Source organism: Amphiprion ocellaris, chromosome 15 (assembly GCF_022539595.1).
Source record: "Amphiprion ocellaris isolate individual 3 ecotype Okinawa chromosome 15, ASM2253959v1, whole genome shotgun sequence".
In the NCBI taxonomy this organism is placed as follows: domain Eukaryota; kingdom Metazoa; phylum Chordata; class Actinopteri; family Pomacentridae; genus Amphiprion; species Amphiprion ocellaris.
Window position 1 is genome coordinate 33659226 of NC_072780.1, and position 144179 is coordinate 33803404.

Consider the following 144179-nt stretch of genomic DNA (forward strand, 5'->3'; position numbering starts at 1 on the left):
GAAGGCTGCCACCTACCTCCCCGCCTACTCTCTACCCAGACTCCGCCTTGGCTCCACCCATGTGGTCACTTTATTAACTACGATGCCAAAGGGACGACGAAATTACTTCTTTTCCTCTGATCTGTAGCTCAGTGAGTTAAGGGTTTACCTGTAGAGCTGCAGGTTGCTGGTTCAAGACCAGACCCTTCTTAAATTTTATCAAAATCCTGACAAAGACAAAGAAAAATGCCAGTGGTGGGTCTTGAACCTACTACCTTCCACTTGGTAATCTCTCTTCCTACCCCGTGAGCTACTCAGATACTTTTTTTTTTTTTTTTGGCGCATTTATCATCTATTTTTTTGCCATTTTCGAGTTTTTTTAACTTGAGTCTCGACTCGACCACTTTTCTCAGGAGGTTGGACTTCAGCCTTTGTGCTGGAGGGTTGAACCCTCAGTTCCAAGACTTTCAAAGCCTCCAGACCTCCCGAGTCCTCAGGACCTGAGCTTTCACACAGTCTGAGGGCTGAAATTTTCTAAGTCCCACAGTAGTTCTCTGTTAGATTTAACTTCCAGACAGTCCAAGGACTGATATCTTCTAAGTTCCTGAGTACTTCTCTGTTAGTTTGAACCTTCACACAGTCTGAGGACTGAAATTTTAAAAGTTCTTGAGTAGTTCTCTGTTAGTTTGAACCTTCAGACAGTCTGTTAATGTTTCGATTAAATCTTTAAGGTTTTTCTTTTTAAATGTTTTACCACCTTTTAATGTTTAATTTTCTTTTTAAATCCTTCATTGTATTTTCTGTGTAATTCCTATTTGAACTTTTATTGTCTTTAAGATATAATTTTCTAATTAAACATTTAATTTTTTAATTAAATGTTTTGTCTTTTTATTGGATAGGTGTAGTGAGAGACAGACAGAAAACAGAGGAGAAGAGTCAGGGGAAGACTTGCAGCAAAGGGCCACTACCGGGACTCGAACCCGGGACGCTGCGTCGGGGACCAGCCCCTGTACATGGGTCACCTGCTTAACCCGTTGAGCTATATGGGCACCCATGTTTTGTCTTTTTAAGGGTTTAATGATTCAATTAAATGTTTTGCATTTTTAACAATGTTTAACATTCTTCTTGTTGAATTGTATTTTTTAAATGTTTAATGATGGAAAATACTTTATCTGTAATTTCAAATATTTGTATTTTAAAAATTTTGTTTAATTTCATAATGACATGTATTGTATGTTGTTGAATTATCTCATTCCATATTTTGTCTGTTTAATAGAGTTAAACATTAAATTACATTACATTCTATTAAACAGACAAAATATGGAATGAGATAATTCAACACGATACAATACATGTCATTATGAAATTAAACAAAATTTTTAAAATACAAATATTAAAAATTACAGATAAAATATTTTCCATCATTAAACATTTAAAAAATACAATTCAACAAGAAGAATGTTAAACATTTTTAAAAATGCAAAACATTTAATCAGATTATTAAACCCTTAAAAAGACAAAATATTTAATTAAGAAATTAAATGTTTAATTAGAAAATTACATCTTAAAGACAATAAAACTTCAAATAGGAATTATAGGTGGTAATTTAATTATTAAAAGGTGGTATATGTACATATAATTTAATTGTATTTAATGTTTAACTCTATTAAACAGACAAAATATTGAATTAGATAATTCAACACGATACAATACATGTCATTATGAAATTAAACAAAATTTTTAAAATACAAATATTAAAAATTACAGATAAAATATTTTCCATCATTAAACATTTAAAAAATAAAATTAAAGAATATTAAACATTTTAAAAAATGCAAAACATTTAATTAGATTATTAAACCTTTAAAAAGACAAAACATTTAATAAAAAATTAAATGTTTAATTAGAAAATTACATCTTAAATTTCTTAAATCTTTTTAATAATAAAACTTTTTAAAAGTTTTATTGTATTAATTTTTTTTGTTTGATTTAATTGCTTTTTGTTATGTAGTTTATTTCTTTAATCTTATTTTTCTGTCAAGATTTTAACCCCAACCTTAAAAATGAAATAAACCCTTAAATCACAATGAAAATACTTCTGTTGTCACAATCATGTGTTAGTCAGTTATTCAGTTTATCAATTCAACTTTATTTGTTTAGCACCTTTTACACAGATGACAAAACTAAACAAGCAAAGAGAAAAAACTGATTAAAACTCAAAAACATTTAAAAAAAAAAAAAAAAAAAAAAACATTTAACATGGTAATAAAATATGTTGTGTCCAGGGGATGGAGGGAGTTTATTGAAGTCTTCTTGGGCTCACATGGGAAATCATTTAAAATATAAACTTGATATTCAGTCTAAGGAAACTGGAAACTGCAGAGCGACAGAAGAACCAACAATATCTCCTGTTTTCTCCTTTAATGAGTCGACTCTTCTTGTGCTTTCAGACCAAAGAACTACAGACTCTTCACAACCTGCTCAAACTCTTGGTACAGGACCTCACCACACGGGTCAAGAAGGTTTCTGTCTCATTTCTACTCTGAAGCTCACCTTCTCTTGCTCAAACTGCTGACAAATGTTTCTGCTGCTCTAAAGTCTGGTCTCCAGAACTTCCTAAAAACTCTCAAAGTCTCTTCTGCTGCAGGTTGCTTTGTAGAACTGTTACAGAAAACCTCACTAAACCACATGGAGGGGCCTCAAGATAGTCGTCCAAATGAAACCATACAAAAACCAAACTAGCACAACCCAAACGCTAAAGTCTCCTGCAGCCTACCAGAGAACCTCTGAGAACAGAGAATCAGGACAGGAACTCTTACCTTCTGGACAACCAACGCTGGTTCTCAAACAAGAATACAGAATGTGTCTGACCAGAAACCTCTAAAGACTCACTACAGCCAAGATACAGACACAACTCAACTGTACCAAATCCACTAATCACTCCACACATTAGCACCATGTGCTAACTGTGGCTAAAAAACCACATTTACCAAGACAACTATCCAGTACAAAGCCCTAAAACACACCAAGAAACACATTAAAGACGATTTTACTGCTGGAAGCTGCAAGCCAACGTCTAAAGAACGAACTAAAGCAACGGGACCAAACCCAGTTCACTGGTGAAGAGAAACAGAGGAAATGTTTGTCTGCAGCTAAATAAATCAGGAAGACACTGAGCTGCTCAGGTGTTCCTGATAACACCTAGCAGCCACCTGGACAGCCAATAGGAACACAGCTTCCTGGAAGTCCAGAGGGTGGGGTTAGTGAAGGAAATTTAGTTTAAAGTTGAAGCATAAAGTTAACAAAGAAAGTTGAAAACCACCTTCTGATACCTGAAATCTCTGAGTTTTCACACAAAGAACACCTGAACATGTCAAACTGGTTCCATAGTAGAACCATCATTGTAAAAACATCATAGTATGGTGTGTTGCTCAAAAAACATTCTGACCCGGCTGTCAGGGGACAAACATGTAAGAAACATGAGAACAGAGAGAACCCAACCAGTAGGTCACAGTTTATCATCATCTAATCATCTCCTGAAGTCCATATGGTGAGAGACATCAGTATCTGGTTGTTCATTTACCAGAGGATGCTTATAATCATGCTGATGTGGTCTGTACTGTACAGTATTTTAGTGACTCAATAAATGCCTAAGTTGTTTTTTTTTAAATGCTTTTTAGTTTTTAATAAACATTTAACAGCCTATATGTAATCAATAAATGGCCTTTGCCTATCTTAAGAAAAATTCACTCAGAACTCTGATATGTTAACAGTACTAAATAAATCAATAAATACATGCATACACACAAAAATAAGTTAATACATTAACTGTGTTAAGATTTAGATTTAAAAAAAAGTTGTTTATGTTTTTGCAGAATCCAGTATTGCTCACTGGTTGGTCGTTACATTTTATTAGTTTGATTTCACTGTTTAAAATGATGCCACCTCTTTTCAGACAGAACCTGTGATAATAAAACAATACAAATTTTTTAGTTCCGTGTTAATAAAGCACTTAAAGCTTTAAGTATGGCTAAATGCTTTTTTCAAAATTAAATATATCACTCCTTAGGTGGTAGTGGCCCCAAGTTCAGTAAAGTTGGAAAGATATTCACAGATTGGGACTTCCAGCATCAATAACTCATTAGATATAGGTTGTCAAAACATAAACGGTGCCTCTTTCCCATTGTTGCAAGGCAGACAATGTGCTACAAGCCCATTTTTATCAAAAGTAGCTGTCTTTCAAGCTACAGGAATAACATTGGTGTCTATGGAGTGAACAGGGTCCGTCTGCAATTTGCAAAACCACTGCAACAGTAAAGAGAGACAAATATTCAATAACTTCACTCTTATACATTGTAGTGTCACTAAAATCACTGCAGCCTTCAACTGGCTCCTGTTGACAAAGTGTTTTAACAGAAATGTAAATGCTGTAATTTGATTCTTTTAATGAACCATGTAACTTGAATGGATGTGATGCTGGTGTGACCACAGTGCACACGTCTGATGTTGCTCACAGTGGTCCAAGGAACTACTCAGGGAGTTTGTGTGTTTGCTCACACTCAGACTGAAAAATTACAGGGAACATTGTTTGGGACTCAAGCAGTTCCTTCTTTTACTCACTATCTCCCCAGCCTTAGAAAAAAAAAACCTGTTCACACGGCACAGATGAGGCTGAGGTACACAGGAAATGTTTGGCTCCATTGTACAAGTTTGGGTAAACAGTTTTGTGGGTTGCCCAGTAAGCCAGTGGGTCTGCCGTTCTTTCTACAATTGCATTCGCTGTGGCGCTTTGCATTTACCAGGCTCTACTTGCGTCTTCGTCTAATAGGCTCCACAGTTGAACTGAAAAATATTGAAGATCATCATCATCATCACCAGAAATGTCAGTCATTCCCTATTCAGAAGAGAAAAAGAATACCTGTGGAAGGTGCTGCTGGTGGTGGAGGACGAGGCTGTGGTGGTGCTTGTGACGTAGATGACTGCTGCTTGGCATTCTTTATGTTAATTGTTGTGCATTCTGTTATTAAATGTTCTTTCACACTGGCTGCCACTCTGATTGGTGAATCCAAAAGTTTTGACCTGCAGAGCCACAAGTGTAGCAACAGTCAGTGAACTGTTCTTTTCTTTGGTTTGTAGTCTGTCAGCTAAGCACCTGACAAGGTTCTGTGCCAGGTGTTGTGGCATGGGGGTGGTGAGTTGGGAATATATATATATATATATATAATCTATCTATCTATCTATCTATCTATCTATCTATCTATCTATCTATCTATCTATCTATCTATCTATCTATCTATCTATCTATCTATCTATCTATCTATCTATCTATCTATCTATTCTCTACGAAATATGAAATCTGACATACTACTAACTCTCAAAGCAAAAACAACAGCAAAAAAAACCAATCTATTCTGCAAAAAGCAATTCAAATGAACAACACTAAATAGGGATCTCCTATCCCGGAACACTCGATCCCGCTGAGTGATTCACATAACAAACCGAACCAATCAGGTGATTCGAAGCAGATGAGTGCTTCAAACGTCACTGAAGTGATTCAAACGTCACGAGTCACGTGACCAAACCACACCTCAGCACAGTGGCTCGATACGTTTGCTTCATGAGCTACAGCGCATGTGTCGAAGCCTCGGGTATCAGAGGACCATCACTACTTGGAACTGTCTTTAAAAGTAACTTTAAGTGTAAGCAGCTCGTACCCACGGCATCATATGCCAGCTTTGAAATGAACATATTTGAACTGAGCTCTGCGCCCCCAGTGATATGCGCTGTCATTTACAGGCCACCTAAATACAGCAAAGACTTCATTAGTGACTTTTCGCATTTCCTAGCTGAATTTGTACTGGTGTATGACCGCATTCTCATTACTGGGGATTTTAATGTCCATGTGTGTTGTCCTGAAAAGTCACTGGCGAAAGACTTTTTAAATTTGATTGAATGTTTTAATCTTGCACAGTGTGTTGTTGGTCCCACACATGAACATGGCCACACTCTCGATCTTGTTCTTACTCATGGTCTTACTGTCTCGAAGCTTGAGATTTGTGATGCAGTTTTCTCTGATCATCTGCCTGTTTTATTTGAAATTCCCCTGTCTTGTGCTGTATCCAAACCGTGCGCGCCTGTGCGTCGTGGCCGTATGGTTAATCCCTCCACCGCTGCGCATTTTTGCTCTGCCCTGAACATAGATGACTCTCTATGTTTAAACAGATCCATTGATGACTTTTGCGCTAGTTTCAATTCTGCTTGCAGAGCTGCATTAGACATTGTTGCTCCTGTGAAACTTAGGCTGTCTAAACCAAAGTCTGAACCCTGGCTGAATGACGTTACGCACGCTGCCAGACGTGAGTGCAGAAAGGCAGAAAGAAAATGGAAAAAGGATAAGCTACATGTGTCTTTTCAGAATCTGAGAGATAAGTGGCATTCCTATCAAAAAACCTTCAAAGATGCAAAAACTAGACACTTTTCTGACATCATTGTTTCCAACGGTAACAACCCACGTGTTCTTTTTGATACTATTAAAACAGCTCTCAGTGCTCCTGAACCCCACTGTCCCGAGGACCCATCGAAAATGTGTGAGGATTTCTTGCAGTTTTTCATTCGTAAAGTGGAGAGCACTAGAGCCCTTATAAGTTGTCCTGCACATGACCCAGGCACATCAGTAACTTATTCTGCTGTTTTTAATCAGTTTGAACCTGTTAGCCTGCATCTTTTAGAACAAGTTTTCAGTGAAATGAGAATTACAGGCTCCCCCATTGATGTGATTCCTCCTCGTCTTTTTAAAGAAGTCTTTCCGACATTGGCACCTTTTGTCCTGGATATTGTTAATGGCAGCTTGGCCAATGGTGTTGTCCCTTTGTGTTTTAAACATGCAGTGGTCCAGCCTCTGTTAAAGAAACCAAACCTTGATCGACAGGAACTCTTCAATTATCGGCCAATTTCCAAACTTCCTTTGCTGTCCAAAATTTTGAAAAAATTTGTGTACATTCAGCTGAGCTCATTTTTAAATGAAAATGGAATTTCTGAAGTCTTCCAATCAGGATTCAAAACTGGCCACAGCACTGAGACGGCTTTGTTGAGGGTCTTTAATGATGTTCTTCGGGCTTCTGATTCTGGTCACACTGTTGCTCTTCTCCTGTTGGACTTAACCGCAGCCTTTGATACAGTGGACCACCAGATTTTACTGTCACGGCTGGAGAACTGGGTAGGAATAAAAGGTCCAGCTTTAGCCTGGTTTAAATCATGTTTGTCCAACAGAAGCTTTTCCGTCCAGGTTGGGGATTCTGTTTCCACTGCGGCCCCGCTGATGTGTGGCGTACTGCAAGGGTCAGTTCTTGGACCCTTGCTTTTTTCATTGTACTTGTTGCCTCTTGGGTCAGTTCTGTGTAGACATGATGTGTCATTTCATTTTTACGCAGATGACTGCCAAATTTATTTGCCTTTGAAACAGTCCAAGTCCCTCCTTGAATGCTTTGAAGAAGTAAAATTGTGGATGGCTTACAATTTTTTGCATTTCAATGAGCATAAAACTGAGGTTTTGCTGTTTTCTCCCAGTGACTCCACTCCGGTGGTCAAAGTTGAGCTTGGCTCTTTAACCCAAGCTGTAAGCCCTGTTGTGGCGAATCTGGGTGTAAAGATGGATTCTGTTTTTAAATTAGATACCCAGCTCAGTGCTGTTGTGAAATCAAGTTTTTATCATTTGAGGCAACTTGCCAAAGTGAAGCCTTTTTTATCTCATTACAACTTTGAAATTTTGATCCATGCTTTTATTACCACTCGTTTAGATTATTGCAATGCGCTTTACTCTTTTATTTGTTTTTAAATGCCTTCATGGTTTGGCCCCCTGTACCTGTGTGATCTGCTGGTTCCCTACAACCCTTCTGGCTCACTGAGGTCAGCAGATCAAGCTCTACTGGTGGCGCCTATGACCAAAAAGAAACTGAGAGGTGATCGTGCTTTTTCTGTGGCTGCTCCTAAACTGTGGAATGAGCTCCCACTAAAAATCAGACAGGCTGGTTCCCTCCTTATTTTTAAATCTCTTTTAAAAACACATTTTTTTAACTTGGCGTATGGCTCAGCTTAGAGCTGACTTTTACTGTACAGCCTGTGTCTTATGTCTTATTTTTATACTCGCATTATTTTATTTGTATTTTTTATTTGGTTATTTATTCTTTTATTTTATTATTTAATGTGTACAGCACTTTGGCCGACAGGGTTGTTTTAAAGTGCTTTGGAAATAAGGTTGGATTGGATTGGATTGGAATGTTTGTTATTTTACAGTAAATAACTTAAGATTAGATGCTAAACTCTTTTAGACCTGCAGTACTTTCATTTAATCTGACACAAAGGAAATGTTACCTAAAACCCACCTCGATGGACTTGAAGGACCTGGAACTCTGGAAATATTCCCAGTATGAAGGTAGAACTCTGATCATTAATAAAGTTACTTGAGATGAAGAACCAGATGATTCTCTCTGGTAATTTTGCTTCTTTTTGTGGTGATTTTGCGTCTTTTTGTGGTATATTCATCTGTATTTGTGGTGATTTGGGGTCATTTTGTGGTAGTTTGGACCCTGTTTTTACTGAGTTACGGAAGATGTTTCCATCTATTCTGGTATTTAACCAACTATAAAATCTTGATTTTTACCTTAAGAGGCAGGTTGTTTCCTGTGATTGGCTCCAATTGGAGTTTTAAAAAGAGCCTGCAAGATATCAGGTATCTAGTTAGATTATTTCCTACGTTATGGCTTCAAACATTGATCCACAGCATGATACTGCCACCACCATGCCCTCCAAAACATCAACATGACCCCTTTTCTTTAAGAATTTGTAACTCAAAGACTAATGTCACCTTTAACCCCAGATTTTACTCATGATCAACTCAAAAAAGAAAACATTTTTAAAAAACATCGAATTGAGGATGGTCAGGCGTGGGGCATTCAGGGAACTGAGCAGGAATGACTCAGTAATGTTATGTCTCCAATGTCTGAAAACAGCCTTAAATAAACAAACTAGATGCTATATTGAGATGAAAACTCTACTGTAGGAAGGTTTCTATTATTTCTGACAGAAAAGTTTCAGTCCAGTGGTAAAGTCCCTTTGCTCATGTAAGTTTCCACTCAGTGTTTGAATCAACAGAGATCAGTTTAACGGTGGTGCTGGCGACTCCAATTATGACTCAGTCTTTTTAAAAAAAATTTTTAAAAACTAAAACTGCGGTTACAGCCATGAAACATCCTCAATGAGCACAGAGCTGTGGGTTTCCTCTGTTTTTAATCTGTTGCCTGGTAATTTCATTAACAGAACAAGATACATAATGATGGAGAGGGAACTCTTATTTTACCGCTTGGACCAGTTATCTTAACCTTCGTGTCATCCTGCAGGTCAAATTGACCCATTTTAAAGTTTGAAAATGTGAGGAAAAAATATATTTTCACAGTGAAACTTCTGATGTCCACATTTTCCACATTTTTGGGAAATCTTTGAACATTTTTTGGTGGAAAAAAGAAATGTTAAAAATATTTCTTAAGAACATTCACATAAAAATTAACCAAAATTCAGCGAATTTCACTGGATTTTGGTTAATTTTTATGTAAATGTTCTGAAAGAAAATATTCGAAGTTTTACTGATATATATGGAATCACTTTAGATATTTTTAGGATTTTTTTGAGAGACTTTTACTCATTTTTTGAAAATATTTACAAGAATTTTCTTGCCAAATTTGGGTGATTTTTTTAAAATAAAACTTTTAAGGGAAACTTTTAAGGAATTATTGGAATTTTCTTCCTGAAGGTTTTGCAAATTTTCGGAAATTTGGGGAATTTTTTTGCTGAGTTTTTTGCATTTTTTTCAGACAAAGAAACAATATTTTTTGGTGCCTGTAAATGACACCAGGACAACAGGAGGGTTAAAGATACAAGTCTATTTGGAGGATTAATTGACCCATTTAAAAATTAAAGTTTAGGTTAGGGGGTCCACAAATGCATATGTTCAACCACAGTTTTTCAAAAAGAATTAATATTATCCTTATGCACATTTCAAGATGTTTACATTCAAACTAATCAGATAAATTTGACACGTTCCTGCGCACTGTAAATATTTCTATTAGTTTTTCATTCTTTCATACATTGCCTGTTCAAAAAAAAAGTCGCCACCTGGATTTAACTAAGCAAATAGGTAAAAGCCTTCCATTGGATAATTACTGCAGTGATGACAACAACTTCTTTACCCCTAGCTGATGCAGTGAGGAGCTTCCATGTTGGAAGATGTATCCTGTGGTCATGAAAGGATGTTAATCTGTCTCAGAAGGGTCAAATTATTGGCCTGCATCAAGCAAAGAAAACAACTAAGGAGATGAAACGACTAAAATCAGGTTAAGAACCGTCCAACGCATCATTAGAACCTGAAGGATAGTGGAGAACCATCATCTCCAGGAACAAACTCTTAGATGATCATAGGAAACCAAAAGTAGAACTCACAGCTGTTTAATAGTGGAAGGAAGAACATTTCCACATGAAGAGAACTCAAAGGACTGGGACTAAACAGCTGTAGCTCTAAGAAAACCCCTGATCAGTGAGGATGATCAGAAAAAAGGCTTCAGTTTGCTGTGGAGCATAAAGATTGGACTCTGGATCAATGGAAGAAGGTCATGTGGTCTGATGAGTCCAGATTTACCCTGTTCCAGAGGGATGGGGGCATCAGGGTAAGAAGAGAGGCAGATGAAGTGATGCCCTCATCATGGCTAGTAGGGGTTAGGGTTATGATCTGGGGTTGGTCAGGTTCACCAATGTTCTGTTCCCAAAGAATGAGGTCAGCTGATACCTGAAGATACTGAAGGACCAGGTCTTTCCATCGGTGGAGGTTTTCTTCATGTTCCAAGATGACGATACCAGGATTCATGGGGTCACATTGAGAATGAGTGGATCAGGGAGCAGGAGATGGATTGTCCTCCACAGAGTCCAGACCTCAGCCCCACTGAGGATCTCTGGGATGTTCTGGAGAAGACTTTGGTCCGACTCTCCCATCATCAATAGAAGATCTTGGTAGAAATTAATGCAACTCTGGACAGAAATAAATGCTGTGACGCTGGAGAAGCTCATTGAAACAATGCTATGTGCGCCATACTCAAAGCTAAAGGTGATCCATTGAAATGTTAGAATGTGTGACTTTTTTTTGGATGGGCAGTGTAAATCCTTGGATTTGCTCCACTTACTCTTGTTTTGACTTTTTACTCCTGCATTTCTTTTTTCAGTCTTTTTTTCTGCTTTTAAAATGTTCTGCATGTTAGCTTTTACTGTAATGCACCAAAACACAAAGTCAGATTCCTCATAAGTGAAAACATAGTTGGCAATAAAAATGATTCTAATTCAGATTTAAATTCTTAAGAAAAACATTTACAGTCGAAACATGAGGTGATCATTTAATAAACGTTCTTGAGAGAATTAATACTAGTGTTCAGACTCTTTTTCTACATTACCAGCTTTTCTGGAGCTTTCAACTGCATCACACAGACTTCATCAGCTGCTGGACCAATGGTTTTCACTTTTCATCCATTTTAAACTTTAATCACCAGAGTTCATTCTTAATTTAAGAGAATTTGGAAAAACAATCTTTACTCTTTTAAACTTTCAAATAAATCCATAAAAACTCAGGAAAATGAACCAATAGTTGGGATTTCTGTGTCAAATTACCAACTGTAGTTGTACTAATCCATGCAGATTTATAGTTTTTATTTTCTTTTTTGTATTTTGTTTTTTTAAGATAGTTCCAGTGTAGAGCTGCAGCAGACATCCATAAATCAGGAACACTGAGGTTTGTGTTTTCAGCCTCAGGGGCCCCTGAACATTTCAGTTTCATGTTTTTAGGTAATCCGTGAACATTCTTGAGAAGTCAGTGGATTTTCTCAGCTAACAGCGACATTTTAAATGACATTTAACATGAATTCTATCTATGGAGTAGCAGCAGAAACACCAGAGACACGTTTTAAACCAACAATCAGTTGAGAGAAATGAAGAAATGCTGTTTTTTTAAAGTAAGAGGAGCTAAACCTTTCAAAAGAACAGCAGAGGACTGCAGTCTGAAAACATCCTCTTGTATTTGAAGAGATCTTTTGATGTTTTCTTATCATAGACTCTATTCATAAAACAGACAAAGATTTTGTTCGTCATGGAAAGAAAAAACATCTGAGCCATTCAGCGTCACTCATCTGGACATGGAAAGATCAACATAAACTGCAGGAACATGTTGGAGATGAAGAATGAAACGTCACTTTAGTGCATCCTGATTATCTGGACTGAAGGAACGTCATGCTTCAGGGATGAATAAAGTTTTTATTTTTTTAAAGCAGTGTTTTCGATCCCCGTACAACCAAAGTAAGAGCTGTGTCTGCATACTCAGCACAAAGTCAGACATGTTTCCAGTGGGTGTTGGACTCCTCCAGGGCTGTCCCAGGTCCCTGATCCTGTTTGTGGTCTTCATGGACAGGATCTCAAGGCTCAGCCGTGGTGAGGAGGGTGTCTGGTTTGTGGACCTCAGGATCTCTGCTTTTTTGCAGATGATGTGGTTCTGTTGGTTCCTCAGACCTTCAGCAGCACTAGAGCAGTTTGCAGCCGAGTGTGAAGCGGTGGGGATGTGGATCAGAACCTCCAAGTCCGAGGCCATGGTTCTCTGCCGGAAACAAGTGGATCATCAGCAGTAATGTGGGCATTGAACCGAACCGCTGTGGTGAAGAGCTGAGCCACAAGGAGAAGCTCTCAGATTACCATCCATCTACGTTCCAACCCTTACCTATGGTCATGAGCTCTGGATAGTGACCCAAAGAATGAGATCGTGGATCCAAGCGTCTGAAATGAGCTTCCTCTGTAGGGTGTCTGGGCTCAGCCTTACAGATAGGGGGAGAAGCTCAGACATCCAGAGGGAGCTCGGAGTAGAGCTGCTGATCCTTCACCTCTAAAGGAACCAGTGGAGGTGGTTTGGGCATATGATTCAGAGCCTCCAGGGAAACTTCCTTTGGAGGTTTTCTGAACACATCCACCCAGGAGGAGACCCCGGGGTAGACCCAGAACTCACTGGAGGGATTATATATCTCATCTGGCCTGGGAACGCCTCGGGATCCCCCAGGAAGAGCTGGAAAGCATCGCTGGAGCGAGGGAGGTCTGGAATGGCCTGCTTCATCTGCTGGATCCACGACCCCAGATAAGAGGAGGAAGAAGATGGATGGATGGATGGACGGACAGATGGACGTATGTTTTCTGTCTCACTAGACTTCAAGTGACAAAGTGTTTCATTGAGGATGCTTTGATCTTCAGTTGCAACAACATAACAAAAAAACATGAAGATAAATTATTTTTTCCATTGTCAGTCACAGTTTTGGTTTCTCTTTCTACAGTTATTCTCTTTCACTTCAACCCATTTCCAATTCTAAGTTTCTGAAACTCAACTGAAGGGAAGAACAAATTCAAGTAACAACAAGTGAAAGTCAAAAGGTGAGGAAAACTGAACAAGTTCAGCCAAGAAACAAGTTTCTTTCTTTCAGAAGATAATTACGAGCTGCAGAGTTGGAAAACCAGTTTACTTCACTCAGACTGGCTGAATGTTCCATTAATTGGTGAAAAGAACTGAACAGCATTTCAGCAGCCCCTACTGGACACACATCTGAATAAAATAACTTCACACAAATACAATAAATAGCTAGAAAACAGTTTATTTAGACATCACCTTATCATACACAGAGGTTTACAAAGTCAAAAAATAAAAGAAAATCCAATGTCATGTATGAAATATGGAATAAAAAATAAAATAAAATTAATCATGAATCATTTTATTAAATAAATCAAAAACAGTCCAGACAAGCTGAATTAAATCTATAGAATAATTAAAACTGATTGAATGAAACAGCAGAAAAACACAAAAGATAAGAAATAAGACTAACAGAAGGGCTAAGTAGATGTAGTATCAGTTAGTACTAGCTCTAATTAGCAGTAGGGCTAACTGGCACTAGGGCTAGCTAGCAGTAAGGCTAACCATGTGTATATTGCCGACCCATTTTTAAAAATGAAGTAATATAAACTGAAACTTATTAAAACTTTAAACTGTTTGTTAGTATCTGATTTAACTTGTGAACAAACCAAGACAAATTCATACCAACACAAAAGATGCTAATTTGCACTGTTTAAATGATGTGACTACAAGGCTTACTAGATGTAGGGCTAACTAGCAGTAACGCTAACCACGTGTACTGACACATCTGAATAAAATATAATAAAACGCTAATGCTAATTTAAAGTTTAGACTATCTGGTTGAACTACGACAAATATTTCAAAAGTAGCTAATGTAAGCTAATTAGCAGATGCTAACATGAACACATTCTAAAAGAGGTGATTCAGTCACAAAAACTAGCCGTCAAATTGGCCTGAAATGTAGCTAATATACACAAATAATCACAAATTTAAACAAAGACTAACGTAGACAGTAGTTAGCTGTGCTGTGAGCTAAAAAATCTCATTTTAGCCTCAAACTGCTAAGGTTAACATGGTTAGCAGTCTGACGACTGAAATGTTGTAGAAAAAACAACCTTTCTATTCACAGTATAGTCATAATTGTCTACAGATAATGTTGATAGCAGCACATGGAGTAGCTAAAAGCTGCTAAAGTTGCTAATGGTTGCAGATTTAAAAATGGTGGATAATTCACTTTCTTTGAGGTTGTAAAGTATAAATCTGGACATGTGCTTTTTACTGTTTACTGTTGTATACTTTTGGTTTTCACTCACTTTCTGCTTTGTTTTTAACCTCCAAAATTACTCCATTTTCTGGGTTACCCGGTCTACAAGTCCGTCATCTGACTGGTTTCCTTAAAGGAAGCCACAGTGAAGCTGTATCTGTATTTGTTGTAGACAAACATGATGTGGCAGAAACTACTAGATTCCTTCAAAACGTAATTGAAAATGCAGTTTAGCTGTACAGGAACGTCACTTTGTGGAGACTCGGATGCCTTGAAAAGTTCTTGAAAATGTTTCCAAGATCAACACAAACTGCTTTAGTCAACATCCCTATATCTGCATTTTATCTCACACACCTACACAATCACATGAGCTAACTAGCATTAGGGCTAACTAGATGTAGAACTAACTAGCATTAGAGCGAACTAGTAGTAGGCCTAACTAGCAGTAGGGCAAACTAGCAGTAGGACTAACTAGCAGTAGGGCTAACTAGCAGTAGGGCTAATGTAACAGAGTTAAAAATTAATTTTAAAAATTATTATTTTCAATTCATGTTAGTTGTTGTTATGTTGAGTATTTTTGAGTTTTATCTCAATGAGTTATTTTATTTGCCACTTTATTGATTTTGTAAATGTGAATTGCTTTTCTGCACCGTGCTCTGTTTGTGCCTCCTGGGCTTCCGTAACTCCTCCCGGGCTTCCGTAACTCCTCCCGGGCTTCCGTAGCTTCTCCCGTGTATCCCAAACAGTAGCAGTTTACTTGCTGTGGGTAAGTTGTGGGATAATTTGCTGCTGTGATGTCATGTTGTTTTCTTTATAGATTTAGCATTTTATGTTGTAGTCTTTGTTGCCTATTGTTTATTATTCTGTATTATTTTGATGTCTAGCTGTATTGTGTTGTTTTAACCGTTATTAGAGGTTTTATAGATGTTTTTGGTTATGTTCTTTTTGGCGCCAGTTGTCAGTAAAGGCGCTCGACTTGAGTATATTCAGCTCTGGTGTTCATTGTCCTCGTTTGTATGTTTAGGAGCAGAATGCAGAGGAAGAAAATTCAGCAGAAGAATTTACATGGATTCATTTATTCTGCAGGTATGTGTTTTATTTGAAGTTATAAGTTTTATTTTCGTTCAGTCATCCCACCCTGACACTGTGGAAATTGTGGCCACTAGGTGGCATTGTTCTTCGTTTTGTATTTGATTTATTTTCATGATAAAAACTGTTGTTGAAAATGTACTTTCTGAAAATGTCAAGCAGTAGTAGTTTACTTGCTGTGGGAGCAAAGTGCCGAGGAAGAAAATTCAGCAGAAGAATGTACAGGTATTCATTTCTTCTGCTGAATAAAGACTGAGGAAAAATTCAACTGGGCTATCTTCTTTGACGTCCTGACCACATATCTGTTACACTAACTAACTTTAGTACCAACTAGCACTATGGCTAACTAGCAGTAGCGCTGACTAGCAGTAGTGCTATCGATGCCCCGCATTGATGAGTTGCTGGAGCGAGTTGGGAAAGCGAAGTTCATCACCACGCTTGACCTGAGCACGTGATATCCCTCGGCAGGACTCAGATCAGCAGAGACTATGAACAGGAATCCCCCTCTCTAGAGGTGTGGAGATGCAATAAGGTCAGTCACACCCAAATGCGCAGGCAGACATTTTTCCAGTGATACAAATAAATTGTAAGTTTAGAAAATGTTTATGTATTCTCTGCTTTTGTAACACTAAATGTTTTTAATCCTAAAGGAGGTGTGTCTGAGAGTGTTCATCATTTCATTCTTTTAGGATTATGACAGTGAGCAGTTTTGGTAGAATCTGGTCCAACAGTCAGATCCAAGCAGACAGCAGAAAGAACTGTTAAACTATGGTATCATCATACCTCAACTTAAATCCAAGATCTTGGCATTTAAAGCTCGGGTATTTTGTTGTTTTTAAAATTTCACAAAGTATAAATTGATTGTTCCTTAAAAAAAATTGCATTTACTTCTTTTTTCTTTTGTTTTACCAGCTAACAGATGACACTGTCAAAGAAATGCATCATATTCACCAACCACTGAAGGTCCTGCATAATCTCATACTGATGTTTGACCTCTAGAAGTCGTACAACATTGGCAGTGAACTTGGACTACCCCATGTCCTCTTTGACCTGATCCATGATACTGTAGAAAACTCAGATTTAGTGAAGGTTATTGCTTAGAAATGGAATTATTCAACATCGTGTTACTTTTGCAGCAGCGTCCCTGACTTTTCTGTACTTTTTCTCCTGCTCAGCAACAGTGGAGTGTGCCTGCCCTTGCAGAAATGATTCCAGTGCTCGTAGTCTACTGGGAGAAGCACTGTGACTGGGTGGAAGAAGAACACAGGTTTGATCATCCATTTTTTCATCACTGAAGCTGGTTTAGTTTATTTGTTCAATACTGTATGTATGCAAGCAGACTGTCGCACATCACAGTTAGTCAGCTGTCATCTCCTTTCATACTCTAGACTGGAAGAGTTCACTAAGCCCTTCAACACAATCCTTAGACAACCAAATCTCAAGGTGTGTGTCCACTAGATGCGATTTTCCCACGTCAATGCACCGCATCTGAAAATCGCACGGACGGCGGGCGGTCACTGGTGGACCACAACGTGGTCACGTGACAGCGCTTTCAGTTTGACGGTCTGGCAGATGAGTCGGATAAACACAGCGGCTCAGCCAAAAACTTTGTCTATTATTACGAAAATACTGCAGTGAAAAGGATTTCTGAAAGCATTTCAGGTGAGAAATAATCTGTGCAGCAGCTGATTCTGTCCTGGTTTTATTTCACTGAAGGCTAGTTTAGATGTTTGAGGACAATTTCATGATGCGTGGAATCTCTGCACGCCGGAGTCCAGTCTACTTGATGCAAATGAGCTGCAGCCCTCTCCAGGTAAACACACCTGATCAGCTGGAAATGCGCTGCATGTGGCATGCTGGTCCGGTTGCAGTGCGTTTCCAGCTGTGATCAGGTGTGTTTACCTGGAGAGGGCTGCAGCTCATTTGCATAAAGTAGACTGACTTCTACTTTATGCAAATTGGATGCGGATGCGGAGATTCCACGCATCGTGAAACTGTCCTCAAACTTCTAAACTAGGCGTCAGTGACCTAAAACGAGGAGAGATTTAGCTGCTGCAGATTATTTCTTGCCTCAAATGCTTTCAGAAATACTTTTAGCTGAAGTGTTTTTCAAATAAAAGGGAAAATTTGTGGCCAAGCCGCTGTGTTTATCCCACTCATCTGACGGACCGTCAAGCTGAAAGCTCGGTCACGTGACCACGTAGCGGCCTGCTGTTGCTCAGCGCTGTCATGTGACCATGTTGTGGTCCTCTGGCTGTCCGTGTGATTTTCAGATGCAGTGCGTTGCCGTGCGGGAAAATCGCATCTAGTGGACATGCAGCTTTAGTCCTTTGGCAGTAAGTATCCACTGAAATTTTGATCATATCACAATGCTTCACAGACCATATTTTATGCCATAGTTTTTTGCAATACAATAAACTGGTCTACTGTGTGACACAGTTGATTTTATATCTCTTTCTTAGGCTTTGGCTGCCTCGATTTTGTCTCTCTTCACACGACATGATGTTAATGTTGAAGTTGATATGAAGAATCTCACCTCCTTGCTGAAAAATCTGGTTTCGGACGCATGTGAGGTACTTACAGGCAATGAAGTGAGAGTTTTTTTTGTGAAAGTTTTATGTGATTTATAATTATATGAGCTGTTTCTCTTTCCTCAGCCCCAAATTAAACTCCCCTCTGGTCGGGGACTCTGTGATGGCCTCTTCTCTTTACTCCTCTTCATACTTTCAGAGGTGAGACAGCAATTAAAATGTGAATACACATTTGCTTGAATGGATTTCAGAGACAGACCCTTACCTAATGTCTGTGCTCTTCCTTTAATAGGATGAAAATAGTGCTGTAACTTCCAGTTTAAATCCAGTTGGCAGCTGGCCCTGACACCAGAGACCAAGGAGCTGGCGTTGCTCACCTATGATAAGTCCTGTACGTGATCAAATCATCTGGGCTGACCATCAATCCAGGCAAGTGTGCTTTTGCGCATAAACAGGTGGAATACCTGGGCCATGTCATCGGACAGGGAGGTGTTAAGCCTCAAGTGGGGAAGGTGGAAGCCATCCACTCTTATCCTGTTCCAACCACAAAGAAGACGGTGCGGGCCTTTATTGGGCTGATCGGTGGTACAGCAAGTTCATCCCCCATTTTGCTGTGCAGATGTAATGTGAGTTTATTGGTCTACTGGTAGCAAAACTTACCTCTGCTTTTCCTCTTCCTCCCAGTGTGTCCGGGTAAAAGCATTCCCCGGGGGTTCGGATGCCTTTTATTAGTTCCGGGAGGGAGGTGCCATGTGGGAAGTAGGTAGAGGGGAGTTTGTGTTTCCAGTTGTGTAAAGAATTGTTTCAAGTATTTAGGAGGTATTTATTAAATGGGAGTTGAGTTGTTTATGCTTGTTGAGTGTATATTTGTAGTTTGTAAAGGGTTTTATGTAAATATGGACTATCTCTTTATGTGGGTGTGTTTGGAGGTTTACCTCTCAGGTGGTATGTGCCTGATAGGCACATGGTATTTAAGCCAGTGGGGAGAAATGCCAGGGGCTTCTTCTTTAACTGTGGGAGGAACATGCTAGAATACTGGCTGGAATTTTGGTGTCCAAACAACAATAAAAAGAAATCTGGGTTTGAATCTCTGGTTCACTGGTTCCTTCATTGCTTGCCTCTGCTGCTTTGGCTATCTGACACTACTCTATCAAAAAAATAATAATTAGAAAAAAAGACCTTTTTTTACTTAAAAAAATACTTTTTTCATGTCAGGGCTGCTTTCTTTTTTGACTGCAGTGCTGTATGTCTTTACCAAAGATCCAGACTCATGTGTTCATCTGTTTTCTGAGAACAGATCAGAATGTTTCTACACTCTTGGCCTGCTGGTGGGCACTGACTGGTTAGTGTTCATATGTCTTCATTAATCTTCTGTTTCATTTGTACCACAAGTCTTAGCACCACACAGCTGCAATGCCTGAAGCTAACGGTGGCGTCTTTTATACCCCACAGTCTTCGTTTGTTTGCCAACAGCAATCCTTGGAGCCCCGAGGTGGATCTGAGTCACGTCGGCTTATCTGCATTGAGCTGCAACTTACTAATTTTTCCGTTTTCTCTGGACCTGCCTTCACACACCATGTCCACATTTCTCCAGTTGTCTGACAGCTGTGGTATTGCTGCAAACCTCCTGCAGGTTTGGGCCTTCTCATGCCCCAACAAAGACCTTGTTGCAACCCAGGATAACTCTTGCACTAGTCTGGCATGTAGTACTGTACATGCTAATGTGTCTGTAGTTTGGGGAGAGCACTGTGTTGTTTTGTTGTCAGCTGTTTGATGTGTGACGACTTGTCTGTGTGATTATGCTTTTCATGCTTTGGCAGGTAATTCAAACTCTTCCCCCTCCACTGCTAGAGCTGCCTCTCTCCCTGCTGAGCTGCTTGCTCTGGTGTGATCCCCGGTGCTTTGTTGCCCACCTCAGAAAGGCTGCTTCTGGCTTTTTCTCAGCACCACAGGACAGCCAGCTCACCAGAGTCCTCTAACCAGAACTGCCAGCTCTCTGCTCTGTGAGTTACTGCAGCTGGATGAGCTGTGGGATTCTGCAGTGGACCTCCTAACTCTGCTGTCCCAAGTTGCCTGTTGTCCCCTTCGCCTGCCTCTCTTCAGCTTTATGTGGAAGTAAGTAAAATAAGTAAACTTTATTTCTATAGCTCTTTTCACAGACAAGATTCACAAAGTGCTTCACAATACAATGCAAAATGACTAATGTAAAACAACACATAAATACACATGACAACATGATACTAAAATACAGTCACTGACCATTTCATCAACCAAAAGCTTGTCTAAATAACAGTTTTCAGCTGACTTTTAAAAGAGTCGACTAAATCAGCCAGACGCAAGGACCGAGGTAAAGCATTCCAAAAATGAGGAGCGACAGACTGAAACACCAAATTACCTCTAGATTTGTAGCGAGTCTTTGGTACCATCAAAAACTTTTGTTCACAAGATCTGAGTGACCGACGAGAAGTGTATGGGATTAAAAGATCAGAAATGCATTGTGGAGCTTGACCATGTAATGCGCTAAAAGTAATGACTAAAATTTTAAAAACAATCCGCGATTTAACAGGTAGCCAGAGCAAGGCAGATAAAATTGGATCCCGCTTACGGGCTCCTGGTACAAGCCTCGGCGCAGCATTCTGAACGATTTGTAGACGGTTCAAAGAGCTCTTATTAAGACACATAAAAAGAGAGTTGCAGTAATCTACGAAATGAAAGCGTGGATGATCATCTCAAGGTTTGAGCTTGATAAAATATTCTTAATTTTGGCAATATTTTGCAGCTGGAAGAAACTATTTTGAACCAGCTGCCTTGAATGGGTCTCCATAGACATGGATTTATTTAAAAAAAAAAAAAAAAAACAGCTGACTTACTACTTTGTTTGGGTTAAATTACCACATATTTGAAGCTTCAGCTCGATTTTCTGGGTTACCAGGTCCAATTAAATTCCATTTTATTTATATAGTGCCAATTACAATTCAAGTTGTCTCAAGACGCCTTACAGAACCCATGTGCCTGAGAAGTCCATCTCCATCTAATACCTGACTGGTTTCCTTAAAGGAAGCCACGGTGAAGCTGTATCTGTATTTGTTGTAAACAAACATGATGTGGCAGAAACTACTGGATTCCTTCAAAACGTATTTGAAAATGCAGTTTAGCTGTACAGGAAAGTCATTTTGTGGAGACTCGGATGCCTTGAAAAGTTCTTGAAAACTTTTCCAAGATCAACACAAACTGCTTCAGTCAGCGTCCTCATATCTGAACTTTATCTCACACACCTACACAATCACATGACGCTCTGATCTGCTGAGAAACCAACATCTCCAAACCGACTTCCAGACAGTAAACCCTGAGGGACGAGTTGTGCTGCCAGCGCCAAGTTCAGAGAGGAAATGCCTCGATCCTTTTCAGGAGATAAAGGCCATTCATACCCTCAAATTAGCAAAGTTAGCTGCTCTAGTCTGGCAGCGAGTCACTTGTGGGTTCCTCTTTCTGGGAAGTAAAAGACACACAAAGAGTTTTAACTGAAGCGAGTTAAAGGTTGTTCAGAGTAGAAGTGTGCGGCAGGAAGAGCGAGACCGAGGAGGATGCAGAAGTGTTGTGAGCTGTTAAAGATAGCCTCCTGCTATGTGTACAGATGAGTGACAGGATGACGTGCTGCAGCTTGTAGACCACAGCGCTGTGGCTTCACTAAGAACAGAGCAGCAAACATCACGCCACGCCTACGAGCTGCACTACCGGCTGGAGTCGAGCACTTCTCTTTCTTCTTCCTTGGGCTGCTTTCTGTTCTTTCTGCGTCTCGTCTAACTTTTATTTTTGTGGCTAGCGGCGGAGATGGCGGAGCTGGAGGGTTTGGAGTTTGGGAAGTCGGACTTTGTGCTGCTGGATGAGGTGACGATGGAGCAGTTTATGGAGAATCTGAAGCTGAGGTAAGACCTGGGTTCTGTTAGAGGAGGAAGGTGTGGAGGCAGCTGGAGGAAGAGATGCAAAGAGTTACGCTTCTTATGTACCTGAGATATGGAGATAAATGAATGAAAATGAAGATTAAGGTGGAGACTGTGACCTACTACAGCTTCTGACTCACATAAACTCTAAAAAGTAATGTTTAGGCACAACAAAACAAATTAACCAAGAGTTTTAATCAATCGTTTTGAGTTATTCAAACTTCTGACATGTTCAACCAAAAAACTACATGGAATTAAGAGAATTAGCTTTTCTTCTTAAATCAAAAATATCTTCAAATAGAACTTGATTGATCAGTATCAACACGCAGATGGAATAGTTTCCAGTGGATCCAAAAGACTGAATGATTCCAGCAGAGAATGAATTAGAAATGGGGGGTGGGGTGGGGTGGGTGGGGGGGATTTGGAAATGTAGATAGTTTTAGGGCCATAAAGTTCCTGTAAGTCTATGTATATGGACAGATCCATATTTCTACTAAAATCCAATCTTTGGTCAACATTTCACCAACTTCTGAGGCTCTAACATCGGTAGAATCTGATGTGAAGAAAGTTTAACCAGACAAGGTTCCAGTTTTTTTTAATATATTTTTACTTGAAACTTGTCTAAAATCACCCAAAATTTGTGGAAACATGATACCAAAAAGACTTACAACTTCACTAAAATGACTCAAAATTGTCCAAAATGTCAATAAGAGATGAGTATCGAAACTGAAAAATCGGGGGAAAAAAGTGTAAAAAAAATCCAGAATGTTCAAATATGGATCCATATTTCTACTAAAATCCAGTCTTTGGTCATTTCACCAACTGTTGAGGCTCTAACATCAGTAAAATCTGATGTATGGAAAGTTTGACCAGACAAGGTTCCAGTTTTTAGATATTTAGACTAAATGTTGATGTGGACTCATTGGTAGGAAACAGAACCTGGTGTTCATAGAGGGCTAGATGTTCATAGAGGTCTAGATGTTCATAGAGGTCTAGATGTTGGTGTTTAGTCAGAATGGTGTGTTCTAATGTCAGTGGAATCTAATGTGGGGAAAGTATGAAAAGCCAGAGTTCCATTTTCCAAACTACTGCTTATTGATTGGTTGGTAGCATAAACACAAGGTTTTAAATTGATTATTCAGAAACACTAGGTTGTTCCAGGTGGTATTTCTGCATTAATTAAAAGGAAGTTCACTTGCTATGTACTTTTAGGAATGCAAATTTAGAAAAGCAAGTTGCCCCGGTGTTAAGTAAAAAGAGGAGGAAGCTTTAAAATTCAAGTTAATTTCATTAAGTTATCTCAACTTGAATTTAGTTTTACAGCAACTAACACAGAAATTTAGGTTTAATTTACACATAATGTTAAATTGAAGCAATTACCATCTTTATTATGTTAACACAACCCATCAAAATTACATTTAAAACTTAAAAGGTTTATCTTTTTATTTTGCAATCATGCATTTAATTAAGCATTAGCATGACAGAAGCAACAAACTGCTCTAATGTTTGCTTATTATGTTTCCTGACATAAATGAAGACATTTCCACTGTAAATTGGTGCAAAAAAAGGCGCAAATTGTAGAAAATTAAGTGTTTGTGCTCAAAATGTCCCTGTTTAATGTTCAGATGAGGTTGTCCAATAAGACTGAATTAGCGATTTGACATCTTGGTGAGGACAGAAGAGCAAACAGAATGACTCAGCTCAGCCTTGGGGTTCAGGTTTAAACTTGTGGTTCATTTGATCATCGCCTCCTTGCACTGTGGCTGATAAAAGCCTGACAATAAACCACCCGGTCAAATCCGTCCAGATCAACACTTACTGCTTTCTGCTCTGTCTGTCCCTCGTCTCAGACCATTCTCACTTCCTCAGCGTCTTCACAGGGCATCAAGTCATCACTTCTAACTGTTCTAACATCACACACTCTGAGACACCTCTGAACAAACTGCAATAAACTCACATCATCACAAAAAAATTTACACTATTAAAATAATGTGACTGCAAGGCTAACTAGCTGTAGTACCAACTAGCAGTAGGGCTAACTAGCAGTGGGGCTAACTAGCAGTAGGGCTAACTAGCTGTAGTACCAACTAACAATAGGGCTAACTACCTGTAGTACCAACTAGCAGTAGGGCTAACTAGCAGTGGGGCTAGCTAGCAGTGGGGCTAACTGGCTGTAGTACCAGCTAGCACTAGGGCTAACTAGCAGTAGCGCTAACTAGCAGTGGGGCTAATTGGCTGTAGTACCAGCTAGCACTAGGACTAACTAGCAGTAGAGCTAACTAGCATTAGGGCTAACTGACTTAATACCAACTACCACTATTGCTAAGTAGCACTAGGACTATTTAGCTGTAGTACCAGCTAGCAGTAGAGCTAACTAACAATAGGCCTAACATGCAGTAAGGCTAACCATGTGTATATTGCTGACCCATTTAAAAATATAAAGCAATGTAAACACTAATACTAATTTAAACAGTTTCTTAGTATCTGGTTTAACTTGTTCACAAACTAAGACATATTCATACCAAACACAAACAATGCTAATTTACGCTCTTTAAATGATTTGACTACAAGGTTAACTACTTGTAGGGCTAACTTGCAGTAACGCTAACACATGTAAATCAACGACACATCGGAAGAAAATATAATATTAATGCTAATTTAAAGTTCAGACTATCTGGTTGAACTTAACAAACAACTACAAATATTTCAGATATAGCTATTGTAAGCTAATTAGCAGAAGCTAACATGAACACATCCTAAAAGAAGTGAGTCAGTCACAAAAAACTAGCCATCAAACTTCCCTGAAATGTAGCTAATATACATAAATAATCCACAAATTTAAACAGTAGCTGTGCTGTGAGCTAACAAATGTTTTAGCCTCAAACTGCTAATGTTAACATGGTTAACAGTGTGATGACTGAAAGATTGTAGAAAAAACAACCTATTCACAGTATAGTCATAATAGTCTACAGATAGCGTTGATAGCATTTTCTGCTCCGTCTGTCCTTCGTCTCAGACCATTTTCACTTCCTCAGCACCTCCACAGGGCATCACGCCGTTGGTTCTAACTGTGGAACATCATTCTGATTCACAAACACCGAGATGTCAGGCGATGTTGAATAAAGTCTGGATGTAGAGGGCTAATCTCACTCTGTTTCTAAATGAGCATTTTCCACATAGTTCCTCCAGCTCGGCGTGTGTTTATCATCATACATGTGAGCTGGAGTTTCTTCTCAGCCTGATCAGACTTGCCTCCTGGCAGTCGCTAAAGTTTGTTCCTGTGCCTGTGATTTGATCTACTTTCTTAAATCCTCTAAATGTCTGTGTTTACAGATTGGTTCCATACCTTCTACGTGTCATGCTGACACATAATATTTGTTTTAGGAGTTGACAAGAAAAAGTTAAATAAAATTGAAGTTAAAGTAAATTAAGTGAATAAAAGTGTTGACACGTTTAATAAAAGCAAAAAAGAAGTTTGGACCAGGCTTAATAACTAAACCGATCACTTAAAAAAACGCTAATTTAAACTGAAGTAAGCTGTTTGGATTTGGTTTAACCTCTGAATAAATTGCAATAAGCGCATATCATCACAAAATTACACTATTAAGATAATCACACTGCAAGGCTAACTAGCATTAGGCCTAACCAGCATTAAGCTAACTAGCAATAGAGCTAACCAGCATTAGAGCTGACTAGCAGTAGAGCTAACTAGCATTAGAGCTAACTAGCATTAGGCCTAACCAACATTAGAGCTAACTAGCAGTAGGCCTAACCAGCATTAGAGCTAACTAGCATTAAGGCTAACTAGCTTAGTGCCAACTAGCACTAAGATTAACTAACAGTAGAGCTAGCTAGCTGTAGTACCAACTACCACTAGGGCTTACTAGCAGTAGGGCTAACTAGCTGTAGTACCAACTAGCACTAGGGTTAACTAGCAGTAGAGCTAACTAGCTCCAGTACCAACTAGCACTAGGGCAAACTAGCAGTAAAGCTAACTAGCAGTAGAGCTAACTAGCAGTAGGGCTGACTAGCACTCAGGCTAACTAGCTGTCATGTCAGTTAGCACTAGGTATGACTAACAGTATGGCTAACTTGCAGCAGGGCTAACTAGTACTATAGTAGTAGTAACTATAGTACCAACTAGCGCTCGGACTAACTAGCAGTAGAGCTAACTAGCAGTAGGGCTGACTAGCACTCAGGCTAACTAGCTGTAGTACCAACTAGGACAAGGCTAACTAGCAGTAGAGCTAACTATCTCTAGGACTAATTAGCTGTAGTACCAAACAACAGTAGGGCTAACTAGCTATAGCATCAACTAGCCGTAGGGATAACTAGCTGCAGAGCTAGCTAGCTGTAGTAACAACTAGCACTAGAGCTAACTAGCAGTAGAGCTAGCTAGATGTAGGACTAGCTAGCAATAATGCTAACATGTGTGAATTGCTGATACATCTGAATAAAATATAAGATAAACGCTAATGCTAATTTAAAGTTCAGACTATCCGGTTGAACTATGACAGATATTTCAAAAGTAGCTAATGTAAGCTAATTAGCAGATGGTAACATGAACACATCCTCAAAGCAATGACTCAATCACAAAAAAATAGCCGTCAAACTTTGTTGTTTGAGTTGTAAAGAATCTCATTAACACTCAAATAAAGTGGATAGATTTGTGGATACTGAGGCCTGCAGAGATGACCTTAGCTGCTTTCCTCAAATTCAAGAACAGGATCAGTAGTTTAACCTGCAAACTGAGATTCAGCTGACTTCATCTCAGTCACATAATTCAGTAGTCACATCTTCTACACTCTGTCCATGTTCTAAACTCTCCTGTCGTGGTTTTATTAGTTCCTACCGTGTGTGTGACAGTCACGCTCTATCACATGATTTAAACGGTGAATACTGAACTGAAACCTCACTTCTAAAGAAATGTCACAAATCAAATCTGAATATCTCTCATAAAAATCCTCATTTGATATTTTCACAAATCATTCAGCCCCACATTGTTGACCAGATGTTCTGTTTGCCTCGTTGTTAACCTGAGTCTCTACAACACGTGGCAAAGTTAGCCTCAGTGATGGGAAATACACCAAGTTTTTACCAGATGAAGGGTTAGCGTTAGCCCTAACCTACTCTACCACTGAACTGTTCCTTAGATGGTAGCTTTGTGAGTACATGTATAAAGGCCACAAGGTTCAGTATGTGGGAGTTTTTCTGAAACTTTTCAGAAATAATCCCACTCCTCCACTCCTGCCTCATGAATAGATGTTCAAAGAGTGTCTTTGTCTTTAGTACAGCAGATTAAGTGAAGCCAGATTCATGTTTAGATGTATTAGGTCTACAGATGTGGACTCTAGAGGATCCAGCCCCAGTAACCCCAGTAGGATGCCAGTTTTACCCCTAGTCAGCCTAACAAACCCTCTCATGGCTACACAAAGCTGTGACGCCCTTCAGACCACAAGTTTCATTTCCTGATTTCACACACTTGTGTCACTTCCCGTCAGAATGACATAAACACAGATGATTTTCTAACTCGAGGGTTTTTTCATGGGCGGGAAGAAAAAATCATGAGGAGATGGTGCAAACCTGCTGGTGCTCATGAAGCTCCACATACCCACATATATAAAGTCCCTGTAGAAAGTCTTCATCACGTTTGGGCATTTCCTCTTTGCTTTTCAAAACTGAGTCACGGTCAGTTTAATGAATTCTTTACACAAAAAAATACCAAAAAAGTGATTATTTTATGTCAGAGTGAAAACAGATTGTCAATAAATGAAAAATATAAAACATAAAATAGAGTAATAGAGTAAGTCAGGGGATGAGCGACAACAAAGAGACTAGTGAGGGAGGCCACGAAGACTCCTATGACTCCTCTGAAGGAGTTCCAGCTTCAGACTGTTCATCCAACAACTGTTGTCTGTTCTTCACCAGTCAAAGCTTTATGGAGACAAAGAGAAAGACTCTGATGGAAAAAGCTCCAATTAAATCTGGACTAGAGTTCACCAGAAGACGTGGAGACTCTGAAGACACCTGGAAGAAGGTTCTTTGGTCTGAGGAGGCAAGGATGGAGGTTTTAGCTACCAAAGTAGATGCAATGTTTAGCAGACATAAAACACTGAACATCATCATAAACACACCATCCCCATTGTGAGCACGGTGGTGACAGCATCATGACATGAAGCACGGTGGTGGCAGCATCATGATGTGAAGCATGGAGGTGACAGCATCATGATGTGAAGCACGGTGGTGGCAGCATCATGATATGAAGCATGGAGTTGACAGCATCATGATGTGAAGCACGGTGGTGGCAGCATCATGATGTGAAGCCTGGAGGTGGCAGCAGCCTGATGTGAAGCATGGAGGTGGCAGCATCATGATGTGAAGCATGGTGGTGGCAGCATCATGATGTGAAGCATGGTGGTGGCAGCATCATGATGTGAAGCGTGGAGGTGGCGGCATCATGATGTGAAGCATAGAGGTGGAGGCATCATGATGTGAAGCATGGAGGTGGCAGCATCATGATGTGAAGCATGGTGGTGGCAGCATCATGATGTGAAGCATGGTGGTGGCGGCATCATGATGTGAAGCACAGTGGTGGCAGCATCCTGATGTGAAGCACGGTGGTGGCAGCATCATGATGTGAAGCATGGAGGTGGCGGCATCATGATGTGAAGCACGGTGGTGGCAGCATCATGATGTGAAGCATGGTGGTGGCAGCATCATGATGTGAAGCATGGTGGTGGGCAGCATCATGACGTGAAGCACGGTGGTGGCAGCATCATGGTGTGAAGCACGGTGGTGGCAGCATCCTGATGTGAAGCACGGTGGTGGGCAGCATCATAATGTAAAGCACAGTGGTGTCAGCATCATGATGTGAAGCACAGTGGCAAACCTCCAAATTCTTTTTGTATATTCTTGTTTAAAAAGCCAAATTAAAGTGACGATGACTCAGCGTTGAAAAACAGTTTAATTAGTGTTTGTTTAACAAAAGCTTTAATAATTTCTATATAGCTGCTATTGGTGAGATTTGAGTTTGAACATCAGGTGCTTTCTCTGATTGGTCGTCTCTCTGCTCAGGTTTGAGAAGGGTCGTATCTACACCTACATCGGGGAGGTGGTGGTCTCGGTGAACCCGTACAGACAGATGGACATCTACGGTAAAGACACCATCGATGCCTATCGAGGTCGGGAGCTCTATGAAAACCCTCCTCACCTGTACGCCGTGTCGGACGCCGCCTACAAGGCCATGAAGAGACGAGCCAAGGACACCTGCATCGTCATATCAGGTGTGTCTCTTTAAACTGATCTGATGTTGATGGCTTCAGGCTGTTAATGAGTTCACTGGCACTTCCTGTATTGTAACCTCATAACCAGCAGCATCCAATCAGAACAGACTTTAAAAGCCAGTCAGGATTAAGGTGATGGTTGTTCCATTGCTTGAAACTTCTTTTCTAATAAACCATCAATATTTAAAGTGGTATCTGTCAAGCTTTAGCTTCATACATGAAGTACTTTCTGAGAGTACACTACCAGTCTTTAGTTTGGACACACTTTATCATTCAATGATTTTTCTTTCTTCTCATGACTATTTCCATTGTAGATTCTCACCAAAGGCATCAAACTGTGAATGGACACATATGGAATTATGTAGTAAACAAAGAAGTCTGAAATAAGTCAACATATGGTTTATACTTTAGATTCTTTGCTCTGATTCCTGCTTTATAGATTCTTGGTATTCTTTGGATGAGCTTCATGAGGTAGAACTTGAAATGGTTTCATTCACAGGTGTTCCTTGTCAAGGTTCATTAGTGGAATTTCTAATCTTCTTAATGGGGTTGGGACCATCAGAAGTCAGGTTGGTCCACAGCTTACAGCCCTGTTTGACAACTGTTAGAGTCCATATTATGGCAAGAACCAATCAGCTAAGAGAAACAACAGTCTATCATTGCTTTAAGAACGGAAGATCTGTCAGTCCGTAAAATTTCAATAACTTTGAGTGAATCCTCAAGGAACCATCTATGAACTACCTAGAAACCTAAACGAACCATCTAGGAACTACCCAGGAACCTACAAGGAACCATCTAGGAACTACCCAGGAACCATCTAGGAACTACCCAGGAACCTACAAGGAACCATCTAGGAACTACCCAGGAACCTACCAGGAACCATCTAGAAACTACCAATGAACCTACCAGGAACCATCTCGGAACTACCCAGGAACCTACCAGGAACCATCTAAGAAGTACCCATGAATCTACCAGGAACTATCTAGGAAGTACCCAGGAACCTACAAGAACTCGAATGTGTCTCCAAGTTCAGTCTCTAAAACCAGCCAGCGCTACGACCAAACTGTCTCCATGAGGACCTCCCCAGGAAAGGAAGAGTTGTCCTCTGCTGCTGAGGAGAAGTTCATTCGAGTCTCCAGTCTCAGAAATGTCCTGTTAACAGCAGCTCAAATTAGAGCCCAGATAAATTCCACCCATAGTTCTAGTAGCAGACACATCTCTGCATCAGCTGTTCAGAGGAGACTGACCAATCAGGCCTTTATGGTCCAATAGCTGCTCAGAAACCACTACTAACGAAAAGCAACCAGCAGCAGAGATTAGTTTGGACCCAGAAACACCAGGAATGGACATTAGACCAGTGGAGATCTGGGCTTTGGTCTGATGAGTCCAAATCTGAGATCTTTGGTTCCACCTGCCATGTCTTTGTGAGACCAGAAAAGGTGAAGGGATGGTCTCTACATGCATGGTTCCCACCATGAAGCATGGAGGAGGAGGTATGATGGTCACTGTCGGGGATTTATTCCAAACTGAAGGAACCCTGAACCAGCATGGCTACCACAGCATCCTGCAGCGACATGACATCCCATCCGGTTTGGTTTAGTTGGACCATCATTTATTTTCCAGCAGGACAATGAACCCAAACACACCTCCAGACTGTGGAAGGACTATCTGACCAAGAAGGAGATGATGGAGATGATCTGGCCTCCACAGTCACCTGACCTAAACACAATCCAGATGGTGTGGGATGAGATGGACCTCAAAGTGAAGGCAGAAGGACCAACAAGTTCTCAGCATCTCTGGAACTCCTTCAAGACTGTTGGAGAACCATTTCAGGTTCTACCTCATGAAGCTCATCCAGAGAATAACAAGAATCAAAGCAAATGGTGGCTACTTTGAAGAATCAAACAGAATGGACAGATTTTGAGTCATTATTGGGAACTTTTAATTCAAACTGAGTCATTTTGAACAAGCTTTGAGTTTCTTGGAACGTGCTCTGGGTTGTCTGGGACTTCGTTTGAGTCGTTTAGGACAAGATTTAACAGATTCTGGACCATTTTAACTTGTTTTAAGAAGTTTTGAGTAGTTTTGAACAGGTTTCAAGTCATTGTGGATTGTAGTCATTTCCTCATAATGGATAAAGTTTGAGCCAGTTTGGATGATTTCTGAGTAATTTAGAACACGTTTCCAGTCACTGAACTTAAGTTTCAATTCATTTTCTAAAAATTTCAAGTCATTTACTACAATTAAAGTAGTTTTGGACAAATTTCAACTTGTTTTACAAGTTATTTTTGACAGATTTTGAGACATTATTGGCAATTTATAATTCTTTTGAACAAATTCAATAATTTTGAACAAATTCTGAGTTTTTTTGGGACTTGTTCAGGGTTATTTGGGGCTTCTTTTAGGTCATTTATGACAAGATTTTACACATTTTGGACATATTTAGACACACATTTTGGGAATTTGGGGGCTGTTTTGAACAGGTTTCGGGTCATTTTGGACTAATTTCAGCTAGTTTTACAAGTTATTTTGGACATATTTTGAGTCATTAACATTTTCTTAATTCAAATTAAATCATTTAAAAAATCTAAAATATAAAACATGTTTTGACTTATTTCACACTTTTTTTGTTTCCTACATAATTCCATATGTGTTCATTCATATTTTTGATGCCTTCAGTGAGAATCTACAATGGAAATAGTCATGAAAAGAAAGAAAGACCTTTAAATGAGAAGGTGTGTCCAAACTTTTGACTGTTTGTGTAAATTTTCTGTAAAAACAAACTTCTTCATGTGTTTTACTTCAACTAGAAGCTTCACAGCTGGTAGATCCACAACCTGCAGGCAGAGAAAGTTAAATTAAAGTTGATTAAATGTGTTTGGGGTCCGTTTATTTAGCGTCTATGCTAACAGTTCATTTGGAAAACTGTCCATCCACCTGCAGCTGTTGTTGTGAATCTGCTTGTGTTTCAGGTGAAAGCGGTGCAGGAAAAACAGAAGCCAGTAAGTACATCATGCAGTACATCGCCGCCATCACCAACCCCAGCCAGAGAGCAGAAGTGGAGAGGTGAGGACCTGAAATTTGTTCAGTAGATGTTTCCTTAGCGGTCGATGTTCCTATAAATCACCTCTGACTCCACCTGTCCTCTCGTCACTGGTTGCCACGACGACGTGATGGATCAGCGTGAAGAACGTTCTGCTGAAGTCCAACTGCGTGCTGGAGGCCTTCGGGAACGCCAAGACGAACCGCAATGACAACTCCAGCCGCTTCGGCAAGTACATGGACATCAACTTCAACTTCAACGGAGACCCGACCGGAGGGCACATCAACAACTACCTGCTGGAGAAGGTGAGCACAAAGCAGAGGTTCAGGTTCTGCTGAAAAATGCTGCATTTCTGACAGTGCCATGTGGGGGAATGAGCAGCCTTGGAGGAGGACTGCGCTCTCTGTGGGCTTTTCTTGTTTTAAACATGTTGCAGTTTCAGAATAAAAAGTAATTTTATGAGAAATAAACAAACATTACTAGAATAAAATTTGCTATGTAAGATTTTCACCTAAAACTGTAATGCCATAATGAGATAAATCTGTCATTTTGTTTTATTTAAAAAAGATGTAATATTAATCCTTGTGTTGTCCTGTGGGTCAAAATTGACCCATTTTAAAGTTTAAAAATGTGGAAAAAAAAATATTTTCACAGTAAAACTTCTGATGTCCACATTTTCAACATTTTTGGGAAATCTTTGAACATTTTTTGGTGGAAAAAAGAAATGTTAAAAATGTTTCTTAAGAACATTCACAAAAAAATCAACCAAAATCCAGCGAATTTCACTGGATTGTGGTTGATTTTTATGTGAATGTTCTTAACGAAAATATTAGAAGTTTTACTGATATATATGGAATCACTTCAGATATTTTTAGGATTTTTTTGGAAGATTTTTACTCATTTTTTGAAAATATTTCCAAGAATTTCTTGCTGAATTTGGGGGACTTTTTAAAATAAAACTTTTAAGGGAAATTTTGAAGGAATTATTGGAATTTTCTTCCTGAACATTTTTTTTGCAATTTTTCAGAAATTTGGGGAATTTTTTTGCTAAATTTTTGGATTTTTTTCAGACAAGAAAACACGATTTTTTGGTGCCCGTAAATGAGGACAACAGGAGGGTTAAAGTGTGTTTTTACAGGGGAATATGGTAAAATGGGAATAAAGTTGTGTGTTTTTATTAGAAAAATATTTTTAAAGTCTATTATCCATCCATCCATTATCTATACACCACTTAATCCTCACTAGGGTCATGGGGTGCTGGAGTCTATCCCAGCTGACTCAGGTGAAGGCAGGGGACACCCTAGACAGGTCACCAGTCTGTCACAGGGCTACATACAGAGACAAACAATCACTCTCACATTCACACCTACGGGCAATTTAGAATAATCAATTAACCTCAGCATATTTTTGGACTGTGGGAGGAAGCCGGAGTACCCGGAGAAAACCCACGCATGCACAGAACATGCAAACTCCATGCAGAAAGATCCCGGGAAAGCCGGGACGTGAACCAGGGATCTTCTAGCTGCAAGGTGAAAGTGCTAACCACTACGCCACTGTGCAGCCCTAAAGTCTATTATTTTAAATTAAATTGAATAAGTACAACTATTTAAAAAATAAAAAATGATTGCAACTTCACAAGAAAACATTTTTGAGATATATATATATATATATATATATATATATATATATATATATATATAAAAAATATATATATATATATATATATATATATATATATATATATATATATATATATATATATATATATATATATATAATTTATTTATTTATTTATTTATTTATTTATTTATTTTCCAAATTGGTTGGACCGTTGTGAATTGTGCGTCTAGATTTTAGACTCATGGTCGTGATTTCCTTTCTAAAAATTCTCTCCTTTCTGAAAATTGGGCATCACAGTTTCTTTTACTGCATTGGGGACGGCATGGCTCAGTGGTAGAGTGGCCGTCTTGTACCTGGAGTGTTACTAGTTCGATCCTGGCCTGGAAAGCTCATGTTGAGGTCTCCCTGAGCGAGACACCGAACCCCTAACTGCACCTGATGGGTCGTGGTTAGCGCCTAGCATGGCAGCTTCCACCATCAGTGTGTGAATGTGATGTATAATGTAAAGCGCTTTGGGTATCGTTACAGGTATAGTAAAGCGCTATATACATACAGACCATTTACCATCACATTTCCTCTCTACTCAGTGGAAACACATCCTGCAGTTCAGCTGAAAATTCCCATAATTTTCCTCATGTTGCTGTTGGTCTGAGCTGAGTCACTAAAGGCTTCACAGTTGCAATGAGGAGTCCAGAATTTTTAGTTTTTTACAGAATCTGGTTACTACCAACGTACAATTTCTGACAATTTTCAAATGAAAGAAGTGGTTTGATGCAGCATCATGATTAATGTCACAGATTGTTAGTTCAAGTACAGCCAGGAAGGTGGAAATTGTTTCTGTGTTTTTATTTTCTGTATGAAATATTGGATGTGAACGTTCCTTTCAAACCTCCGAAGCTCTTCACACGTCTTTTTACTGAGACAGAAGTGAAGAAACCTTCAGACAGACTTGTGCATGCTGACTTTTATTGTATTTATTCACCATGTCTTTGGGGTTCAGAGGGTTAAAAACAGCTGCTGGTGATTGTTTTTTTATTGCCTCAGAACTTCATGATGCTGCTTTTAGACATTTTAAGAGCAGCGACAGTTTTAAAACTTTTCCTACCGTCTGAAACACCAGAAGTCTGTGTGAGGTTTTTGTTATTAATCCTTCAGAACCAGACAGCAAAGACCTTCTCAGCAACCGTCCAGTTAAATATCGATCTCTGATGATAAAAAGAAGCAGCTGAGTCCACAGAGGCACCATGTGTGCTACTTTCATTTTTTATTTTTGGACTCAGGACTCGTCTCTGACCTCATTAGAGCTTTAATCCGTCTTATGTTGCCTCAAAAAGTCACACAGTTAACCTTTAGGAAGTGGAGCTAACCAGTATCTTTAAACTAAATATAAATATTGGTAATGATTATTCTTATCATCGATTCATTTTGAATTGTGGAAAAAAAATTACCAAAATAAAACCCAAGAATACGTCATTAAACGTCTTGTTTTGTCTGATCAGCAATCTAAAACCCAAAATATTCAGCTTTTTATAACATTGGTGCAAGAAATGCTGCAAATTCTCACATTTTTTGTGTTTTTTTTCTTGCAAAATGACCAAATATCAGAATATCTGATGATTTTTTTTCTTTTTTTCCTTTTTTGTCAATATTTAAAATTTTTTTTGGCAAGAAAACCAGGAACAAAATGAACAGGCTCAAAATAATGAACAAACACACAGAAAACAGGGTGGGGAAAAAAAGTAAAAAAAACAAATAAAGTACATAAATAAAGATAAAAAAATAAACAAACAAAGTAAATAAAAAAATTAAATGTAAAGATAAAAATAATGAAACAAAATAAGTATAAATAAAAATAAAGATAAACATAAAGATAAAAAATAATTTCATAAATAAAGTAAAATAAATAAATATGACCATCTTAAAAAGCCATTGCTACATTATAGTGCTGCTGATAGGTAGAGTTTATATGCATGCATATATATATATATATATATATATATATATATATATATATATATATATATATATATATATATATATACATATATATACATATACATATACATATACATATACATATACATATACATATACATACATATACATATACATATACATATACATATACATATACATATACATATACATATACATATACATATATATATATATCGGCAGCACTATATTGCATTAATACATAGAATTTTCAACGAGCAGACAGCGGATCAACCGGCTGAGTTTCTTCGGTGTTATTTTCATTAACGTGTGAAAGGAAAGGAGAGGTTTTTTTTACTGTGTTGGCTTGTTTATTTCTCTTTTAATGGACCGATTGTTTTAACTCTCATGAATCCAGTTAGTTTCAGGTGGTTCATTATTTTCTCTGTTTCCTGTATTTAAGTTCGAGGCTTCTTGAAACCCGTTTAATTATTCTTGTTTCCTGTTTCAGTCCAGGGTGGTGCAGCAGCAGGACGGAGAGAGGAACTTCCACTCCTTCTACCAGGTACTAGTCTTCTGCTCAACATCGAACACGTTTACTGATCAGAAAGAACCGCCACGGGGTCAACAATAGAAATAAAACGTGATGAGGTTTATCTCAGAAAAGGATGTTGGGTTCCAGATGACTGAACAGGAAGTGACTGACTCAAGCAACTCTGGTATTTTTAGCCAAAATTAGAGACACTAATAGTTATTTATTCCTCATCTGAGCAGAACTGAAACGACTACAGTTAAAAAGATGATCTTCATAAGAATATATATACATAATATATTTCTCTGGCATCTTTAACTTTAAACCAGAAAAGACATCAGGCAGCATTTTTTATGTTCTAAACTTTTAAACTATAATTTCTATTGGACTAAACTTGTGTTGTGTAAACCTGTTTTTTTTGGTGAATTTTCTAATAATGCAAGTGATTTTGTTGGAGTTGATTCAGTTGTTTTTTCCAAACCCATCTATTTAATGAGATGTGGTTATGAAAGAAGCTTCACAGTAAACTACTTTACTAAAATACAACTTTTTAATTCACTCCATCACTCCTGTAACAAGAAGAAGCAAGTTTACAGGCTGTTTTTGGTTCGTTTAAATGTCTTTTGTTCATATTTTAGTTGAAGATCTTCAGTTGCTTGATGCCAGAGTTGGTTTCAGTCTAACTTCTGTCCTGATTCCTGCTCACCTGAACACCCAGCCGTCCTCACCAGATGTGTTTGTGTGTTTTCAGCTACTTCGAGGAGGTTCAGATGAAATGTTGGAGTCCTTCCACCTTCAGAACGATGCTGCTGCTTATATTTACACCAGAGAAGGAGCTGCAGCCACCGTGAGTTCAACATATCCAGCCGCTTCTTCTGGATTTTAGAGACAAAATGCAAAACCTTCTCCCATAAGAAGTGTTTTTCTTTCTCCAGACGTCCAACAACGACCGGTCGAGCCACAAAGCGGTGATGAACGCTCTGGGCGTGATCGGCTTCTCAGAGGAGGAGATTTCCTCCATTTACCAGATCCTGGCCTCCATCCTGCTGCTGGTAGGTTAAAGAAAGATTTATTAAAGGCAGAAGGAAGGTTACAGATGAAGGATCCTGAATGTGGTGCAGTGAAGAAAAACAAGACAGGAGTAAAAACAGTAAGTTCTGAGGGTTGATCCAGTTTCCTTTGTACAAAAATAAACATAACGCACAAAAAAATGACCTTAAAAGATCCACAAAGTCAAAGAAATAACAAAGAATATGATTATTGCCAAATATAAAATATAATATACAGTTTATGAAGAGTGGCAGCATGAATAAATACAAAACTGCAAAGAAAAACAATTCATTTCCAGCTCCAAACTAGAATCTATACTGTCCTCTTCAAAGGTGTCCAGCATGTGGCCCGTGGGCCAAAAGAGGTCCTCCAGAGGGTCCAATCCGGTCCTCAAAGTGTAAAAATTCCAGAGAAGACATTAACTGCAGATTGTAAATTAGTAAAACTATAAATTTAAAATCATTTCTAGACCATGACAAGTTGTTTGGATCAGAAAGTAAAATACTAGATTGTTCTTTGTTCTTTTGTTGTTTGGTGTCTCATTTTTGTAATATTTTGTCTTGTTTTTGTTGGGGTTTTTTGGACTGGATGTGGAACCTGGACTAAGATGGGTTTGACTCTCCTGTCTTACAGGATTAAACTTCTATGAACGTCAGATTAAAAAAAACACACTATTGGTTTGTTTTCCAGGGTAATATTCAGTTTGAGAGCGACGGTGAGAACGTTCAGGTTCTCGGACAGGAAGCCGTGAAGCACATCTCTGAGCTGACGTCCACAGATCCAGACAGCGTCACTAAGAGTCTTCTGTTCCGAACGGTGGCGACCGGCGGAGGAGAAGTCATCGAGAAAGGACACAGCGAGCAGGACGCCTGTTTCGGACGAGACGCCTTCGCCAAGGTTCAGTTTGTTCACTTCCAAACCGTAAACCAACTGTCAAGCATGGAGGTGGCAGTATCATTATACTGTCAATTTAACTGACTCAAGTCTGAGGCAGAAAGACAACAAATTTATGTCATCTTTCTGCCTCAGACTTGTTCCTTCATCAGTCCACAGGTTCTTGATGGGTCTAAGTTTAAGTCAGGACTTTGGGGAGACCAGTCTAGAACCGTCATTCTATCCTGATGGAACCATTTCTTTACCACTAACTAAGTCATTTCTGACCAATTTTGAGTCATTTTCAACCATTTTAAAAGTAATTTTGGACAAATTCAAGTTATTTCTGAGTAAACTTAGACAGGTTTTATCATTTTGGACACATTTTGAGTAATTTTTCACCAATTCTTGGTTGTTTTGGACCAATTTTTATCCATTTTGGACAACTTTTAGTCATTTTGGACATTTTTTTGTCATTTTGGACAAATTTGAGTCATTTTTGACACATTTTTTGTCATTTTTGGATAGATTTTTAGTCATTTTGGGCAATTTTTAAACCATTTTGAACAATTTTTAAGTCATTTTGAACCACTTTTCAGTCATTTTGGATGTTTTTTTAAATCATTTTTGAGTTGTTGATTCTGAGGATATTAAACATGTTATGTACAGACATGAACTAAAGTTTACTAGGAAAGACCATGTTTATGATGGCAGTCTTCGGTTCATAATGAGTCCTACAACTCTGGGATCGTTGAAACACACAAATCTTTGTCACAAGAAAAAGTATCATGTATTTTATTCCTTTCTGGAAATATAGCAAAATCTGTTGGGTCAAAAATATACATAGATTTTGAGGAATTTTTCACCAATTCTTAATTGTTTTGGGCCAATTCTTAGCCATTTTGAGCAACTTTTAGTCATTTTGGACAAGTTTGAGTCATTTCTGACACATTTTTAGTCATTTAGGACAGATTTTAAGTCATTTTGCGAAACTTTTAGATCAATTTGGGCCATTTTTAAGTCACTTTGAACCACTTTTCAGTCATTTTCACAGTTTTTTTTTTAAATAATTTTTGAGTTGTTGATTCATCTCATCTGAGGATATTAAACGTGTTCCACAGAGCATGATACTGCCACCACCATGTTTGATGGTAGGTTTGGTGTTCTTGGGGTTAAAAAAAAAAGATCCGCCCAAGACAGTCTGAAACCAGTCCTAAAAAGCTCTACAACCAGGACCAAATGAAATCTTTTTGATTCTGCTGATCTCTCTACTGCAGGCTCTCTATGAGCGGCTGTTCGGTTGGATCGTGAGTCGCATCAACAGCATCATCGAGGTGAAGGACTACAACCCGGTGCTTCATGGGAAAAACACAGTGATCGGCGTGCTGGACATCTATGGCTTTGAGATCTTTGACAACAACAGGTCGGCAGCTCTGACGTTTCTCTGCAGAATGTGAGTCATGGTCGTTGTTCTAACGTTGTTCCTTCTGTCGTCGTCCAGCTTCGAGCAGTTCTGCATCAACTACTGCAACGAGAAGCTGCAGCAGCTTTTCATCGAACTCATCCTGCAGCAGGAACAGGGAGAGTATCAGAGGGAAGGAATCACCTGGCAGCACGTGAGAAGCATTTACCCTCTGAAACACTTCTTCATCCACTACGGTTCATTTTTAAAGTCCTCAGCTCTGGAACCAGAACTCACAGATGTGTTCTGTCAGCAGAACTCATGGACAAGAAAAAACTAAATTTGAATTTCTTCCATTTCAAATGGAACGAATTTTAACAAATATAGAACAACTTTAACTAGAATAGAGCAACTTTAACTAATATAGAGCAACTTTAACTAATATAGAGCAACTTTAACTAATGTAGAGCAACTTTAACTAATATACAGCAACTTTAACCAATATAGAGCAACTTTAACCAATATAGAGCAACTTTAACCAATATAGAGCAACTTTAACCAATATAGAGCAACTTTAACCAATATAGAGCAACTTTAACTAATATAGAGCAAATTTAACTAATATAGAGCAACTTTAACTAATACAGAGCAACTTTAACTAATATAGAGCAACTTTAACTAATATAGAGCAACTTTAACTAATATAGAGCAACTTTAACTAATATAGAGTAACTTTAACTAATATAGAGCAACTTCAACTCAGTTTTGAGCAACTTTAACTAATATAGAGCAACTTTAACTAATATAGAGCAAATTTAACTAATATAGAGCAACTTTAACTAATACAGAGCAACTTTAACTAATATAGAGCAACTTTAACTAATATAGAGCAACTTTAACTAATATGGAGCAACTTTAACTAATATAGAGCAACTTTAACTAATACAGAGCAACTTTAACTAATATGGAGCAACTTTAACTAATATAGAGCAACTTTAACTAATACAGAGCAACTTTAACTAATATGGAGCAACTTTAACTAATATAGAGCAACTTTAACTAATATAGAGTAACTTTAACTAATACAGAGCAACTTTAACTAATATGGAGCAACTTTAACTAATATAGAGCAACTTTAACTAATATACAGCAACTTTAATTAATACACAGCAACTTTAATTAATACACAGCAACTTTAACTAATATAGAGCAACTTTAATTGATGTATACTACTGTTTAAAAGTTTGGAGTCACTTAGAAATGTCCTTATTTTTGAGAGAAAAGCAAACTTTTCAACGATAGTCTAAATATTTCCTGATGCATTTTGTGATCACTGAACCATGAAGCTGAATAAAACAAAACACATACAGTCCAGTTTTTATTCCTTTAACCTCCCAGTTCTCCTGTCTTCCTGCAGATCGATTACTTCAACAACCAGATCATCGTGGACCTGGTGGAGCAGCCTCACAAAGGCATCATCTCCATCCTGGACGAAGCGTGTCTCAGCGTGGGCAAAGTGACCGACACCGTCTGTCTGGACAGCATGGACACCAAACTGTCTCAGCATCCTCACTACACCTCACGAAAGGTCAGCTCCTTTCCTTCATGCTGGACAGACACGTCTGGAGATAACATCTGGAAGGTTTCTCTGTTTGGAAAAGCAGAACATCTCTAGCTGCTCAGCATGAAACAGAAGAAAAGGTTTAACCCTCCTGCTGTCTTCATTTACAAGCACCAAAAAATATAGTGTCCTTGTCTATAAAAAATCCAAAAATTCAGCAAAAAAATTCTCCAAATTTATGAAAATTTGCAAAACCTTCAGGAAGAAAATTTCAATAATTCCTTAAAAGTTTCCCTTAAAAGTTTTATTTTAAAAAATCCCCCAAATTTGGCAAGAAAATTCTTGTAAATATTTTCAAAAAATGAGTAAAAATCTTCCCAAAAAATCCTAAAAATATCTAAAGTGATTCCATATATATCAGTAAAACTTCTAAGATTTTCTTTAAGAACATTCACAAAAAAACAACCAAAATCCAGCAAAATTTCACTGGATTTTGGTTGATTTTTTTTTTTTTGTGAATGTTCTTAAAAAACATTTTTAACATTTCTTTTTTTCCACCAAAAAATGTTCAAAGATTTCCCAAAAATGTTGAAAATGTGGACATCAGAAGTTTCACTGTGAAAATATTATTTTTTCCATATTTTCAAACTTTAAAACGGGTCAATTTTGACCCACGGGACGACATGAGGGTTAAAAAAAAGGATGTTTAAGTTTCAGATGACTGAGGAGGAAGTGATAATCTGCTGGTGATGAACTTTACTGACTTACGGCAACTCAGGAGGACAAAATCAGAGAAATCTGATTTTTTTAATAAATTAGAGATGCTGACAGTTTCCAGTGAACACCTGGATCATGTGTTTGTATTTTTACAAAATACAAACACATGATCCAGGTAACGGGCTGCACAGTGGCGTAGTGGTTAGCACTTTCACCTTGCAGCTAGAAGATCCCTGGTTCACGTCCCGGCTTTCCCGGGATCTTTCTGCATGGAGTTTGCATGTTCTCCCTGTGCATGCGTGGGTTTTCTCCGGGTTCTCCGGCTTCCTCCCACAGTCCAAAAATATGCTGAGGTTAATTGATTATTCTAAATTGCCCGTAGGTGTGAATGTGAGAGTGATTGTTTGTCTCTGTATGTAGCCCTGTGACAGACTGGTGAACTGTCTAGGGTGTCCCCTGCCTTCACCTGAGTCAGCTGGGATAGACTCCAGCCCCCCCATGACCCTAGTGAGGATTAAGTGGTGTATAGATAATGGATGGGTGGATGATCCAGGTAGCAGGGAAACCTATAAATCCACATGTGGAAGACCTTCAGGCCCTTTTGGTAATAATAATAATAATAATAATAATAATAATAATAATAATAATAATAAATTATGTAATAATAATTAATAATAACTATCTAAATTGAAGTTATGAAAGATGATTGAATGTTGTTGCTTTAAATGAAATTTGGTTGGTTTAGTTAGCAATTTAAGAAAACAATAATAAATGCAATAAATAATCATAAAATAATTATTGTTTTGATATAAATTCTTATAGTATATAGAATAGAATTTGTATAATATAAATGTTTAAAATATTATAAATAGATGAATATTATTAGAAATTTAATTAATTAATGAATTAATTAAACATGCAAAAAAATGTTGGTGCAAATATATTAATATGTATAGTCCACAAAAGAGAAGGTCCAGGCACTCATCGTTTGCAAATATGAAGATTTTTAATGGAGGGCCAGGAACATTAAAAAGCACACCAACGCGTGTCGGCTTACGCCTTCATCAGGATGTGAATACTCACAGACAAAGAGAGCACCTAATTATAGTCAATGTCTCCAGGTGTGCAGTCACATGACTGACAGGTCTGATGTAATACCTTTGTCAAGCTCTAGATGTAGACAATGGGCACAGAGAGCAGGAGTTTACAAGAGAATACAAATTTAACAGAAAAACTCAAGATTTTACAAAAAACAAGAAAGGTCAAAATCTTCATTGAGGCCAGGGTACACTGTGGCACTAAGTTCATGTATCCAGTAAGCTTCCCTCTGCCTAAGGCGGAGGACTTTGTCACCGCCCCTTGCATCCATAGTGATAACTTCAAGTGCCAACACTTTTAGAGTAGAGTCATTACAGTCATGTATATCCATATAGTGTCTTGCCATGGGGTAGTTTTGGTTTTTTGAGCGAATGGCATAGCAGTGTTCAGCCACCCTATCCCTCAACCTTCTTTTAGTAAGCCCCACATAAAAACATCCACATGGGCATTGGAGGCGGTACACTACATGGGTTGTTTGACAGTTGACAAAAGAGTTAATGAAATAAGTTCTGCTCTTACCAATGTCTATAAAAGTATTAGTTTTTATCAAGTTATCACAATACCTACAGTGGCCACAAGGAAAGTTCCCTTTTGGACGGGAAAGCCATGTAGTGGGTTTAGATGAAGGAAGATAGCTCCTAACTAATCTGTCCTTGATTGTAGGAGCTCTTCGGAAACTTACTCCTGGGGGCTCAGGGAACACCTGTCTTAAAAGAGGATCACTCACAATAATATCCCAATTTTTTTGTATAACCTTTTTGACCAAGATAGCCTCCTTACTGTAACGTGTAACAAAAAACGGCTTTTGTGCTTGGACATTTTTAGGTTTGGGAGTGAGCAGTTCAGTCCTCTTTAGAGACAACGCTCTAGTGTGAGCTTGAGACAGCAGCTTCTGTGGATACCTTCTCTGAACAAAGCGTGCCTGCATGTCCCTTGATTGCTTGATAAAATTATTAATATTAATATGTATATTTTGATTGTATTTTTAGTCTAAAACATGAAGTCAGTTCAAATCTGCAGTTCTTTTCACATCTGAAGTGTAGTTTTGTGTTTGTGTCAGCAGAGAGCAGACTTCCTCCACTGTTTTCTCTCCTCAGACTTCATAAAGCTGCATTTTAACCACCAGCATCTCCAGACTGTTTCCTCTGTTTCTCTGTAGTTTAGCTGTGAGGAGATAATCTGCGTTTTTCTGTATTTGAAATGTGAGGAGATAATCTGTGTTTTTCTGACTCCAGCTCAGCCCCACTGATAAAACCATGGACTTCCAGAAGCACTTCCGGATCCGACATTACGCCGGAGACGTCACGTGAGTCACGTTTTCCTCTTTGTTCTAATCGTCTTTTCAGCCTCTTTGTGGAAGAAAAATGTTGAGTTCAGGAGGAAAATACTGTAATCCTATTAAAGAGTTTGTGTCCCAGAGGTTCCAGTAGAGATTTACTGATCTGAAGTTTGAACCTCAGAACAACAACTTTTAACTCTCTGGGCTTCATTTTTCATCTAAAGTCCTGCAGTTCTGTGAAGGAGACAGTACTCAGAAATGTCTTTTATTCAGTCTGAATGAAAGACATTTCTGATGATATTTTAAATTTATGGCATTATAAATGTAAAATAACTTTAAATATTTTTTAAAATTTATTTTAAAATATAATTTATAATTTTTATTATTTGTTTTAATTTTTTAGTAAATTATTTATTTTAAGTAATTATTAATAATTATTTTAAATAATTTATTAACTAAAATAAATTATATTTTCACTTTATAGCATTATAAATTAAAAAATTAAAATAATATATTTAATTTATCAATCATTACTGAAAGTAATTGTTTAACGTTTATTTCAAAATAGAACTTATTATTATTATCATTATTATTTTTAAATAATTATGAATAATTATTAACACTAAATTATTGATTTGAAATAAATTAGATTTAAATTATATCATTATAAATTTACAGATTGAAACAATTGATTTATTTTATTAATAATTATTTTCAATAATTTTAATAAATATTTTAAAACAAAATTTTTATTATTATTTATTTTAAAACAGATTTTAAAATAAATCATTTATTTTAAATAGTTATTCATAATAATTTTAAATAATTCATTCATTTAAAATAAAATCTATTTTGAATTTACAGCATTATAAATGTAAAATGTAGAATAATTAGTTTAATTTATTAATAATTATTTTAAGTAATCTTTTTAAATCTATTTTAATATGAAATGTATGGTTATTATTTGTCACTTATTTTAACATTTATTTAAGTATTAATGTAAAACTAAATAATTTATATCATTTATTAATAATTATTTTGCATATTTAAATAAAAGGGTTTTAAAATTAAATATAATGTTATTTATTACTTATTTTAAAATTTATTTTAAAATTAAGTTAAAGTTGCTCTGTATGAGTTAAAGTTGACCTCTGTATATCTTGTAAAGTATTATATATCTCCAGCTGAGATGTCCCAGATATCTTTCTACATATCCGTATTTATTGCTCTGTAAATTCCAGGTAAATCAGAGATGTTTTATGTGATATATAACGTGTTACTTATAATATATAATATGTGATAATGTGATGTTAGAGCAGGAATAAGCATCTCTTAGTTTCCTCCTCTTCATCCTCCTGTGACTGGATTTAAAGATGCTGAGGCTCCAGACCAGCTGATTCCTCGTCACGACTCTGATTCCCCAACATCCTATCGGCTCACGTGGCCTCGATCCAGAGGAGGACGGACTTTAATGTGTCAGGAGGACGAGGAGGAGGCAGACGAGGAGACAATCTAGTGCCTGTGTGACCAGATAGAAGAAGTAGAGGAAAGGTTCACTGAGACTCAAACAGTTTAATAGAATCAGATCATATCACTGATGATTAACGTCCACGTGTCCGTTTGGTTCAAATGGAGCTGATCTAATCTAATCTGATCTGTTTTCAAACATCAACATAAAAATAGGAAGAAAAGAAGCTACTTCAAAGCAGTGACGTTTGCAAACCATGAAATATCTGTGATCTGTGCATGAAAAATGAATCATTTATAAAAAGACTTTCTGATGTGGTCGATGGATCTCTGCTGCATTCTGGGAGTTCAGTTTGACACTTGAAAAGATATTTATATGTTCAGATTTACATTTAATGAGGCAACTTTCACTAATATAGAGCAACTTTCACTAATACAGAGCAGCTTTAATATAGAACAACTTTAATTAATATAGAACAACTTTGCTTTATTTAGAGCAACTTTAACTCATTACGAGTCATTTCAGATAATATAGAAGGTTCCTTCCAGAACTGGAAGATATTTAGGCTTCAAAGTGTTTGAAAAATCAAGCTTCTCTTTTCCAGTTTTCTGCTCCACATTGATCAATAATAGGTATTGATGGGCTCAGCTTCTTCTTCCATGTTTTCTGTGCTGTTTGCTAACTCTACTCTAATCCATGCTAATGTGATCTTTTTCTCAGCAGTAGAAGCTAGATATTTAGCTGCTGTTACTGCTGACCAAGAGGACAAACTGACTGATGGAAAACAGTCCAAAGAATTAGTCTGATCCTGATAATATGAGCTGGAGGGAGACATTCAATCAAGGCTGACAATGGGATGAAAAGATGGAAAATAGAAGAGAGGACATAGCTTTGCTCTACACATTCTGTAGGAACACTGTTGATGATGGAAACGACAAGAACAAGACAGGAAACAACAAAAATGAGACACAAAATGACAAAAACACCATCAACACGTTCTGCTAACATGTTGTGCGACACGTTCCATGAATAATAATTATTATTTAAAATATTATGTTGATTAAAAAAAATGTTCCAACAATTACAGAGACATCAATGAAAAAAATAAAACCAAAAAAAGGTTTACTTTTTACTTGAGATTCAGTTTGGTCATCAGGGGGGTGGGACAAGAGAAAAATGGCATTTTTGAAAAATATTTTTAAACATTCTTTTCTCTCCTAGTTTTTTCAGATTTGGTCTCAGGACAAGAACATTTATACAGCAACTGTATGTTTTAGGATTTTCTACATGGATTATTTGAAATTTGTGACTGGTATACGTTTAGTTCTGAGGGTCTGTAGGTGCAGCTCCGTCCCTCCAGGTTTTAGGTGTTGACAGATGTCCTCCTCCGTCTCTTCAGCCGAGCTGTCGCCTCTCGTCTTCTGCTTCCTGGTGGCAGCGTCTCCTGTCCCATCCCATCTGATCCTGACCGGCTAAATATACCCTCGTCCTCAGCGGCCGCCGGCCTCCTTTCACCAGCGAACCGTCTCAGCTCTGACCTACTTCCTCCTCCTTCCTCACCTGCCTCTGAATTCCCGGCAGGGTTTCAACCTGCACATACAGCACTTTGAGGGAAGATGTATCTCAGCCACAGCTTCATGTACGAGACATCTTCTGGATCTCACCTCGTCCTCGGCCCTGTCCCTGACCTTCATACATAAATATACGTCCCCGTGACGATGCCCTGGTCTCTGGAGGCGGCTGTCTGTCCTGTCCTTGTTGTTGTGTTCCTCTGTTCCTTCACACTCTGCCTCTCGTGGTGAGTTTTCCCAGGTCAGGCGGCTTCGTGAGCCAAGAGGACACATCTGTCATCGCTAGCCTGCAGATGTGACAGCCGAGGACACAGTCAGAGACATGCAGCCGACATGTGACGTGTTTTCAGTCCGTTATGAGGCCAAGGAGAGCTCTAGCAGAGAGAGGAAGCTGATTTACTCTAGTAGGACGGTTTATAGGTGCAGCAGATATAGAAATGTTAGAAAGTTTTCTCGTTTTAGTGATTCTGAAGGCTGAATCATGGTCTGATGATTTGATATTTTAGACAAGAATTCACAAAAAAGACTCTGTTATTCCAAAGGGACAACAGGTTTCTAAAACATACTGTCAGTTAATTAAAAATATAAACTGTAAAGTGCAGCTAGTTGGTGCTAAAAGTCATAAAATGAATGAAATAAAGATGATTGATTGTAGAATAAAGACTCTTGGATCTGGTGGATCAGTTCTCCTGGATAGAACTACACCATGAACACTAAAGAACCAAGAAACTCTGAGAAAAGGTTGTTGAAAAGCATCAGTCAGGACGATACGAGAACATTTCCAAGTTCCTGAAGATCTCCTGGAGTCCAGTTAGATCCATCATTAAGAAATGGAAGGAAGATGGTACATGAATAAATCTGACTAAAGCAGGACATCCTCAAGACTTGAGAGACTAGAGAGGGAGGCCACCAAGACTCCTATGACTCCTCTGAAGGAGTCTTGAACCTTCTATCTTCCACCACTGATCTCCCACTAATCCTTTTAAATACGTCTGTTTAGATTCTCAGATCGTACGAATCTTCAGCGCTTCAGTGAGAAGCACCTGGACTTCTGTTTTGGTTCTTTGGTCTCACCTTCATCCGAGAGGCTTCTTCAGCTTCTTCACTTCTGACGCTTTGTTGAACCAACAGCTATAAACTGTAAAAAATAATCCATTAAGAGCATATGAAAATTTGAGGCAGTGCCAGAACAATACGTTAAAAACAGTGAAAACAGCAAATATCTGTAAAATGAAATATTTTACTGTATATTCTCAGTTTGCTGCTTTGACTCATATTAAAACTCTTTTATCACAGTTTTCCTGCATATAAAAGATGTTCTGTTTAAAGTGGTGAAGCTTCCAGTGACTGAGGTTCATTCATCCTACTGGTTTATGGAACTGAAGCTGCTTCTGAACCAAACCAGTAGAAAAGGCAGAGATTAGGTCCTTTTATCTCCAAAACCAGTCCAAAACAGTCTAAACCCAAACCCACAGGCACTCTCAAAACTAGTAAAAGAAAACAAAAATGTTCACAGCCAATCCAAAAACAATCCAACGCCAAAGCCACAAACTAGTCCACAACCAGTCCAAAACCAAAGCGACAAACCAGCCTAAAACTAGTCCAAAACCAGTCCAAAATAAGTCTAAAAACAGGTCCATAAAAAGTTTAAAACCAGCCCAAAACTAGTCCAAAACCAAAGCTATAAACCAGTCCAAAACCAAAGCCAAAGACCATCTAAAAACAGTTAAAAAACATCTAAACCAGTTCAAAACTAGTGCAAAACAAGTCTCCAACCTGCAGTCCAGAGCCATCCTAGAGCTGGTCTAAGTCTGGTGAACCTCCAGTGTTTCCAGTCTGTGGATGAACTCAGCAGCTGTTAATCCGTCGCCTGCAGACCGAATCATTCAAACTGTGCTACTTTCTGTAATTTTAGCATCGTCCTCCTTCTCCTGAACTACTTCTTATCCTCTCCATTCAGATATTCCGTCGAGGGCTTTTTGGACAAGAACAAGGACCTTCTTTTCCAGGATTTCAAGCGTCTTATGTACAACAGGTGCCAAATGCAGTCGGTGTTTTTCCACTTGAATATCTGGGTTAAGTGTATAAATGAGTTTCTTCTGCCGGCCTACTTACCGCTGTCCTTTTCCTGCTCTCTGCCCTCCTTCTCTGGCCTCGTAGTTCCAACCCGGTCCTGAAGGAGATGTGGCCAGATGGTCAGCTGAGCATCACAGAGGTCACCAAGCGACCTCTGACCGCCGCCACCCTCTTCAAGAACTCCATTGTGGCTTTGGTTGACAAACTGGCCTGCAAGGTCAGTAGTTCCTGCTGTGATTAACTTCACGATTCCTCTTCTGACCTCCCAGGGGGAAGCTGTGGCTTAGATTTGTAGCGCTGAGACTGACAAAAGCTGGAATGTGTCACTGAAAAAACAATCAGGCATATTGGTTCTTTCATTTATTTATTAAGTACTAAATAAAATTATTATATATTGGGAAAAACTGTCAACCTGCATGTTGACACAGTCAGTCTTTAAATTAAGTTTTTAAACGTTTTCAATCATTCTTGTACAAGTTCAAGTCATTTTGAAAGATTTAATGTTATTTTTGTAAATTACTGAGTCATTTAGGACCATTTTTGAGCCATTTTTGGTAATATTCTGAGTTTTTTTGAGAATTTTTGAGTCATTTTTGGGGCATTTTGGAGAACTGTTGGCTCACTGAGAATTTTTGAGCCATTTCTGTCAGATTTTAAGCCAATTTTATAGTTTTGAACTGACTTTCAGCAACATTTAAGTGATTTGGGACCATTTTTGGACCATTTTGGACAATTTTCTGATCTATTTTTGAGAGTTTTTGAGCCATTGTTGTTAGATTTTAAGCCAGTTTTATAGTTTTGGACTCTTTTAGCAAAGTCTAAGTGATTTTGGACCATTTTTGGGCCATTTTGGAGAATTGTTGACTCATTTGAGAATTTTTGAGCCATTTTCGTCAGATTTTGAATCATTGTGGATTATTTTAGAGAACTTTTGAGTCATTTGTGTCAGATTTAAATATTTTTTTTAACAATTCTTGTCTCACTTTGGAGATTGTTTGGAGTCACTGAAGATTTTTTGTCATTATAGATAAATACAGAATCATTTCTGTCAAGTTTTTGTGCCATTTTGGAGAAAAAGTGAGTAATTTTTGTCATATTTTTAGTCATTTCTGAGTAATTTTGGAGATTTTCTGTCATTCTGGACAATTTTAGAGTCAGTTTGGACAAGTTTTGAGTTATTTATGTCAGATTTTTCATAACTTTGAACAATTTGACAAATTTTGGAGATTTTTTTTGAGTTACTTAATATTTTTTTTTGTCATTATATACGAGTACAGTCTGTTGGATCATGACTATACCATCAGAAATGTTAATATTTAGTTTAATTTGTTAATTTCCACCTCAGTTCAGTTATTGTGGTTTCAATCTTCTGGTTTATCTTTGACTCCTTGGGACACTATACCTACTGTCAAGCATGGAGGTGGCAGTATCATGATACTACCAATTCAACTGACACAAGTCTGAGTCACATTGGACGCTTTCAAGTCAGTTTGGACCCTTTTTGAGTGATTTCAGCAAAGTTTTTGTCATTTTAAACAAGTCCTGAGGCATTTTCGGCAGATTCATAGTAAATTTGGACACATTTCTATTCATTTTAGACTAATTTTGAGTCATTGAGGACAATAATTTGTAATTTCAGTCAAGTTTGAATTCACTTGGGAGACATTTTGAGTCTATTTGGACCATTTTTGAGTTCTTGTGGATTAGTTTTTTTCATTTTAAACAGATTCAGACTCAGTTTTTCAGTCTATTTGGACCCATTTGTATTAATTTTGGACACGGTGTTTTCACTTTTAGACAGGTTTGTTGTTATTTTGGACAAATTTTTCTAATTTCTAGCAAGATTTTCGGTATTGTGCCCAAGTTTCATCGTTTTGGTCAAGATTTCAATCAGTTAGGACAGTTTTTGATCAAATTTTCAGTCATTTTGGACACGTTGTCACGTTGGACACATTTCAAGTCTATTTGAACCAATTTCAAGTCCTTTTAGACTAATTTACAGTCATTTTGACACACATGCAGTCAATTTTAGTTCATTTTGGAGAAATATTTTAGAATATTAGAATATGTGTAAAATCATATCCAGTTCCACCTTTTTACTGATATTTCTGAGACGGTTCAGTTCCTCCCTCGTGCTGCTGACCTCTGCTGGCCTCATCCATCTGACTGACGGCTGACATTTCTGTGGTTATTCTGGGATGTCCTGCTGTCAGGAGACCTCAGAGGTAAAGTGAAGGAAACTCCCCAGATGAAACATTTCCTTCCTTCAGCAGCTGAAGCACCTGCAGCCTCACAAACAGTTTCCTGAAACCACAGCTGAGTGGAGGTAAAAATAGAAAGACATCTGATGGAGGATGTTCTGATTCAACCTCTAAGATCAGAATCAGATTCAGGGATGTTTTACCTGCTTAGACAGGTGTTATAAAGGGAGAACATAATTAGTGACAGGATGCTACAGATGCTAATTATCTATTATTTACCTTCTAACACTACATTTACCTTTTAACACTACATTTACCCTCTAATACTACATTTACCCTCTAAAACTACATTTACCCTCTACTACTACATTTACCCTCTAACACTACATTTACCCTCTAGTACTACATTTACCCTCTAAAACTACATTTACCCTCTAGTACTACATTTACCCTCTAACACTACATTTACCCTCTAATACTACATTTACCCTCTACTACTACATTTACCCTCTAGTACTACATTTACCCTCTAACACTACATTTACCCTCTAATACTACATTTACCCTCTAAAACTACATTTACCCTCTACTACTACATTTACCCTCTAACACTACATTTACCCTCTAGTACTACATTTACCCTCTAATACTACATTTACCCTCTAGTACTACATTTACCCTCTAACACTACATTTACCCTCTAATACTACATTTACCCTCTACTACTACATTTACCCTCTAACACTACATTTACCCTCTAATGATACATTTGATTTTAATACCTGTAATGTACTTGAACTGTGTATTATCTGGAAAATGTTCTCTGATCCTAAATATTAAATATCTTGGATTTATTTAGGGGGCTAAAGAACTTGATCAGGATGTTCTGAGTTCCACCACTGATATGACGGATGTGAGGAACTCCTCACTTTGTTCATCTTGTTGGTCTTTCATTGACGGAGACTTTCAGACAGTGGAAGTCAGGACGTCGTGTCCTCAGAGGATCCCGTCGAGGTTCAGGGTCTCCGTCTTCTGTGTTGGCGTTCGCTGTGCTGTTAATAAGCTCCCAGCTGGATGTTGTTGTGAGGCTCAGCTGTCTGTAGAAATCCTCTGATTAAGGTCACTGAACTCGGTCTGCTAGTTCAGCAGCTCGGCGACAGTTTACAGTTTATTTCCTCACACAGCGGCGAGGAAAACGGGAAGACGGACGCAAGTTTGTGCAGGTGATAAAACACGAGTGAGGTGAAAAATATGTGAAAAAAAGTTGGTTTCTTTTTGCTTTAAACCTCTTGTTAAATAAATATTCCTGTTAAATATTGTTCCCTTGTCTGGAAAAAAAATCTAAAAAATCAGCAAATGGGTAGCGACAATGCTACCCACTGATCCACTGTGCAGCCTCCAATAACGTCTGTTAGAGCAAATCAAAGCATCTTTACTGAAAGTTGATCTGGTTGTGTATCAGGAGCCCTACTACGTTCGTTGCATCAAACCCAACGAGATGAAGTCTCCGGTGCTGCTGGATGACGCCCGCTGCCAGCACCAGGTGGCGTACCTGGGCCTGCTGGAGAACGTGATGGTCCGCCGGGCCGGCTTCGCCTACAGGCAGCCGTACGCTCGCTTCCTGCAGCGGTAAGAAGACATGAAGATCCGGGAAGTTGACACTTTTCCTGGTGTACCAGATGAACAATGTCTACACTGGATTTATCTTTCATTTAACCCTCATGTTCTCATGCGGGTCAAAATTGACCCGTTTTAAAGTTTGAAAATGTGGAAAAAAATATATTTTCACAGCGAAATTCACTGGATTTTGGTAGATTTTTTGTGAATGTTCCACCAAAAAATGTTCAACGATTTCCCAAAAATGTTGAAAATGTGGACATCAGAAGTTTCACTGTGAAAATATTTTTTCTTCCACATTTTCAAACTTTATAACGGATCAATTATGATTGGCAGGACAACACGAGGGTTAAAGACTTCCTGCTCTCATTGCTCAGGTATAAGATGACCTGTGAGTACACCTGGCCAAACCACCTGATGGGCTCCGACCGGGAGGCCGTGGAGGCCATCGTCACCCAGCACGGTTTCCAGGACGACGTGGCGTATGGACACACCAAGCTGTTCGTACGAACGCCGAGATCTCTGTTCAGTCTGGAGCAGGAGAGGGCCGCCCTCATCCCCATCCTGGTGCTGTTCCTGCAGAAGGTCAGGAAACAGGAACACGGATTCAGGATTTACTGTCAGAATAGAATAGAATAGAATAGAATAGAATAGAATAGAATAGAACAAAATAGAACAGAATAGAAAGCAGGAAGAGTACAGCGACTAACACCACAACAAGTAGAAATATCCGGTAAAGTAAGATAAGAAATAAGAAAAATATACTAAGAGACAAGACACACAATAAAGTGGAAAATATATTGTGAGTAAAAATGTACTAAAGTGGAAAATAAAGTGTCAAATATGCAAATATACTGCAGCAAAAACATATACGGTGAAATAAGGAAATTAAAATGTCCTGAAACATCAGAATTATTCAGTTATTCTGATGCTGAACCGCTGATCTCTGCTTTTATTTTGAAGGGTATGCATCAACCTGGCACCTAATTTGAGTTTTGATTTTTTATATTTCATTTTTCTGTAACAATAACTTGGAAGTTTAATAAGAAAAGCAGCTTTATATTTACTGTTGTCAGTATTAAACCACACAAAGCTGATCTGAGATGTTGCATCTGATCGCTACAGCTGTTTTCAAAATCTGCGCTTTTATTTTGAAGAGGATGTATTGATCTAAAACTAGTTGGAGAGCTAATTTAACATCCTGATCAAATCATGTCCTGCTGTTATATTATTTCTCCCAGTTTCCAGACCAGAAACCGTAGTTTGTCTGGTGAATGTTTATATTTATTTATTCATCTGCCAGTTTTTATCCTCATTTCCTGTAACACTAACTTTAATAATTAACGAGAAAATACATTTGTATTTACTGTCATTCGGCTGTCTTTAGTGTTAACCCACGTGTCGTCCTGCGGGTCAAAATTGACCCGTTTCAAAGTCTGAAAACGTGGAAGAAAAAATATTTTCACAGTAAAACGTCTGATGTCCACATTTTCAACATTTTTGGGAAATTTTTCAACATCTTTTGGTAGAAAAAAAGAAATGTTAAAAATGTTTCTTTAAGATCATTCACAAAAAATCCACCAAAATCCAGCGAATTTAGCTGGATTTTGGTTGATTTTTTGTGAATGATCTTAACGAAAATATTAGAAGTTTTGCTGATATATATGGAATCACTTTAGATATTTTTAGGATTTTTACTCATTTTTTGAAAATATTTCCAAGAATTTCTTGCTGAATTTGGGGGACTTTTTAAAATAAAACTTTTAAGGGAAATTTTGAAGGAATTATTGGAATTTTCTTCCTGAACATTTTTTTTCAGAAATTTGGGGATTTTTTTTGCTGAATTTTTGGATTTTTTTTTAGACAAGGAAACAATATTTTTTGTTGCATGTAAATGACAACAACAGGAGGGTTAAACCACAGTCAAAGCTGGTTTGAGACGCAGAATCTGATCTCAACAGCTGTTTTTAAAATCAGTGCTTTTATTTTGAAAAGGATGCATTGATTTTAAACCGAATCTGAGACATAATTAGTGAGAAAAAACAGCTTTATATTTCCTGTCATCCTGCTGTAATGGATTTTAAACCACATGAAGCTGATCTGAGAAGCTGAACCTTCAAACTCTGTGGCTGTTGTTCTTTGCTGTATTGATCTGACAGATAATTGAACATCCTGATCAGATCTCGTGTTGCAGTTAATCACCAGGACGATATTTCCACTGGTTCCTTCTCAGGAATCCATATCTCCTGGTTGTGTTCGACTGAAACTCATCTGCCAGCTTCAATCTGAACTTCCTGTAATGATGATGGAGATAATTAACGAGATCCAGAGTTCAGACGTGTTGAAGTCGATCACGTCTCCGACTCAATGAAACACCACTGCTCTATCCCTGACCTACTGAGACGTGTCTTTAACACGTTCCTGTTCTTCTCCGTGTCCTTGCCGTGTTCCCGTGTTCCTACAGGTGTGGCGTGGTGCGTTGGCTCGCAGCAGGTGTCGTAGGATGAGGGCGGTCTACACCATCATGGGCGTGTACAAGCGTTTTAAGGTTAAGGCTCATTTCTGGGAGGTGGAGCGTCGCTTCGCCGGCGTCCGGACGACGGCCGACTACGGGAAGAGCGTTGATTGGCCGACGCCGCCGGCAGCTCTGTCCCAGTTCCACAACATCACGGTGATGCTGCACCGCAGGTCAGAGAGTCAGAACACGGATGTCTGGTCATACATGTCCAGAAATCAGCTGTCATTACAGGAATAAATATAGTTTTAAAATTATTTTATTTTATTCGTTCCCATAAAATCAAAAATCAGATTTGAATAAATATATATTTTTGAAATATTATAATTTTATATTATTCTTAAATTCAGAAATTAATTTGAATATAGGATTAAAATGTTTTTTCAGGTATTTTATTTTAATATATTACTCTTATATTGAAAAATCATTTTTCAATATAGAAATAAAATAATTTTAAAATATATATTTTATATTATCAGATTTGAATATAGAAATTCATTTCTTTTAAAATTATTCTTTAAAATTCTGCGGAAATAAATTCTGATTATGGATTAAAATGTTTTTTATCTTATTATTGTCCAATAATTAAAACATCTGTTTTTAATATAGAAATAAATTTTGATATTTAATATTTTTTTTTTATTATTTTATATTATATTATTTTTATATATATATATATATATATATATATATATATATATATATATATATATATATATATATATATAAGCTGTTTAAATATAAGAATGTAGTTTTAAATTATTATTATATATTTTATGTTTTAAATATAGAAAGGAAATTATTTTTTTTATTTTATATTATTCCGATATTTAGAAATCATTTCTGATTATCGGAATAAATGTATTTTCTAAAATGATTTTATATTATTTCATTTTATTCCTATATTTAAATATATATTGTTTCTATTATTCCTCCTTCAGAAATCAATTTTTAATATAGAAATAATAATAGATATTTTATGCTATTTTATGTTATTTCTATATTGAGAAATCAGTTTTGAAATTTAGGAATAAAATGGTTGAGAAAAACCCCAAAAAGAGTAAAACTGAGTAAACTTTGATATGAATATTATTTACAGTTTTAGCCAGTTTTGTAAGTAAATTGTATAAAACAGTTAATTTTCATGAATTTTTGACAGTTTATATTTAAAACAAGACTGTGCAGCTCAGGATCTTCTCAGTAGAACAACATGAACGAGTGTTCTGGTTTGTGAAGTTAGTTATGGATCAACCAGATGTTTTGTATATTTTCATCCTCTGACTCTGACTGAAGCCTCCAACTCAACTTTTCTTTCTCCTCACCTTCACAATAAAAGCCCTCCCTCATCTGCACCTTCAGAATAAAAGTTGTCTCCTGCTGCCAGGTGGTGGGCGAGACAGATCGTGAAGAACATCCCTCCGTCCGACATGCTGGAGGTTCGGGCCAAAGTCTCGGCTCTGACGGCTCTGAGCGGAGAGAGGAAGGACTGGGGGGTCGGCCGGGCCTGGGAGAGGGATTACCTGGCCAACGTAAGGAGAACACCTGGACCAGTACTGGAGTTTCTATAAACTTGTAGAATGTAGAATATCGTAGGGTCTTAACCTCACACATAATTTTGTATTTGTATGACATTTAAATTGTAAAGTTGCAGCCATAATATTTAATCTCATAAAGTAAATTTATATAATATGTAAATTGTAGGGACTTAACCTCATGTTTAACTTTGTAAAGTAAACTTATATGATATATAATATTGTAGGATCTGAACAACTTAACTGTTGTTTCAAATGTTCCTTATTAATGTTAGTGGCTCGACTTGATTTAGTATTTAGAACCACAGTTTTTGAGTTAAATTAGAACCAGATTTGACTCAAAAACTGCTGAAAACCTCCTAAAAATGTACACGGCCGTGTACAACATTATCTTCATTTAGTAAAACTGCTTTTCTTTCAAAAATGAGGACATTTCTAAGTGACCGCAAACTTTTGAACAGTAGTGTACATGAATTAAAGTTGCTCTAAATGAATTAAAGTTGCTCTACATTAGTTAAAGTTGCTCCATATTAGTTAAAGTTGCTCTACATTAGTTAAAGTTGCTCTAAATGAGTTAAAGTTGCTCTATGTTAGGTTAAGTTGCTCTACAGTTTCTTTCCTTAAACCCTGGTTGTGTAGAACCTTTTTAAATGTTATTCTTAGTTTAATTCGTGTTTTTTTTTCCTGTCCTCATTAACTGTAAACTAAACGCTGTCTTACTGCGGCTGAATGTTTCCCAGAGAACCGACCTGAATGAGCTCCAGTGTATGGATGTGTTGTTGTGCACGTATGTGGTGCACGTGACGGTGAACACATGAACACATGAACAGAGGCGTCTTTAACGAGGTCGCCTCCTTCAGCCGCTAATCTCAGCCTCAGAGTCGCCTCGGGGCAGCGAGTCGGAGTCCCGAGTCGTCTGTAACTCGCCGGCCGCCTCCAGGCTGCATGTGATCGGCTTTAGTTCCACCATGAGCCGTGGAGACGTGCATGAAATGTGGCATGCAGCAGCAAAGATCAAACATCTGAGAGCATCGAGGAGAAAATCAGGAGAAAGAGGGACGATTATCACAAGGAACAGGACGTTGTTTATTCTCAGAAACCTCACATTTAACCCGTTATTCACCATCTGTTCTTATCTGCATCATTTATCAGGTTTACTGGAACGTTCAGGGATCGGATCCACTGATAATCAATCGATAATAACTTTATTTATAGCAGCCTTAACCCTCCTGTTGTCCTCATTTACGGGCACCAAAAAATATTCTTTCCTTGTCTGAAAAAAATCAGCAAAAAAATCCCCAAATTTCTGAAAATTTGCAAAACCTTCAGGAAGAAAATTTCAATAATTCCATAAAAGTTTCCCCAAATTTAGAAAGAAAATTCTTGTAAATATTTAAAAAATATCTTCCAAAAAATATCCTAAAAATATCTAAAGTGATTCCATACATATCAGTAAAACTTCTAATATTTTCTTAAGAACATTCACATAAAAATCAACCAAAACCCAGGGAAATTTGCTGGATTTTGGTTGATTTTTATGTGAATGTTCTTCAGAAACATTTTTAACATTTCTTTTTTTTCCACCAAAAAATGTTCAAAGATTTCCCAAAAATGGTGAAAATGTGGACACCAGAAATTTCACTGTGAAAATATATTTTTTCCCACATTTCCAAACTTTAAAACGGGTTAATTTTGACCCTCAGGACGACACCAGGGTTAAGAACAAACAGTCAAAACATGCAACACAGACGAAGTCAGAGCAGTCAGTTAAAAATAAACAGTAAAAATCATCATAAATGAAATGATTAATTAGCTAGATTCATATCAAACAAGGGAACTAGGCTGTTTGAAAGTTGAAGAATGAGATTAATGGTTAAAATCAGAAACTAAAAATAATGGAAAAATGAGATAAAGAATTTGAGACGATATCATGTCCTTGTGTGCCTGTTCTGCTTCTAGCTGCACACATCACTGCAGATACACAAAACTAGGCTCAAAATGTGTCCACAATGACAGAAATATGGTCAACAATTACCCAGAAATAGTCCAGAATGACTAAAGTTCCTAAAATTTGTATAAATTGTGTCTGAAATGAGGTGAAATCTGTCCAAAATGACAGAAAAATTACTCAAATGCATCCAGAATAAAGTCAAATTGTGTCCTTAATGACTACAATGTTCTCACAATGACTCAAAAAGAGTGTAAAATGACATAAATCTTGTAAAAAAACATTTTTCTAAATGTCCCAAATGATTAAAAATCAGCCAGAATTACTAAAATGTGTCAAAAATAAGGTGAACTCCGTTCAAAATGACTAAAAATTGTCCAAAATGGCCCAAAATTAGTCCAAAACATGCAAAAATAACACATCCTTGTGTGATTGTTCTGCAGATGATTATTTTTTATTAAAACATGTGGAATAAAGTTATTTCGCCACCATGCAGGGATCAGATTAATCTGGTATCTTGACCTACACATGATTCTAATATTTGTGAACATTTTTATATCATTCCTGAAGAGTTCATTTATTCTTGAGGTTTTTTCTTTCTGCCGTCATGTGATGCAGATTCACGTTTCCTTCTCAGTGTTTTTATCACATGAAGGTTTAACTGTAAAACCTAAATATAAAACAGACCGGATGCTTTTCAAAACAAAAGCTTCATGACTGGAATTTAAAAAAGAAAAAAAAAAAATGCTGTTTGCAAGTTAAATTTTTGCGCTCTGACCTCCAGAACCCAACAGCAGCTGTGAAAGGTCTGATTTCTGTAAAAGAAGATATCGTCAAATGACTCCATTAATCAATCAGAAACCATAAAAACTGAAAGAAATGTTGGATTTCCAACTCTTAACAGTCTTTAAACTGTGAACCTATCAGCTAAATGATCCATATCTGAGCTGAAATCTGAATATTTCTCTTTATTCTACATGTTTTAATTAAAAAAGTCACCAAAAAAAATCACCTGCAGCAACCAAAATCTATAAAAAGCAAAAGATTCTGAACTTCTCAGCACAAAAGGCTTATTTTAATAAAAAACACCCAAATTACATCATTTATCAGAACTTGAACCTGGAAAAAACAGAAAGAAATGTCAGATTTTTAACTTTTCATCAGACCTTAACATCTATTCAGTGGAAACCGAACCAGATCTCAGCTTAAAGTCAATAAAATTTATATAATTCATCTAAATCTCTTTATTCCATGTACCTCAATTAAAAATTAGCCAAAAATGACCAGTTTGAACCCAAAACTCTCCACTGCATTTTAACCCTCGTGTCGTCCTGTGGGTCAAATTGACCCGTTTTAAAGTTTGAAAATGTGGAAAAAATACATTTTTATGTCCACAGTTTCAACATTTTTGGGAGATTTTTGAACATTTTTTGGTGGAAAAAAGCAGTGATTTAAAAAAAATGTTTCTTTAAGAATACTGACAAAAAAATCTACCAAAATCCAGCGAATTTCACTGGATTTTGGTAGATTTTAATGTGAATGTTCTTAAAGAAAATATAAGTTTTACTGATATATATGGAATCACTTTTATTTTTAGGATTTTTTGGAATATTTTTACTCATTTTTTGAAAATATTTACAAGCAGTTTCTTGTCAAATTGGGGGGATTTTTAAAAAATAAAATTTTTAAGGGAATTATTGGAATTTTCTTCCTGAAGGTTTTGCAAATTTTCAGAAATTTGGGGAATTTTCTGCAGATTTTTAAAAAAATTTTTCAGACAAGAAAACAATATTTTTTGGTGCCGGTAAATGAAAACAGCAGGAGGGTTAAAAGACATGTTAGTTTTACAAAATTGCAAAAATTCTATCATTTATCAGAAGCGGAAACCATAAAAACAGAAATGAGAAATGTTGGATTTTCAACTCTTTAAACTACGTATCTGTCAGTACAGTGATCCATATCTGAGCTGAAAATCTATTCTACATGTTTTAATTAAAAATTCACCAAAAAAAATCATCTGCAGCAACCAGATTCTGTACAAAGCAAAAGATTCTGAACTTCTCGGCATTGAAGACTCATTTTGACGCTGAAGAAGCAGCTCCAGAATGTTGCTGGAAGGGATGATGGAGAGTTTTTAGCATTTTACTGAATACTGGGTTTAAATACATGGATGTAAAATAGATCTGAGCAGTAAAGCAACGTAGAGACGGACGACAGTGGGCTCAGTTTGTTGGATTTCTCCTCAGCCTCCAGCTTTGAGGCTTCACTGGAAAAAATGCTCCTCTTCAACAAAAAAAAACTTATTTCAAGGAAATTTTACCTTGAAATAAGGGAAAAAATCTGCCAATACAACAAGTGAAAAACGTCTTGGTAAGATTTCTAGAAATAAGATATGATGTTTAGAATATTGAGATCTTAAAATTAGCTGGGAAAACTTATTTTAAGCTCTATTTTACCAGGATTGTCAAGTTTAGGTGTCTTAAAATAAGCCAGACATGCTTAAAAAAAAGTAGTTTTTCACTCAAAAATAGATTTTTGCTTTCATGTAACCTCCTAATTTGAGATGTATTAAACTTATTTTGAGTTTTCTTGTAAAATTCAACTCAAAACAAGATAATTTCCAGATTGTTTGACTTAACAAGATATTTCAGATGCATTGTCTTAAAACAAGTCCCTCCATCTGCTGAAATGTCTCTTGTTCAGTGAATTTATCTAAAATCAAGTGGGATGAGACATTTGGACTGAAAATAAGACAAACAGACTTGGTAGGATTTAGAGTTTTTGCAGTGTTCCTCCTGATGAAACTCTGGTCTGTGCAGGTACGAGACTCTCCTCAGACCAGCTCCGGATTCATCCGAGTGTCCAAAGAGCTGAAGAACAAAGATGAGTTCAGTCAGATCCTGTTCTCAGGCTCCTGCAGGAAGGTACGAGGAACACAACGTCAGTCTTCTGTTTCTTTTAGCTCTGGGATGTTTTTCTCATATCCTCCCACACCATCTCTCTTCATGTTCTGACAGCTGAACAAAACCTCCTGAAATACAATCACAGGGTTGATCCTGAACTGTGAATTCAGTCTGAAAGTTTCTTTAATCTTTAAGGTTTCATTTTTCTAAAGGTCTGAAATCCTGCTGGTTATTAACCTCCTGCTGAACCTGGATTATAATGATCATATTTTAGATATCAGGGATTAAAGAGAGGCTGAATTATAGCTACAGATTTACTTCTTAATTTATGTTAAGACACAGCTCCTGTAAAAAAGAAAATATTCATCTTCTTTGGAAGTTTTTCCCTTTTGTTGCTTTTCAGCGTTGAATCCTGGTCAATTTAACCCTCATGTCGTCCTGTGGGTCAAATTTACCCGTTTTAAAGTTTGAAAATGTGGGGAAAAAATATATTTTTCACAGTGAAACTTCTGATGTCCATATTTTCACCATTTTTGGGAAATCTTTGAACATTTTTTGGTGGGAAAAAAGAAATGCTAAAAATGTTTCTTAAGAACATTCACAAAAAAACCAACCAAAATCCAGCGAATTTCACTGCATTTTGGTTGATTTTTATGTGAATGTTCTTAAAGAAAATATTAGAAGTTTTACTGATATATATGGAATCACTTTAGATATTCGTAGGATTTTTTGAAAGAGTTTTGCTTATTTTTTGAAAATATTTACAAGAATTTTCCTGCCAAATTTGTGGATTTTTAAAAAATAATAATTTAAGGGAAACTTTTAAGGAGCTATTGGAATTTTCTTCCTGAAGATTTTGCAAATTTTCAGAAATTTTGGGAATTTTTTTTGCAGAATTTTTGGATTTTTACCAGACAAGGAAACAATATTTTTTTTTAAATGAAGACAACAGGAGGGTTAAATTAGAGTATTCACAAAAAGCCTCTTTAATGTCAAAGTGAAAACAGATTTCTACAAAGTGAGTGAATTAATCAAAAATATAAACCATAAAGTTAATGACAGCGCAAATATTCACCTGCTTTAAATCACCTGATTGAGCTCAGTGCAGCCAGTTGGTGCTAAAAGTCACAAATGAATGATATAAAGACGATTAAAGACTGTAGAATATAGACTTCTGGATCTGGAAGGTCCAGTCTCTGGTGGATCAGAACTCCTGGATAGAACTACACCATGAAGACTAAAGAACCAAGAAACTCTGAGAAAACGTTGAAAAGCATCAGTCAGGATGATACAAGAACATTTAAAGTTCCTGAAGATCTCCTGGAGTCCAGTTAAATTCATCATTAAGAAATGGAAGGAAGATGGAACATGAATAAATCTGACTAAAGCAGGACGTCCTCAAGACCTGAGAGACTAGAGAGGGAGGCCACCAAGACTCCTATGACTCCTCTGAAGGAGAAAGAGACTAGAGAGGGAGGCCACCAAGACTCCTATGACTCCTCTGAAGGAGAAAGAGCAGAGAGAGGGAGGCCACCAAGACTCCTATGACTCCTCTGAAGGAGAAAGAGCAGAGAGAGGGAGGCCACCAAGACTCCTATGACTCCTTTGAAGGAGTTTCAGCTTCAGACTGTTCATCCAACAACTGTTGTCTGTTCTTCACCAGTCAAAGCTTTATGGAGACAAAGAGAAAGACTCTGTTGGAAAAAGCTCCATTAAATCTGGACTAGAGTTCACCAGAAGACATGTGGAGACCCTGAAGACACCTGGAAGAAGGTTCTTTGGTCTGAGGAGACCAGGATGGAACTTTATGTGCATCAGACTAGATGATATGATTGTACATCATCACAAACACTCCATCATCCCCATTGTGAAGCACGGTGGTGGCAGCATCATGGTGTGAAGCACGGTGGTGGCAGCATCATGGTGTGAAGCACGGTGGTGGCAGCATCATAATGTGAAGCACGGTGGTGGCAGCATCATGACGTGAAGCACGGTGGTGGCAGCATCATAATGTGAAGCATGGTGGTGGCAGCATCATAATGTGAAGCACGGTGGTGGCAGCATCATGATGTGAAGCACGGTGGTGGCAGCATCATGACGTGAAGCATGGTGGTGGCAGCATCATGATTTGAAGCACGGTGGTGGCAGCATCATGATGTGAAGCATGGTGGTGGCAGCATCATGATGTGAAGCACGGTGGTGGCAGCATCATGACGTGAAGCATGGTGGTGGCAGCATCATGATGTGAAGCATGGTGGTGGCAGCATCATGATGTGAAGCACGGTGGTGGCAGCATCATGATATGAAGCATGGTGGTGGCAGCATCATAATGTGAAGCACGGTGGTGGCAGCATCATGATGTGAAGCACGGTGGTGGCAGCATCATGATGTGAAGCACGGTGGTGGCAGCATCATGACGTGAAGCATGGTGGTGGCAGCATCATGATGTGAAGCATGGTGGTGGCAGCATCATGATGTGAAGCACGGTGGTGGCAGCATCATGACGTGAAGCATGGTGGTGGCAGCATCATGATGTGAAGCACGGTGGTGGCAGCATCATGACGTGAAGCATGGTGGTGGCAGCATCATGATGTTCCTCAGCAGCAGGTCCTGGAAGGCTGGTAAAGGTAGAGGGTAAATAGAGAAATCCTGGAGGAGAACCTGATGGTCTGAAGAGAACTGAGACTTGGACAAGATCAGTTTTCCACAGAAATGGTTCCCAGGAAACAGCATTTAATTGATTTATTGACATCACTGTAGAATTTCTTTCCACAATTTCATTTAACTTTTGACATGAAAGAATCTTTTTCTTTTTTTATTCTCGTCCAATTTAAATTGACCATAATTCAGTTTTGAAAAGCAATTAAAGGAGAAAACTTCCAGGGTTGAGGTGAATTCTGTTTAGAGTTGCTGTAAGTCAGTGAAAGGTTGTGAATCAGGACATGGAAAATGAAAGTGAAAGTGTTTGTACTGCTCTCAGGTGAACAGATTCAACAGAAGTACAGACCGAAGCCTGGTGGTCACAGACAAGTACATCTACAAACTAGAGCCCAAGAAGCAGTACAAGGTTCTGAAGAAGGTTCCTCTGGACAGTGTGAGTATGAAGCTCCTGAAAACCAACCGTCTGCATGGAAAACAGCAGGAAAGTACATTTACTGTCTGTTTACACTGTAAAAAACAACACTTTTCACAGCTTTACCTGTAATTTTTTACACATTTTCCCAGTTTTGTTAAATTACAGACAAAAACTCATGAAATCACAGGAAAAAAGCATTTATTAATGAATTAATTAACTAGTCATTTACATATTAACTGCTAGAAACACAAACATAACATTGAAATTCTGTATTTTTTATAAAAGTTTAATTGTTCTTTTGCAATTTTTTTGTAATTTCCTAAAATTTTACACACACACACACACATATATAAGTTATTGTATAAATCTCAGTTTTGTTAAATTACAAATAACTGGTAAAGTCAGGGAAAAAAATAAAAATTTATTTGTAATTTACATCTTAAACATTAAAAACAGGCCAACAGTGTCAATTTAACAACATTTTTACAATTAGTAATTTGTTCTTTTACAACATTTGAAAATAAAATTTTCTTAAATTATAAATGTTTTCAATTTTTGAAAAGAACAATGAAAAACAATAAATAATAATAAACTTAAGGTTTCCCCACTTTATTTAAATAATAGATGATTTGGTAAAATCACCAAATAAGGGAAAAAGGAATTTTTGTGTTGACTCTAAAAACAAGCAAATACTTACAGCAATAAAACTGTGAAAAAAATAATAAAGAAAATAAAACATCCAAATGAAATAATCTATTTTTACAATTTTTTTCTGTCAGTAAAAGTGTCAGTAAAAATGCACAAACATTTAAATCCCCCAAAACATAATTATTTTACAGATATTGTTAGTATTTGAAAGACTATTTAAAAAAATAAGGTCCACATTAATTTTATTTATTTTTATTTTTAGTATTTTGTTCTTTTACAATGTTTAACTGTTCAAATTACACTCTTGCTTTATTTAAATCAGAGATTAATATAATCTTCCATTATTCAAATGAAAAATTATGTATATTTACAGCAAATCATTGCTGAACTGTTATTTTACAGATTGTTTTCCTGTTTTGTTAAATTACAGAGAATAAAACAAATAAAAGTGTTATTTGACATATTAATGATACAAAAACAGACCATATCTGTAAATAACATAAACAAAAACATATTTCTGGTGTTTTGTTCTTTTACAATGTAGAACTGTCAAATTATACAGTTTTATTTTGGTTAAATCAAAAAAATTGATTATTATTTTGCAGATATTTGACTCTTTTTTAAAAATCCTTTTTAGAGTTCTTGAACATTACAATTTTCTACCATTTTTATCGTACTGTTTCTGGCAGTTGTGCTGCCAGATTTTCACAGTCTTTTAGTAAAATTTTCATTTATATAAATAAAAATATATATATGTCCAAACTATTTAACTATTATTTGAGTGTCTATTTTTTGACATTTCTTTGTCATTTGTTGTGATTTCTGTCCTTTTTCACCAACATTTCTGTGTTATTTTTGACTATTTTTAGTTAGTTTCTATTAAAGCTCTCATGGCCACCTCACAGTTTTGACAGCAGGAAGCGATAAACCGGATCTGAGAGCTGGTTAGCGTTAGTTTTCTGCTGAATGCTCGGTGTGATGAAGGTTTCAGAGAACAGCAGTAACACCTCCATGAGTCACCACAGCTGGACGTCCAGCTGTTTCCACAGCGAGTCGGTCACAACCTGCCAGAGGGTTCAACAGCTTCATTATGCAGCGGCTAAAGATAGCTGCTGCTCAGAACACGAGTCGAATCCAGGTCAGAAACAGAATACAGAGTTAAAGAAGCAGAGTGAAAGAAGCAGCGTTCAAGAAGCAGCGTTCAAGAAATTTTTGAAATCTTTGAAATAACTAATAGTCCAATAATAAGTGTAATTTACAGTCAGAGAACAAAATAACAAAAAAACATAAAAAAACACAGATTTCATGGATGAAAATACTGAAACACACACTCTTAATAATGATAATAATGATAATAATAATAATAATAATAATAATAATAATAATAATAATAATAATAATAATAATAATAATCTTAATTATCTGGGTCGCGGCTCGCTGTGCCGTCACACCAGAAATAATTCTGTTGTATAGAAATAATAATCCTGCCGGCCTCCTTCCTGACCTGGTTTCTGATGGTTCTATATTAACATCACAGGTTTCATACATTGACCTGATAATCCCAGACACCGTCAGAGAAAATTCACTTACAGTTCTGCAATCTGTGTCACTGAATATCGGCCTTCAGTCTGGTCCTGGACCAAGGATTCAGGTCTTTACTGTAAAAAAAAATCCATGAGAAACCAGAAAAATATATGTTAAATAAACCGTGGAATACTATCACAAAAAATGTAAAAATAACAGCAAATTTCTGTGAAATAAATACATTTTGATCAGATTTATATACAATAAAATAGTGTCATTTTAGGGTCTGTAAAATAGCAGTTTTTAATCCCTAATATACATGATTTTCCTTGCAAGTATGAGCAAATATTTGTAAAATATTATTTTTTACTGATTTGAAAATTAAAAATGTAGATTTTTGATGCGTACATTTTGTACAATTTGGCCTCTTTATTTTTTTTTTATAGTCAACATGTAAATTTTAAAAAAAATTACTAGTTAATATCTATGCTTTAGCAAAACAAGGTAAATCTGTTTAGCAAGAGATTTACAGCTATTCTCTTCTTAATATACAGAATTTTTCATATAAATTGTGGCTGATGTCTGTAAGTTAATGGTATTTTTTTTCTCTCAAAAAAGGTTAATATCTGTAGAATGATGGTATTTTTCTTTCAATAATGGTTAATATGTGTAAATGAATGGTATTTTTCTCTCACTAGTGGTTAATATGTGTAAATGGTATTTTTCTGTCTCCAGTTTACAGGTGTGAGTGTAACCTCCGGGGTGGACCAGATGGTGGCGCTGCATACGTCCTCTCAGGATGACGTCCTGCTGTGTCTGCAGAGAGGAGAACTGAGCCCCAACCAGGACCGAGTGGGAGAACTGGTGGGATCTCTGGTGGACCACTTCACACGGTCAGTTATTCACCAACACCTGGCTGGAATTTTCCAGGTGGCGCTATTGAGCCGTTTTGACTCACACTGGTCCTGATGTGTGTGCAAAGTTTCGTGCGTTTTCAAGTATTTTTAGGCCTCAAAACTGCAATTCAAAAGACGGATGAAGCATCAGAAATGGGTTTCAGAGGGTCTTTGCACCATTTGGTTCTTGGACTCTTAAATATCTGCACCTCCTACAATGAACACTGACAGTCAGGAAACACTAAAGATTTACAGTTTGGTCTGAAAATATTGCATTAGTATAAATATTGTACGTTGTCCAGGTACATTGAGGTAGTTTTCTTATTTTGCCCTGGGAATGTGACCAACGAAGAAGTGAAAAGCTCTATTTAAGCTGTGTTTTATGCAGGAATGTGTTACTTCTACTCCTTTCTTTGCAGTTTGATTTAAAAAAATGTGTGTATTGATCAGCATCAGGTTGAAATCTGTAGGAAAATGTTGGTATGTCTGATATCAGCAAAAATCTGTTACCGTGCATCTGCAGAAACCTGGTTTTAATTGAAGATTACCACCGAACATTTGCTCCTTTTTTGACTAAAAAAGACTCAGATCTAGTAAACATTGTGTCTATTTGACCCTTACAGTGAAAACACAGTGATTCAACTAAAAATACTACAGCACTGCTTTGTGCATAATGCAACCATGAAGAAGTAACTGTAGTTTACCGTGGCAGCCTCATCTAAAATAATCTTTTTTCACTAACAGAACATCAGTATTTGTAGTCTAACTGGATGTAGATTTCAGGTATCAGCCTGCTGTTTCTGCAAACATTGAGGCAAATTCTCTTTCTGTTAGCAAGCTGGAGAAACTATCATGGTCCAAATCAATGAAATCAACAAACTGCATGACAAGAACAGGTAAAAACAGACATTTATCACAAAGTGAAATGATGAAAATCTAAATAAATGCAGCATAATGATGAGGTGCAGTCAGACCATTCTACACAGCACTGGGTCAGGACTAGAGAATGGTCTGACGCCGCTGTAGCCTCTCAAAACATGTTTTTATTCAGAATTCAAGAAATGTATATGCTAATTATGACAACATTTCATACAAATACCAGATGGGATCACATGATGAAGGGGTTTAGGTGTAAAAGTCTGGACAGATGTAGATTAATCCGTGGACCAGACCAGATGTTGGAACCACCTCAGCTGACCAAACCTAAGTGGTGCTACAATGTACACTGGGTTTGTTATAGTGAGTTCGGGGTCTTCTCACTATCCAATGTTAGGATGGTTGTTGTGCTGTTCCACTGCAATGTGTTCAGTCAGAAACACGAGGAGATGCCACTGTAGTTTGACGTCTTTATTGAGCACTGCCTCACATATAACACATTCTGTTGAAGCCAAAAAGTATGTGTGTGTGGTTCTACAAAAGAACAAACCAAGTTTTAACAATGAAATAATCATACTCAGTAGGTATACAGTAACATAAATTAAATAGCAACTTCTCTGTAAACTAGCCCAACAATCTAAATAAATGCTCAAATTAACAAAGTTACAGCCTATAATGAATTCAAACATTTAAACTCCAACACAAGAATACAATTCTACACAAACAGTCATAGTTGACAACTCACATGTTTCAAGAATGCACACAACTCCAACTAGGCATATTGAGAGCAGCTCTGTATCTCCCACAGCTTCAGTCTCATCTCCACTACAGTCAGACACACTACCAATAGCCAGAACATCCTATTGGCTGTTGGCTGAGGTGACATGAGGGGTGAGCATGTCACTCACATGGGAGAGAGGATGCAACCTGGCTCACAAGAACCTGCAATGAATCCTTTTTACAGGGTTAATATAAGTACATTAAGACGTGAGAGTCTTTCCACACTGGCAGCTTCATCACTTATTAGTGAAACAGTCACATTCACCATAAACGCAGAATGGCACAATTCATTTAAATGTCACCATATGCAAAAATCACATCTAATATAAGTCAATAATCAAATAAAACTTTTTGAGAAAGGCAAATATATTTTTATATATATATAAAAAACTAAAAGGGCATAATAATTTAATATTTTTAACATTTTATTATATTACTAAAACCTGCATCTGTTTGGTCTTTTAGCTGCTTCTAATTCAGCTCTTTAATTCACTCATCAGAGTCAAATTAAACGTCCTCATGATGCTGACATGACGCAGGTCTGAATCACAGAAAACACTCCAGCAGCTCATTTCCATCATTAGAAACCCTCCAGCAGAGAGGAAGGAATGAATGAAAACCTGCAGATCTTCAGTCTGGACCTCGATCATCGTTTATCACTGCCGTCGCTGCCTCTGAATCACGGCTGAAATGATTCATTCACTCTGACATTTACCTCGTTTATCTCGTTTCTGTCGTCTACAAACCTCCTGAATGGTTTCTCACCAGCAGTCTGCTCTGGTTCTGACGGTGCTGGTGAGAATAAATGTGGGCGTTTCGTCATAAGTTCTGACCGCTGAGACGGATTTAAGCTAAAATCCTGCCAGGTTCTCCCTCAGTGACGTCTTCATAAACTATGAATTAATTCAAGTGTGTTTTAGAGTTTATATGTGGAGAAAACAGCTGAGAGAAGAGCAGACGAAACGTTTAATCAGACCTGAGCTCTGGTTGTTCTGGCATTTCACATTTATTCTAGTTATTTGGGATAAGAAGGAACCAATGAATACAATAATATTGGATTATTATATTTTATTATCTATATATTATTATTATTATTATTATTAAGCATAATATGCTCTTTTAGAACATTTTTATATTTTTAATATTTTAGAATATTTATATTATTATTATTGTTATTATTATTATTATTATTACTATTAAGAACAATACACTGTTTTTGAAAATTTTAATATTTTATTATTATTATTATTATTATTATTATTATTAACAATATGCTATCTTTGAAAGTTAAAATTTTTTTATATTTTATTATATTTATATTGTTGTCATGAACAATGCACTCTTTTTGAAGATTTAAATATTTATTATATTTTATTATATTTAAATTATATTTAGATTATATTTTGATGGTATTATTATTGTCATTATTATAAACAATATGCCCTTTTTGAAAATTCTATTATGTTTCATTATATTATATTGATATTGTTACTATTATTATTAGGGAAAACACGCTCTTTTTGAAAATTTTAATATTTATTCTATTTTATTATATTTATATTATAGTTGAATTATTATTCTTATGAACAATATGCTATTTTTGAAAGTTTTAATATTTTATATTTATATTATTAGCATGAACAATGCACTCTTTGAAAATGTAAATATGTACTATGTTTTATTATATTTAGAATATTATTATTATTATTATTATTATTATTATTATTACGAACAATACGCTTTTTTGGAAAAAAAAGTCCCCATATGTGGATGCCAGGTCTTACGAGGGATCAGTTCTGAGTGACTTTATACTTTATTTCTGTGTTTTTATTAATTATTTATGTAAAAAATAAACACAAAAAAACAGCAGCTGCAGCTGGTGTTCCAGATAAATATCTGAATTTTCTCCTTCATCCAGCCTCTGATGTTGTCTCTCTGCTCTGGATCTGGGTAATTTGTGTTTTTGTGGAGTTTCATTTCATTAGAAGCCGAACAAAAAGCTGCATTCATGGAGCCTCTTCAGCGTTTTTATGATCAGCTGACTGTTGTTTCTGTCTGGCAGACGACAACAAACCGTGTTGCCGTTTTATGACCTATTCTGTGTTTTTACGGCGTCCAGACTTTTGGTTTCTCTGCAGCAGCTGGAGGCTCTTCGATCCTCTGCCTTTATTCTGCTCCATCTGTGGAGAACCCAGGTCACGACCTCCTCCTGGGACGGCTCGTACTGAGCATGTGCAAGGGGGGAGGAGGATGACATCACAGTCCTCTGGTGTTTCCTTCTGTCAGGAAATGAGAGTCACGCTAACGTCACGCTAACGTCACGCTAAAGTCACGCTAACTTCACGCTAGTCTGTTGTTCTGGTCCAGTTTCTGTCAACCACATCTGATCTGAGACCAGTTTACTACAAAACTACTGCAGTAACGCAGTACATTCATTTAAAACTACTGCATTCATATAAAACTACTGCAGTAACGCAGTACATTTATATAAAACTACTACATTCATGTAAAACTACTGCAGTAACGCAGTACATTTATATAAAACTACTGCATTCATGTAAAACTACTGCTGTAACGCAGTACATTCATATAAAACTACTGCATTCATGTAAAACTACTGCAGTAACGCAGTACATTTATATAAAACTACTGCGTTCATGTAAAACTACTGCAGTAACGCAGTACATTTATATAAAACTACTGCATTCATGTAAAACTACTGCAGTAACGCAGTACATTCATATAAAACTACTGCATTCATGTAAAACTACTGCAGTAACACAGTACATTCATATAAAACTACTGCATTCATGTAAAACTACTGCAGTAACACAGTACATTTATATAAAACTACTGCATTCATATAAAACTACTGCAGTAACACAGTATATTCATATAAAATTACTACAAAACAACACAGTTACCAAGCTGCTGTGTTGGTTTATGTGATTTTAAAAACATAAAAAACTAAAAAAAAAACAGTAAACTAAAGTATGTCCTCACAAAAAGCTTTCATCATGATTCCATTCAGTGCTAAAAATAAAAACATTTCCAGCTTCCAGTCTTCTTGCACTTTTGTCAGGAACTAAAGTCTCCCTGTAGGATGATGCTGCCGCCACCGTGCTTCACTGTAGGGATGGAGTTCTGCCAAACAGTTCATCTGATGAAGGAACTCGTAGGTGGATCAGAAGCAGTAAAAATGGGATCTGATGGACAAAAACCATTAACTTCCATTTACAGAAATACGGATTTTTGATGTGCACATTGTTTACAGTTTTGACAAGTTTTTGTTTGTTTTTCAGGCAATAGGTAAATTAATCCCTTTTTATCTGTGATTTCACTAAATGGGTAAAAATCTGTAAAATAACAGTGAACTGGTTTAAAAATTCCAGCCACAGATGGTTTTGTAATGCAGTAAAACGTGCTGATCCTGATGTTTGGGGTCCGATCTGGACGTCCTGGTTGTCATGGATTAACCCTCCTGTTGTCTTCATTTATGGGCACCAAAAAATATTGTTTCTTTGTCTGAAAAAAATCCAAAAATTCAACAAAAAATTTCCCCAAATATCTGAAAATGTGCAAAACCTTGAGGAAGAAAATTCCAAAAATTCCTTAAAAGTTTCCCTTAAAAGTTTTATTTTGAAACACCAAAATTGGCAAAAAAATTCTAGTAAATATTTTCAAAAAATGAGTAAAAAATTCTTCCAAAATCACACACATATATATATATATATATATATGTATATGTATATGTATATGTATATGTATATGTATATGTATATGTATATATATATATATGTATATGTATATGTGTATATATATATATATATATATATATATATATATATATATATATATATATATATATATCAGTAAAACTTCTAATATTCTCTTTAAGAAGATTCAGAAAAAAAAATTGACCAAAATCCAGCAAAATTCTCTGAATTTTGGTTGATTTTTATGTGAATGTTCTTAAAGAAACATTTTTTTAAGATTTCTTTTTTTTTCCATCAAAAAAATGTTCAAAAGTTTCCCAAAAATGTTGAAAATGTGGACATCAGAAGTTTCACTTTGAAAATATATTTTTTCTCCACTTTTTCAAACTTAAAAACGGGTCAGTTTGACCCACAGGACGACACGAGGGTTGAGGAGGAAACATTCAGAGCCTCAGACTTCGACTCTTCTTCACTTCCAGACAGCAGATCTGAGAGTCTGCAGGTTTGTGGTGACAGTGAGTTGAACAGAACTGGGTCAGTGAAGGCAGCGTTAGCGGCAACAAGGTAAAATGTGACTTCAAAGCCGCTGCGTGTTGTCGGAGGAGGCGAGCTGTCTGGTTGGCTGTCATGTCACATCAGCCTGGACGGAGTGAAAACTCCTCCACGCTCTTCAGCCATCTCTTTCCTGAACCTCCATCCCCTCCTACCTGCTGCTGGGCTGTCAGCAGGAGGCAGCGGAGTGTTGGCATGGCGGTCTTTACTGGAGGCCTCATGGGGGAGTCTGGGGGATGTTTAGGGGGTCGGACCATCTGCTGGGACAGCTGGGGGAGTATGAGGGGCTGAGGGTGGATTTAGGGAATGATCTGCCCCAGCCTTAAAGGATTCAGAGGATTCTTTACTTAAAAGGCACGTTGGGGGTTTTGGAGTCTCACTGATCACCAGCAGAGACTCTTTACTGACTGGAAGAAGAGTTTCTGGAAGAACTGGGATGAAAATAGGACTCAGTGAAACTAGAAAACATGTTTAAAACATCATATCTGGTGTCAACTACATCTATTGTTTTACTGTATTTAGACTTTTTAAATATTTTATTGTTAAATACTAGGAGGACTGTTTTGTGGCTCCTCATGTCTTGTACCAGAACCATTTGCACATTACACTTTAGTTCCCTTATTTTTCTTAAATGTAACATGTGAGCTACTGGAGACCTTAAAATTATCTATCTATCTATCTATCTATCTATCTATCTATCTATCTATCTATCTATCTATCTATCTATCTATCTATCTATCTATCTATCTATCTATCTATCTATCTATCTATCCATCCATCCATCCGTTCAACCATCCATCCATCCATCAATCCATCCATCCATCCATCCATCCATCCATCCATCCATCCATCCATCCATCCATCCATCCATCCAGTTGTATTTCTACATCAAAGCTCTTGTTTGATGTTCATGTAAAAATTTTACACATTTGAATTTGTGCAGTTTCTTCCATCTTCAAGATGTTCTATGAGGTTTGAGGCTCAGCTTTGTTCGGGAAACTCAAATCTTCCTGTACCTGCCACTGAGGAGACATCCCATAATATTATGATGCTGCCCCCACCATGCTTCACTGTTGGGATGATGTCTTTTTAGGTGTTCAGAAACTGTGTTGTAAAGTTCAGGCAGGAAACTGTTGAAATGTAGAGTTAGGGCATAAATTTAGTATTAGAGAGTAAATGTAGTTTTTAGAGGGTAAATCCAGACTTTCCACATTAAAAATCTTCTCTACATTCTAAAAAGTCCTTTAATGGACCCGTTCCAACCACTTAACTCGTGGATAATCTAATTTTGAGTCGGTTTGACGTAGCAGTCCTGCATCAGTTGAACATTCTGTGTACTTCAAACTGAAATTCCTGCGTTAGTTGATTTAGAGCCGTAATGAGGTTGATGTACCTTAATGAAATTAGCTCGATAACTTCATGTTTCTTCAGGTCTCCTCTTCTACCTGGAACCTCTGACCGTAATCATTTAACTCATTGAAGATAAGTTTGTTAGGAGTCATCATAACTCAATAGGACACATGCAAACTGTTGTGTTGATGATTTTTTATTTAGAACAAATCTGAAAAAAATGAGAGAAAGTTAGAAACATGAAGACTGAAGAAGATGAGAGCAGTGATCTGCTCTCATCTTCTTCAGTCTTCTTGTTTCTAACTTTCTCTTGTTTTTTCTCTGCTTCTTGTTTGTTTTCCTCCTCCTCCTCCTCCTCCTCCTCTTCTTCATCTTCTCCACATCAGCACTTTCCTCTGAATATGTAGAATATGTTGCATTAATAGCAGTGTTCTGGGTCACCCCTCCCTCTGCAGCGAGGCGAGAAAACAGAAATGAGTTCATGAATCCTGAAGCCTCCTTCAGGTCTGTGAGGAGGTTCTATCGATCAGACGGAGCTCTGACCTGTTACCGATGGCGACAACTTGTTGACTTCCCTGTTCAACTTCCTTGTTTGACCTCGTTGGGGCGTCTGGCGAAGTCGGTCTGCTCGTTTCTAATTTCGCTTTTTGGGTCGTGAGAGGCGTCACGACGGTCCTGAAATATCTCCTCTGTTTCTGCTTCCTGTCCCTCGGCAGCCGTCCTCGATGTGTCGAGCTGCTCGTCCTTCGGTTCACGTCTCCTTTCAGGTTTTTCTGACTTTAAATCTTCTGATCCGAACCGGCAGGCGACCTGGTATAACAGGCCAGATTAACCCCCGAAAGTACACGTTGGCCTAGACCAGTTTATACCCAGGTTTGCTTTGGCCTTTAGGTTACGGCATCAAGAACCTTTAGATAGGATGCATTGTGGAGGATGATAAAGTGGGAATAGCTCTGCTAGAGGAAGTCATCACCAATGTTAAAGAGGCTAAGCCAGTACTTTAACCCTCCTGTTGTCTTCATTTATGGGCACCAAAAATCGTTTCCTTGTCTGAAAAAAATTCAAAAATTCAGCAATTTGCATCGTAAGGTAAACCGAGTTGGACTTTTATTCATCTGTTGCGGTAATTAAGTGCGTCAATTAAATTTTTATGTTTCCCGGTTGGATTCTCTCAGTGGCTTAACCCTCGTGTCGTCCTGCAGGTCAAATTGACCCGTTTTAAAGTTTGAAAATGTGGAAAAAAATATATTTTCACAGTGAAACTTCTGATGTCCACATTTTCAGCATTTTTGGGAAATCTTTGAACATTTGTTGGTGGAAAAAAGAAATGTTAAAAATGTTTGTTAAGAACATTCACAAAAAAATCAACCAAAATCCAGCGAATTTTGCTGGATTTTGGTTGATTTTTATGTGAATGTTCTTAAAGAAAATATTAGAAGTTTTACTGATATATATGGAATCACTTTAGATATTTTTAGGATTTTTTTGGAAGATTTTTACTCATTTTTTGAAAATATTTACAAGAATATTCTTGCCAAATTTGGGGGATTTTTTAAAAACAAAACTTTTAAGGGAAACTTTTAAGGAATTATTGGAATTTTCTTCCTGAAGGTTTTTCAAATTTTTAGAAATTTGTGGAATTTTTTTTACTGAATTTTTTGGTTTTTTTCAGACACGGAAACAGTATTTTTTGGTGCCTGTAAATGAGGACAACAGGAGGGTTAATCAAGCTATACAACATTGAACGTCAGGAAAAAACACATTAAACAATATTTAAAACAAGTTTTAGGTTGAAATGTTGACCCAAAACTCTTCCTAAGATGTTGAGCTAAATTTCTTCACATATTAAAGTAGGGTGTATGTTGGCCCAGACCAGTTTATACCCCAGGGTATATTACTGGCCTGTTGCCCTGGGATCGATGGCTGTGCGAGTTCGATCGTATGGAGAGTAACCATGGCAACCGACTCCCACCCAGGTGGATGTGAATAGTTGATCGCTGACCTATTTCCCGTCGAGCTGCCGGGTCATGTGCTTCACTGATTCTCCTCGTTTAGAGTCCAGACCGAGTCCCGCTGCTGTACAGAGGAAGGTTGTTGTCGTCGACTGATCGGCAGCACGTGTGAATAATTCAGCCTCTAATGCGTCATATAGGAGCTTATTATGGCTCGGCTTCTATGAAAAGAGCTGGCAGCAGCGACTTTCTGTCCCTCTTTCATGTTGTGACCAAATGATGCCTTTGAAGATCTCAGTATTCACGCATAAATTAATGAGATTTAGGTCAATGTGTCAGAAAATATGTCACAGAATAAGACCCGGAACACTTCAGAAGCAACACAGCATCTTTGTTGATGCATTTGTTCAACTAAAACAAGCCTTTATGAGGAATGAATCCATCAAGGAATGTGGTGGAGTTATGTGACAGTCGGCGTTGGTTTGTCCGTCTGTCTGTCTGTCTGTCTGTCTGTTAGCAACATTATTCAAAAAAGGACCAATGGATTTGGATGAAATTTTCAGGGAAGCTCAGAAAAATCCAACATGACCAAAACATAAAACTGTTAAAAACCTGGATGTTATAAATATATGTCATGCACAATTAGTTAAGGATCATAGGGAAGTTGGAAACTCCATGAAGTGACATATTTTGCAACCCTAACAGCAGGTTTTGGAGTTCAGGGAGTTGAACTTTGAAATAAATATTTCTATATTAGTTTTAGAGAAACATAATCTGTTTGTAAATGGTCATATTTAAACCTTTTTTAAACTAGACATAATGAGTGAAAAAGAAATTTGTTTTTAATACATGCTTTGGGGTATTTTTACTCTCCCAAGCAACACGAGTTATGTGATGATTGGTGTCTGTCTGTCTGTCTGTCTGTCTGTCAGCAACATTACTCAACAACAGACCAATGGATTTGGATGAAATTTTCAGGGAAGGTCAGCAATGACACAAAGGACCAAGTGATTAGATTTTGGCAGTGATGCGACTTATAGTCTGGATCCACGGATTAGTTAAAGATTTCTGTATCATTGTCAGATAGTGGCATGGCATCACTGTAACCATGACAACAAGTGAACACTACGTCAGCTGCCTGCTGATGATCACATGATTGTGATCCTACTACAAATCCACCACTGATGACCACAAGTTGTTTAAAGATTTCATTCTTCATGTAGACAAACACTACATACGACAGTAGACAGTAGTAATAGATCGTAGTTGTTCTTTGTTGTATTACCCTCTATTACTGATTAGCAACCATATGCAAATTAATCACCCTTGTATTTACATACGGCCCCTCCCTCTGCAAATGTTTCACTATTGACATTTTATTATTTGTTTCCATGCTTGTCTCCTCTCGGCTCTGTGAAAACACTGCCTGCATTTCAGCCGAATGTTCACAGAACTTTTGTCACGGGACAGAAACATCACGGAACACCAGACGAGTCGGAAATTACACAGCGACTGAGCAGCCTTGGAGGAGGACTGAGCTCTCTGAGGGTTTTTCTAGTCCTGTAAATATTCTGACTGATTTACTCAAACCAAAACAGCTTCTGAAGTTAAAGTCAAACAGCTGACATGAACTCCTGCAAAACAACTCTTTTAGTCCAGAGCAGCAGAGAAAGCAGCCGTTGATTCAGGCCGACACTCTCAGGCTTCATGACTAAATTAACTCTGTCCAGACTCTACACCACACCGACCATCAAACAGCGGAGAAAATATCCTGCTCAGGTTAAAAACTTCCACCCCCACCGAGGTTACAACCGTTTATTGACACAGAAATACAGATTTCAGTTTGCTGCTGCTCATGTGACGCTCACAGAAACCCACAAAACAACATCTAAAGAGGACAAACAGAATGAAAAAGCCTGAATCTGTCCGGTCTGTAGATGTGTGACGGGACTTTATGAGGACTTCTGGGCTCCTGCGAGGCTCCGGTCGTCCGTCTTCATGGAAGTTTTAAGAAGACGTGACTCACAAAAGCCTCATTCAGGCCGGATTAATGTTGCAGGACGCTGCTAATAAAATATTTCTCCTCCTCCTCCTAATAAAAGTTGTCCTTTAGCTGCTGGCGAGTCACCAGAGACATGTGACTTCCATGTATTTTATATCATATTACTGTCATTCAGGTCAGCATTTAGTTGTAATTTCATTAATGTGCTTGAAAAACACCAGAAAGTCTCCTTCTGAACGGTGATCAAGATGTTGTTTAGTAAGATATCAGGTCAAAGAAAGCTTTTCTTTGTCTTCTGTTGCTGCAGTAAACACATTTTAATATAAAACTGGACATAAAGTACACTATGATTAATGAAAAACAGCAGAAAATAAAGGCTAAAAATAACTGGAATGAATGTTTAGTAATTAATTTAATCCTCTAAACTTTCATTTTGATGGCTTTTTCTGCTTCGGTCACATTTTTATTCACTGTAAACTTATTTTTGCTCACTGGTGACTAATTTTTATTCTATGTGGACTCTTTTTTGCCAAAAAAAAAAGAAAAATGGAAGTGAAATGAAAGAGACTTAATTTTAACACGTACAACAGGAGCTCTCATGTCTGATAAATACTGGATAAATGGTGACTCCTCATGCATGTAAACATATTTAATAAGTTTATTCTGTTAATCATCAGTAGAAAGATGTTTCACCATGCTGAATGGATCCAACAACCTCCTCCTCTGTTCACCGTTTCTGAGCCATGCTGCATGTATTTATCCATCCAGTACCTCTGATTTTCCTCTCAGTCTAAAATCATCCAAAATGTCTCAGAATTTGCCCAAACCTATAAAAAAAGTCAAAAATATCTCAAAATTCCTCAAGAGTAACAAAAAAATTCCAGAACTGAATTCAATAATTGTAAAAAATAAACTCAAATTTGGTCTAAATATATAATAATATAATAAAAAGAGAGACTCAAAATGGCTCAAAACATGTCCAAAACTCTTAGAATTTTGCACACGATGCTTTCAAATTTGACTCAAGTTTCTGAACAAGTTGTTTTATTGATCCAGTATGTTGGATTTTCCTCTCAGTCTTTCTTGTCTTCTACTCTTGTTTTGTGTCACATTTGTGTCATTTTATTGTGCTTTTTGTCGTTCTGTGTCTAGTTTATGTCATTTGGTATTTTATTTGTGCTGTTTTTGTCTTTTTCTGTCACTTTGTCTTGTTTTTTTTGCCATTTTGTGTCTTTTTGTGGGTCTCATTTTTGTCATTTTGTGTGTCTTTTGGGTTGTTCTGTGTCTTTTTTTTGTTTTCTGTCTTGTTTTGTGACCCATTTGTCAATTTGTGTCATTTTGCCTTGTTTTTGTTGTTTTGTGTCTGTTTTGTGTTGCTTTATGTCTTTCTTCTGTCATTTTGTCTTTTTTTTTGCCATTTTATGTCTTTTTTTGGCCTTATTTTTGTCATTTTGTGTGTCATTTGGTTCGTTTTATGATGGTTTTTGTCATTTTGTGTCTCTTTGTGGTTGTTTTGTCTCTTCATACTGTAGATGTTTTTCTATCTCCATGTTTCCAGACTTTTCCTCTCTACTCTGTTCATAGAGGTCTAGATGTTCATAGAGGTCTAGATGTTCATAGAGGTCTAGATGTTCATAGAGGTCTAGATGTTGGTGTTCATAGAGGTCTAGATGTTCATAGAGGTCTAGATGTTGGTGTTCATAGAGGTCTCTAGATGTTCATAGAGGTCTAGATGTTCATAGAGGTCTAGATGTTCATAGCGGTCTAGATGTTGGTGTTCATAGAGGTCTAGATGTTGGTATTCATAGAGGTCTCTAGATGTTCATAGAGGTCTAGATGTTCATAGAGGTCTAGATGTTCATAGAGGTCTAGATGTTGGTGTTCATAGAGGTCTCTAGATGTTCATAGAGGTCTAGATGTTCATAGAGGTCTAGATGTTCATAGCGGTCTAGATGTTGGTGTTCATAGAGGTCTAGATGTTGGTGTTCATAGAGGTCTAGATGTTGGTATTCATAGAGGTCTAGATGTTGGTGTTCATAGAGGTCTAGATGTTCATAGAGGTCTAGATGTTGGATATCGTCACATAACTCCATCACGTTGCTTGGAGGAGTAATAAAGACAATTTTTAGGTTTGATTTGGTTGTTTTTTAGAATGACAAAATCCACTGACCTCATACTTCATACAAAAAAACATTGTAAAGTTGAAAATCAAGTGAATTATTTCTGTGTTTACAGTTTGTAGCTCTGATGAACGGTGTGATTTAGATGACTTTTATGAACTTGTCTGTGTGTTTTGGCATTTAGGAGGTTGACAGTTTGATCAGAGGGGTTTTTACAACAGAAACAGCGATTGTTCATTGGTTTATTAAGACAAAGTGACTTTGGGTTGGTTAATCTCTGGGACTTTCTATCGGAGATCCTTTAAACCTCCCGGCTGCTCTCAGAGTTTCAGCTGCTGACCATGAAACTGCATCAAAAGGCGTCTTTGTTGATCCAAACATGCTGCCTTCAAGTCCACCTCAGAGCAAAACAAATGGATTCCCTGTCAGTCCCACTGTACAGCAGCTCAATGGAAAACTGTTTTCATCTCCACCAGCCTCGTGCTTCTGTTGATGTTTGGACCAGGATGAGTTTAATAGCAGCTTCCTGTCTGGTGGAACAAATGTTTCTGTTGCATTAAGACTATTGATAACATCCAGCCGTCCCTCCTTATTGATAATCGATTGGATGCTTCAGCTGATCTGTTCATATCTCAGAAACATGTCGGCGTTCTGGAAGATGGACCAGAGCGAAGGAAACTGTTGAAGCTGTGAGATTTAAATGTTTCGAGCCGTTTTCACGTTTGAGACTGCAGAACTTAAACTACATCAGGATCATTCCAGAACTGGAGGACGTTTTCCATCCAATAATTCACATATTAAACCCTAAAACATCAATAGTGTGTAAATGTTCTTGTCCTGAGACCAAATCTATAAAAACTAGGAGAAAAGAATGTTTAAAATATTTAAATGCCAAATAAGTCTGGAGTTCCCCTAAAATGCCATTTTTCTCTTGTCCTCCCCCCTGATAACCAAACTGGATCTCTAATAAAAGAGTTAGAATCTCATTTAAATTGTCAGCCTTGATTGATTGTCTCCCTCCAGCTCATATTATCAGGATCAGACTAATTCTTTGGACTGTTTTCCATCAGTCAGTTTGTCCTCTTGGTCAGCAGTAACAGCAGCTAAATATCTAGCTTCTACTGCTGAGAAAAAGATCACATTAGCATGGATTAGAGTAGAGTTAGCAAACAGTACAGAAAACATGGAAGAAGAAGCTGAGCCCATCAATACCTATTATTGATCAATATGGAGCAGAAAATGGAGAAGAGAAGGTTGATTTTTTTACACACTTTAAAGCCCAGATGTCCTCCAGATCTGGAATGAACCATTTACTCATAACTTTAAACTGAGTTGAATTCAGTCGCCATGAAGTGGATTTTTTTATCCTCAATGAAAATCCAACATTCTAAACGCACTTTACACAATTATAATAAAAGTTTGAATTAATCTCATATATAGAACTACTTCAGATCAGTTCTGTTTCTGTGGTTGTTCTGAGAATGAAGGAAACTGTTGTGATATTTAAACTCTTCACACTCCATGATTCAGTCCGTGTTCATGTTTACGACTGCAGCATTTATGTCTTGAACCGTATTTACTCCGTTTATAGAAGTCTGTGTCGTTCAGTGTGACTCATGTTTCCCAGAATGCCTCAGTGGAGAGCAGCTGGTTGATGAAGACCTGCTGTTAGAATGGATGAGTCTCCATCCTGAAGGAGGATCTGAAACATCACCGAGGACTTGGCTGGTCCGGTCGCCCTGACGTGGGGTTGCTGATGCTGCTGTTGCCCTGGCGATGGTTGCCAAGCAGCGGCTAATTAAGATTTCAGGGGGAAAACTGCAGGATTGTGTCGATGACGAGGTGTCGAGTTCAGAGGAGAAGATGGAAAGAAAGGCTCTGATACGACTGTTCATTCAGTAGAAGGTTGTTTAGTTTAGCTTAGCTTAGCATGAAGCCTGGTTCTGTTCAACAGAAACAACATGATTCTATTAGCAGCTCTGAAGCATTTTCAGCGTGTCCACATGTTGTTCACAACGTGTTGTTCTTTTCCAAGCAGATTCATAAATCAAACTTTCCTGGAAGTTGGAACATGAAGTCATGGAGGAATTCAGGGCAGAGTGAATTATTTCTGGCTGTAAATGTGATTCTGAGTGGCGTCTGTTCACGCTTCATCATAAACTAACATTAATCTTTACAGCAGTTCTTCAGATGGATCTATAATTAGAACCGTCTTTACGATGGCCTCGGACGCTGCTGCAGACTAAAATTCATTTTTCATGATGTGTGAACACAGAAGTAACTGGTTTACAGAAATAGTTGCTTGGAAAATGCATCAGAGTTCAGTTTCAAAACATTATATTCAGTTTCAAGAGTGCTGGAATGTAGTTTCAATCTGATAAACTGAAGTTCGAATTATAAGACAGAAATTCTAATTTTTATTAGTTATTCAAGTTCAGGTATGAATGATTGGAATTCAGTTTCTCAGATGTGTGACAGAATGTGAATCTGAAATTAAAAATCTAATATAAAATTATAAACTGAATTTCAACACACCTAAAACCAAATGTAATGTTTTAAAGTTAAATTCAGTCTTCCTTGCTCTGAAATAGTATTTTATTCTCGCTGACATGTCGACTTCCTACCTCCAGTTTCCACCGTTTAAATTTTGTTTTTTCAAAAAAATCAGATCCAGATGCTGTTGCACTTCTTAGAAACTGAACTTGAATTAATGATAAATCCAATGTAGACATTGTTAATGTGGTAAATGACTATTGTAGCTGGAAACAGCTGAAGATGTTCATAGGGGTCTAGATGTTCATAGAGGTCTAGATGTTCATAGGGGCCTAGATGTTCATAGGGGTCTAGATGATGGTCTTAGATGAGCAGAGGTGCTTCATTTTGTCTTTGTTGATTTTTTTTATCAACATATGAGGCTTTTTTCTTCAGTGAATCTTCCCAAACATACTGAAAAGACCACGGAGTCTGGGGTTGGTTAGGACGTGTTTTTTGCTGAGAAGATGCAGTTTTGAGTGAGAATCTGGCCATGATTTGAGTGTTTTGTCTCAGAAGTTTGTTCTGAAGAGGAAAGTCAAACTTCTGTCCTACTACAGTCCAGAATGGACAAACTGTTCCACCACTAGAATGAAGATCCGTCTGGGAGACGTCTGGTGTTACCGCTGGTTCCTGTGGGTTCAGGTCAGAAGGTGGTTAGAGGATGATTGTTGGTGGGATTCAGACCACAGACCATCAGGCTTTAGTCCCAAACATCCACCCAGAGCTGCTTCCTCAGAGGTTTGGCTGCACAGAAACAACATGAAGCTGCTGCTGGTGTGTTTAAAGGAGATCATCTCCTCCATCTCCAGAGCCTGAAGGAGACGTCAGGTCATCTGAAGAGTTAGATTCAGGTGCTGATGCTGTTGTTGTTGTGGAGAGGACAGTTAAACTCTCAGCGCCAGAATAGAATCAGAATCTCGTCTTTAAACTGGGCTGATCCGTGCTTAGCTGCTTGTTTTCATGGTCTCGGTTCTCGGGTTTCCTCTGGCAGCGGCAGGAATCTCCACATCGCTGCACCGCCGGCATCCTCGCTGCTGCCAGAGCTTTTCTCAACACGCTGCAGCGGCGTCCAGTTTCCCTGGAGCCACTGGCTGGAAAACCCGGCGGAGGTCAGTGGGTTTGTGTGTCGGGTTCTGGCCCCGCTCGGCCCGGACAGCTGCTCCAGGGTTCATCAGGGGCCACACCTGCTGCACAGCCTCAGGATCAGCAGCTCTGGAGGCCGCGTTCACATTCTTCATCCACCAGCACAGGAAGTAAAGCAGCAGCTGAGGGACGGAGACGGTTTCCTCCACAGAGCCGTCAGATCGTGGAAATTCAACAAGAAAAACAGTATTTTTAACACCACAGATTAATAACAGAGCTTCTATAATAAACTAAATTAAACAAAACTCACAGTCTGCAGGTTAGTTTTAGAATCTGTAACATAAACACTTTAATTTACCATTTTTCTGTCTTTAATATACATATTTTTTCTTTCAAGTAACAACAAACATCATAATAAAGATAATAAATGTAAAATAATGATATTTATTAGCAGAATTCAATAGAGTTAAATGTACAAAACAGTTTTTTGCACTTTAATGAACAGAAACTCATATTTTAACTGTACTTTTAACAGTATTGTTATTACAAGCTTTAAAAATAGATTGCAGTTTTACTCAGTCACTTTGGTACGTTTCTCGAATCTTCCTCGACATTTGCAAAACAGGAAGTGCATTTCTCAAAACAATTCGGACAAATATTTCAGAAAACCCCAACCCTTCACACATTTCCCTTCGTTAGAGAAAATCAAGATTCACCTGGGAGCAATTTACAAACTCAGGACAGATTTAGAGAAAAAAAGTCTCATGGAAATGTATAGAAACATCCTGATATATTCTGACAGCTTGTTCAACCATTCTGCATGTAAAGACTGATGTGATGAACTAATGCCTAAATGTTGTGGAGGGTGAGAATATTCAACAGAGACCCATTAGAATACATTTAGATCAGCAGGACAGAAGCAGCGGATAATAGAGGAAACAGCAGAGAATTGGACAGAATCATTTCATGGATGAACCAAAGCATTTACAGCTGGTTCAGAGAAATGAGAAACTGCTTTTTGATATGAACAAGTGACACAATTATGTGAGGATTGAACAAGTAGTTTAGAGAATTTCAGTTCTGATCTGAGAAATGAACCAAACCGACTGAGAAAAACTGTAACATACTAATAATGTTCCACACTAAGGTCCGGTTCTTCCTTCAGTTTGCTGTGTTTAAGTTTATCATGCATGTAGTTGAGATGAAATTAATGGAAATCTCTAATTCCTGCAGAGCTTCAGTCCACTGATAAACAGTGAATTCATGCTGTTTCTGTTTATTTAGAATGTCTCTGTCAGCTTTCAGGTGCTTCTTCTGATGCTTTTACCTGATTGGACCGACTCCCGGCTCAGTTGCATAATAACTAAAATGACGTAACGATGAGTTCCTGCGCCTGTGATCTGCAGCCACGGTTTAGGAGAAGAGGGAAAAAACAAACTCTGCTGCCAAACGAAGCTCGCTGCTGCCACAAATAGATGTTCTGTAAATATGGTTCTGGTTCTGGAGGGTTAGGGTTCTCTGTCTTGGCCAATCAGGTGACGGTTGATGGAGATGTGAAAATAAATGGTCTGTATTTATATAGCGCTTTACTATACCCGAAACGATACGCAAAGCGCTTTACATTATACATCACATTCACACACTGATGGTGGATGCTGCCATGCTAGGCGCTAACCACGACCCATCAGGAGCAGTTAGGGGTTTAGTGTCTTGCTCAGGGACACCTGGACATGAACTCTCCAGGGCAGGGATCGAACCAGTAACCCTCCGGTTACAAGACGGCCACTCTACCACTGAGCCATGCCGCCCAACATGTCAGAAACCTGTCAACACCTTCAGCAAAATGTCTACATTTATGTGTGTGTGTGTGTGTGTAATAACCAATGGTGCAAGTCTTCATTTGTGTGTGCATCCGGATGTCCTTAACACAATACACCCAAAATGCATGCAGAAAACCTCGATAAAGGAAACTTCTTTAATGTCATCATTAAAGAAGTTCATGCTGCTAATAAAACTGGAACCGTCTGTGTTTTTTTTTTGTCTTCCAGCGTCAGAAAAGTTCCGTTCCCGGTGAAGGTTTGCCGTTCGGCTCTGCAGCTCCACATGAGAGGAAAACCGAAGAGCGTCACCGTGGAAACCAGAGCCGGCCAGACCGTCGCCGACTTCAAGAAGAGTCGAGACGGATTCATCCTGCTGGTTCCTGCCAACTAACGAACCTCCTAAACCTGAAGGAACATCTAAAGACGAAGACTGAGGACTGTGTTCTCAGGTGGACCGTTGGGTTCCTCAAAGGTCTTAAAGTCTGAACTCCCTCCTGAGCTAAAAGATCTCTGGACGAAGATGAGACTTCTTCCTGCTTTTTCTGCAGATTTATTAAATATTGAAGATGTTTTGTGACAAGGTTGAACAAGTTGCACATCCCAGCAGATGATTTATTTTTGTGTTTTCTGGCATTGTTGTTTGATGTCAGGAGCAATGAGAAGGACAAGACGAGAGTTTAAAGAAAATAAATTATTCAAGGTTTACTTCAGCGAGTGTCTCTTAATTTCACCACATGAAGAGTTTCATCCACCGATTAAAACTCCGAGCAAAGAAAATCTGAGTTTTAATCAGCGCAAAAGCAAAGAAAAATCAGAGAGAAGGAGGTCAACATTGTGGGTCACGCTAACTTTGCAAACCCAATCACTGTGTTTGGGTTGTTTTTGAGTTTGAAGCAACTTCTCATTCCCCCAAATCTCGACATCAAAGACGTAGCGTGCAAAGTTAGCACTCTGCATCCTTCTTATCGCTAAAACTCTAAAACAGTTCAGAAGAAATGCAGCTTAACATGTATTATTTTATACATCTTGAATGTTTCTGAGTCTAACTTAAAGTTGTTGCACCGATATTCAGCATTTTGTGCAACTCTTTCCCCTAAATCTCTATAACAGATGGAGAGCGCTAACTTAGCATGCTAAACTTCTGATGCAGAGATTGATGCGACTCTTCATTCCCAGATCTCTCCTCAAAAAATGCATTTTCACAGATGTCCTTTTAACCTTTATTTTCAAGCTGAACCTGAAGTTGTGGCCACAGTTTGCCGGACTCCTCTGGCCCCAGATCTCTGTTAGGAATACAAGTTAGTGGCACCATTTTGTTTCTTCATCCATGATACTTGTTCAGTCACCTGTTTAAATTAAACTAGGGCTTAGAGTTTTGGCTTTAATCAGTTGTCGGCTTCAGCTCTACTCATGCTACACCTCTTTGTTAATTGTTTTTAACGGCCTGGAATTAGCAGGAAGTGTTCAGATGGAGGTCCCTGATTGGACAAACTTCTTTAGAGGTGTGTCTTAGGATTTCTTTGGAAACTTTATTTTATGAAAAAGTTCACCAAAATGTGTTTTTTTTTTAAACATCAAAGGTGAGAATAAGCTGCTAAATCTGTTTTTAGCTGAGTCACTTTAAAAGTTTTCAAGATTCAGCTCTTGAATTTGCACCTCAACTGTGTGACGACTCTGTCTGGACATCAGATGTTCCTGATCAGGAGCTGAGGGTTTCCACCTGACTGAACCACACCTGACTGAACCACACCTGCAGTCAGTGGTTCAGCTGCATTTAACTGCTCTCCTCTCCAGTCTAGATGGTTCGCTGACAGGAGCTGGTGTCTGTGGAGCTCCAGCATCATGTGTGGGGTTTTGTGTCGTTTGGGCCTTGACGGCATTGTGGACTGCTTTTAGTTAGCAATAAACCTTTGTTTTTCACCGTACAGTGGTTGTCTCCGAGTTTTTGTTGCAATTGTGGAGCCGAGTTGTAACAAATGGGGGCTCGTCCAAACAGTCCAACCGGTGTAAACAGCGGTAGCTTGACTGGGTGAGTGCCGTTGTGGGCGGAGACTGTGATTTTTGTGAATGATTCAGGTGCTTTGTATTGTCGGGAGTGACGCTGTGTGGCCTGTTCATTCATTCCGTGGTTCATTCATTCCGTGGTTCATTCATTCAGTTTAGGAGGATCGGCGCGTTCTGGGTGTTTGGAGACACGTCTATGGTGAGTAGACAGATCTTGGAGTTCTGTTAGTGCTCGCTGTGATGCTGTGTTCGTTTCTGAGTTCGTGTGTTTCTGTAGCGACCTAGTGGAGATAAGTTGCTGTGGTTCTGTCCCTGTTAGGCTTCAGAGCGAACTCCCTTGCAGTCCGTTGGGGGGTCGGTAGTGTGGTGAGAACGTGGTTGGAGCAGTTGTCTCGGGAGCACGTCCGAGGCTGCAGGTGGAGTCACCGATCCTCGGTTGCTTCACGGCCTGCGGGAGATCAGTGCGTAAATACCCGCCACAAGTAGCACCTGAAGACTAGGGGGGAGATCAGCTAGATTCTGGTGGAGGCAGTTAGAGGGACGGAACCATGGTGACCAGTCAGCTGTTTCCTGCAGAGAGTTCAGGGACAGAGCAGCTGATTAAACCTGTCGGTATCATTATGGTTATTCGGTTTGTGCTGAGCCATGGTTTCGGTGGAGGATTTTTTGAAAGCTCCATCAGAGGAGCTGTTAGAGCGCTGTTCACGGGAGCAGTTAGTGAAAATAGCAGAGTACTTTAAAATGGATGTAGGTGATAAACGATCTAAAGACAACATGAAACACATCCTGAAAATGAACCTACTTGATGCAGGAGTTCTCCAGCCTGAAGTTCAGGCAGTGGAGGCTGAGTTAGACTCTGGTGAAGCTGCTGCTGCTGCTGGTGAAGCTGCTGCTGCTTCTGCTGAAGCTGCTGCTGCTTCTGGTGAAGCTGCTGCTTCTGGTGAAGCTGCTGCTGCTTCTGGGTGAAGCTGCTGCTGCTGGTGAAGCTGCTGCTGCTTCTGGTGAAGCTGCTGCTGCTTCTGCTGAAGCTGCTGCTGCTTCTGGTGAAGCTGCTGCTGCTTCTGGTGAAGCTGCTGCTGCTTCTGCTGAAGCTGCTGCTGCTTCTGGGTGAAGCTGCTTCTGGGTGAAGCTGCTCCCAGCAGTTCAACTTTAACATTTGAGCAGTGTGAGAGGTTGCTGATGTTACAAGTGGAACTGAAAAAGCTTGAGCTGGAGGAGCACTTATTAAGCCTGAGATCTGCTGGGGTCGTGGGTCAGACTTCTGGAGGTTCATCTGGTCCTCCACCTTCATTTGATGTGTCCACGAATCTGCGGTTGGTTCCTCCGTTTAGTGAACGTGATCCTGATACGTTCTTTTCTTTGTTTGAGAGAACGTTACTCCTGCAGTGTGTTCTCACAGGTAAGGCTCAGGAGGCGTATTGTGCACTCAGTATTGCAGACAGCAGGGTCTATACTTCGGTCAAAGCCGCTGTTCTTAAGGCCTATAAGTTGGTACCTGAGGCCTACAGACAGAGGTTCAGGTCCTGGGAGAAGTCTGGTCGCCAGACTCACATGGAGTTTGCCAGGGAGCAAAGTATACATTTCCATCGGTGGTGTTCTTCACTAAATGTTCATACATTTGACGCTCTGTGTGAGTTAGTTATTCTGGAGCAGTTTAAGGATTCAGTTCCTCCACATATTGCCGTCTATATTAGTGAGCATAAGGTGAAGACAGCAGAGGAAGCAGCAGCCCTCGCTGATGATTATGTATTAACTCATCGGGGGCATTATGACTATCGAGCTCTGGAATCTGGTAAAAGTAGAACAGATAGGTCAGTGTATAGTCAGATACAGGGGGACCAGAAGAACATCTGTCACTACTGTAGAGGTAGGGGACACTGGAAGGCTGAGTGTCCGTTAAAAAGTAATCCTGAAGGTGGGCAGGTGGAGCCTGTTGCACTCGCTGCTCCTGGCAGGAGGTTTACTGGTGTCGTCTCTCCAGGTGTCTGTTCTCCCAGATTTAAGGGGGAATCTGCAGTGGTCCATGGGAGGTTGCAGTCTGACTTCTCAGCTTTTGTGTCTGATGGCTACGTGTCACTGGTAGGTACTGATGGTAAAGTACCAGTTAAAATCCTGAGAGATACTGGAGCGAGCCGCTCATATATTGTGAGTTCTGTGCTGCCATTCTCTCAGTTCACTGCTACTGGTGATAAGGTTCTGATGAAGGGAATGGATTTGGATGTGCTGCCTGTTCCAGCTCATAAACTGAGGTTGGACTGTGGGTTGGTTCAGGGTGAGGTGACCATGGGGGTGCGACCGGCTCTACCAGTCCAGGGGGTGCAGGTTGTTCTGGGGAATGATCTGGCTGGTAGCCGTGTGTGGGCTGATGGTCCACCTCAACCTGTGGTAACAGCTTCTCCTGGTGCTGCAGAATGTTTTCCTGGTGGCAGTAGAGCTGCCCAGACCGTGTGGGCCAGAGAAGCAGAATCAGACCTTGAGCTGAGTGGTACTGAGGATAGAGGGTCCTTCACTGTTGGGTTACCTGATGTTTTTCCTTCTGTTTCTCACAGTGACCTGGCAGCAGAACAACGAGCTGATCCCTCCCTCAGTGCAATGTTTAATTCTGGGCTCTTACATAGGGAGAGTTCTGCACCAGGTTATCTGGTAAACAACAACCTGTTGCTAAGAAAATGGGTGCCAAATGGGAAAGGTTTCACTTGTGATCCTATTTTTCAGATTGTTGTGCCTTCAGTGTTCCAGGGGGAGGTACTGAGGACATCATATGGTCGGTGTGGACATCTGGGGGTACGCAAGATGTACTGGTACATCCGTAAGCACTTCTTTTGGCCTCACATGAAACGGGATGTGTCTCTCTATATTAAAGCGAGGAAGGACCAGCCTTCCCCTCCTCTGAGTAAAGAGTGCTGGTATGACCGTGAGGCTGAGGTTAACAGGGTCGTCAGTCGGTTTAAGCCTATGCCCTGCAGCATCAGTCCTGTGAAGGGGAGCATGAACTGGTAACCGAATGTTGGTCATAGTTGTGTTTTTACTGTCCCACTGTTTGGATGCACACCACATTAGCTCTGAAGATGTGGTGGCTGTTTGTCCAGAGTCCCTGGTTTGTAAAACTGTGCTTATTGGATTCATGCGTGGTCCTCCTGGTCCCTGTTTGTTTCTCCTCCTACACTCTTAAAAATGCTCCTCCTGCCACCAGAGGTTGCTGGGTGCAGCATGGAGATGAGGGGTTTCCTGGAGTGGTCTACGTAGGACTGGTGAGTATGATAGCTTGGACATTGTGTCCAGTCGACTGAAATTTGTCAGTATAAGAGTTTGTACAGTTTCCGGGGTGTGGGAAATTGTTGACCAATTCAACTTAAAGCAGTGAGTTTGTGTTGGTATTGTTGATGCGGCTGTTTAAGATTTTCCAGGGGGAGCATCGTCTTAAGGGGGGGGGGTGTGACGACCCTTCATCTGGACACCAGATGTTCCTGATCAGGAGCTGAGGGTTTCCACCTGACTGAACCACACCTGCAGTCAGTGGTTCAGCTGCATTTAACTGCTCTCCTCTCCAGTCTAGACGGTTCGCTGACAGGAGCTGGTGTCTGTGGAGCTCCAGCCTCATGTGTGGGGTTTTGTGTTGTTTGGGCCTTGACAGCATTGTGGACTGCTTTTAGTTAGCAATAAATCTTTGTTTTTCACCGTACAGTAGTTGTCTCTGAGTTTTTGTTGCAACTGTGGAGCCGGGTTGTAACAACTTTATGGAAATAAGGAGCGAACAATGAACCAATAATGACGCCACCAGAACGCTTTAGACGGCTGCTTCTATAGGTAATAAATAAGAAATTTTGAATCTGAAAACAACAACAACAACACATCTGTGGCAGCTGTCAGAATAAACAACCTTCTTCCATCTTCACACCTGATTTTTGTCAGCTTCTTCTGGAGACACTGAAGTCTTTATTACAGTTTATATTTTTTATTTAATGTGTAAAATGGTTGGAATTCCCCTTTAAGACTTCAATAGATCCATTATTAATCCAACAAATATCCACTACTGTGTGTTTATGGAGCTTTAAATCCAATTATTGATCCGCCAGCAGAACATTTCTTCCATTTTCACAACTGAAGTCTTTATTATAGTTTATATCTCGTATTTAATGTGTAAAATGGTTGGAGTTCCCCTTTAAGGCTTAAATAAAATGTTTGGTTCCACAAGATCAATTATTAATCCAACAAACATTCACTATTATGTGTTTATGGAGCTTAAAGCAGCACATTTCTTCCATTTCCACAGCTGTAGTCTTTAAATTGAACAGATGGTTGTGATCAGATTTATCTCCTGGAGACACTGAAGTCTTAGTGTTTAATGTGTAAAATGGTTGGAATTCCCCTTTAAGGCTTAAATCAAGTGTTTGGTTTCAAAAGGCTCATTATTAATCCAACAAATATCCACTATTTTGTGTTTATGGAGCTTTAAATCCAATTATTGATCCGCCAGCAGAACATTTCTTCCATTTTCACAACTGAAGTCTTTATTGTAGTTGACATCACACTTTTAAAGTGTAAAATTGCAAAAAAAAATCCCCCTTAAAGGCTTCAGTTAAGTGTTTCATTTCAAAGGGTTCATTATTAATCCAACAAACGCTCTTTTTTTTGTTTCTGAAGCTTTAAATGCAGTTATTGATCACATTTCTTCCACTGAAACTCTTCACATCTCGGTTTTAATTCAGTCGTTTCTTGCAGCAGTTCTCTAAAAGTTGTGCTGCTGGTTTGTGTTTCTGAGGGTTGTAATTTGCATAATGTGGAACCATAACATTCTGTATCATCGCTGCATAATTTACTCCACACTCAGCAAAACCTAATTTAACTCCGAGACTGTGAAGTGTTGTCGGCTCTGTTGTGTTTCTGTTCACACCTGAGGGTCGATTTAATGTCTTCAATCAACACCAGAACAACAACTCACAGCTTTTAATCAGCTGCACATATCACCTCTGAATATATGAGTGTAAATGGGAAAGTTGGTGTACAAATAGGGCTTCTGTTTATATTTCCCCAACTGCACAGAGAAGTCGTATGTCTGCGTAGAAAACAAAACATTTTAAATCTAAACCTGTAAATGCAGAGTTTTTGTCCACTTGCTGGCAGCGGTAAAGATCCAAAACATCACTTTTTAATTAAAATGATCACATGAACCTCTCAGAAAACTGTTGTTTATCTGGAGCCCTCAGATTCATATAAATTCAATATATTCTCTTTTTTTAGCTCCGTTTTTGGTCTCCTCCAACTTCTAAGTGAAATATTTGGGTCTTTAGCTCCAGTATGTTCACCAGCTAATCACTAACTCCACATAGGAGGTCATCTACTGAGGATTTTAAAGGTTTTTCACTGAAAACTGCTGCCTTTGGAGCCAAAATACATAGATGGATGGATGGACGGACGGACGGACAGACAGCTAGATAGAAATTAACCGACTCTCTGTGGCTTAATGAACACAAACATTGACAAGAATCTCTCCGTGTAGCTTCAGAACGACACATAGCTCAGTATCTTAGCTTAGCCAGCTAGGTTAGCCGGCTAGCTCGCTAACATACAGGAGACTACAAGCTTCTTCCTGAAAGTGAATATTTCAGCAGAGAGAGGGAAACAGCAGATGAAGCCAAACTAGATTGTGAATCTAATATGTTATGGGTCTGTTTCAGTTAGAAGGAGGCTAATAATTCATATTTCAGTTGATGATAAACACACAACATACAGCGTGACGTCTGTGCCAGGTGATGTGAATTAGTTTTATCTTTAGCATAATGTTAAAGAGATTTTTTTGTAGGCTGCTAAATCCAAAAACTTCAGTTGTGAGTTTTTAAGAACCTGTCGATCCCATAAAATACTTCTAACAGCTGTTTAGTAAGTTTAAATGCAATAAAATGTTGTACTTGTGCTGTTTGGTCCATATTTTTACATGTAAAGCTACATATTCTCTGCTGCAGTCTAATTCCTGGAATCACTGAGTCACTGTCAGCATCATGAAAATTCAGCTGCTACAGTGCTACAATATTTTTCTACTTTTCTTTATATTTTTAGGTCATATTTTCCTATTTATGTTAATATTTTTAGGTTTATATTTTTCTTCTTTTGTTTATATATTAAGAGATTTTTTTTCTACTCATATTTATAGTTTTATGTTTATACTTTTCTACTCGTGTAAATTCTTTTGACATATTTTTTTTTAACTTAAATTATTATTTTTATGTCATATATTTCTACTTCTGTTATTATTTTTATGTTTATATGTTTCTACTTATATTCATATTTTTATTATATATTTTCTACTCATTAATAATTTTAGGTTGTATTTTTCTAATTATGTTTATATTTTTAGGTTAATATTTTTCTACTCATGTTTATATTTTTATGACATATTTTTCTACTTATATTTATCTTATGTTTTTTTCTAATCAGACTGTAAATCGGAGCAACTGTAACGTCACCAATTACCCCTCTGAGATCGATAGAGTATTTCAGATTCTGAAACCAGGTTCGTAATTTTCAGGTTGATTTTCTGCTCTTTTGATTTCGTTATTTTCAGATCTCAGAGTGAAGTGAAAGTCGGCAGAAATAACTTTAAGCTCGGCAGACTTCAGCCTTTTGTCCTGAACGAGTCCAGTTCAGTTAAGTGAATCTTCTGTCTCAGAAAATTAGAAACACCGCCTGTATCTGACTGAGATGTGTTTACCGTCACTGAGTTCTCTGCTGGTGAACATCTGATAATCTGCTGCAGGAACCAGTCAGAGCTCCTCCAATCATCTGGACGTTCAGCCACAGATTACCGCATCGATGCTGCTGGAAATCCTTTAATCAGAGATGTAAAAGCTGCGATTTATCAATTAAATGTGACAGCCGCCTTTAAAAGCCTCTCAATCGCTGCTTATTGACACATCTGCAGGCGTGAATTATGAACATTTAATACGTTTAAATCCTCCACACACACTAGAATCTGTGCAATGTCGTTATTTTTCCTCTTATGATTAATGTGTGCAGCATTAATACTCCTCTGAGTATTTCCACTCAAAACCATTAACGTGAGCAGCATTGTTTCCATCCAGAGGAATGTGGACAATCTAAATTTATACAATTTTTTTGGTTTAATTCTTTATTTTTCTGCTGATATTTCCAAAATGTTTTGCACAATTTCCTCAGCTCCTGTAATAATGCAGATTCCTATGACTAGGGTCGGAGAACCAAAGGTGGTAGGACCCTCTAGAAACCCACTGATATCAATTTTTCTCTCCCGTTTTTTGAATCGCCATCTTGAAGGCCTAAAAATACTTGAAAACACATGAAAATAGGCACACACCCCAGGACCGGCAAAAGATTTTATATTTTTTGGAACAAAATAGCTCAATAGCGCCACCTGGAATACCGCAAACAGGCTCTACAACCAGGACATGAGACCTACAGCTGTGAAATTTGGTAGGCATACGTAACTCGTCAAGATGCACGAAAATGTAATTGACACACACTTAAAACACAACAGGAAGTCAGCCATTTTGAATTATGTGACATATTTTAGACTATTTTGAACCATTTTTGCACATTTCAAAAGCTATAAACTCAAACAGGGTAACCTCAATAGAGCTGAAACTTGGCCAGGATGTAGACCAGGCATGGGCGATTAAAAGCTACCAAAATGATCCGCCAAAGTCTGAAGGTGTGGAAATGTTGGTGAAACTTCGACAACTCACCATGAAATGGGAAGTGCTGTATAACTAGCCTGTACATGCTCCAGTCTGCCTCAGACTTTACATGTGTGATCAGAAGCCAGCCCTGATGACATTCACAAACAAGACGCACAAAATTTACCTCACAAGCAAACCTTAGGAACAACAGGAAGTTGGCCATTTTAAATTATGTGTCATATTTTGGACGATTTTGAACCAATTTTGCAGATTTCAAAAGCTATAAACTCAAACAGGGTAACCCCGCCATAGCTCAAATTTGGTCAGGATGTACAGCAGGCATGGGTGATCAAAAGTTAGCAAAATGCTTCACAAAAGTCTGAGGGCGTGGTGGAATTTCGACTGCTCGCCATGAAACAGGAAGTGCTGTATAACTAGCCTGAACATGCTCCAATCTGCCTGAAACTTTACATGTGTGATCAGAGTCCAGCCCTGATGACATTCTATAGACCAAACTACAGTCACAGAGAGAGCGCCACCTGGTGGATGGGTCATCATGAAACAGGAAATGCTGTCTAAAGGCTGGGTTATACTTTCCGCACGAACAAGCCATGTGGAAATGAGTCATGCGGAAATCCGCATGAGAGAACGTGCGTGCATTTATACTCTGTGTGACATCTGCTTCCAAACTGCAGGGGGCAGTGTATCACCAACACACCTCTACCTGGTCTACTCTGGTACTAAACTAGAGAAGAAGAAGTTTGCCATTGTTTACACCACTTACAACATGGCATTTTACCGAATAGTTGCATTTCAGCAGTTAGTTTTAATTTCACACTATGAATTGTTCATAACCTGGTTACCACGGTGATCTCTGTGTGATGAATCATGTAAGTTCCCGTATTTCTAGACTTCAGCTACGAGTAGGTCCTGGTCCTCCACCATGTTTTTCCGCACAGCTCCGTCCGCCTAGTTAGAAAAATGTGGAGGTGCACGAAGCAGAAATTTTCAGCGTGAGAACGGCGCTCGAGGGGGCGTGGCTGCTAAAATGACGTAATTTGTCCGCACGGAGCTGCACGGACTTCACGGATGCGGAAAGCATAAAACAAGCTTTACTAACCTGATTTATGCTCCAATCTGCCTCATACTTTAAATGTGTGATCACAGTCTATTCCTGATAACATACCGAGGCTGATATATATATGCACAGTGATAGTGCACCCAGGTGGACAGTTTTGATAGGTCACCATTAAAAAGACCATAGGCTGAAATACACTCTCACCACCAACAGCGCCACCTGTTGGACATGCTTGGATTCATTGGTTAGTAAGGATATGAGGACTCGACCAACGCTGCTTGCAGCTTTAATTATTACGTGTATTTTCTAAGCGTTAATCAAGAGATGTTTCCTTTCTAAAGCAGAATCTGTTTTATTGGTCGTGTTTTTTCTGACATTTTCTCAAATGTTGACGGCAGTTTTTCCATCCACCAGCAGTTATCTCCAATCATTTTATGTCTGATGGCTCCAATCACTGCAATCAGCTGAAGTCAGAACGTAGATGAGCTCCAACAGTTTGTTCTTTGGTTTCTTGTGCACCAACAATTCTTGTGTGTTTTTAATCTAATTCATCATGGCTGACATTGATGCAATCACTTAAAGCGCCGTGCAATTCCATTACAAAAAGACTGGCACCTGGTCCGTCTCCCCGCGGAGATTAGCAGCCTTGCAGCGAGGATTTGGTAATGAGTTAGAGAGGATTTACCAGTGGGAATATAATATGTGTCCCAGAGCTGCTGTGTTTCTCCCTAAATCCTCTCAGTGCAGCAGGTTTGGTAGCTGCAGGTCCTCCGGCGTCCCTCCGTCATCGGTCACATGCTGGAGATTACAGTAACATGAGGCCAGATTGGTTTTTACTTTGGCTCGCCCTCCGCCGACATGCATTCATCAGCCTGAACGCTCACTAATCAGGAAAGAGGGGGCAGAGTGTGAATGTCTGAGCAGAATGTCAGACCTAAATAATGCATGTTTCATATTGTGGTCGACTGAATATCATGGAAGCAAACTGCACTTTGGTTTCTGTATGGGATAAAAATGAGGGTCAAGAGATGAAAAATCAACCTCCTCAGAACATCTGGTTCTTCATCTGCAGTAACTTTATCTATGCCAGGAAAACATGCAAAATATCTATGAAAAGTACCCACATCACCACAAAACAGGTGAAGTTATGACAAAAACTCAAATTCAACACAAAAAAAAGTCAACCAAATAGACCTAAAGTTCCTTCCTGACCTCCTCAGAACATCTACTTCTTTATCTCCAGTAACTTTATCAACAATCAGAGTTCTACCTTCATACTGGGAATATTTCCACAGTTCCAGGTCCTTGAAGTCCATAGAGGTGGGTCCAGATTTATCACTTTTTAATGGACTTTTTCCATCATTTGTGAGCCTCAGAACTTCATCAGTCCAGCAGATAGAACCATGACATTTAGGAGGAGAAACATCTGGGTTCTGATAAAAACATCCATCCAGGTGTCACAGTCTGACATCTGGATTCTGTTGATTTTCTCTATAACCAACTTTGAGCATTATTGGATGTATTGTAGTTTGAACAGCAGTTTAAGTGATGCAAAATAAATACAAAAAGATGCAAAACAACTAAAATGTGACAGAAAACAACCAAAATTTTATACAAAACAACCAAAATATGATACAAAAAGAAAAGAAAAAAATAAACCTCACAAAATTTTGCAAATCGATGCAAAACAAAACCGTTTCATCCATCCTGGAGTCACAGTCAAAACACTAGATCTGTTTTTTGTTTCAAAATGAGTCAAAACGACACAAACGAGACTCAAAACAACAGAAAGGAGAGACAAGTTTTTGTAGGGACATGAAACAACAAAAAACAGGATGCACAATAATAAAAGCAAAACAGAAACAACAAAAAAAATGACAAAAATGAGACACAAAATGAGAAGAAAGATGCAAAATGACCTAAGTTTGATGCAAAATGTTCTTTTTTTGTTGAACATGTAAGTCACATCTGTTAGCATTAGTGCTAATATTTAGTTACTGCAGGCTAATGGCTAGCTAGACGGATATGCTAATGATTGTAGCTTAGCAAACAAACACGCAGGTGATTGATTCAGCTACATTTGGAAAATCACAGTTTACTGTTAGGATGATCTGTTAGTGTGGTCATTTCCAAGTATTAAAACCTTTTTTAATAGAAATATCATAATTTGGAGCTGATACGTTCAGTAATTTATCATGAGATTGAGCTAACAACAGGAGCTAGTAATAAAACACAGCTGGAGTTGATAATGTCTCTGGATACCATCTATAGGAATCATGACAGCAGTGAATATTATGAATTAGTAGGAAAGTGGTATTTATGTTACAGATACATATATTATACAACATATGATGTAAATATGACATTAGCATTAAGATCAGAAAATGTAGCGCTGTCATGCTAATGGTTCAACCTATGTTCAAGGTTTTAAAATGCAAATATTTTAATTTGTAGTGAGACTGAGCTAAAAACATGCAGTTAATATTGAAAACACAGCTTGAATTTACAACATCTCTGAGTTCCATCCACGTGAACACTACTGATAACTGGCAAATTAGTAGTAGCTAATGCTATAATACGATGTAAACACGACGTTAGCATAGAGATTTGAGAAAGTAGCGCTGTCATGCTAATGGTTTAAGTCATTTTTAAGGTTTTTTAATGCAAATATTTTAATTTGGAGCTGATACATGCAGTGATTTATAGTGAGACTGAGCTAACAACATGCAGTCAGTGATAAAACATGACTTGAATTTACTAATTCTCTGGATTCCATCCTTAGAAACGATGACAACCTGTTTTTTTGGTAAAATTTTGGTTGTTTTCTGTCACATTTTGGTCATTTTGTGTCACATTTTAGTTGTCCTGCATCTTTTTGTGATCATTTTGCATCAAATTTGGAGTTTATTTTTTGTAAAATTTTGGTAGTATTGTGTAAAATGTTAGTAGTTTTGCATAACATTTTGGCTGTTTTGCATGTTTTGGTTTATTTTGCATCACTTTTGGTCATTTTGCATCAAAATTAGGTTGTTTTGCATAAAATTTAGGTTGTTTTCTCTCACATTTTAGTTGTTTTGCGTCTTTTTGTGTTCAATATGCATCACTTTTGGTCATTTTGCATCAAATTTAGGTTTATTTTTAGTAAAAATTTGGTAGTATTGCGTAAAATTTGGGTTTTGCATATTTTGGTTTATTTTGCATCAATTTTGGTCATTTTGCATCAAACTTTGGTTGTTTTGTGTAAAATTTTGCTTGTTTTCTGTCACATTTTGGTCATTTTGTGTCACATTTTAGTTGTATAGCATCTTTTTGTGTTCATTCTGCATCACTTTTGGTTATTTTGCATCAAATTTTGGTCATTTTGCATAAAATTAGGGTTTAGTTTTTGGAAAATGTTGTAGTCTTGCAGAAATTTTGGTTGTTTTGTATCTTTCGGTTTTTGTTATATCATTTTTGGTCATTTGGCATCAAACTTTGTTTTGTGGAAAATTTAGGTTGTTTTCTGTCACACTTTAGTTGTTTTACGTCTTTTTGTGTTCATTCTGCATCATTTAAACTGCTGTTCACACTGTGATACATCCCATAATACTTACGCTCAAAGTAGGTTATAGAGGAAATGAACAGAAACCAGATTCAGTGTTTAAACTGTGACACCTGGATGGATTTTGACTGATCTGGTGTCAGTTTTTCCCAGAACTCAGATGTGTTTTTCCTCCTAAATGTTATGTGTGTTTATCTGCTGGACTGATGAAGTTCTGAGGCTCAGAAATGATGGAATGTTTAAATTTTTAGCTGATAAATGCAGTAATTTGTAGTGAACCTGAGCTAACACCATCAGCCAGTACTAAAACACAGCGTAGATCTCCAGGTTCCATCCATAGGAACGCTGACAGCCTGTTTTTGGTGCATGCTGGATCCCAGAGGGCCGATAAAAGCTCTCAGAAAGCCTCTGGGAATCACAGGAACACTATAGAAGTGTGACACTGGGAGGCAGAGCTGCTGATTTGTGTCCTCAGAGGACAGAAGGAACCCGGAGAGACTCGGCCAGGCAGCCATCTGCAGCCTTTCTACCCAGCAGAACTCTTGTCTTATCAGGCCTCCGTCACCTCTCTGACCTCCATCTGACCACCATATGGTTCAACTCTCACACCGTCACTGTGGAATGATTATAAATGGCTTTTAAATAATCATTTTCCATCCGACAGAGAGGACAGACGACCATATGTAAACTGCTTTCAGTCGTAGCTTCATCTGCAGAACGATAAAAACCTACAAATGCAGGTTTATTGTGCTGCATCAGACTGGTAGTGTGCACAATATTAGCTTAGATAGATAGACTATAGATAGATAGATAGATAGACTATAGATATATAGATAGATAGATTATAGATAGATAGATAGATAGATATATATATATAGATAGATAGATAGACTATAGATAGATAGATAGATAGATAGATAGACTATAGATAGATAGATAGATAGATAGATAGATAGACTATAGATAGATAGATAGATAGACTATAGATAGATAGATAGATAGATAGATAGATAGATAGATAGACTATAGATAGATAGATAGATAGATAGATAGATAGATAGATAGATAGACTATAGATAGATAGATAGATAGATAGATAGACTATAGATAGATAGATAGACTATAGATAGATAGATAGATAGATAGATAGACGATAGATAGATAGATAGATAGATAGATAGATAGATAGACTATAGATAGATAGATAGACTATAGATAGATAGATAGATAGATAGATAGACTATAGATAGATAGATAGACTATAGATAGATAGATAGATAGATAGATAGACGATAGATAGATAGATAGATAGATAGATAGACAGACTATAGATAGATAGATAGATAGATAGATAGATAGATAGATAGATAGATAGACTATAGATAGATAGATAGATAGATAGATAGATAGATAGATAGATAGACTATAGATAGATAGATAGATAGATAAATAGATAGATAGATAGACTATAGATAGATAGATAGATAGATAGATAGATAGACTATAGATAGATAGATAGATAGATAGATAGCTAGATAGATATATAGATAGATAGATAGATAGATAGATAGATAGATAGATAGATAGATAGATAGACTATAGATAGATAGATAGACTATAGATAGATAGATAGATAGATAGATCTCAGACCATCTGGGTTGGGTTTAGGTCAGGTGACTATGGAGGTCTGGTCATAGAAGCAGAATAAATACCTGTTTTTCTCAGTCCTTCATGCACACTAAACCAGCGGTCTTTGTCCTCCACACATGAAGTCCTCTCCTGCTGCCATCCAGCTACCTTCAGACTGGCAGTAAATCCAGCAGGGACATAAAAAGCTGAATGCTCGGCAGCACAAAGTCTTCTGGGGCTTGGCTCCATCTGAGCATGTCTCTGCAGTCAATCACAGAATCCTCCAGACCACAGGTGGACAACCAGTGGACGTTTGCTGCACAGAGCTTCGTTCTGTCTGCCAGCTTAAAAAGAGAAGGCAGGTCTTGTGTGCAGATTTATCCTCGCAGTCAGCAGTTGGTTCTCTCTGATCTGAACTCTCACACTGATTGCTGATTTTTAATGGAATATCTCCATAGGGGTACAGAGGAACATTTCCAGCAACCATCACTCCTGTGTTCTAATGCTACATTGTGTTAGTTAATGGTGTTGAAAGGCTCATTGATGATTAGAAAACCCTTGTGCAGTTATGTTAGCACATGGATAAAAGTGGGAGGTTTACTGGAAAACATGGAATTGTCTGGATGAAACTGTTGAACGGTAGTGTAGGTCAACTTTAACTAATATAGAGCAACTTTAATACAATCTAGCAAAACAAACAACAACAACAAAAAGATAAATCTTTCTGAAATCATTCTGGAAAACATTCTGACTTATTTTTTTGCTGGGAAAAAACAACATAAAGATGATGATAGTTCCCTCTGTAGAGACTTCATACTTCTAGTTTTAACTTAGCAGAGAAATAAACCTGAAGGATAAAAACAGCTTAAAAGAAGCAGAATCAGCAGGTTCCAGCTCAAATACTTTATTAAATAATCATCATCATGAAAAAGGAAACAAACAAACAAACAAACATGAAAAAATGAAAGTCACATTTGTTTTTCTTCAAGTTTTCAACATTGACATTTTTTTTTTAACTGTTAGTCACTCCGGTGGCTTTACGAAAGTCATCCGAGGGTAACCATGGAAACCAGAGGAGGCGCTAACATCTGTCCAGCTGTGACGATGGCAGAGTTTTTGACGTGTTGGTTTGCATCAGAAGCCGGAGCTGCCAGCGACGGACGCCTCGAGGACAACCATGTCTTTGTGTCAGCAGCTGGACGAGATGAGGAACGCTATTGATGGAAGGAAAGTCCATCAGCTCTGAGCTCCAACAACAACCACAGACGATAGAATCTCATGTTTTCAGCTTTTATCTCCACTGATGAGACTTTAACGCCGCTGATATCGTGTTTCCTACGATGGAAAAACTCCAGATTTAATTTAAACTTTCATTTAAAATGTCACATTTCTAAAAAACAAAACAAAAAAGCAGAGGTAAAAAAAACCCAAACATCTCTACAGTCTACCAGCTGACATGCATCTACGACAGCAACACTACTTCTGTTGGCTCGTTTTCTACTGCAGGGGTGTCCAACATGAGGCCCGTGGGCCAAAAGCGGTCCTCCAGAGGGTCCAATCCGGTCCTCAAAGTGTAAAAATTCCAGAGAAGACATTAACTGCAGATTGTAAATTAGTAAAACTAGAAATTTAAAATCATTTCTAGACCATGACAAGTTGTTTGGATCAGAAAGTAAAATACCAGATTGTTTATTGTTCTTTTGTCATTTTGTGTCTCATTGTTATAATATTTTGTCTGTTTTTCTTGTTTTTTTGTCCTTTTTTGTCTGGCTTTTGTTGGGATTTCTTGTTTTTTGTTGTTTTGTGTTTCCTTTTTGTCTCGTTTGTCCATTTTTTTGTCACTTTCTAACTTTTTTGTCAAATTTTTTGTCTCGCTTTTGTTTTGTTTTGTGTTGTTTGCCTCATCTTTTGTCGTTTTGTGTCTCATTTTTGTAATATATTGTCTTGTTTTTCTTCTTTTTTGTCTGACTTTTGTGGTTGTGATCCTCCAGTAAATCCTCTCTGGTTCAGTTCCAGATGACTAAATGTTGTGTTCCTTTGTCGATACTGTGTGATCTGGAAGTTGTAATGTGGAAATGATAAACTGAGACATTTCAGGTTGTTCATGATGTTTAGTGAAGAGATAATTCCTTAAATGTGAGCATTTCTGCACTAAAACAAAGGAACCATTAGGAGTTGTGGTTATTTCTAGGTTATTCTGCTGTGGTTTTACTGGTTTTACTGGTGATCAGACTGGACTGGATGTGGAACCTGGACTAAATAAAATGAGTTTGACACCGATGGTTTTCAGTCTTTTTGTGACGCCCACATATTTACATCGTCAGTCTGCGGTGCGTCTTTTAAATCTCACACTGACCGACAGCAGCTTCCTGAAATAACACAACTCACAGAGCCGTGGAAACAAGCGGCGATGCTCCTGTTTGTTTCTTATTGCCAACAAAAAACAGTTAAACCAGTTAAAACACAGATTCCTTATTTCTAATGTCCACTGTGTATCCATCCGCAGCTGGAAATAGTCCCCTCAGTGTTTCCTGTGAGGTTTTCTGTGAGGTTTCCTAGAATTGAAACATACATTCATGGTTTAGCAGAAGACGGGCGGTGGACGTCTGGTAGAGTCTAAATCATGGCGCTAGTTGACAGTAAGAAAAGCAGAAGAACACCAAACTTATCTTTTATCAGAATGTTCCCTGAAGGTTCGACAGTCCGGAGAGCAAAAACATTCGTCCTCTTTTAAACATCTAGTCAGTTTCGAGAGCTCTGACTGGATGAGCAGCATTAGAAGCCAGTTAATTGGCTTGTAGCACTGGAGGAGGACAGATCCAGCTGATTGGACAGATGTTTGTTTTTTGACCAAGTTTCTGGACAAACTTTAAATGAACAAACGTGAGGAAAGGTTTTCTCCTGGTATGTGGAACGTCGTGTCCCGTGTCTTCAGATTGAATTAACGTCCAGGTCTGCAGATGCTGCCCTTAACTCTGACCTACATTGGACCAACCCGGTGCCAACAAACAACGTTCCCTGAAGGTTTGACAGTCCGGAGAGCAAAAACGTTCGTCCTCTTTTAACCCTCGTGTCGTCCTGCGGGTCAAAATGGACCCGTTTTAAAGATTGGAAATGTGAAGAAAAAAAATATTTTCACAGTGAAACTTCTGATGTCCACATTTTCAACATTTTTGGGGAATTTTTGAGCATTTTTTGTTGGGAAAAAAAGAAATGCTAAAAATGTTTCTTAAGAACATTCACAAAAAAACTAACCAAAATCAGCGAATTTCGCTGGATTTTGGTTGATTTTTTGTGAATGTTCTTAAAGAAAATATTAGACGTTTTACTGATATATATGGAATCACTTTAGATATTTTTAGGATTTTTTTGGAAGATTTTTACTCATTTTTAAAAAATATTTACAAGAATTTTCTTGCCAAATTTGGGGATTTAAAAAAAAAAAAAAAAACTTTCAAGGGAAACTTTTAAAGAATTATTTGAATTTTCTTCCTGAAAGTTTCGCAAATTTCCAAAAATTTGGGGAATTTTTTTGCTGAATTTTTGGAATTTTTTCAGACAAGAAAACAGTATTTTTTGGTGCCCGTAAATGAGAACAACAGGAAGGTTAAACATCTAGTTGGTTTCGAGAGCTCTGACTGGATGAGCAGCATTAGAAGCCAGTTAATTGGCTTGTAGCACTGGAGGAGGACAGATCCAGCTGATTGGAGATGTTTGTTTTTTGACCAAGTTTCTGGACAAACTTTAAACTGGTATGTGGAACGTCGTGTCCCGTGTCTTCAGATTGAATTAACGTCCAGGTCTGCAGATGCTGCCCTTAACTCTGACCTACATTGGACCAACCCGGTGCCAACAAACAGCCCTGTTCTGCCCTCCCTCGGCCTGACAATGCTGCCGGGTGTGGGGTGTCAAATCTAATGAAGCGGGCAGCAAACAACAGCTGAGTGTGTGGAAATGCGGGGAAAGAGGAGGGAGGCGGCGGCCGAGACACAGGCGTCCTTGTCAGAGCCGAGGCCGAGCCGGAGAGACGGCGAGCGGCTGAGACGCTGGACGCTCGGAGACAGAATGAATCACTGCTGTGAGCTCATGGAGGCTCGGGGACATGAAAAGGCCTCGGGTTTGTTGGATCTGAGCGCTAATCGAAGTGTTGCACCAAATGTCATCGGATTCCCGACCGTTTGCTTATTTTTCCTCCGTGTTTCCATCCTGAGCCGGTTCGCTCTGTTTGATTGAGGATTAGAGTGGATTAGCTCAGGAGAGAATATGTACGGCAGCACATGAAGGTCACGTCTTCTGGAGGGACGCATCGAACACAAACCTGCAGGGACATCGCAGCCGCAATCACATTAATCCTCTGAACTCCTGCACCTTCTCTGGTGGTTCATATTTCTCTGCATTAGAAAGTCCTGCAGCTCTCTGGAAACAGAACATCTCAGAAATGTCTCCCTGCAGCTCCACATAACATAAATATTCTACTATATTCTGGACTAGTTTCCCCCAAAACTCCCTGAATTTTCATCACGTGATTCTCGGTCGCAGCTGAGTCACTGTTGGCTTCACAGCTGCTCATTTTTGTAATATTTTGTCTTGTTTTTGTTGGTTTTTCTCTTATTTTTTGTCTGACTTTTGTCATTTTGTTCCTCGTTTTTGTCATTTTGTATTTCCTTTTTGTCCCCCTTGTGTCGTTTGTCCATTTCTTTTGCTCTTTGAAACTTTTTTGTCTCTTTCTTTGTTTTGTGTCGTTTGTCTCATCTTTTGTCATTTTGTGCCTCGTTTTTGTAATATTTTGTCCTGTTTTTGTTGGTTTTTGGTCTTTTTTTGGTCTGATTTTTGTCGTTTGTTTCATGTTTTTGTCGTTTTGTGTTTCTTTTGCATCTCGCTTGTATTTTTAGTCTTATTGTAATTTTGCGTTTCGCTTCATTTGTAGCTTTGTGCAATGTTTTTGTCGTTTTGTGTTTTTTTGGTCTTGCTTGTGTCGTTTGTCTACTGTTTTTGTCATATTGTTTCTCATTTTTGTCATTTTTTTGTCTTGCTTGTGTCCATTTTTGGTCGCTTTGTAACTTCTTTGTCTAATTTTTGTCTCTTTCTTGTTTGTTTTGTGTCTTGTTTTTATAATGTTTTTTCTTGTTTTTGTCTTTTTTGGTCAGACTTCTGTCATTTTGATCATAAAGTAAAGTCCTATATGGTTCAGTTCTGTTAGCTTCACAGCTGCTCAAAGGAGCTCAGAATTTTTAGTTTTTTTATGGAATCTGGTTAGAGAAAATAATTAAATTTTTACAATATTTTTAATTGAGTGATGTGGGATAAAGTGATATTAATAAAATATCACATTTGGTTAAGTTTTTTGATAGAACTGCACGTCTAATATCAGTCCAGAAACTGCTGTAATGGTGAAAAGTTGATCAACATTTCTGCTTTTACAGTTTTTTCTGTCATAAACTCGCCCAGTTTGGCCACAACAGCAGCATCCTGAACCAACAGCATCCAGAAAAGGTCTTCAGATAACAGCAGAAAAACTCATTTTCCACTAATGTGTGCATTTTTTTTGGCTAATTTTCCTTTTTGAAGTCTAGAGTTTGTTAACTGTTAGCACAGTTTGTGAACTGTGTCCAGCAATAAGACGTCAACATCAGCTGCTTCTGCATCTAAGTAAGCAGCAAAGTTGAAGCGAACTATTGAAATACTACAAAAAATGTAGTGAAACGGGGCTAAAAGTTGTTTTTAAAAGTCAAAAATTGCTTCAGCAAGCATAAACACTTTTTGGCAAAATAGGATTTTGGCAAAAAAATAAATAAAACTGTCAGATTTTTGTGTTTACATGAAGTTTTCTAATGCAATCCTTCAAAATGTGCATAAAATCCATTATAGAAACAGCTGTTTGATTTTAAACGGGGACGAGCTATAAAAGAAAAATATAATCTATAATACAAGAATCCAGGTAGTTTTTAGTGGTTTAATGGCCTGACAGCGGCTCTAATGTTGTGTTAAACTGTGTTTGAGGCGTCTGCATTATAATCTGACCTTAGTTTGATAAACTGAAGCGACCTCCTGCAGCCTGAAACTGAACTTTTGGAGCTGAAATCCAGAAGCTTTGACTAATAAAACTCACACTGATGAACTTTGGGCTCATCTGTGATCCACCTTTAACATGAACATTTCAGCTCAGTGGAGCTTAAAGCTGCTGGAGCGTAAAACGCCGACGCTTCATTCAGGGAATAGTTTCACCACAGAGCAGACGAGGACTCGGAGGCAACAAACCCGCAGCAGCATCCATCCTGCACAGCTTCCTCCTCGGACCAGGAGCCGCACACGCGTGTGTTTGTACACACGCGTGTGTTTGTACACATGTGTGTGTTTACTGCCGCGGTCCGGCCGGGATTAGACGGGGCAGACGTTGGAGAGGGGAGGAGCTGCAGTAATCTGCTAATCTCATTAATACTGAAGGCGCTCCGTCAACAAGATGCAGCGAACAAAGGACGGAGTAAACAGCTGATGACCTGGCAGACGTCCACCAGAGGAGACCAGGACCAGGTTCTACCTCCAGATTAAATAAACACTCTGGCAGGTGAAGACAAAAAGCAGCAGCTGGTCTGAAAACACAGCAGGACTGAACCGTCAGCTGTTCCCATCAGTCACACCTCAACATCCAGAGAAATACAGCTTCATGTTTAGAGTCAATGCTTAATCCCATCCAGACAAGAAAGAGGCTGCTGGGATTTCTGTCTGTCAGATGCAGAGGAGCAGCTGGGACCACTGGGACCAGTCACTGGGACAGGTGGACCAAATGGTTCCCAGTTAGAGCAAACTGGTCACAAAAACAACCCCTGCTAAGAACAGCTCATGCTTTCTGCATCCATGTGACAAAAAACCAAATCCACAACCCCCTCCGTGGACGTCCAAGAAAACAAACGATGTCAAAACAAAGAGACTCACGAGGAGATTCTCAGATATTCACACCTTCATGGGTCGTCATTTAAAGAGTTCTAATTAACCCTCGTGTCGTCCTGCAGGTCAAAACTGACCCGTTTTAAAGTTTGAAAATGTGGGAAAAAAATATTTTCACAGTGAAACTTCTGATGTCCACATTTTCAACATTTTTGGGAAATCTTTGAACATTTTATGGTGGAAAAAAAGAAATGTTTAAAAATGTTTCTTAAGAACATTCAAGAAAAAAATCAACCAAAATCCAGCAAATTTTGCTGGATTTTGGCTGATTTTTATGTGAATGTGCTTAAAGAAAATATTAGAAATTTCCCTGATATATATGGAATCACTTTAGATATTTTTAGGATTTTTTTGGAAGATTTTTACTAATTTTTTGAAAATATTTACAAGAATTTTCTTGCCAAATTTGGGGGATTTTTGGATAAACCTTTTAAGGGAAACTTTTAAGGAATTATTGTAATTTTCTTCCTGAAGGTTTTGCAAATTTTCAGAAATTTGGGGAATTTTTTTGCTGAATTTTTGGAATTTTTTCAGACAAGGAAACAATATTTTTTGGTGCCCGTAAATGAAGACAACAGGAGGGTTAAAGTAGTTGCAGCTGGACTTTAGAGGTGTTTAAATTTTGACATGCTTTCTATCAACGGAGCCCAAACACAGTGAGAAGCTCTGAAATCTCCAGAAATCTCGTGCTTTGTCCACACACAGTTAACTACTTTCAAAACCTGCAGATATGAAAACTATTAATTAACCTTTAGCCAATCTTTGTGGACAGCGGGACGATGGCAACAAACACGGTGCTAAGCTCAAAAAGCTCCAGAAATCTTGTGGTTTTTGTGTCACTATGAAGGAACCTATTGTGGTATAAATGCAGTCATTTTCAAAGTCTACACTAATCTGTGCACATGGACATGAAAAGCATGAACTGAACCTATCTGTGGATGGAGGGATGATGGCAGCAAACACAGTGAGAAGCTCCGAAATCTCCAGAAATCTTGTGCTATGTCTGCACAAAAATAACTACTTTCAAAGCCTGCATTGATGTGCACACACAGATATGAAAACTATTAATTAACCTTTAGCCAATCTTTGTGGATTAAATGGAAACAAATACTGTGCTAAGCTCTGAAATCTCCAGAAATCTCGTGTTATGTCCGCCCACAATTTGCTTCACGTTTTCCTGTGTTGAATATAAGGAGACCTACTGTAGAAAGAATAGAATCACTGAAATGGTCTGTGCACGTAGGTATAAAAAGCATGATTTGAACTTTAGCCAACCTATCTGTGGATGGAGGGATGATGGCAGCAATCAAAGCTGAAAACACTAAGATCTCCAGAAATCTCGTGCTATGTCTGACCACAGTTAACTACTGCATTGGTCTGCACTCACAGATATGAAAACTAACCGTTTAATTAATCTTTGTGGAGTGAAGGAACAATGGCAACAAATACTGTGCTAAGCTCTGAAATCTCCAGAAATCCCGTGCTGTGTGTTCTTTTGTGTCAAAAGTCCTTTTCAAAGTCTACACTAATCTGTGCATATGGATGCCAAAAGCATGAATTGATCTTTAGCCAACCTTTTTGTGGGTGGAGGAACGACGGCAACAAACACAGTTTAAAATGCTAAAATCTCCAGAAATCTCGTGCTTGGTCTGTCCACAATTTGCTTCATGGGTTTTTCTTTGTTCAACATGAGGAACCGTAATATAGTATGAATAAAATCCTTTTAAAGTTCCAACCGGTCTGTCAGAAAGTGTGAGTCGACCTTTAGCCGACCTTTCTGCAGCTGGAGGGACGATGGCAACAAACACAGATGGGATGATTAAATAAGTCTCCAGAAGTCTTTCCATATCAGTCCTCACAGCAGGACGAGGGGATTCCGTACGAGACAGATAAGAGTTTGGGTTAGAAAAAGGCATGCGTCCAGGACCTGGAGCTGCTCTCACCGGTCCAGAACCCGGCTGTAGTCCTGAGGCCCGCAGCCGCCTTCGCTCTTCAGCTCGGCGAACACTTGAGTGAAAAAGTGTGGGTCGGCGTTGATCCGCAGCATCTTGGCGCTGGTGCCATCGATGATGGCGAGGCAGCGGTCCCAGAAGGCCTCCTTACCAGCCTCCACCAGGAAGGGCTTGAGCGGGTACGAGATCTCGTTGCCCATGTAGGAGTAGGACAGGTAGAGACAGGTGAGCAGGATGGCCTGCAGCTCGTGCTCCGACGCCACCAGGTCTCCGTCCACCACGTCTCGGCACAGCATGTAGACGAAGACCACGTTGGCCGGTGTGACGAAGGCCTGGTCCTGCCAGCCCTGCAGCAGCAGCGATCGGTCCACGGCCCGCAGCCACAGCACCGGGTCGGCCGGGGACAGGTGCTTCAGGCGGTAGCAGCGGCAGCACAGGAACTCCCCCAGACAGCGCAGCAGCTCGCTGGTGGACGCCTGGACGATCACCCTCTTCGGAGACGAGCTCACCGTCCCCTGAGGAACCTTCTTCACCGAGGACAGCTGCTGGGACTTGCTGTAGCCGAAGCCGTGGCCCTGACCCATCCCCAGCCTGTAGCCCAGACCCAGACCCAGTCCCGCTGGGCCCTCGTAGCTGGACAGGTTGGCACATGACAGTGACTTCTTCACATTCTCTCGGTTGAGGTGCAGCACCGGGTCCTTCTGGTAGATGTTGATGTTGTTGTTGTTCAGAGGATCTCCGAGGGCCACCGGACCGCCGGGAACCTTCTTGGAGTTGCCCTTTTTCTTAGTTGAAGCCACCAGTCGCTTCCAGGTGAGCGCCGGCAGGAAGATGGACTGTCCTCTCTTCAGGCCGCGGTCCTTCTGGCTGTTGAGCGAGCGGCTGCTGAGGCTGGGGTAGTGGCTGAGCGAGCCGGGCCGGTGGTCGTAGTAGCCAGACTTACGGGAGCTGGGGGACAGTGACAGGACGGTCCCCATGATGAGCTCCACAGATTATACCCACCGAGTCTGGTATTAATAATATCCACAAGATGCAGAGACTCAGCAGGAAAACATGATGAGGAAGGCAGCAGGAGGGGGGCTGGAGACAGAAGAAGAGATTCATCAGGAGAACATTCAAAAATAACTCAACTTTACATACAGGAGATAAAAACGACTCTAAAAGAACCGGATCTGCAGCAAGGAAACGGTTAGAGTTTGTGTTTGAAAAATCATAAAAATAGAGAGTAAAGAGTCACTGTGGAGCTGAGGGAGAAAATCTGGCCAAAAAGCAGGAAACGCTCATGAAGACAGTTTGTTCTGACCTTCTGGAGGAGAACATTTTAAGGGTTTTAAGGGTTTTAAGGGTTAATCAGCAGAACGATGTGATCTGTGAACATTCTGGATATTAAACTGTTTAAAGATTCTTCTCTTTATTCGAATTAATTAAAGTTCAGATGTTTGAGTCTGAGGTGCTCAGACTTTATCACTGATTAACCCTCCTGTTGTTCTCACTTACAGGCACAAAAAAAATTGTTCCTTTGTCTGAAAAAAATCCAAAAAACACCAAAAAAATTTCCCAAATTTCTGAAAATCTGCAAAACCTTCAGGAAGAAAATTTCTTGAAAATTTCCCTTAAAAATTTTATTTAAAAAAAAAAAAAAAAATCCCCAAATTTGGCAATAAATAAAAATAAAATAAAATAAAAATTGTAAATGTTTTCAAAAAATGAGTAAAAATCTTCCAAAAAAATACTAAAAATATCTAAAGTGATTCCATATATAGTAGTAAAACTTCTAATATTTTCTTTAAGAACATTCACATAAAAATCAACCAAAATCCAGCGAATTTCGCTGGATTTTATGTGAATCTTCTTAAGAAACATTTTTAACATTTTTTTTCCAAGAAAAAAAATGTTCGAAAATTTCCCAAAAATGTTGAAAATGTGGACATAAGTTTCACTGTGAGTTTTTTTTTTTCCCCACATTTTCAGACTTTAAAACGGGTCCATTTGACCCGCAGGATAACACGAGGGTTTACTGAATAAACCGGACAGCCGCTCACCGGAGGACCGGAGATCTTCCACGGTCCGGTTCTGTGTTTGTGCCGCAGATGAACGGAGTTCCAGGAGCGCAGAGAGTCCGTTAAAGATGCCGCCGGGCTGCGGGTGTCATCCTCCGGTGCTCCCCGGACATTCACCGACTCTCCGCCGCCTCCGTTCTTACCGACTGTCTCTTCCTCTGCGGCTCCATGTCGGTAAACGGCGAACAACAAACTTTCAGTCGGTCGGAGTCCTTCCGATGCATTCCGTCTCCTCCCGGTCCCCGGTTCCCGGTGCTGGTCTTCGGTGCAGCAGCAGCAGCTCACGGTCCGCACGCGGAGAGCTGCAGCCTCCTAATGACCGGAGATCGGTGCGACCTCAGACCGAGATCTGGATCAGTAACGGAGAGAGGAGGCGAGGAGGCACCGACAGACTCCTCCTCACACACACACACACACACACACACACACACACACACACACACACACACACACACACACACACACACACACACACACACACACACACACACAGAAACACACACAATAACACACGTATATACACAAAATCACAAACAACACACACACAGTAGCCCACATAGAGACACACACACATACATATAAACATACACAGTAACACACACACATATAAATAAAAATAAACACGCACACATTAACACACATTAGCACACACCATAAATATTCCATAAATTTTACCTGTTAGTGTTTCTTGTATATTAGAGATTCACCTGTTTATAATTTTTGCATTTGTATGTTGTTTATAATTTTCTTTGATGTTTTTACTTATTTTAACATTTAGTATTTCTGAACCTGGTGGACGGTCACTGCATTTCCCTGCATTTCACCGCATTTCCCTGCATTTCACCGCATTTCACTGCATTTCACCGCATTTCCCTGCATTTCACCACATTTCCCCTCAGATATTACAGTAAAAATCCTCCTTGTAGGAACTTTAAGGATCATTTTACATCAACATGTTAGCAGAACCTGTTGATGATGTTTTTGTGTGTCTCATTATTGTTATTTTGTGTCTCGTTTGTCATTTTGTGTCTTGTTTTTGTTGTTTTGTGTCTTGTTTTAGCCATTTTGTGTTTTGTTTTTGTCGTTTTGTGTCTCATTTCTGTCATTTTGTGTCTAGTTTGTCATTTTGTGTCTTGTTTTTGTCATTTTGTGTCTTATTTTTGCCATTTTGTGTATTGATTTTGTCATTTTGAGTCTCTTTTTTGTCCTTTTGTGTCTTGTTTTTGTCATTTTGTGTCTCATTTCTGTCATTTTGTGTCTTGTTTTTGTTGTTTTGTGTCTTGTTTTTGTCATTTTGTCATTTTTGTCATTTTGTGTCTCATTTCGGTCATTTTGTCTTGTTTTTGTGTCTCGTTTTTGTCGTTTTGTGTCTCGTTTTGTCATTGTGTCGCATTTTTGTCATTTTGTGTCTTGTTTTTGTTGTTTTGTGTCTTATTGTTATTTTGTGTCTTGTTCTGTGTATTGTGTGTAGTTGTTATCTGTAGTGTATTTGTTGTGTGTTGTTGTTGTCTTTTCTGTATTAATGTGTTTAGCTGCATGTTTTGGCTTCATTTATTGTGTATTTGGGCTGTAATAACCTTAATGCTGCTCAAGAAGAAAAATAAACCGCATCCAGAGAGATTTAAGAGTTATACGTATATAAATATAGAGCTAATAAACCACTGTAAACATGTTTATTTATATATATATATATATATATATATATATATATATATATATATATATATATATATATCAAGCTGATAAAGGAGTTTGTTTACGCAGTTCCTCCTCCTCTGGTTCTGGAGTTCATTATTCCAAATGCTCAGAGCTTTTCTGGGAATCAGGGGATAAATTTAGCTGCTTCTTGGTCGCTGGGATTCCCTGGAGAAGATGGATTGCAGGAAGCCCGAGTTTTAAACAAATGATAAAGATCAGAGGAGATCAGGAGGGATTGTAGAGGACAGAAAGAAGTGGAATGGAAAAGGATGAGAAAACAGAAGAGATTTCTGTGAATTTTAAAGCTATAATCAGACGTTAAATCCTCAACTACGTACAAATACAGCACGTATTAGTCTAATAATCTAATGTAATCTGAAGTCCTGAACCTCTATGGAAACAGAACAACCACGAAGAAGGACAGACCAAATGACTCTTGATAGACTTTTATTATTTCCATTTTTATTTTGCTTCCGTATTTGACTCCTATCTGCTCTGTAGAAACACTGCCTGCAGTTCAATGGAAAAACATCCCAGAATTTTTGTCTTGTGACCATTTGGGACAGTTGAGTCATTAATGGCTTCTCAGTTGCTCTGAGTAAAGTAGAATTTTTTGTTTTTGACAGAATCATTTTAGTGCAAACAGTTAATTTTTGATGGATTTGTAAACGACACACGAAACATACGATTTTAAGTCTAGATTTGGTGAATTTTCCCAAAGTAACAGAATCAGAATCCATCAATTTTTCCCATTTTTTCAGTTTCCTGCTCTGATAAATGGAGTAATTTTGGAACTTTTAAAAAATAGATAACATATCTTTCAAACCTGATTCAGAAAGTTTACCTTTGTTTGGCTCATTGTCGTCTATTTTTACATAAAAAACGAACTTCATTTGACAAATTCAGGACACAAAAAAGAAAAGAGGAGAAAGAGAGAGCAGTAGGAGCTGAAGTGTTGTTTGGTTCGTCCATCAAACGTCTGATGTTCGTCTGGAGATCCTCCTCTGAGCCCTTAATCTGTTTTCTTCTTCTTGTCCAAGTAGTTTATCAGGGAAGAGTTTTCTTTGTCCACAAATAAACCGGCCGGTAAATTTAGCTGCAGACTTCATCCAGTTAAAGGCGTCCAGAGTCCTACTGGCCTGCAGTCCTGAAGAAACACCTCAGAACCTTCAGGTTAAACCAAAGCTCCCTCATTTGTGGCACACTGGTAACTCTGATGAACACTCCAGCTTTATATATATATATATATATATATATATATATATATATATATATATATATATATATATATATATATATATATATATATATATATATATATATATATATATATATAACAGGGTCAGTAATGCAGCAATGGTATTATTATTAAATCTATTTATTACTATTTTATTTTATTGTCCTTTTGTTATAATTACACAAACTTTGATGTGCCTCCCACTTGTTGTGCAGAACCTTTGCTGGGTTCTCCTGTACCCCTACGTCAGCCCTATTCAATCAGCGGCCCGCGGGCCACATGTGGCCCTAAAGCAACTGCCGAGTGATTGGGACTTGGGTCCGAGAAAAACAGAAAAACATCTTTCAGTAACACTGTCAAGTTCTAACAAAAATCCCAACATTGTTACAAACATTGAATGCAACACTCACCGTAACCTAGCAACTAACCCACAATGCATTGCGTTGTTGACGAGGCGCGTTTGAAAAGTTAACATTAGCAGTTCTATACAGGTGAAAATAGCAGCATGTCTTTTTCTGAAACGACAAGGAGGAAACCGTGGGTTTAATCCTGTGTGGGCTGACAAGTATTTATTTATTTATTTACCACCAAACCGTTGCAGTGCTGAAAGATTATAATGTCTTAAGACACCACAATGAAAAACATGCTGCATTTCGGACAAACTCTCCTGACGGATCTCATGAGAGAGCGGCTAAAAGTCAGAGTCTGACTGAGTCTTATACAGTGAAGTGAAACTTCACAGCTCAGGAACAGGAACAGCAGCTTCCCTTCTTGTATCAGGGATCATGGCAAAGAAAAAGAGACACAGACTCAGAAACTGAAGGACTGCATGCTGACTGTGGTGGATGAAGTTTAACGGACGATAACGTTAAGATGAGTGTAACATCTGCTACTAAACAGGTACTTCTGTCTGACGCGTCAAACATCTGCAGGGTTGATGTTCTCACCACAATGTCTTCCAGACGCTGTCAGAAGAGCTCAGAAAAGCTGATGAAATGGCTGCAGCAGTAGACCAGTCTACAGATAGAGCTGACACAGCCCAGCTTTGCATGTATGTCCGTTGTTTTGATGGGAAAGTTGCAGTGCACTTGCTCAGTATGTTTGGATCAACATGTGAATGAAGCTTTTCACACATGAACATGATAAAGCAGCTGTCACTGCTGTCTGACTGATAGTACTCTTCACCTCTGCCTTCACACTGCATTTACATCTTATGAGCCAAACATCTGCACTCTTGTTCACAATAAGAGGTGTCATTTCTCCCACTAGAACAATCATCTGCATAGGTTGAGTAATGCCTCATGTTCAGTGCAACACAGCAGCCAATAAATGCAGCTTTCTGTTCACGTATTATAAGTTTCATATTTAAGAAAGACATTTTGTTTTCACAGTTATTTCACTTAGTTGCACTTTATTATGCACTTTGATGTGGGCTTTACTTCTTTTCAAAGGGATCATAACTGTGTCCCTGTGTCAGCTGTTTATTTTTTTGATTATATGCACTGAAGATGAGACCAAATATGGACAGGGACAAATTCTGCTTTTTATTTCAAAAGAAGAAAAATACCTCAAGTTCTGAAAAGTTACTGTTAAGCAAGTTGCTTTTTTATGCACTTTCAGATATGACCAAAACAGAAGATGTGTTTCTAATCTGCACTTTGTTTTCGTGTTCATGTGCAGCTTAACATGTAGAAGTTATGTGTTTGAAATGTAAAATTTACAGTAGCAGTATTTCAGCACAGGTTTAGTTTAAGTACTGCTCTTCTGTTGTGTTTATGGATATGACAATACATTAATAAACATCCAGCATGTTTGTTATCTTATTGTCACCATTTCACCTGTTTTATGGTAGTTTTGGTCCTTTTTGTGGTGAATTTTGGCCAATTTTGTGGCAATTTTCTGTGTTTTTACTGGCATATTTGAACATTTCAGAGTAATTTTGACTATTTGGGGAGGGTCATTTTTACAAATTTTTTGTGCCAGATTTGCGTTTTTCTTGCAATTTCACCTGTTTTGTGTTCATTTTGATTCTTTTTGTGGTGATTTTGGGTGTTTTTCTTGGCATCTTTGAACCTTTCAGGGTAGTTTTGGCTCTTTTTGGGCTGATTTTGTGGTTTTTTTGTGGTAATTCTGTCTGTTTTTGTGGTGATTTTTCAGCTTTTTTAGTTATTTTAGTTTCAGTTATTAGCAGAACTCAGATGTGTTTCTCCTCCTAAATGTCTTGGTTCTATCTGCTGGACTGATGAAGTTCTGAGGCTCAGAAATGATGGGAAAGTAAACTAGTGCTGAAGCTTTCCTGTAACTCTGCAGCATTCACTACATTAGATGTACTGAAGTTACTGCAGGTATTTTTTGTCTTTATAACTGAGTTGTGTCACTACAGAGTGTCCTCACAGCAGAAGTCCAGCAGACTCTGGTGTCTTTTCTGAAGCAGCTGCAGGACTCTCAGCTGATCCGGATCCAGCCGTGAAAAGAGCCGCTGTCATCCACTGATGACCTCCTGCAGCTACACACTCACACAGACACACACCACACGCACAGCATCACTTTACAGCAGCAGCAAGCGGCAAGCAGCAAGCGGCAAGCAGCAAGCGGCAAGCAGCAAGCGGCAAGCAGCAAGCGGCAAGCAGCAAGCGGCAAGCAGCAAGCGGCAAGCAGCAAGCGGCAAGCAGCAAGCGGCAAGCAGCAAGCGGCAAGCAGCAAGCGGCTAGCAGCAGCGGCTAGCAGCAGCGGCTAGCAGCAGCGGCTAGCAGCAGCGGCTAGCAGCAGCGGCTAGCAGCAGCGGCTAGCAGCAGCGGCTAGCAGCAGCGGCTAGCAGCAGCAGCAGGCGGAGAACACGACCCGTCATCTAATCCCCATTTTGACATTTTATTTTTTTAATCCTCAGATTAAATGTGAATAAAACTGAACGTTTGTTTCTCTGAGCGGCTGATATTAGCAGTGTTCCAGTCCACAAAGAGCTGAATAGAAATCGGTTTAAAGTTTCCTCCCTCAGCCTTAATTTTGGGTCAGATTTCCTGTCTGTAGCGTTTAGTTTGACCTACATCCAGTACGTAACAGTGATCTTGTCCCACATTGTGCAGCAGGAGACGACTGGTGCAGTCGGGAAAACAAACAGTTTTGTTTTTGCATCGAGGCTTCTGTTCCAAACGAGGCCCAGCAGCTGTATTTCTGTCTTCATGCTCTTGTCACAGACGCTTTCATCCTCATCCAAACTCTCAGCAGATCCTTCCTCTGCTCTGTCACACTCCCACTGATGTCGTTTTTTAATTTATTTTTCAAGAAGAGTAGCATGAATGCACTGAAATGAAAACTGAAACGAGCTTTCCATGGCAGCAGGGCTTCCTCTCTACTTTCATTTTGCTGTTTCTTGCTTTAAACACGTTGATGACTTGATGCTTTAAGGATCATTCCAGAATATCTGGGCTTCAAAATGTGTGAAAAATCAACCTTTCTGCTCCATATTGATCAATAATAGGTATTGATGGGCTCAGCTTCTTCTTCCATGTTTTCTGTGCTGTTTGCTAACTCTACTCTAATCCATGCTAATGTGATCTTTTTCTCAGCAGTAGAAGCTAGATATTTAGCTGCTGTTACTGCTGACCAAGAGGACAAACTGACTGATGGAAAACAGTCCAAAGAATTAGTCTGATCCTGATAATATGAGCTGGAGGGAGACATTCAATCAAGGCTGACAATGGGATGAAAAGATGGAAAATAGAAGAGAGGACATAGCTTTGCTCTACACATTCTGTAGGAACACTGTTGGATGATGGAAACGACAAGAACAAGACACAAAATGACAAAAACAAGATACAAAACAACAAAAACAAGACACAAAACGACAGAAACACGACACAAAACGACAAAAACAAGACACAAAACGACAAAAACAAGACAAAATGACAAAAACATCACATAAAATGACAAAAATGAGACACAGAATGACAAAAACGACAGAAAATGCAAAAATGACAAAACAAGATAAACAGGACATAAAATGACAGAAACAAGACAGAAAAGGACAAAAATGAGACATAAAACAACAGAAACATCATCACCAGGTTCTGCTAACATGTTGTGGGAAACGTTCCATGAATAATAATTATTTAAAATATTATGTTCACTCTAAGAAATTTCCCTGTAAATTCACAGTAAAGATCTGGCAACAAAAGTTGCCAGCAGAGCAGTTATTCTACAGTAAACCTACCGTATCCTACAACAACAGTTTATTACTGTAAAAATATTACACTATTATGATGTTTAGAGTTTATACTTACAGTATATTACTGTCAGTATTTTGGTGCCATTATACTGTTATTTTACTGTTTGTACTGTAATCTTCGTAAACAGTTTATTACTGTAAAATTGATATCAGAGAATGTGATGATATGAAATGATGACATTGCTGAAAACTAATGATTTAAAAATGTCACATCTCAAAATGAAAGCCCCAGGAAATAGTACAGCATAGAAATGGATCAGACAAGAGACGACTTTTCAACATTAAGCTTTTCTTAAAACCAATTCTGTATCAAACATATTTCAAAAACTGACTTATTTAACCCATTAAATTTTAGTAACATACAATCATGAGTCTTTTTCTAAGGGTGACTACATGAGGATTTACAGTAGATGTCTTTTTCTGGAGCAGCTTCCTGACCTCTGGAACATCACCTTCTCCTGGCTGCCTTTGTTCCCCTCTCAGGGTTGATACCAAGGAAACGCCTACAATGAAATGACATTAAGATATGATTAAGAATGATATTAAGCAAAACAGAGGCTTCCACTTATAACAGCTGTTTAGTTCAATACACATTTAAAGCTAATTTTTGCAGCCGTTTGCAAAACAGGCAAATTTACTTTTCCTAAGTGGAAAGAAAAGCAACATGACATCCTACAAACTTTTTTTAAAACTTGAAATACATGGAGGACTAAAAGTGCCAAAATTAAATAAATAAATACATCATTAAATAATTAATTAAATCTGTCACTAATTCATTAAAATTGGAATTAAATATGTCATTAATTCATTAAAATTGGAATTAAATACATAAATGTGTTATTAAATATGTCATTAATTCATTAAAATAGCAATTCATTTTAGGTAAAAAAAAAACATTATTATTTCACTAATTAATTAATTATTTCATGGTCCTTGTGTTGCAGTGGATCATGAATTTATTTTATCTGTCAACCTCACCCGTCAAAGTCGGTGGGCGGATCCTAACACCTGATTGGTTACCCTGCACACCAAGTCTGGGCGGATTCTAACACCTGATTGGTTACCCTGCACATCAAGTCTGGGCGGATCCTAACACCTGATTGGTTACCCTGCACATCAAGTCTGGGCGGATCCTAACACCTGATTGGTTACCCTGCACATCAAGTCTGGGCGGATCCTAACACCTGATTGGTTACCCTGCACATCAAGTCTGGGCGGATCCTAACACCTGATTGGTTATCCTGCACATCAAGTCAAGGCAAATCGATTCCAGGTAATGATTGATGCAGAGCTTGTGAACACATTCCGATACACTGGGTGGCGCTATTCACCTCTACGTTGGTTTGGATTAAACAAAACTTTATTGGCAACAGCTAAAGACTCGGTCCTCTACCCCAAATGTTGATACAGCGGTGCGAGACAAAATTTCCTTTAGCGTTTCCTTTAGCACCTACTCGGCACGGCACGGCTCGTCACTACTGTACTGGACTCGGCTCGTCTCGGTTTAGTTGTTTTTCCATCACATTGAGTTCCACCTCATCGTGGGTGGAGTCGTCATAGCACGGCGGACCGAAGGTCCTTCACCGTCATTTGTGTGCGACACAAACGCAACACAACAATAGACATGGAGGCGATGGTTCACCTGCTGCTCGGTCTGTGGCTTTCTGTCAGATTCAAAGTCATAGAAGAGTTGGAGAAAGCTGAGAGCAGCGAGTGGAAACACTGAGGAGACACACAGGAGAGTTTGGGAGGAGATACAGCAGCATCAAGCTGAAGACAAGAGGATACGAACTATGATATGAGGGTAAGCTAATGCTAGTTCGCTAGCTATCGTATATTAGTCCTGTGAACGACCCTGTAATGGCTGCAGTTTATCGCTATTAGGTATTAAAATATGTAAGTTAGGTAGAGTTGGCAAGATATTCACAGATTCGGACTTCCGGCATCAATAACTCATGAGATATACGTTGTAAAATCATAAACAATGCCTCTTTCCCATCGTTGTAAGCTAGACAATGTACTACGAGGCCAGTTTTATCAAAAGTCGCTGTCTTTAAAGCTGCAGAAATAACATTGATGTCTATGAGCAGCTGGCTGTGCAACGAGTGAACAGGGACCGTCTGCAAATAGCAAAACCACTGCAACAGCGAAGAGAGACAAATATTACATTACTTAGCTTTTATACACTGTAGTGTCACCAAATTTACTGCAGCCATCAGTTGACTCCTGCTGGTCATACTACAACTCTTGGTTTGATACTAAATACAAAATCTGAATTTTAAGGAATTTTTTTCTTATTTTCTTATTATTTTATTAGTAATAAAAGACAATAACTTCCCTCTTATGTACTGCAGAAAGATTACACTCTGTCTAACTCAGTTGGCTCCTGTTGATCATACTAGAACTCTTGGTTTGATATTTAACTATTTTTCATGATTTTAAGGATTTTTTTATTAGTATTGAAATTGTTGTTATATATCTCAAATATTTTTTGTTGTAACAGATAAAAGTGCTCATCCATTTTTTGGTAGATTGTGGAACATTAATAACCAAAAGTAACTGAATTTTATTTTATTTGGGTTGTTTATTGCCATGTGAAGTTGTGCACACTATTTAGTGTACTACTACTATTACTGTAATTCCTTATTATCAGGTTGTCCCAATAGCTCTCTGAAACATCTACAGCTGATCCAAAATGTTGCAGCCAGAGTACTGACAGGAGTTAGCAAGAGAGATCATATTTCTCCTATACTGGTTTCTCTTCATTGGTTTCCTGTTAAATCGAGAATAGAATTCAAAATCCTTCTTCTGACATATAAAGCTCTTAACAACCAATCTCCATCATATCTTAAAGACCTGATAGTACCATATTATCCTAGCAGAACTCTTCGCTCTCAGACTGCAGGCTTACTTGTTGTTCCTAGAATCTCTAAAAGTAGAATGTGAGGCAGAGCCTTCAGTTATCAGGCACCTCTCCTGTGGAACCAGCTCCCAGTTTGGGTTCTGGAGGTGGACACCCTCTCTATTTTTAAGACCAGGCTTAAAACCTTCCTTTTCGACAAAGCTTATAGTTAGGACTGACTGGGGGACCCTGACGGGGTGAGCTGGTGTTTTCATTTGCACAACTGACTTCCCCTCTTGACGTCCCTTTAGTTTGCCCCTAGTTATGCTGCTATAGGCCTAGGCTGCTGGGGAACCTCTCTGGATGCACTGAGCCCTTCTCTAACTACCTATGTATTTACTATATATACCATTATTGCATTACATTCACTCTGTTTCTTTCTATGTTCTTTCTCTGAGTGTCCCTGGTCCCAGAGCTGGATGCTTCAGATGTGTGGTTGTTCTCCCACCTCCAGCTGCCCATTTCCACCAATCTACTCTGCATTGCCCTTACTATACCCTTTCTATACTTGATTTGCTCATCTACATATTTTTGAATTTACCACCAGCTATATATGTAGTATATTTAATGCCAGAGCCATACACCATAGCAGTAAACTATAATTAGTTTCCATGTTAGTTGTACTTTGCATGTATCATCTGTCTTATCATGCATGTATTATACTGTGTATTTTATGGTCCTTGTGTCTCCCCCCCACCTCTCTATCTCTACCTCTACCCCTCTATCTCTACCTCTCTACCTCTTCTGTCCCTCTCAACCCACCCGGCCAGCAGCAGATGGGTCCCCCACATAAAGAGCCGGGTTCTGCTCGAGGTTTTTTTCCCTGTTAAAAGGGTGTTTTCCTGCCACTGTCTCCTTTTGGCTTGCTCTGGGGTTCAGGCATATGGGTTCTGTAAAGCGTCTTGAGACAATTTGACTGTAATTGGTGCTATATAAATAAAATTGAATTGAATTGAATAGTGTGCATGCTTGTGTGTGAAGTTTAAGGATTATGAGTAAATTAGCTTTGACGGCTCTTCTCTTGATGTATGTGGGGCTATATTTTTAGATCCACAGTGCACCTGTTTGTCCAAATACATGATACTGAATAGTAATGGAACTTGGACTCCTCATCAAAGAGAGGATCAGATAACACCAATATACCAAACTAAACTGTTTAGACTGTCTCCTCAAGTACTGACGATTGGGAAGAAAGACAGTCAGACGCTTTCTTACAAGGCTGCAGCATTAACTGATTCATTTAAACCTTAATGTTAAACAGCTAATAGTATTTTCCAAGTTAAGGACTGTACAGACAATACTTGGAAGAAAAAACCTGAAGGTATGATCAGTAGGACCTTTTGATGTTTGGATGGATTTATTTTTTCTGCAGTGTTTAAGAGTAAAGTGATTGAATCTTATTGACTACAAAAATTCCTTAAAATTCAGATTTTTTCATTTAATATCAAACCAAGCATTGTAGTATGACAATCAGGAGCCAACTGATGGCTCCAGTGAATTTGATGACACTACAGTACATAAGAGTGAAGTTATTGAATTGTATTACTAATAAAAATAATAAAATTCATTAAAATTATGAAAAAATGTTTTTATATCAAACCAAGAGTTGTAGTATGACCAGTAGGAGTCAGTTGATGGCTCCAGTGATTTTAGTGACAATACAATGTATAGGAGTGAAGTTATTGAATTTTATTACCAATAAAAATTCCTTAAAACTCAGATTTTTAATTTATTACCAAACCAATAAGCGTCACAGTATAGCATGTCGCTCTAAAAACGTCATAGTTTAGCCTTTGGTCCAAAAAACGTTGTTATGTCCTGGCTGTCTGAAGTAGGTGAGGAGCAACACAAAAACAGTCCAAACGCTGGTTTCCAGACGGTTAGATGAGTATTTATTTGAAAGTGTATGTTTACAATAACACAACATGTGAGTGGGTTAAAAGCAAATGGGTTTTAGTAAAGTAAAAATAAATCAACAGAACTAAAAGTGAACTTCACGTTGACATTGATGGGCATTCCAACCAGGAACAAAGTAAAAGATAATCAATACGGGAAAAAACTCTTCCTGTTCACCTCTTAAAACCCAAAAACACACCTCAGTAGCACCCTAAACTAAAACTACCAATGGGTTCCCTGTTTTCCTTTGTGAACAATTCAAAGGTCCCTCTCTATCTCCCCACACATCCACCAACCACTGGAACACATCTCCAAAGTTCTGCTGGACCAGCTCAGCTTCCCCTCAGAAGAAGTGCTGCCACCTGCCAGATGAAGGAGCCTTTTGAGAGGCAGCTGGCATCGTGATTGGACTGTACTTTGGTCTGTTCCAATCCAGCTTCAGCTCCAGAGACGGCAGGCGGGACGAGTCAACGGAGGCCTGGTGGACGAAGGCATGCAGCTGAGTACAATCCAGAAAACAACAGAGGAGGAGTGCAGCAGCCCAGAGCCAGAACAACCAGAGTAGCATTGTATGTCTCTTAGAAAACATCATAGTATAGCCTTTGGTATGAAAAAACGCCATCATATACATCGTATATTGTACAAATAATGCCAAAATTTATGATGATTTTTTTTTTCAAAGAAAACCTTTCTGGAGTGTTTTTCACAGCCTGCTGTACATTATTTCGACATATGGCATGTTTTTACATGTCAAAAAATCGCATTTTTTTTTCAACATAGTATACTGTGTCGTTTTTTTTTGTGCCAAAATTCATGATGATTTTTTTTTTTCAAAGAAAACCTTTGTGGAGTGTTTTTCACTGCCTCCTTTACATTATTTCATCATATGGCACGTTTTTACAACATGTTGAAAAATCACATTTTTTTTCGACATAGTATACTATGGCGTTTTATTGCGCCAAAATTCATGATGATTTTTTTTTCAAAGAAAACCTTTGTGGAGTGTTTTTCACTGCCTCCTTTACATTATTTCGTCATATGGCACGTTTTTACAACATGTCAAAAAATCGCTTTTTTTTCCCGACATATGGCGTTTTTTTGTGCCAAAATTCATGATGAATTTTTTTTCATCATAAACCTTTGTGGAGTGTTTTTCACAGCCTACTTTACATTATTTCATCATATGGCACGTTTTTACAACATGTTGAAAAATCACATTTTTTTTCGACATAGTATAGTAAGGCGTTTTTTTGTGCCAAAATTTATGATTTTTTTTTTTCAAAGAAAACCTTCCTGGAGTGTTTTTCACAGCCTCCTTTACTTTATTTCGTCATATGGCACGTTTTTACAACATGTCAAAAAATCGCATTTTTTTTTCGACATAGTATACTGTGGCGTTTTTTTGTGCCAAAATTCATGATGAAGTTTTTTTTCAACATAAACCTTTGTGGAGTGTTTTTCACGGCCTACTTTACATTATTTCATTATATGGCACGTTTTTACAACATGTTTGAAAAATCACATTTTTTTTTCGACATAGTATATGGCATTTTTTTGCACCAAAATTTATGATGATTTTTTTTTCAAAGAAAACCTTCCTGGAGTGTTTTTCACAGCCTCCTTTACATTATTTCATCATATGGCACGTTTTTACAACATGTTGAAAAATTGCATTTTTTTTTCGACATAGTATAGTATGGCGTTTTTTTGCGCCAAAATTCATGATGATTTTTTTTTTTTCAAAGAAAACCTTTGTGGAGTGTTTTTCACGGCCTACTTTACATTATTTCATTAGCCTTTGGTATGAAAAAACACCATCATATACATCGTATATTGTACAAATAACAAGTCAAAGGAAAGAGACATACATTGTAGAATTGTAGTAATTGTGGGCTGACTGATTTACTGATTATCAGTATTTTATTTTTTACTAAGTTACGGTAATAAATACATTTAAAAATGGCGCTACTTTGGCTCTGAACCTTTATCTACCCGTGGTCGCTCTGTCTTCTGGAGTGATTTGATTGGTTATACGTCACGAATAAAACTCCTTTAACTTAACATCTGTAAACAAAACAAAAACGTATCAACAAAGTTTTCTGTTAGAGTTTGTGTTGTTCTAAGTTTAACTCCAAGATTTTAAATACTTTCATTTACTGCAAATGAATATCTACTCCAAATGTCTCACTAATAATCATTATCAGCCTTAAAAACCCACAAAACACCCCTCTATACTCCACCACACTTAGTACAGTCCGGTTCCCCCTTCTATAAATCTGCTTGGAATCTTCCACTTCCTGTTTGTCAAAGTGGCCTTCTACCTGGACAGGTTTTGTTGGAGCTCATTCAACAAACATTTTGGGTAACTGCACTTTAATATGGATGGATGACACTGAATTAGAGTCTGTTTTAATGAGACTGAGTTAAGATGTGTAGCTCTGTCATTAAATAGGAAATTATTTCTCAGAATTCACAGAGAAAAGTCTGAAATGTTTGCTAGGTTAGCGTCCCACATGTTCTTTGGCTCAGCTAAAGCTAACTCTCTCCAACTTCTGGATCTCTTGAGTTGCTTGTTGTTAAAATATCTTGCTAGAGGTGCTGAAGCTCAGAAAGTCTGAGATGTTTGTTCAGAATAAGCTCATTCTCAAGTCTGATCTGAACTGTCCTCTTTTGTTTGAACTTTCCCTAAACTTAGGAGTTAATGACAGAGCAGCACATCCAGACTCAGTCTCATTTATGTAGAGATTAAACTTCAGTGTCATTCATTGATGTTAAAGTGCAGTTTTTCAAATGTTTGTTGCACATGCTCCCGACCAAACCAGTCCAGGTGGAAGACGATGTGAAGAGAAAGCTCCAGAGGATGAATATCACACATTTACATTGGAAATAAATGTCCTTTAATTAGACATTGTCATGTAAAAGTTGGATTTCCCTTTAATGATGTTCAAATCTTTGTTGAGTGTTTTGTTGATGTTGGTTTCTAAATGTTTTCTGACATTCGGCCCCAAAGATTAAAACCTTTTACGGCTCACAAGCTGCAACAATTCACACATTATCAACTATCTTTCTGACTAAACTAAGTTAAAAAGTGAAAAACTGCCTGATTCCTGCATCATGAATGTAAATCTTTTTGGTTTTTATGACCCTAAACTGAATATATTTGGGTTTGACATTTTATAAACCAAAACAAGAAGTGAATTAGTGGCGAAAACGATCAACAGATTAATGGACAAAGGAAATGTGTTTTTCAACATATATGGCTGAATTACTCCAACATTACAAGATAAATACAATTTTAATTTAATTTTATTTATATAACCCCAATTACAGGTCAAATTGTCTCAAGACACTTTATTTTTATATTTTTTGTCATATTTAAAATATGACAAAGTAAGAAATTTAAACCTCTTGACTAATCCAATTTATTATTTGGTTTTTAAGAGACTAATCGACAACTAAAATAACTTTCTAAACTAAAACTAATAAACATGAGGTCAAATAGAAGGAACAGTTTTAAATACTGCAGTCCCACAATGACAAGAATAAAGTTTGTCAACAAAAACTAAATCTGCAGGTTGATTCCATTAAAGTCCTAATAAATGATAATAAAGTGTGATGCTAAAGGTTTGTGGTGCTAAAAATGTCAAAGTAAAGATATCAAGTTGAACATCTGGATGGAGGTTGATAAAAGTTGATGTCCCTTCATTTCTCTGGAGCGACTCCATGGATTTTATGGATGGTGGTTAAAGACCTGCTCTTCTAGTCATCTTCCTTCTAGTCGCTGTAAAAAGTCAGTCCATCCTGGCCGACTTCAACACCTCTTCATGACAACTTGTTCTGCCTCCGACCTGGTGGAAACTCCAGAAACTCGGGAAAACCTGTGGAGACTCGAAGAACTGGTGGAGACTCGAAGAACTCGTCGGGCGGAGGAAGGTGTGGTGGGCGGTGTGGGGAGGTGGGGGAGTAGAGGGGGGAGGCCGCCACCCACCTCCCCGCCTACTCTCCGCCCTGACTCCACCCAGACTCCGCCTTGGCTCCACCCATGTGGTCACTTCAGGAACTACGATGCCAAAGGGACGACGAATTTATTTCTTTGTATCTGATCTGTAGCTCAGTGAGTTAAGGATTTGCCTATGGAGCTGCAGGTCGCTGGTTCAAGACCAGACACTTCTTAAATTTTAACAAAATCCTGACAAAGACAAAGAAAGAAAACTGCCAGTGGCTGGTCTTGAACCTGCGACCTTCCACTTGGTAGTCCTCTTCTTATCCTCCTGAGCTACTCGCTCAGATACTAATTCTTCTTTTTTTTGCGCATTTGTCATCTATTTTTTGTCGTTTTCAAGTTTTTTTTTAACTCGAGTCTCGACTCGACCGTTTTTCTCAGGAGGTTGGACTTCAGCCTTTGTGCTGGAGGGTTGAACCCTCAGTTCCAAGACTTTCCAAAGCCTCCACACCTCCCGAGTCCTCAGGACCTGAGCTTTCACACAGTCTGAGGGCTGAAATTTTCTAAGTCCCACAGTAGTTCTCTGTTAGTTTGAACCTTCAGACAGTCTAAGGACTGATATCTTCTAAGTTCCTGAGTAGTTCTCTGTTAGATTGAACTTTCAGACAGTCTGAGGACTGAAATCTTCGAAGTCCCACAGTAGTTCTCTGTTAGTTTGAACCTTCAGACAGTCCAAGGACTGATATCTTCTAAGTTCCTGAGTAGTTCTCTGTTAGTTTGAACCTTCAGACAGTCTGAGGACTGAAATTTTAGAAGTTTCTCAGTACTTCTCTGTTAGTTTGAACTTTCTGGTTAACAGAAGCCTTAAAACTTGTGACCATGAGTCTTGATTTCACATTTAGATCATCCATCTGAGTTCTTCTCAGACCTTCACCTGTGGGTTCTTTAGAAATCCTCAACAAACTCTGATTCTCTTCACTGAACAGTAAAGTTTGTGGAGATCAGAAGGTAACATTAGTTTGATCAATGCCTTCAACTACTAGTAGACTTTATCTGGAAAGCAGTTTTCTGAAATGAGTTCTTAGTAAATCTGTCCACAATCAAACCAAGAACATAGAAAGAGGAAATGTTTGAAGAAACAACTTGATGTTTTCATTTCAGACTAGAAAACGCTTGAAGACCTTTATCTGTTTTTGCTTTTTGATCCTTTTATTGTCTCTTCTGTTTAATTTGATCTTCTAAAGTTTAACTGGTGTCTTTTCAAATGTTTTGTCTTTAGTTTGATTTTTCTTAAATGTTTAGTTTTGCTATTTTCTCACCTTTTAGTCTTTTCTAATGTCTGATTTGATTTCCAAATGTTTTGTCTTTTTAATGTTTAATTGTTGTTTTTTCAAATGTTTTATCGGCTTGTTTGAAAATTTCCTTTTCTTTCCCCGTGTTTAATTTTTTGATTAAATTTTTAAAGTTTTTCTTTTTAAATGTTTTACCACCTTTTAATGTTTAATTTTCTTTTTAAATGCTTCATTGTATTTTCTGTTTAATTCCTATTTAAAGTTTTATTGTCTTTAAGATTTAATTTTCTAATTAAACATTTAATTTTTAATTCAATGTTTTGTCTTTTTAAAAAAATGTTTAATATTCTTCTTGTTTAATTTTATTTTTTAAATGTTTAATCATCTAAAATATTTCATATTTAATGTTTCATATTTTTGTTTAAAAAATTTTGTTTAATTTCATAATTACATGTTTTGTATCTTCTGTTTAATTATTTAATTAAATATTTTGTCTGTTTAATATAATTTAATTGTATTTAATGTTTAATTTTCTTTTTAAAAGTTTTGTTGAATTAAATGTTTATTTCCTTTGATTTAATTGCTTTTTTAAAACGTAGTTTATTTCTTTAATCTTTTTTTTCTGTCAAGATTTTAACCCCAACCTTAAAAATGAAACAAACCCTTAAATCACAATGAAAATAATTCTGTTGTCACAATCATGAGTTAGTCAATTATTCAGTTTATCAATTGAACTTTATTTGTTTAGCACCTTTCACACAGATGACAAAACTAAACAAGCAAAGAGAAAAAAACTATGCTAAAACTATGATTAAAACTGAAAAACAAACAAAAACAAAGATTTAACATGGTAATAAAATGTGTTGTGTCCAGGGGATGGAGGGAGTTTATTGAAGTCTTCTTGGGCTCACATGGGAAATCATTTAAAATATAAACTTTATATTCAGTCTAAGGAAACTGCAGTGACAGAAGAACCAACAATATCTCCTGTTTTCTCCTTTAATGAGTCGACTCTCCTTGTGCTTTCAGACCAAAGAACTACAGACTCTTCACAACCTGCTCAAACTCTTGGTACAGGACCTCACCACACGGGTCAAGAAGGTTTCCGTCTCATTTCTACTCTGAAGCTCACCTTCTCCTGCTCAAACTGCTGACAAATGTTTCTGCTGCTCTAAAGTCTGGTCTCCAGAACTTCCTAAAAACTCTCAAAGTCTCTTCTGCTGCAGGTTGCTTTGTAGAACTGTTCCAGAAAACCTCACTAAACCACATGGAGGGGCCTCAAGATAGTCGTCCAAATGAAACCGTACAAAAACCAAACTAGTACAACCCAAACACTAAAGTCTCCTGCAGTCTACCAGAGAACCTCTGAGAACAGAGAATCAGGACAGGAACTCTTACCTTCTGGACAACCAACGTTGGTTCTCAAACAAGAATACAGAATGTGTCTGACCAAAAACCTCTAAAGACTCACTACAGCCAAGATAAAGACACAACTCAGCTGCACCAAATCCACTAATCACTGCACACATTAGCACCATGTGCTAACTGTGGCTAAAGAACCACATTTACCAAGACAACTATCCAGTACAAAGCCCTAAAACACACCAAGAAACACATTAAAGACGATTTTACTGCTGGAAGCTGCAAGCCAACGCCTAAAGAACGAACTAAAGCAATGGAGCCAAACCCAGTTCACTGGTGAAGAGAAACAGAGGAAATGTTTGACTGCAGCTAAATAAAGCAGGAAGACACTGAGCTGCTCAGGTGTTCCTGATAACACCAAGCTGCCACCTGGACAGCCAATAGGAACACAGCTTACTGGAAGTCCAGAGGGCTGGCTTAGTGAAGGAAATTTAGTTTAAAGTTGAGGCAGAAAGTTAACAAAGAAAGTTGAAAACCACCTTCTGATCCCTGAAATCTCTGAGTTTTCACACAAAGAACGCCTGAACATGTCAAACTGGTTCCATAGTAGAACCATCATTGTAAAAACATCATAGTATGGTGTGTTGCTCAAAAATATTATGACCACAGTAAAGGATATTGTCCCAAATAATTACATTAATTTAACTGATAAAGTGACTCAGCTGTTAAATAGATGGAACAATTTACCAATCTCAATGATTGGTCGAATAAATATATTAAAAATGAAAATTTTGCCAAAATATTTATATTTCTTTCAATCTATTCCTCTTGCTCCACCACCCTCACTTTTTAAATCACTTAAAAAGCTTTTTTCTGATTTTATATGGAACAATAAGCGTCCCAGGATGAGGCTCTCTCTATTGCATTTACCATATGATAGGGGAGGTCTGAATATGCCAAATCTGGAGTGGTATTACTGGGTGGCTCAAATTAGAGCTGGGATGTTCTATTTTGAAAGAAATCACCCGCTGGCTTGGGTTTCGATAGAAACACATCAAATCAGTATTCCCCCAAACCTCGATATATATATTCAGCTAACAAACGCAAACTGTCCAAAAATACAAAAAATCCATTCTTGAGAAACACACTGACAGTTTGGCACACATCGCTTGCCTATTTAAGAGAAGTTGCTGAACTTTCTCAGTTCTCTCCAATCTATGGTAATGATGAATTTGTTCCTGGTAGAGCTGACTCAGGGTTTAAAATTTGGGCAGCCCAGGGAATAGCAAAAGTAGCAGATCTATATGATGATAGCGGGACCCTAATGGCATTTGAAGACCTCAAATCTAAATATGGTATTGCCACCAAACATTTTTTTAAGTATTTGCAACTGAGAAGTTTCATTTTCTCAAGGCAGAAAAGTAGCTTGACACTCCCCTCCTTATCCTCTCTAGAAGATTGCACTTTGAAGCTCCTGCATTCTAAAGGACAGGTTTCAATTCTATATAAATTATTCGCAGATGCATCCAAAGAATCATCTTCACGATATCTTCAAGCATGGAGAACAGATTTACATGTAGATATAACAGATCAAGAATGGTCACAAGCTTGTCTGCTAGCTCAGACCCAATCAATAAATACAAATTCTATATTATTGCAGTTCAGATGGTTAAACAGATTATACATAACACCTGTAAAATGACATCACTTCAACCCTAATATACCTGACTCTTGCTTGAAATGTAGGGACTTCATGGGAACTTTATTTCATTGTATGTGGGAGTGCCAATATATTTTCTCATTTTGGGGTCAAATATTGAACAGTGTTGGTCAAATTATTGGCAAGCAAATTCCTTTAAATTCCAAAATGTGTTTATTGAATATTTACCCAAAGGATTGTAATTTTTCAAAGAATGTCAAATCCCTGCTGAATATTTGTTTCCTAGAAGCAAAAAGATGTATAGCAACTTCATGGAAATCAGATACTCCTTGTACAGCGTCACAATGGTTAAAAGGAATGATTTTTAATCTTGCTTTGGAAAAGATAAGCTATGCAACAAAGAACAGACTGGACAAGTTTAAAGAAATATGGACTCTTTTCTACGATTTCCTTCAGAAGAACAATATTCCTATCGATGGCTGGAAGGAGGACATAAGCTAACTTAATTATGTTTAATATGTATTGTTTTATATAATACTACTTTTATTATTACTTATTTTATGTATTTTTGTTTTAATTTATTTATTCTATTTTTTTTTAAATTTATGTATTTTTATTCTTTTTTATTGCTGTTTTTGTGCCTCGTTTTTAGTTTTCTTGTTGTTGTTTGTTCTTCTTTTGTAAACAAAACAAAGAAAACCTGAATAAACACGTTTTTAAAAAAAAAAACAAAAAACATTAGGACCCGGCTGTCTAGGGTCACAGAGGAGCAACACAAAAACAGGACAAACACTGGTTTCCAGGGGGTTAGGAGGATATTTATTTGAAAGAGGAAGTTTACAACAACACAACATGTGAGCAGAAAAATCACAAAGTCTGTCTTTAGTTCAGCTGAAAATATTAGTTTTTGTCTTTTTTATTGACCAAACTTTTCAGGAAGTAGATGAAGAATAATTAAAGCTCTCATGTAGAAGTCCAACCTATTTTGGATCCTTGTGGAAAGTTTAATCTTTGTAAAGCTGTTGAGTTTTTAGAGTCACATGGATTGTTTTGACATTTAATAACCAAGTCCTGAAATAAAATTACAGTTGTGGATTTCTGTCATTTAGTCTGGACTAAACAAATAACAGCAGCATAAATGTCAAACGTCATTATAAGGAGTCTGGTTTGAGGTTTCTCACTTGATAATGATCAAAACATGAAATTTAGGTTGGTTTAGAGGAATATTCCACCTTAAATCTTTGAACGTTGACCTAAAAGGTTGGTTTCAGGAAGTATTCCATCTACAAGATCCTCACACATCCACCTTAAAGGAACATTCCACCAAAAATCCTTGGACATGCACCTAAAATGTTGGTTTAACTGAGTATTCCATCCAAAATCCTCAGAGACCTGAGGGGCTGGTTAAAAGGAATATTCCACCTAAAACCTCAAATATAGACCCCAAAGGGTGGTTTAGAAAAAATCCTTCAATGTAGACCAAAAAAGTTAGTATGGAGGAATATTCCACCTGAAATGTAGACCTGAGAAGTTGGTTTGGAAGAATATACCATCCTAAACATCCTTAAATGTAGATGTAAAAACGGTTTGGAAGAAAATTCCACCTAAAATCCTCCAATGTAGACCTAAAAGGTGAGTTTAATGGTATATTCCACCTAAAATTCACTACTGTAGACCTTGGAGGTTGGTCTGATGGTATATTCCACCCAACATCCTTGAACATAAACTTAAAAAGTTGGTTCAAAGGAATATTCCACCTAAAATCCTTCAATGTAGACCAAAAAATCTTGGTGTAAAGGAGTATTCCACCTTAAATGTAGAGCTAAAGGATGGTTTGGAGTAATATTCTACTCTAAAATCTTCCAATGTAGACCTAAAAGGTTGATCTGATGGTATATTCTACCCAACATCCTGGAACATTTACCTAAAAGGTTGGTTTAATGGTATATTCCCAGAAGAACCCTTGAACATTGGGTTTAATGGTATATTCCACCCTAAATACTTGTACATTTACCAAGAAGTCAGTGTAAAGGAAATGTAGACCTAAAAGGATTATTTAAAGGAATATTTAAAGGATTATTTTCATTATTTAATAATCTGTTATCAGTCAGAACCCTGGCAAACTTATTTTCATCAGTTTTTTAGTGGAAGTCACAAATAAAGGAGCTCTTGGTTTTTCCCAGCGTTACTGAGTCCAAAGCTGCTGTTTCAACACAGAACGTTCACATGCATCCACAAACCTCTCAGCACTCAAACACCCACAGACAGGAGGCCGGCTGGACCGAGGCTCGGCGGCGTCCTCAGACCCACGAGTCGGGGAGTCGCTGAACTTGTTGGTCCGGTTTGAAGGCCTCCGTGTGGTCCAGTAGAAGTCCATGTAGTCGGTGTTGGCTTTGAACCGCAGCGACTGGCCACCATCAGGTGGACCGGCTCGTCCTCGTAGGACTCCTGTAGCCTTGAGGGAACCACAGGAACATTCAGTAGCTGTTGGAGTTCTTCCTGTCACACTCCTGGTAGAACGGCTCTGAAGAATCTTGTACTTGTCTTATCTGGAACAATCTAACAGCCTAAACTGTTAACAGCAGTGTAAAGAAGCAAACACACAGGCATAGATTAGGGCTCAAACTAGATTTATTTTAGAAAACAAATCAACTTAGAGGCATTTGTTCACACGTGGCTGAATAGGAGGCCGTCCAATCAGATTGGAGGTCTTCACTCTGTAGGTTGTTTGTTGGGTGAGACTCTTGGACCTCCATCAGCTGACGTGGATGTTTGATGGTCTTCCTCTCTAGTGCCAGATGATTCATCCATGAATTCAGCAGCTACAGACTGAAATGAAGCTCATGCTGCCGTTATTGAATTCCTGTTCCAGATCAAATGTTCAGATCTCACCTTGAATGCAGCCGTCTGCTGTCTGATAGTTTTTCTCATTGTAGTCTTCAATAAAGTCTTTTTCCTCATGTCAGGATGTGGTGAGACTCTTTCTCAGTCTCTGCAGACGTCCCTCATTTTGCATCTCCAGAGAAGAAACAGAAAAACTGGTCACTGCTTCAGCATCACAAACGCTCTCCAGCATTGAGAGTGTTTTAGGAATTCATTCATTGTGTTGTGATCTTTGAAGGAGCAGAAACTTTACAGCTGCCAAAGATATGAGCTCCAATTCTGGATGTTTTAGGAAATGAAGTTCATCAAATGAACACTTGATTTTTGCTGATAACTCTCATTAAATTACTGAAGAAATCCAACATAAAAACCTGTAAACTCTCAGGCAGCTTTTGTTAAAGTTTGTCTATAATTCTATCATCATGTTCTGGAACCAGGACTCTGCAGAAGTTCCTTCAATCAGATACTTGTGTGTTTCTATTTAAGGCCTCAGGTTTGAACATACAGCAGAGGATTAGAAAGGAGTGATTTTAATATTTTAATCAGTCCAGTAAATGTTTGGAGTAAAAATGATTAAAATTTGGATTTAGATAGATTTGTGTCAAATAATATTGTAGAGTCTCACTTAAATATCTCCAAATGAGTTCAGTGTATTTACATTTTATAGAATATTTGATTTCTTAATCTCAATACTGTAGAGTCGGACCCTAAATATTATAATAATGATGTCAATTTAAATAATATTTTAGTGCAAAGTCATAAACTTTAATCAGCTAAACTTACATAATAAATATCACTGCACAATCTTAACCTGAACATTCATATTATTGAGGTAAATTTACATAAATCCTGATATTCTAGAGTCTGAACTGGAATATTTCTAACATTAATCTTTTTGTATTGTGCTGATAAACAACAATAACCTGACTTTCACATAATATTTATTGTCTGTGATTGTGAGACTAAATTCCTCCACATTCTGGAACTGGACTGAATTTCCCAAAATGGAAACATGGACAGAATTTAACACTCATGTATCCATGGCAACGCTAAAGTTTCTGCTTCTTACCAAAGTTCACAACACAAGTAAAGATTTTAATGTAAAACTTCAGGGATGACTGCTGACCATAAGTATTCTGATCAATACTTCATGATCAATATCAGGACAGATGTTACAATTCCAGCTGTTCCATTAGACTGCAGTTATTCACAGAGAAATTAAAACATCACATTCCTCATAAAAACTAGATGGGACTTTGATTAAATAAAGTGTTGGTGAATAAACAGTGTAAAAAGTGTAAAGCAGCTCCATTAAATCAGGAGATGTGAGACTTCCACAGCATGGATCACCATCTGCTGTGTTGATTCATAGCTGAATGTCAGAATGAACTGAGCTAGAAAAGCTGCTTTGAGCTGCAACATTACGGTCTGATAATCCAACACCATCACAGTTTTCATCTGGTTGTTTTGCTCCAACATGCTGTGAAGTTCAGTTTTTACCTGAATCAATACAGAGATTCTATTTCCAGCCAAGACTGGAATAAAAATTAGAATGTTATGAAGTTATTAATGCAACTAAATCCTTTCAGATGGAAGGATTTACTTCTAAGTTCTAATTCAAGTTCAGTTGGAGCACATTGCATTCACAAAGAAAAACAGTGAAACCTTCATAGCAACATTTAATAAACCTAAAGCTTCCCTGTTGGCTCATTGGTGGAGTTTGTTACTGAGCATCTGAACCTTAAATCCAGTGAGACGACCATCTTCAGTCGAGGCCAGTCAGAGAACTTCAAGACCTTCCATCAGCTGGACCAGATGTGGCATCATCTCCCTCTGAACATCTGGATGACAGGAGAAAAGACAGAAATCAAACACAGATCACAGAAATACAATTTACTCACTTTCATCATTTTATAAAAGTAGCATGAACTTTATTAAAACTTGACAACAGTAATGAAAGTAAATGTTTTTATCTCGTGTTGAAGCTAAATTTAAAGTCAATTTTAATGACAGTTTACCCTGAGAGGAGTGAGAATGGAGCTTTTCTTTCCTTTTTAGAATATTCCCTCAAAATATTCTGTTTATTATTGACTTTAGAAGCATTTTTCTTTACTTATTTATTTTTAGATACCTCAGACTGATGCACTTTGCTGGTTTGCAGATAATTTCATGTACAATGACAATAAAGATCTTCTATTAGAACATATTTTGCTAAAACAAGAACTGAAACCTTCTCAACCATCTCTCAGTCTGCAAAATTCCAGCTGCAACAAAGAATTATCTGATGTAGTTATTATTATAATGTTTACTGAACCAGCCCTGGAATTAATAAAAATCTGTATATGGATATGATTTTCTCTGATGGAACCACTAAAACTGCACCCAATAAAGTAAATCTCTTCTGCACTGCACACATTCTACACTTTTGTATCACTCTGGATGTCAGAGTAAAGGCAGACAGATCCACTGATCAGCCACAACATTCTGACCACTGACAGCTGAAGAGAACAACATCCATCATCTTGTTCTAATGCAACGTTCTGCTGGGAAACCTTGATGTTCATGTGGATGTTTGACATGTACCACCACCTAAACACTGCAGGACAAACAACCCCCTAGTCTCCATGGCAACAGCAGTCCTTGATGCCAGCTGTTCACCTGGGTTCCACACTCCCCACATCCACATCTGATTGAGCATCTGTTGGATGGTCCAGGATCAGCCTGGTCTAGGTAGGACCCACCCTGTAACCCACAGGATCCACAGAACCCACAGGATCCCCAGAGGTTCTGATGAACCACTGGGTCAGAGGAGTTTTAGCAGCATAAAGGGACCAACACAGTATTAGTCAGGTGGTCAGAATGTTATACTGTTATATTGTCATGCAGATTATATGATCAGTAAATGATACCATCAATTATAACGTCCACATTGATCAGGAAAAAAAACAAACTATCAGTTCATTCAGAAACTGTGGGGTTAAACCTAAAAACACAGACCTCAACAGCAGTTTGTTTCAAAGCAGAACACCAGCTGGTTTTCACTAAAGAAGCTTTCAGAGCAACAATTAAATGACAGTTTTGTTCTCATTAAGTTCACAGAGTCAGAATCAGCCAAAATAATGTAGACACGCATCAGGAAAAGAAAAACTTTTATAAATATTTCATTTGTATAAGTACTTCTATACATATAGATTCCTCTTTCTAAGTTAGATCAAATCATGATAACTCTGTGTCCTGTTGTACGATGTTTTCCCAACAGATGGCGCTACCCTCATGAATGGAGCATCAACAAGTGACGTCTACAACACAACAGAAATGTGTGGAAGCCAGTGGCCTCCACTTTGAGCACCTCTTGTAATTGTAGAGGCCAAAGATAACTTTTATTAATCTCCTGATGTCTGAATAAATTTGGTACTGAAATATTGATGTAAGTTTTTCTTTTCCTGATGTATGTAAACATTATTTTGGCTGACTCTGTATGATGGGTTTCTGACAGGTCACCAGGCAACATCTTTTTATAATAATGACAAACATACCTGTATTCTACAGGAGTGATTTTCCTCATGTGCAGGTAAAGATGTGTGAGGAGCTTAGAGATGACAGGAGCAGGAGTCATCCTCACTAATTCAGCTTCCACCTAGAAACAGAAAGACCACAAACAAACACACTGATACACTCTCAAACGTTCAACCTCACAGCCTCAAAATATCTGTTTAGGAAGTGTTGTGTTTCTAAATTCTGCTGAAAGCATTGACAGACATTCTCTTACAAGGTTGTGTAAAAAGCAGCTTGTCCTCTGAGCTACTGAGAAATTTTCCTGAACAAAGTTTCTACGTGTAAATCAGCTCAACAAAAACTAAAGCCTCAGCCAGAGATAACAGGTATCGCAAATTATAAACAATTTTCTTTGTTAACTCAGACTTTCTGCTTCAACCTCACATAAAAAGGGGAGTTTAACTCGTCAGGTGACTGAAAATGAACAGCTTGTGCAGTTCTAGATCCAAAAGTAGGATGTTTCAACTCATGTTTTACTACAAATACATGCAATAATAAATAAATACAATGGTTGGTTGTTAGTTTATTCACTATTAATGTCACTTTATATACTGGATTGAACTTGAGCAGTGGAAGAGAGAAGGAATTTAATGAAATTATGGAGATTCAGAGAGGTAATGTTGCACAATGTTAAGTTAAGTGGTTTAATTCAAAGCAGCTGAATGTTAAACTTCAGTGCAGCTGAACGGGTTTCAGTTAACCTTAAAGTAAAATAACTTTTTTAAAAGCTAAAATACACAGCAGAGAAATACAGGTTGAGAATTTCCTTCTAATAATGAGGACAGCTGCAGCAGCAACTAACATAGGTGTTCAGCGGTAAGTTAGCCACCTGTGTTAATTAGCCCGCTAGCTAACTTAGCCGCTAAGCTAGCTAACTTAGCCACTTAGCTCGCTAACGCGTCCGGACCAACTGCTCAAACACGACAAAACACAACTCTTCACAAGTCGCTGACTTAACGTACAACAAAACAACGCTACTGGTTAGAAGTATTTATCTTCTTACCGTGTTTTACTCCAAAAACAAGATCAACAGCAGCCAGAGACGCTACCAGACGTTCCGACCATAGATATATAGCAGACTAGATCCGCTAGCGCGCTGTCTTCTATAGTATCTATGGTCTGACCAATCACTGCTCTCTGACTCTCAGTCAGTCTGACCAATCACTGCTCTCTGACTCTCAGTCAGTCTGACCAATCACTGCTCTATGGCTCCGCCCTCTGAGAATCTTGTTGTCGTTTGGCTCCACACTTGAGTTAGGTAAAGTTGGCAAGATATTCACAGATTCGGACTTCTGGCATCAATAACTCATCAGATATACGTTGTAAAATCATAAACAATGCCTCTTTCAAATCACTGTAAGCTAGACAATGTGCTACGAGGCCAGTTTTATCAAAAGTCGCTGTCTTTAAAGCAGCAGAAATAACATTGATGTCTATGAGCAGCTGGCTGTGCAACGAGTGAACAGGGACCGTCTGCAAATAGCAAAACCGCTGCAACAGCGAAGAGAGACAAATATTCAATTACTTAACTTTTATACACTGTAGTGTCACCAAATTTACTGCAGCCATCAATCGTCTCCTGCTGGTCATACTACAACTCTTGGTTTGATACTAAATACAAAATCTGAATTTTAAGGATTTTTTATTATTTTATTATTATTTTATTAGTCATAAAATTCAATAACTTCACTCTTGTTTACTGTAGTGTCGCCAAAATCACTGGTGCCATCAGTTGGCTCCTGCTGGTCATACTACAACTCTTGGTTTGACATTAAGTAAAAAATCTGAATTTTAAGGAATTTTTGTAGTAAATAAAATTCACTTACTTTACTCTTAAACACTGCAGAAAAAAATAAACGCCATCCAACCATCAAAAGGGTTCTACTGATCATACCTTCGGGTTTTTTCTTACAAGTATTGTCCATACAGTCCTTAACTTGGAAAATACTATTAGCTGTTTAACATTAGGGTTTAAATGAATCAGTTAATGCTGCAGCCTCGTAAGAAAGCGTCTGACTGTCTTTCTTCCCAATCGTCAGTACTTGAGGAGACAGTCTAAACAGTTTAGTTTGGTATATTGGTGTTATCTGATCCTCTCTTTGATGAGGAGTCCAAGTTCCATTACTATTCAGTATCATGTATTTGGACAAACAGGTGCACTGTGGATCTAAAAATATAGCCCCACATACATCAAGAGAAGAGCCGTTAAAGCTAATTTACTCATATTCCTTAAACTTCACACACAAGCATGCACACTAAATAGTGTGCACATCTTCACATGGCAATAAACAACCCAAATAAAATAAAATTCAGTTACTTTTGGTTATTAATGTTCCACAATCTACCAAAAAATGGATGAGCACTTTTATCTGTTACAACAAAAAATATTTGAGATATATAACAACAATTTCATTACTAATAAAAAAATCCTTAAAATCATGAAAAATAGTGAAATATCAAACTGAGAGTTGTAGTATGATCAACAGGAGCCAACTGAGTTAGACAGAGTGTAATCTTTCTGCAGTACATAAGAGTGAAGTTATTGTATTTTATTACTAATAAAATAATAAGAAAATAAGAAAAAAATTCCTTAAAATTCAGATTTTGTATTTAGTATCAAACCAAGAGTTGTAGTATGACCAACAGGAGACGATTGATGGCTGCAGTAAATTTGGTGACACTACAGTGTATAAAAGCTAAGTAATGTAATATTTGTCTCTCTTCGCTGTTGCAGTGGTTTTGCTATTTGCAGACGGTCCCTGTTCACTCGTTGCACAGCCAGCTGCTCATAGACATCAGTGTTATTTCTGCAGCTTTAAAGACGGCGACTTTTGATAAAACTGGCCTCGTAGTACATTGTCTAGCTTACAACGATGGGAAAGAGGCATTGTTTATGATTTTACAACGTATATCTCATGAGTTATTGATGCCGGAAGTCCGAATCTGTGAATATCTTGCCAACTCTACCTAACTTACATATTTTAATACCTAATAGCGATAAACTGCAGCCATTAAAGGGTCGTTCACAGGACTAATATACGATAGCTAGCGAACTAGCATTAGCTTACCCTCATATCATAGTTCGTATCCTCTTGTCTTCAGCTTGATGCTGCTGTATCTCCTCCCAAACTCTCCTGTGTGTCTCCTCAGTGTTTCCACTCGCTGCTCTCAGCTTTCTCCGACTCTTCTATGACTTTGAATCTGACAGAAAGCCACAGACCGAGCAGCAGGTGAAC

General features: G+C 38.1%; 2 protein-coding genes and 1 long non-coding RNA gene across 6 annotated transcripts in view; 1 reads left to right on the forward strand and 2 right to left on the reverse strand.

Annotated features, from left to right (window-relative positions):
• The first annotated feature begins 21932 nt into the window (after positions 1–21932).
• myo1g (myosin IG) lies at positions 21933–88134 on the forward strand. 2 transcript variants are annotated; one of them, XM_035944693.2, is made up of 22 exons: positions 21967–22260; positions 29350–29558; positions 32531–32624; positions 32741–32906; positions 36668–36721; positions 37440–37535; positions 37624–37740; positions 38429–38635; positions 39889–40034; positions 40113–40227; positions 41431–41601; positions 44625–44695; positions 49668–49742; positions 49868–50000; positions 53447–53613; positions 53979–54186; positions 56066–56289; positions 57501–57645; positions 62416–62520; positions 65480–65593; positions 68483–68640; positions 87658–88134. In XM_035944693.2, exons 1-22 carry the CDS (start codon positions 22166–22168, stop codon positions 87818–87820), a joined length of 3033 nt encoding a protein of 1010 aa, XP_035800586.2. In that variant the 5' UTR covers positions 21967–22165; the 3' UTR covers positions 87821–88134. The 2 variants fall into 2 exon arrangements, with proteins under 2 accessions (XP_023118479.1, XP_035800586.2); XM_023262711.3 differs by lacking the exons at positions 49668–49742; positions 49868–50000; positions 53447–53613; ... (5 more) ...; positions 68483–68640; positions 87658–88134 and adding an exon at positions 47536–49642 and having other exon boundaries at positions 21933–22260.
• Positions 88135–104221: 16087 nt separating this feature from the next.
• si:dkeyp-92c9.2 (uncharacterized protein LOC571482 homolog) lies at positions 104222–114650 on the reverse strand. The gene is made up of 2 exons (XM_023262713.3): positions 114273–114650; positions 104222–113310 (listed from the first exon to the last, which is right to left on the reverse strand). The coding sequence occupies exon 2, from the start codon at positions 113205–113207 to the stop codon at positions 112218–112220; it is 990 nt and encodes a 329-aa protein (XP_023118481.1). The 5' UTR covers positions 113208–113310; positions 114273–114650; the 3' UTR covers positions 104222–112217.
• Positions 114651–135301: 20651 nt separating this feature from the next.
• The window catches only part of LOC129350600 (uncharacterized), a 9140-nt gene continuing 262 nt past the window's right edge, over positions 135302–144179 (reverse strand). The window contains exons 1-3 of one of the 3 annotated variants that reach the window (XR_008604060.1): positions 144012–144179; positions 140925–141025; positions 135302–139229 (exon numbers count right to left, since the gene is read on the reverse strand). The exon at positions 144012–144179 is cut by the window's right edge and continues 262 nt beyond it. This is a non-coding gene — a long non-coding RNA (uncharacterized LOC129350600). Of the gene's footprint in view, positions 139230–140046; positions 140902–140924; positions 141026–141946; positions 142088–144011 lie in introns of those variants that run through there. The other 2 variants (XR_008604058.1, XR_008604059.1) reach the window with 2 other exon arrangements.

Bases quoted from the DNA above. Each gene is read 5' to 3' on its own strand.
- myo1g (XM_035944693.2), top strand. From the start codon at position 22,166: ATGGCGGAGCTGGAGGGTTTGGAGTTTGGGAAGTCGGACTTTGTGCTG. The intron at 40,035-40,112 runs GTCGGCAGCTCT...GTCGTCGTCCAG, and splicing joins GAGATCTTTGACAACAACAG to CTTCGAGCAGTTCTGCATCA. The intron at 57,646-62,415 runs GTAAGGAGAACA...TGGTCTGTGCAG, and splicing joins AGAGGGATTACCTGGCCAAC to GTACGAGACTCTCCTCAGAC.
- si:dkeyp-92c9.2 (XM_023262713.3), bottom strand. From the start codon at position 113,207: ATGGGGACCGTCCTGTCACTGTCCCCCAGCTCCCGTAAGTCTGGCTAC.